This window comes from Leptodactylus fuscus, chromosome 3 (assembly GCF_031893055.1).
Source record: "Leptodactylus fuscus isolate aLepFus1 chromosome 3, aLepFus1.hap2, whole genome shotgun sequence".
In the NCBI taxonomy this organism is placed as follows: Eukaryota; Metazoa; Chordata; class Amphibia; order Anura; family Leptodactylidae; genus Leptodactylus; species Leptodactylus fuscus.
Window position 1 is genome coordinate 21,125,191 of NC_134267.1, and position 144,179 is coordinate 21,269,369.

Genomic DNA, 144,179 nt, shown 5'->3' on the forward strand with positions numbered 1-144,179 from the left:
AGACTCTGAAGACTCTGCCACACCTCAAGACCCACCAAGACTCTGAAGACTCTGCCGCACCTTGAGACCCACCAAGACTCTGAAGACTCTGCCACACCTCGAGACTGACCAAGACTCTGAAGACTCTGCCGCACCACGAGACCCACCAATACTATTCAGTATCCCGATTCGTGATCTCGCCCACATTGGTCTCCGCTCTTGTCTGGACAGAACATACTAAGGCGAGAACAGAAGATGAGGCGACATGAACAAGAAGAGACTTTTATGATTTTACACGTTGAGCATTTTGGGTTTTTATATATAAATAACTTATTTTTTATTTAAGAGTAAATGCAGGACAGGCGTCACGTCAGGGCTCGAGTTGTTTTGGACGTTTTTTTTGCGCTTGAATGTTTTCTTGTCTATACATTTTTTATGGAGTAAAATCTTAAGGTAATTTTTATCTAACTTGTTTTGTCATAATTTTGGGTTAAAACAATAGGTTTCCCTTGAATGAACTGAAAAGACTCCGGAACGTAGCAGAGATTTCAGGACGATCTGTGCAGGGTCTGTCGGGGAGCGAAATGTTTATGGTCATCCAAAAATATCAAAGAATGCAAAGTCGTTTCCATACCTAGAGAGTGGCCTAAGGAAGGGAACCCCGGTCCATGTAGGATGTAAATGAGGTCAATGATGTGAAGAAAACCCCTACAGAATTGGAGCCAGTCTATTATTAGGCTTAGTGGTCAGTGAAAATTGGACAAGGAAAATTAATGTCAGACATTCTTAAGAAACATTGTTTGACATAAAACCATGGTGGTCGCTTCTGGATTGCAATATATGCATGTATCTATGACCGTTTAGGCCGAACCACCTGTCAGAACTTTCCGCCACGAGTCTGATTATTGATCTCGTTACCGGTAGAAAAAAAAAAAAAATCTGAAAAACTTGTTATAATCTCTTTATTGATAAGCATTTGGAAAAACAAAATATCCTGTAACACCGACCAGTCCCATATAAATATATATATCAGCATTGCAGGATTCAAGTGTTGCATAGATAGTGTATAGGTAGTCCCTGAATGCTCAGCTCAAAAATAGAAAATCTGCAGCATGCTCAATACAGTTACATGCACCGTCTGAACATAGCCCAAGGTGCCCTGAAAACGCAGGCTTATTCCCTGCAGCCCATGTGCAGCAGCTTCCTCTTATTTTTGGGTATTACGCCTTTGCTGTTATAGGAATCGTCTCCCAATCCCTCGACCTCCTGCTGAGCTTGTGCTTATACTCTGCAGCCACTCAGAAGAGGCAGAACTGCAGTGTAAAGCATGGCGGGAGGATTCCAGTGCAACGAGGGGGGAGCGGAGGTAAAGACTGAAGCGAATAAATAGGTAACAGCCCTTAGGGGGAGTTCATACGAAGTAATGTGCCGCGTGATGTGGCACGTATACGTCGTGTGAGATTTTGAGCGCCATATACGCTCCCATTGATTTCAATGGGAGCCGGGATCGTATATGCGGCGCTATTTCGCGGCCGCAAAATCACGGCCATAAAATAGCGCCGCGTATACAATCCCGGCTCCCATTGAACTCAATAGGAGTTTATACGGCGCTGAAAATCTCACGCGACGTATACGTGCCACATCATGCGGCACATTACTCCGTGTGAACTCCCCCTTATAGTCGTCACCATTAGGGGGCGCTGACTCATTACTTATCTATAATATAAATCCAAGTGTAGCGACCTGTGATGATTGTCAGTTGACGACATTGTGGCCGATAGCTCCTATTGTGGAGATTATGCCCTAGTGCCTATATGGATACTAATGGATGGCGACTGATGCAACATGGCGGTCTTTGCTTTGTGCAGGAAGTGGCACTTGGAATTTAATCCCCTCCGTGCATCTTTATTTATAGGAGAAAGGATAAGAAGGAACTTCAAGGCATGTCGGTAGAAGGCAATCAGGTGATTCCAGGCACATAGTAACGACACCGCAGCTCTGAGGTTACTGACCTGTATACCAGCATTCTCCCCATGAAGGCTCCCGTTGGCGGGAGAGGACGGCTTGTCTGGGTTTAAATGAAATGCTGTGATCATAAATCACAAACAGCGCCACTCCTGTCTAATGGTTGTGTCTGGTATTGCAGCATTTACTTTCAAGGGGATTACTTACAATACCAGGCACAGGCTATGAGCGGCGCTGTGTCTAAGGAATAATCAACCAGACTTATTTATCTCTAATCCTAGACCACCCCTTTAAGAGTAAGAAGATTTTAAGACCAGAGTTTCCCTAAAAGGCACCCATGTTATAGAACTCCGAAGAATTAGAAAAACTACAATATAAGCGACCCGTCAGATAACAGTGAAATATAAAAATGGCTACCGTGACCTCATGGGTCACATGACACAATCGTCCACAGTAGGTTGTCTATTTCGTGCATTAGCGTCCGGTCTCCTCACATTATAGTGAACGTCATCCACTGGAATAAAAGCAAAAACATCAGCCTGGTTAATAAAAGGGTTAATAGTTTTATTGCCCCATGGCTATAAACACTAGCGCCTCTAGGGGGCCGGCCTGGCATTGTGTAGTAATAAGGGGATGGGCCTGGCGGGCAATGTCCATAGTATTGGGGCAGATGTTCCCATACCAAATCTGTAACCGGTCCCCATAAACCATGTGGCATCTATAGCAAGGGCCCCGGGGCCTATAGGAGCCATTACCTACCCCTATAGCTGTGACCTGACAATGGTGTTACCCACTGCAACAATTTCTGATGGTTCCTGTAGTTCTACTCACTGAGGTCGCCGACAGGGACACCACGCCGCTCTTATCTGTGTCCATTTGCTTGAAGATTTCTGCAGGTGGAAAGCAAAATCAACACGAGGCTGATAACATGGACACGGATGTGGTAGATTATACGCCACAAGGTTTCTATATGGCAGGGCATGCTGGGGCTAGTAGTACCACAGCAGCTGACTAGCCATAGATTACCTGCCGTGGCGGTGCTCATCGTGTGTGACCGGGCACTTACTAAACATGATCTCCAGCCGTAGTAGACACCGCACAAAGTTGTCGAAATCAATGCCGAGATTGTCGTCAGAGTAGCGCGCCACAAGCATCTGGTGTAACTGCGAATTCAGCTTAAACCCTGCAAACACAAGAACAACAGCTCACTGGGATGGTCCAAAACGGTATAATACTCGCCGCCACACAGTATAATGCTCCCCAGAGGCCCAGCACACAGTATAATGCTCCCCAATTGTCCAACACACAGTATAATGCTCCGCAGAGGCCCAGCACACAGTATAATGCTCCCCAATTGCCCAGCACACAGTATAATGCTCCCCAGAGGCCCAGCACACAATATAATGCCCCCCAGAGGCCCAGCACACAGTATATTGCTCCCCATAGGCCCAGCACACAGTATAACGCTCCCCAATTGCCCAGCACACAGTATAATGCTCCCCAATTGCCTAGCACACAGTATAATGCTCCCCAGAGGCCCAGCACACAGTATAATGCTCCCCAGAGGCCCAGCACACAATATAATGCCCCCCAGAGGCCCAGCACACAGTATAATGCTCCCCAGAGGCCCAGCACACAGTATAACGCTCCCCAATTGCCCAGCACACAGTATAACGCTCCCCAATTGCCCAGCACACAGTATAATGCTCCCCAGAGGCCCAGCACACAGTATAACGCTCCCCAATTGCCCAGCACACAGTATAATGCTCCCCAATTGTCCACCACACAGTATAATGCTCCCCAATTGCCCAGCACACAGTATAATGCTCCCCAGAGGCCCAGCACACAGTATAATGCTCCCCAATTGTCCAGCACACAATATAATGCCCCCCAGAGGCCCAGCACACAGTATAATGCTCCCCAGAGGCCCAGCACACAGTATAATGCTCCCCAGAGGCCCAGCACACAGTATAATGCTCCCCAGAGGCCCAGCACACAATATAATGCCCCCCAGAGGCCCAGCACACGGTATAATGCTCCCCAGAGGCCCAGCACACAGTATAACGCTCCCCAATTGCCCAGCACACAGTATAACGCTCCCCAATTGCCCAGCACACAGTATAATGCTCCCCAGAGGCCCAGCACACAGTATAACGCTCCCCAATTGCCCAGCACACAGTATAACGCTCCCCAATTGCCCAGCACACAGTATAATGCTCCCCAGAGGCCCAGCACACAGTATAACGCTCCCCAATTGCCCAGCACACAGTATAACGCTCCCCAATTGCCCAGCACACAGTATAACGCTCCCCAATTGCCCAGCACACAGTATAATGCTCCTCAATTGCCCAGCACACAGTATAATGCTCCCCAGAGGCCCAGCACACAGTATAATGCTCCCCAATTGTCCAGCACACAGTATAATGCTCCCCAGAGGCCTAGCACACAATATAATGCCCCCCAGAGGCCCAGCACACAGTATAACGCTCCCCAGAGGCCCAGCACACAGTATAATGCTCCCCAGAGGCCCAGCACACAGTATAATGCTCCCCAGAGGCCCAGCACACAGTATAATGCTCCCCAATTGTCCAGCACACAGTATAATGCTCCCCAGAGGCCTAGCACACAATATAATGCCCCCCAGAGGCCCAGCACACAGTATAATGCTCCCCAGAGGCCCAGCACACAGTATAATGCTCCCCAGAGGCCCAGCACACAGTATAACGCTCCCCAGAGGCCCAGCACACAGTATAACGCTCCCCAGAGGCCCAGCACACAGTATAACGCTCCCCAGAGGCCCAGCACACAGTATAACGCTCCCCAGAGGCCCAGCACACAGTATAACGCTCCCCAGAGGCCCAGCACACAGTATAACGCTCCCCAGAGGCCCAGCACACAGTATAACGCTCCCCAATTGCCCAGCACACAGTATAACGCTCCCCAATTGCCCAGCACACAGTATAACGCTCCCCAATTGTCCAGCACACAGTATAACGCTCCCCAATTGCCCAGCACACAGTATAACGCTCCCCAATTGTCCACCACACAGTATAATGCTCCCCAGAGGCCCACCACACAGTATAATGCTCCCCAATTGCCCAGCACACAGTATAATGCTCCCCAATTGCCCAGCACACAGTATAATGCTCCCCAGAGGCCCAGCACACAGTATAATGCTCCCCAATTGTCCACCACACAGTATAATGCTCCCCAATTGCCCAGCACACAGTATAATGCTCCCCAATTGCCCAGCACACAGTATAATGCTCCCCAATTGTCCAGCACACAGTATAATGCTCCCCAAGAGTTCTCGTTTCCTACACACTTTATAATGCTCCCTAGTGACGCCCAGACTTAATACTGTTTGTCAGTGACCCCAAATAATAGTTGCAGCATATAAATGTGAACAGAACATTAATACTTATCAAGCCTCATTCACACAAAGATCTCTTCCACTTGTCTCTCGCTGTATGCAGCAGGTCTGCACCAAGCCTCAGAAGTCATTAGTGGCCTGAATGGTGGAGCAGGAAGCTGAGGTCTTCCTGCTTCACCACTGTATTCAACTTATGTCAATCCAAAGCAACCATATAGAGTTGAATGAATACATATGACCATCTTCCCATCAGAGAGTAGCGATCCTCCTAGCAGGTTTCCACAACTTCCCTGTGTGCTGAACCCTTGCTTTTGAATTACAAATAGCTGCTAAAGTCTAAAGAGCCTTAAAAAGTCTCAAGATCTTCCCTACAGATCATATTCACATACACACTTAATAAAGGCATTTTACAGACATACTTCCCTTGTATAAATCTTACTAACCTGCTTCTTCTAGAGCTTTCCTCATCTCGTAGGCATTCATTGTTCCTGAGCGATCTGCATCGATGGCCTTATAAATTTGCTGGTACACAAAGCATATGTAGATGTCATAAGAAACCACTAGATGGCAGCAGAGCAGCAACTTACAACTGACTGTCTTTTAATATGCAGCTGTCATATCCATAAATTGCCACTAGATGGCAACAGAACAGCACTTTTACATATCTTAATATGATTTATTTTCAAGGTTCCCGAGTTGTACGTGGCTGATCGCAGATTTTCAAGGGTTAATTTCTACGTTTTTGCTGCGCTCCTACTATTGTATTACATGTCCTGGGCCCACAGCGCGCAGCAATCTATAGGAACTTACCTGATATTTTATTAATTTTGACCATAAAATATTAAATTCTTTCAGTCCCAGTTTTCCGCTTCCATCAGACTGGAACAATAGAACAAATTAAGGAAAAAAATCCCTAAAACCAGTAATTTTCACCATTTCGATATATTAATATATTTGCATTTTTCCCAGACAGGACTTCTATATTGATGGATTATTCCTAGGAAGGGTCCTCTGCGATTGGTGGGGTCTGACACCTGGGACCATCACAGATCAACTGGTTGAAGAGCTTGTAATATTGGGGTGAGCTCTACGGCCTCTTCACTGGATACCAAGCACAGCGCCATATGTTCTGTTGTGGCTGAGCTTGGTATTGTGACTCAGCCCCATTCTCTTGAATGAGACAAAAGTGATGCTGTAACATGTACCGCAGCCTCTTCAAGCAACAGATTGGCAGGGATCCCAGGTGTCCCCCCACCCCCATCATATTGATGAGCTATCCTAAGGACCCCTTTAATATAACAATCTGTGTATTGGGGGTGCAGGTATGGTGGGGTGCAGAGGCTGCTGCCACCCTGGGTCCTGGTGTATGTGATAATGTGTGGTAATAATGGAGGATACGTCCAGGAGATCGACAATGGTCCTGCAGGTTTCCAGGCTGAAGCCGTCAGACTTGATGTCCGGCTCTAAAGAGACACAAAGGGAAGTGTAAGAAGACGTCTGCAAGGGGAGAAGGTTCACTGGTCACACATTCAGGAAGGGGCGCCCTGACCACCCAACACATATAGGATGGGACACCTTGAGTGATCGCACGTCTCTGAGGGGGGAACCCTAACTGGTCTCTCTCAATAGATGGGGATCCCTGACTTGTCATACACTTGTTGAGGGTATCCTGATTAGTCATGTATCTATGGGGGGCACCCTGAATGGTCACTGTCTACAGGGCCACACTCAGGAAATTTTGGGTAAAAGTTATTCAACAAAATGACTGGTGACAGGCCATGGAAGCTGCACTCTGACTAGCCTCTGCCTGTGGGGGCGCTCTGAGCAGTGTGACCTTCTCATACACGTTCCCAGTCAGACAACCATGGGGAAGGGGGGATACTCTGTATGGTCACTGTCTCAGGCAATGGGTACAGGGTCAGGTATCTTTGGGGAAGGTGAATGCAATAAAATGTACTATGAGAACACAAGAAACTTACGTTTAGAAATCACTTTCTGAAGAATATTGTAAAGCTCAAAAGCTGAAATCTCAGCGTCCTGGGGAGAGAAGACGGTAAGTTAGTATGTGATAGACGTTACCCTGCAGCCCGTGTTCATACAATACAAGGGAAAGACATGGCCCTTATAGGGACGGTCACCCAAATCAGCATATCAACCTATCTATCTGCAGGGCTGGGGTGATATGCTGGTTCTGGTGACACTAACCTATCTATCTGCAGGGCTGGGGTGATATACTGGTTCTGGTGACACTAACCTATCTATCTGCAGGGCTGGGGTGATATGCTGGTTCTGGTGACAGTAACCTATCTATCTGCAGGGCTGGGGTGATATGCTGGGTCTGGTGACACTAACCTATCTATCTGCAGGGCTGGGGTGATATGCTGGTCTGGTGACAGGTTCCCTTTAAGGCCATCTCAATCAGCTGATTGTAGGATTGCTGAGAGTCTGACACAGTTTCTGATACATCTCTATAGTATTCTGGTAATAATGAGTTAATATCCAGCGGCCACCACCAGATTTAAACAGTTCCCATTGAAGTCAATGCTAGCTGCATATTGAGCTCCCTCTAGTAGTGGATTCAGCAACCGGATTCCTATGATGTAACCGATACAATTCTGACCTTTCATCAGTTATCTATGCCCATGAATGAGATATACACGCACACACACACACGTCATATACATATACACCTATATACATATATGATCTATATCTCAGGGTGCAGATTCGTTCCATATATCTTGCAATGCATGTTCCAGGAAATATTTCAGCAGATCTCACAGCAGACATGCTAGGTCAGAGCCCACAGCACATGCAAGAAGAGGCACAAGTTAAGGATATGACGTTAGAGGATTCTTATAGCAAGTGCCAGGGTATTCTCTACAGCCCCCTCTGCTGGCAGGGACAGATTACTGCAGCCCTGGATAAGAAACAGCAGCTCAGGGCAGGGCGGGGAGGCGGAGAAGTGCACACCATGTTAGTCATACCTCTGCGGGGGTCTACGGCGATGCAGAATAAATCCAGAATGAGGAGATTAGTCGCAGAATGATACAGAACATGTCCTGATGATGGGGATTAGTAATGGACCAAACCATCTATACATTCATGGCTGACAGCAACGTTAATGTGTACATACAGAGCTAAGCAAAAGTTTTAGGCAGGTATGGGAAAGGACAAATGTTTGTAATGTTCTTTTCGCAGGGGCTCAAAGTGAAGGGAGTTTTGCAAAGCCGTGAAATGACATAGAAGGGTTAATAGTTTCTTTTCATCAATTACTAATATGACGGTAAATCCCATCAATATTAGGTTTGACCTTTGCCCTTTGGATTAGGAGTCCTGGAAGTGATGACCATGGCCCCCCCAGATATAGCCCTGATCTCATCATCATCCAGTCCGTCTGGGGCGACATAAGCAGACAGACGGATTGGAGCAAGGCTACATCCACACAAGATCTGTGCTTAGTTCTCCAAGATGGCGGCGGGAACAACCTCCCTGCCCGGTTCTGCCAAAAACTGTCTGCAAGTACCGAGAAGAACTGGCAAAGGGCAAAGGTCACCCTGAATATTGATGGGATTTACATTTCACCTTATTTTGTGAATGGACAACAAAAACTATTAACCCTTCTATTTCTGAAAACATTCTTACTACACGGCATTATTTCCCACGTCTGCCTAAAACTTTTGCACAGCATTGTAAATAAAGTTTAAAGGGGCTTTCCCAGTTCTAGAAGGTCTCCCACCCAGTAACACTGCTTTGTCAGAGCCTTTAATAGGAGCAGAGACATTCCTGTGTGACCACAAGCGGAAGAAGTAACGCAGAGATATTTATCTTTATGTGGACATGCCTATATATCATTCTGCAAGTGCACTGGGGGCGGGCTTAATATGCCACATTTGGCTACAGACAGCCGCACGTCTTCTGCCTCCCCCTGGAATTGGTGCCCAACAATGTTAACCCTTTAGCTATGATTGATAGTTTTAACCACCTCCTCAGTCGTTGATCTCTAAGCAAACGAGGCTCCGCCTCCAGTGCACTTGGAAGGTGCTTTGTATATTTAGAAAAAGAGGTATCAGTCTGTGGTCTCACAGGTACGTTTCTGATCCTATCAAAGCCTGCTACAGAGTAGTGTCAGATGGGAGACCTTTTGGAGTTCATAGACCCCCTTTACTCATTGTGTAATGGAAAGTTCTAGAATCTTCGGGTATCAATTCTTTTTTACAGAAAATGGAGAAGAAATGAAATATTTAGAATATTAGAAATTTCATGACACAATTATTTAACTTTTTTTTTTATCAGACCCAGAAAACCCTTTTAAACCAGACGGTGCGACCGATCCTACACAAACCCTACAAGTACAGAACAGGACTGTGGGCTCAGACTGCACCGGGTGTTTGTAGTCTGTAACCATGGAGACACATTATCCTCCATAGGAGATACATCTGCCAAACGGAAGGATAATTGGAATGCAGATTATTCACAAAATTGCTAGTTTTTGGTTTCACAGACATCACATTTAAAGGGGTCCTCAGGTCTGAGGTCACGTATAGCGTACGCAGTGCTGTATACCGCCCAGCATCCACTTATCATTCCTTTATGTCCACGATTTGCTGCTATAATGTAACCAGTCCTCCAGCGTGTCCTGTAGGCCTCATTCATACACATCAGATTAGGGCCGAGGCCCCACAGCCCAGAAACGGCGCAATTTGGCTGCAGGGAAAACACCGCGGTAAAAATCGCGCCATTTTACAGTACTTGCAAAGTGGATGGAATTCCTGCGAATCCCATGCGCACTTTGGGGTAAAAAAAATCGTTGCATGTCAATTATATCTACAGAAACGCCGGCGACTTTCCCGTAGATATAATTGTAACAGAAGGTCCGTGGAGGAAAACGCTGCGAACTTTCTGTTCAAAGCGCTGCGGGAAAAACCACAGCGCTTTATCGCGGCATTTCCAGCCCGTGGGGTCTTGGCGTAGGTCAGTTTTTTCCATCAGTATTTTGAAGCCCAAGCCAGGACCAAACACAGGAAATATTTGGAATATTTGTGGGTTTTTTTGTTCTCGGCTCCTGATTTTAGCTTTAGAATACTGAGCGAATCAGATGAGTGTGAATAAGGTCTAGACTGATCTCCCTTCTCGCACCTCCTGCTCTTGTCCATGTCCGTACTCACCTCTCCGGCCAGCGCCAGGAATAGTCTTCTGAAATTGGGATCAATGTGATCTTCATCAAGGTCAGGCTTAAAAAAAAAAAATACAAAAACATTAGCACCCGGAATATACTGATCCCAAATCATGCGACACTTTATAGCCATTTTTGTGTATTTTGTAGCTTAACCCCTTCCCGCCAATGTCATTTTTAAAACTTTTTAAAAAATTTTTGCTTTTTATTCCCCGCCTTCTAAAAGCCACAACATTTTTGTGTTCCTGTCACAGAGCTGTATGAGGGCTCAGTTTTTGTGAGACAAATTGTACTTTGTAATGGTATCTAATGTCCTATAGGATGTACTGGGAAAAAAAATTCTAAATAAACTGATTTGTGCCATTTTCTAATGGATTTTGTTTTTGCATCGTTCACTGGTCATTACGATGAGACCGAATTTATATTGTTTTTGTTGTGTTTTAACAAAAATTTTAAATTCCAAAAAAATATAAAAAATTGAGTTGCTGTATTCCGACACCAGTACCTTTTATATATTTCAGTATATGGAGCTGCGAGGCAAATTGTACTTTTTATTGGTAGAGTTTTAGGGATTGCCTGACGTTTCGATAACTTTTTATTTAATTTTTTTTCGGAATCAGCGAAACAAAAAAAATACAAAATTTAAGAATTTTTTTTTTTTTTTCATTTAGATTTTCTTTTCCCTCTATGTCATTCACCGTATGGGATAAAGATTTTTAAGTTTGGGTGTTTTCAATGCGGGGATACGGAATATCTCGAATGTTTGATGTTATTTCTTTTTATTTCTGATCTAGAGAAAAGTGATTTCAAATTTTATCTTTTTTTAACAATTTTTAGCAAAAAAAAACCTTATTATTTTAAATATTTAAACCTGCCGATATCACTAAGGGGTTAAAGGTTCTAACTTTATTTGTTGAGTTGCCTAAATATTTTTGGCTGCTGCAATTATTTCAGAAATTTTTTTAAACTTTATTAATACAAAGTGTACAAAAAAAATTTAATCTTTAGGATTAAAAAATTATTTTTAATAAATTTAAAAAGTCCATTAATATTTCATAGGTGAAGGGTCAGACAAGTGGCTCCTGCATAGGTCAGCTGTACAGGGTCTATGTCTGTACTATATATAGTGCGGGGTCGAATACCCCATACCCGTCCCAGGGGCAGCAGCTCAACTTTGGTCCCTGTAAAGTGGTCAAGGGCCGCAGCTGAGTTCCTATTGAAGTCAATGGAAACTGAGCTGCAGGGAGCTTTAATACAGCAATGTTGTAGATTTTTATAAGGGGTCTCGCTGGTATCTGATGCCAATATACAAGCCCCCGATGGCACCGCCTATGTCTATGCTCTGACCAGTGCTCTTTACCATACGGGATAGTCAGTCACCTCATCAATGTTGGCCTCAATGTCATCATCAACAACCCTGGAAATATCAAGATGAAAAAAATAATCAATAAAAAGAACAAATATATTATAAAAACCTTCACATGATATCAAACTGGTGCCATGTTATATAGCACAAAGCTAAGCCTCCCGCCATAGTGATCCTTAGGCTACCCAAATCAATGGGATCACCAGGCAGGACGTGAAGGGTCACATCTGATAATAATACTATATAATAATACAACATTATATAATAGTAACATTAAGGTACACAGGGGTCACTGATGTTATGTATAGGGGGTGTCCCAAATCTCCCATATGCAGAAGGTTCAGGCTGTTGGATTTCAGTATACGTGACCCCCTTGTTTTGTGCATTTGGCATCACCTCCGTCCCCTCTCCCCACTGGAACCACATGTACGAGCCGAGTGTGCAGGTGTATGAGGAAATCATGAGGAATCGTTGTCAGCCTTCTTGGAGGTCATCACATGGGGGTACAAGACACTTACTGAGTCTCTGCATTCTTTTCCGAAAATACACGAAGACAGAAGTCTCCTATTTTGTGAGGCTCAAATGTAGAAGGGACGATGAGGTACTCGCCCGGGGGCAGGCGGAATCTATTGAGGACTTCCCGCAGGTTGATGAACGTGTCCGATCGTTCTCGCGCCTTGTTCCTCAGGAAGAAGTCTCTGCTCAGGTGGACATTGGTCTGACCTTGTAGCTAAAGGGGAACACATTTTATAGAATTATAAAATTATGTAGGAAAATAATGGTGCAGGTGCAATGTGGTCAGCAAATGTCTCAGTCATGTGACCACCAAATGGCTCTAGCACTCCATACACTTCTAGGGCCAGCAGTCATTGTAGACACAATTTGCTCACTGGATGTTGTTACACTGGACATCATGTCCTCCTTAATGTTAGCAAGTGGCCGGAGCGTTTTATAAATGGAGTCATGGGGGTGAAGAATAAGAGACACTTTCAGGAGCAAATAGGTTAGTCCTCTGATGTGATAGGTCAGTAGAGTCATCTCATTATCATTAGAGGTCAATAGAATCACTTTATCATCATTAGAGGTAATAGAGTCATAAAGTCATCTCATCATCATTAGAGGTCAATAAAGTCATCTCATCATCATTAGAAGCAGCAGAGTCATCTCATCATCATTAGAGGTCAGGGTCAGCAGAGTCATCTCAGCATAATTAGAGATCAATAGAGTCTTCTCATTATCATTAGAGGTAACAGAGTCATCTCATCATTATTAGAAGTCAATAGAGTCATCTCTATCATAAGAGGTCAGGGTCAGCAGAGTCCTTCTCATAAGAAATTGGGGTCAGCAGAGTCATCTCAAGAGTAAGGTCAGCAGAGGCATTATATTACAACCATGCAATGCAGAACTTTTATATTTGGCTGTCAGAAATTATATTATCATAGACTTACCTTCTAATTTATTACAAATCAACTAAGTAAGTGGAGCTCACTGTACATACCTGAGGGGGAACCTGCGGACAGAAGGAGACGACATTAAGAAGGAAGTCAAACAGAGTCCAATGTCTGCAGATATAGCTATCAGTCAGTATCAGTGATGCATGGATTGGGCCACAGGGACCCCAAAGGTCGGCGACATGGGTGGAATACCAGAACAGGACTTGGCTATGATACAGTCTAATGTTTCAGAATAAGTTACAGGTGCGGGGACTTTATCTTCGATATTGATGTTATCCTAAGTGAACGACCCATTGATAAGACATAATAATGAATATGTCCTCATATGTCCTCAATTCTTCTGGTGGAAAAAAAAACATTTATTTTCATTTTTTCTCAATTTTTTTATTGATTGTTGTAAAATTTTGAGCAACATTCACTAGAACAGGAGCTGAGCTGTTGTGACCCGGTCTGCACACTACAGAGTGTACCGAGGCACCTGTTTCCGGCTCTGTACACTGTATAGTTTTGGCGCTGAGAACAGCTGATCGGTGGGGGTCCTGGGTCCTGCCATGGTGACCTATCCTGCACACAGATCATCACTATGATAAGATTGGGTGATGTGTGCGTGTTAGTGGACCTACCTCATAGATTGCAAATCCAATGGTGTGCATGTCCTCGCCCATCTTCCTGGCCTTCCTGCGGTTCTTCTGTATCAGGCCCACAATGAAGGTGCAGCCATCTTCCCCGTCATCCGGATCATCATCTGCCTCATCCAGCTTTATCAGGTACTGCGGGTTCATCCAGAATGTGTCTATAAACCGAAACAAGCAAGCGGGTGTAAACCATGACTGTTTATAGCTACCCAGACGTGGACACACTCCTGTCCTGAAATACTCTGTGCTGCTTGGAGAACCTGCTGCTTCCATATTGTATCCCTCAGACATGTGATTTCTCACTTGCCATCTATGTATTTCTGTGGCCACCACATAACATATTTTTGCGGCAGCAGCCATGGCTCCCTATTTTGAAGGTGATATGGCTGCCGACATTATAAGGGGGTCACTGTCATGGGGGTCCTGCAGATTTGTGGGTGCACTGAGGATGTCCCTGTTAGGGTTATGGAAAGAGCTCTGCCCGGGTTGCTTCACGACTAGGAAACACACACAGGACTTGTCTATACGGCCATATTCATGGTCTGACTTTCCTTATAGCAATAACAGATCTAGACAGAAGGTGATGTGTGGCCTCGGCCGCAGTAAAGGGCCACACTTGAGACCCCTGTGCGTCACCTGGAAAATTCCGGCATCCTCCAGCGGTAGAGCCTCGCCTCCACATGCCGTCCATCTTGACCAGGCTCCACTTCTTGTATTTGTCTGAAGACAGGGTATCTGGGGTGAGGTTACAGATTTCCAGTCTCGAGTAATGTCTTAAGAAATCATCAAAAGACATCCTGATAAGGAGAGAAAACCAGATCATTGCAATAAGCTCCTTGTAAGACGAGGTTCACGCAGCGGACTATATGCAGTGTAGTCAAATATTTCACTAGGAGCCAGACACGACATCATCTATCTACAATAGTGATGTAATGATGGGCCAGTGGTGTTATCTATAGAGGTGTTATCGTCTAGTGTAAGCCCGTCTGTGATATAAATGTAGTGACTGTTACAAAAAAAAAACCCTTCTATTGAATTGCCAAGTGTCAATCTAATATTAGGCTTAGTTGCCAGAGGCAAAATTGCAGGACCCAGTACTTGGATTTTTTTTTAAATAAATTCAATAAAACTTAAATTATAAAGAGAATGCTCAAAAAGTCTGAAAAAATATTCACACAAAAACTTTTGGTAAGCCATTCCCTTGGAATAAGAGAGAGTACTGCAGTTCCTTGTACAGCCAGCGATTGGTATTACAGCCCCCCCTACAGGGGAAAATATGTAACTAAATATGTTATCAGACAGTAAAAGTAATAATATAGGATATAAAACTACTAATAAACCTTGCTGACATGTCTGGAGCCGTAGCGGTGGCGCAGTATGACTAACTAGATAACTAGGTCATGTTATATGTCAAAATAAATGGCAGACACTGGCGGAGACAACGCAGAGATCTTCTATGTTACGTCTCCTCTATGTGATTAGAATTTGCTGCTTTTACTCTTTGTAACACTTGTAGTTTTCACACGTTGTCCTCTATAAGATTGATCGATGTGACCCAGCCCGTAGTCTGTGCCCTCCAGCGGCGCAGCGCTCTGTAGTGCCGGCGGTGTAGTATGTAAAGTGTTTCCTGCGCTCCATGGGCGAGGCGCTGTGACTCAGCTCCAGTGGTTTTATGTTTTACTGTCTTTTATTTTTTATGAAACAGAAGACGACTGGCCGCCGGCTCTATGCAGAGTAGTCAGGTCTTTACAATAATTTGTATGGCTCACTAGTAACAAGACCTGGGCGGACACGTACTGAGGGGATTCTATTCTATGGAGAAGACTTTCCCTTAATCCTGTAATTCAATAAACACTTCATCCCTCTGCAATTTTCTTTTACTGGCTGAGAATTTTACAGCATCTTAAAGGGGTTCTCCTATTCGTCACAAGCGCTTCCTGATTGTAAATTAATCAAGGGTATCTTGTCCCCAGAGATCACCTGAAACGATTCATTTCCCTACAGCTCCCCCGCAGGGCAAATTAAGTATTACAGTCTGTGTGGTTTTGTCTTCTCTGGCTAATATGTGAACTTTTCTCTATTAACTTAAAATCCCATATATTTTACATGCAAAATATGTATTAAAAATGTGAAGATAGATATTTGAAAGAAAGCAGCCATTTTATCGAATACGGTCTCCATATAGCGGCGCCCCGGCTATTGCAAAATTACAACTCCCAGCTTGCCTACAGTTGTGTTTTGCAACTAATAAAACAAGGAAACCTACCAAAATTCTCCGTCGTCGCACCGTTTGATCAGTCGGTCTCTTTCGCTTGGATCCACGTTATTCCATGTGCTAGAACTAGATATGAAATAATGGAGGGAAATCTTCAAATATTGTACGACCATATACTTATATATATCTGTACCCTCTGATCCGCCCCCACACTGCTGACATAAGCTCAGGGAAAGTGCCCCGCATAGGCTGCCTATAGCGCTAGATTTGGTTAGTGGTCGCTCATATGATATATGCATACAATAGTCTTCTATTACTTTATGACAAACTGTATCCTCCAGTCTCACCCAGAGCTCTCTGCATATACAGTAGTTCTCTGAATATCCTCGCAACCCACAATTGGTTTCTGTTTGTACCTGTATACTGTAGCTGGTCTGCAATGCTGATGGTTTCCAAGTCACAAGCAGAATATTTAATGCAGATATGAATGTGGCTGGAGTATAAGGTGGATATGCCACCAAATATCTTTAGACTGGTTTTCCAGGACTTCTATATTGATGACTTATCCTTAAGGTAGGTCATCAATAATCGGTGCGGGTCCACTCCAGCTTTGTGAAGAGGCCGCAGGGCTGTAATGTGTTCTTGTGCTGATGACATCATGTTCATCGATTACATGGTACAGCAACACCGGACCCTAAGCTGTAATACCAAGCACAGCCACTAGGCAATGTATGGCGCTGTACTTTATATTCAGTGAAGAGGTCGCAGCTCTCACCTGAACACTGCTGGGAGTCCCAGGTATTGACCCCTGAATAATCATGTACCGAGGTTAGATCATCAATATAGAAGTCCCAGAAAACCCCTTTAAGAGTGTCCCTGCACTGTGATGGTAATCGGTGCCGAGCAATATGGTGAATCATTATACGATTATCTCGCCCGTGCTCACTTGTCACTCCACGCTCCGGTCCACTCCACCTCTCCCCAGGGATTTCGGATCCTGATAAGTTTTTCCGGGCTGCCTCTGTAGTTTACCTGGTTCAGTAAAATAATTTTTTTTTAGAAATATAAATGCAAAATATTCAGTAAAATATTCCTATAAACAAAGTCAGAGCCCGCACCTCTTCTGCGGCGGTGACAGAGTAGGCATGGCCTTTCACCAGCTTCTGGGAAGTGATGGCTTCTGTCTCAGCGGCGCTTGTGATCTGGAAGATACAGATGTATGAATGGTGATACACGACTATAGACATCTAGTGATCAGACACATGGCCGACCATGCTCCAAGGAAGAAACATTTCATCCATTCTAGTCCCAGCCCCATGCTTATAGAGTAGGTGGGTAACGCCATTGCTCTAGTTCTTGGCTACCTAGAGAATGAAGTAATGTGGTGCGTTACAGTTGGGAGTATGGTTAGTAATGGGGTACATTGGCAGAGCATTATTACTATCGGGGGCACGGTTACTAATGGGGACATGCTGGGGAGCCTTAGTACTTTTGAGCACATTATTAGTAATGGGGACACACTGGGAGAACATTCTTATTATTGGGGGCATTATCACCAATAAGGACACAGTGGGAGAGCATTATTACTACCGGAGACACAGGGGGGGTAGCCATATTACTTTTTATATGAATACTGTGACTCTATTACATCGATGCTTATGTGAGCGCTTTCATCCAAGAAGACCAAGGACAAGACCACACTCACGTCTATGGAGCAGCCTAGAAGAGACCCGGTCTGGAGCGCCTTCTGTATGATCTTAAATAGATTGTTCGGAGCCTTCTTCAGGTCATACCACTCGGCCAGGCCTCCGGTAAAATCTTCAAAGCCCTCGGTGGTGGCACCGCCAGATAAAGCTTCATAAGATCCATTCAACCTGCAATAGAAAACACAACTAGTCACATCTAAATCCAACACCTCGTGTCCCACCATGGCTGGACAACACTACATGCACACGACCATTGTCATGTACGGGTCTGTGAAAACCAGAATGGATGACACATGGAGGGCTTTGGAGTCCAATAGTATATTCCATGGACCTTAAAAAAGAGCCTGGACTGCAAAACGTAAAGGAACTGTAATTGATGGGGTCCGCAAGGTGAGGCGTCTGGTGGCCCTGGAGGTTGATCTTCTAATGTATGGACTGGAGAGGGGAAGGAGGGCATTGGATAAATGTCTATGATCTTACTTGGCATAGGCCTTCTCCATCAGTGCGCTCCAAAATTCAGTCCCTTCCGCAGAATGAACAAAGACAAGTTCACCGTTTTTGGTTGGCAGCCGATCGTCCACCACCACATCCATCCATTCTCCAAACTGCCAGAACTACAAAACAAGAGGAAGAAGCAACGACAACAAGAAAAATGTACAAAAACGTATTTAGGTTTAGTGGTGGATAAATCGTCACAATTGTACAACTCCTCACCATTGTCAGGATCTCTGCTTAGTGTCAGTGAATAGAAACATCGACTGAAAACCTGACAGATAGTGTCTAAGGTGAAACGACCATGAAATACTTTGCAAGAGTCGGACCTCAGCCCCGGATGTACACAGTGGGAATTACCATTGTCTGACAGCAAGCAGAGATTTTACAAATGGTAAGGGACTAAAATATATAGCGGTAGATTGATCAAGACTGTGGTTTGTAACACTGGTTTTGCTGCCCTGGCGGAGGATGTGCAGGCTTCCTGATAGAGTAAGTGCCATCTTCCGGAGATCTGTGCCCCTATACTAAAATCTATGCCTTGTAACTGGTGAAGCTTTTAGACATCATTTAAAGGGATCCTATCATTAAAACTCAATTTTTTGTGACTAACATGTAGGAATAGCCTTAAGAAAGGCTATTCTTCTCCTACCTTTAGATGTCTTCTCCGCGCCGCCGTTTGGTATAAATCCCGGTTTTCGTCGGTATGCAAATGAGTTTTCTTGCAGCACTGGGGGCGTCTCCAACGCTGCAAGAGAACTCTCCAGTACCGCCACCATCTTCTTCAAGAACAGGTCTTCTTCGCGTCTTCTTCCGGCACATGCTTCAAACTTGTAGGCCTCGGGCAAAGCTGACTGCGCATGCCCGCCGGCCACAAGAAAATGGCCGTTTACAATACTGTGTAAGCAGCCATTTTCTTTTGGGCGGTCGGTATACGCAGTCGGCTTTGCCCTAGGACCGAGACCCAAGAAGTTTGAAGCGAGTGCCGGAAGAAGACGCCAAGATAGGCCGTTCCTGAAGAAGATGGAGGCGTCGCTAGAGAGTTCTCTCGTAGCATTTGGGATGCCCCCAGTGCTGCGAGAGAACTCATTTGCATACCGACGAAAGCTGGGATTTATACTGAACAGCGGCGCGGAGAAGACATCTAAAGGTAGGAGAATAATAGCCTTTCTTAAGGCTATTCCTATGTGTTAGTCACAAAAAAATAGAGCTTTAATGACAGGATCCCTTTAAGGCAGAAAACTGGCGTAAGGCCTATAGCACACAATAAAGTATGCAGGCCAAGGCTGTCCGGAGGGGGCCGTCCAAATCGTTGTCGGATTCCGTCCAAATTCTGCCTCCCATTGTTTTGAACGCCAGATGCTAAAACAATTGTTTCAAATGGAGTTTAAAGAGTTGCAAACCTTTTCTGACATATGGACATAATAAATCTGCCCCATGTGCGATGTGACATGACTTGACAATGTATACGGCTAATTTCAGATTTTTTCTGCGATGTCTACTCAGTGTAAAATTCTCATTCCTCTGCTATGTTACATCCCAAGGCTCAGAAATACCTGGAAATGGAAAATCCCTGCATATTTCTCCTGGAAACTCTGGTCTGGAGGGACGACGCGAGCAAGAATCTGCTCATTGAGAGTGAGGGACGCAATGGCGGCCAGCAGCCAGCAGTCACCTGGGGGTAGGAGGGGAGGACAAGTTAGGTCAGGAATATCAAACGTGTTACTGAACATGATAAGATGGACACCGGCAGAAGCCACCTCCAGCCCCTCCTGGCGGGTAAGGACGTCATTCTATGGATATCCCGTACAAACCACACAAGGAAAACAGGGCTGTGTGTATAGTGACTCACCCTGTAGATGCGCCATACAGAATAATAATAACCACAGATGTAGCAGAGCTGAATAGATCTATAGGTACAACTATAGTATATAATAATAGAATGATGGGTTATCTGAACACATAAAGCTTTGTAATCTATTGTATCTGGACACAATGCATCCCCCTCACCCTCCAGCAGTCTGTAGTTCCCTTTTCCATGTCCACGGGTTTTCTGAAAATTTTCTGAAAACTCCCTCACAAAGCAATCTATATAATGTCAGACAGTAGAAAAAAGGAGGGGGATGCAGCTGCAGCTTTACATGTAAGGAAGAGGAGGGGGATGAAGCTGCAGCTTTACATGTAAGAAAGAGGAGGGGGATGCAGCTGCAGCTTTCCTTTTGAGAGAGAGAGAGGGGGGGATGCAGATTTTCCTCTAGGGAAGAAGAAGGGCATGCGGCTGCAACTTTACATGTAAGGAAGCGGAGGCGGATGCAGCTGCAGTTTTACATTTAAGACAGAAGAGGGGGATGCAGCTGCAGCTTTACATGTAAGAAAGAGGAGGGGGATGCAGCTGCAGCTTTTCTTTTGAGAGAGAGAGGAGGGGGATGCAGATTTTCCTCTAGGGAAGAAGAAGCGCATGCAGTTGCAACTTTACATGTAAGGAAGAGGAGGGGGATGCAGCCGCAGCTTTATATGTAAGACAGAGGAGGGGGATGCAGCGGCAGCTTTTCCTTTAAGAAAGAGGATGGAGATGTAGCTGCAGCATTTCCTTTAAGAAAGAGGAGGGAGATGTAGCTGCAGCATTTCCTTTAAGGAAGAGGAAGGGGTGCAGCTGCAGCTTTTCCTTTGCGCGAAGACCTGATGCTGCAACTTTGTGGTGTATATTGCTAATCCCACAGAAAATCCTAACATTTGCAGTTCCACCAGTGGAAAATGGCCAGTGCATCCATTTTACATGTCTATAATTTTCAATGTTCATGTGTATGAGGCCTTATAGGGTACACAAACGGTTAAAAAAAAGTCTTCTACTAACTATAACAATGTGACTTATATTATTCTATATTCCCGGCTCCTCCTATAGGTCATGCTATGATACGATACTCATTACATAGGATGTAAGAGAACATATGACTCAAATATCAAGCGTTCAATAAAACCCTGTGATTCTGAGGATAATGTGGCCGATCTCATGAGAAGGAGGTTTGTGTTTTCCGCTGAACTGGAATGACACATCTACATTCCTATCCTGATGGAAAACTCCTGAAACATTCACAGCAGCCAAAGAAATGACAGAGCAGGAAATTCCCACCTAGGAGGGAGACGATCCCTACGCACAGAGCTAACCAGACTGAGAGAGATCGGGCCCCTGGAATTAAAGATCTAGGGCCACTTATAGCACCTATAGCCAGGTTACACTTGCTTATTTTTTTTTTTATTTTTTTTTTTGCACTTTTGCCCTTAAAGGGGTATTCCCATTTTAAAGGGGTTGTCCATGAACATATCAACATTTATATTTGTAGACAATTAAAAGTTAAACATTATTGCAAATATAAAGAATTAAAAATGTATAGCTTTCCTCTAATCATCTTCGTCTTTTATCCTGAACGGTTGCCAGTGGATATGATTAAAAAATGCCATTGGTATCTGGATTTACCAGATACCCAGCCATAATGTCCTTAATGTGGATGGTTATTAGGAGGACACTACATGTATGAGAAAATAACCTGACCACAATAAGGACATCATATGCAAATCTGTCTTCCATGATGTAATTAGGAATTTGCATATTCTTCCCATGGTCCCTTGCAAAGTGGAGTGCTAAAGGCTTAATAAGTCTCCACACACCTATATGGTGGTCTCTCCCTAAGGAGTGACAATATCCCCTTAACCCTGTCTAAGCCTCTCACCTCTACCAGGTTAGTCTTCTCTACACCGGGCTGACGAGATGCAATAACATCGCAACGGCCGTCCTCGGTTGAGAGACTATACCTGGTAATAATCCCAGCATCATTGCAAAACAAAGGCCTCTTGGAAGGTCGAGCATGATGTTAAAGGGAGCAGCCTCTATTGGGCTATATCACTGAGATTCTGTCTTCCTAATTACATCAGGGAAGACAGGCTTGCACATTCCATTGAGCGCCCTCTATTGGTTTGCAACACGGAGGCACCTGACTTCCTAATTACATCATGGAAGACAGATTTGCATATTCTTCCCATGGTCCCACAGTAAATAGTGTAAGTATACTGGTATTTATTCTCTGATACATCCATAGTACAGAGGAAGATAATAAACTCTGTGATATATTTTATATAAGAAAAGTGCCTCTGTCTTCAGTTATTTGCTTCCTTCTGTATCTGATCAAGACTGTACAATAGGAGTCTATGGAGAGAAGAGGAGAGCTCATACCAGAGAGACATCTGCACTATAGAGAGACAGTTTACATTCACAACTGAAATTTCTCTCCAGCCTTCCCCTGACAGAATTGACTCATGTAATGCTGTAGACACCTCATCTCTCTCTCTCTCCTCCATAGACTTCATTGCAAACTGTGTAAGCCGATGTCTGGACAGGTAATGGAGGGGGTGTACATCTCACCCAGACTACTAAGGTGGGTGAGATGAGAAAACTCCAGAAAGAACGTTTCTCAGCAGATAACTATTGTCTGCTGAGGGTTATTTGAAAGTTCTGGTTACTGGGCTGGATTTTTAGGAATGGCAGGTAGGTTGGTAGTGGGACCTGTCATTCCACCCCCCTCCAGTCCACACTTTGGGGATGTTCCAGCAGCGACTCAGCTGCAGAGAGTCTCCTCGTCAAGGGAAGCTTAAGAAGTTGCTCCAGCAGCAGACTGGGGGCAGAGCTTGGCTGGAGAGCTGACAGAGAGGTTGTATTTTTGGAGCTGTGTCCTGAGTGATTCTACTGGCTTTTGGATTTCTGTTATTCTAGGTGAGGTAACTATGTTTAGTTAGAGCCCGGCCGGGCAGGGATTTATTTTTGTATTGTTTCCTTTTGTTGCTGCACAGGAGTAATAAATAAAGACACAGACAATTTTCTTTACTGAAGTCTATTGTAAATTTTCTTCCCTTTCCCTGCATTGTGGATTTATGGAGAAATAAATCTGCATTTACTTGCACTTTAAAGGCACGTTCAGGATGAAAAAAAAAATCAAGACCCCGATATAAAAACCATCGGTAACAAGACACGAGGCTGAGCTTTGGATCTCTGCAGTAGATTTGCAGCATTTCCTATTTTCAGCCTTGCATTGATCCGTCTGGTTTTTGGCTTCCTGTAGATATAAGGGGCAGCGCTGAGCTCCATCTTTGCCCGCTGTGGTTTACTGGTGACTCAGATGGTGACTCATAGTAAAAAAAAGCTAAAAGTACTAAAAAAAGGAAACCTCATTGTAATCGTTATGTTTGTTATGACAACCTGCTATCCTCTGACTACCCTTCAGCAACAAGGGACTCCCGAAGCACGCCTCAATAATGGGGGCCCCGAAGTAGCTACTGACATAGAGTGTTACTGTCCAGACTTGGGTTTTACAGCAAATCACTTGTGATGTGAACCCAGCCTTAATGATAAAAAGAAGATAGGCCCAATCTAAAGATCCACCAGATGTATCATCCAAGGCGATAAATCTGTCGCACTTACGACTGTCTAGTCTGACACTACGTTGACTATTATCGGTATTAGTTAACCTGCCCTACTGTACCCTCAATGGTAGGAAAAATCCCTTATAAACCCGTCTTCCGGTTCTCTGATGTCTCTTATCACTACATGAAATTCTGATGCTAATGGAATGTAAGAGCCGCTGAGTCAGACAGGGCACCCGAGTGCTCACGTAGGGCGTGGTAGAATAAATCGTGCCCTCAACATTAACAAAACAGGTTACACAAATTTCACAATTTGAAGAACACATTAACTGCAAGAAAGAAACCTAAAGGGATTGTCTAGAATATACAGTTTGTGGAAAGAGGTTGAGGAAGGTGTAAAAAAAATCCCACAAAAACCCATACTGCCCTGTCCCCGGGGTTCTGGTGTCTCCCACCGCGGTCCGGTCCTGCTGCTCCTGGGGACTTGTTCTGGCAGAAGTCCTCACCACATGTGACTACTAAGGTCAATCAGTGGCCTAAGGAAATGACACGAGACATCACAGGAGACATATGTAGGTTACATCCCGGATCCTTTCCTTAGGCTATGGAGGCCGCTGATAGGCCTCAGAGATCATGTGAGGAAGGACTACTAGTGTAAGAAGCACCAGAATGTGGTGGGGAACATCAGAGTACCAGGGACAGGTGAGTACGGTGGGGGGGGGGTTTGCTTTTTTAACACCTTCCCCGGCCTCCTGTATATCCCAGACAACCACTTTAAAAACCACAATTATACAGAGAGAATATGCTGTAACTAACATAAGTGAAATTATACCACAGGGGAAATCTACACCAGTATACACAACTGGACACAAGAGCTACACCAGTATACACAACTGGGCACATGATCTACACCAGTATACACAACTGCAACCAAGAGCTACACCAGTATACACAACTGGGCACAAGAGCTACACCAGTATACACAACTGGGCACATGATCTACACCAGTATACACAACTGGGCACATGATCTACACCAGTATACACAACTGGGCACAAGAGCTACACCAGTATACACAACTGGGCACATGATCCACACCAGTATACACAACTGGGCACAAGAGCTACACCAGTATACACAACTGGACAAAAGAGCTATACCAGTATACACAACTGGGCACAAGAGCTACACCAGTATACACAACTGGGCACAAGAGCTACACCAGTATACACAACTGGCACAAGAGCTACACCAGTATACACAACTGGAAACAAGACCTACACCAGTATACACAACTGGGCACAAGAGCTACACCAGTATACACAACTGGCACAAGAGCTACACCAGTATACACAACTGGCACAAGAGCTACACCAGTATACACAACTGGGCACAAGAGCTACACCAGTATACACAACAAGGCACAAGGTCTACATCAGTATACACAACTGGGCACAAGGTCTACACCAGTATACACAACAAGGCACAAGGTCTACATCAGTATACACAACTGGGCACAAGAGCTACACCAGTATACACAACTAGGCACAAGGTCTACATCAGTATACACAACTGGGCACAAGATCTATAGCAGTATACACAACTGAGCACAAGAGCTACACCAGTATACACAACTGGGCACAAGACCTACACCAGTATACACAACTAGGCACAAGGTCAACATCAGTATACACAACTGGGCACAAGAGCTACACCAGTATACACAACTGGGCACAAGACCTACACCAGTATACACAACTAGGCACAAGGTCTACATCAGTATACACAACTGGGCACAAGAGCTACGCCAGTATACACAACTGGGCACAAGACCTACACCAGTATACACAACTAGGCACAAGATCTACACCAGTATACACAACTGGGCACATGATCTACACCAGTATACACAACTAGGCACAAGGTCTACATCAGTATACACAACTGGGCACAAGATCTACACCAGTATACACAACTAGGCACAAGGTCTACATCAGTATACACAACTGGGCACAAGATCTATAGCAGTATACACAACTGAGCACAAGAGCTACACCAGTATACACAACTGGGCACAAGACCTACACCAGTATACACAACTAGGCACAAGATCTACACCAGTATACACAACTGGGCACAAGAGCTACACCAGTTTACACAACTAGGCACAAGGTCTACATCAGTATACACAACTGGGCACAAGAGCTACGCCAGTATACACAACTGGGCACAAGATCTATAGCAGTATACACAACTGGGCACAAGAGCTACACCAGTATACACAACTAGGCACAAGGTCTACATCAGTATACACAACTGGGCACAAGAGCTACGCCAGTATACACAACTGGGCACAAGACCTACACCAGTATACACAACTAGGCACAAGATCTACACCAGTATACACAACTGGGCACAAGAGCTATACCAGTATACACAACTAGGCACAAGGTCTACATCAGTATACACAACTGGGCACAAGAGTTACACCAGAATACACAACTGGGCACAAAATCTACACCAGTATACACAACTGGGCACACGATCTACACCAGTATACACAACTGGGCACAAGAGCTACACCAGTATACACAATGGAGCACATATGGTATTGATTTGTGTATATAGCTTCTATTCAACCTGTGTCTCCATGGTTGCAGAATACAAACTCTATGTAGTCTGATCCTGCAGTCATGTACAGAGGAGGAACTTGAAGTTTTTGGTCCCTTGCCAGCACCGCCATGTCTGGTGCCCGTTCAGCTGAGGTGGCTGATGTTGCAGTTTCTTGTCGGAGCACGAGGCTGCACCAGGGCTCCTTCAACCATAGAACAAACAGTGCATCCACACCAGGCCCTATGGTAATGGGGGCCCACTCAGCTGACCCCGATCAAGCGGGACAGTCCTGTATTTTGGGTGCTATCCTGTGCACGGGGTAGCAATTTCAACTTTATGTGTGTCCTTAGGGGCCTATGGAAAGGAACTAGGACCTCACTCACATACGTCACCTGTGATGTCCCGGTTCGTTTCCTTAGGCCAGTGAATGGTCTCAGCGGTCACATGTGGTAAGGACTTCTGCCAGAACAAGCCCCCAGACTGGAAGTCTCCCTTGTGAATGAAGGGGGCTAGTGCGATTGTGTGACCGACGCTCCATTCACTTATACAGAGCTGCAGCTGCTGACGGAATTACAGATTACAACCCCTGCAGCCCCATAGAAGTGAATGGAGCGCTGGTTCTGCAAGTGCCCAAAGAGGCTTTAGAGGGACTTTTGGCTTTCGGGACCCCAACACTAAGACAGTTATCCTTTGTGTATAGGTAATAAGTGGGGCAACCCCTTTAAGTCAGGTATTGCAGTTCAGCTTTACTCAGGTGCCCGGGCTGTGTTGCAGTAGAACATGCAGCCTCAGGTGTGGTGCGGGTTTTTTTTCGGTTTCCTTGTACAACCGCTGTGAACCCTCGGATGGCGGAATCATCACAAGTCTAAATATACAGCAAATACAGTCAGACATTCTGCAGATCTTCTGACCATCTTACCCAGCGCTCCTTGGCAGATGTCAGTCCGTGTGGCCCCTCCTGTGATGAATTTTGGGTCAGAACACAAATCCTGAAAAACACATAAAATGAACTTAGAATGGCAGGTTTTGTTAATTTTTATGGGACATAACTTGGTCCCGAAGTACATCAGTCCCCTGAGGATTTATTCTTTGCAATGAGAGCGTGACATCAGTCTAACACTTCGGGATCCTGTTTTGTGGGTTTATTTTTTGCATATATAAAGGGATTTTCTCCTGAACATAAACTATTTGTACACAAAGTTAAGTTTTTTTTATAAATATAAATAATTGACAATTTTGCAAAGTTTATAGATTTCCTGTAACCATCTTAGTGGCAACATCTCTTGTCTTTGCTTAGATGCTAATGGATACCACCATGAATACAGAACTTTCTATGGTCAGACACCCAGCCATGACTTTGTAAGACATCATTTGTGACATTATTATGGCCACGGTTTGGCGCTATTCATGTGTATCACTATATGACACTATACAGATGTATCACTATATGGTATTATTATGATCATTGGGTGGTATTATCATGGGCACTGTGTGGTGCAATGGCTTTTTTTTTATTAGGACACATTATGTTACCTTCCCATATTATCCCATTAAAAAACAAGTGTCCCAAGCGGATTGAGACAGGAAAATACAAGTCAGAGCATCAATAACCTAAATATATATCAATATCCAGAGCGGACTGTAAACTACACCGCAATGCAAAATCCTTCCATTAACTGATCTCTGCTAATGGATGACTGCACAGCTAAGCTATTATCAGAGATCCCTGTCTATATGGTAAAGATGTTGTAAGAAAGGATCAGCAATTCTCAAACTGGGTCTGGAGTTAAAGGGAATGTCACCAGAACCAGCATATCACCCCAGCCCTGCAGATAGATAGGTTAGTGTCACCAGACCCAGCATATCTCCCCAGTCCTGCAGATAGATAGGTTAGTGTCACCAGACCTAGTATATCACCCCAGTCCTGCAGATAGATAGGTTAGTGTCACCAGAACCAGCATATCACCCCAGCCCTGCAGATAGATAGGTTAGTGTCACCAGACCCAGCATATCTCCCCAGCCCTGCAGATAGATAGGTTACTGTCACCAGAACCAGAAAATCACCCCAGTCCTGCAGATAGATAGGTTATTGTCACCAGACCCAGCATATCACCCCAGCCCTGCAGATAGATAGGTTAGTGTCACCAGACCCAGCATATCACCCCAGCCCTGCAGATAGATAGGTTAGTGTCACCAGAACCAGCATATCACCCCAGCCCTGCAGATAGATAGGTTAGTGTCACCAGACCCAGCATATCACCCCAGCCCTGCAGATAGATAGGTTATTGTCACCAGACCCAGCATATCACCCCAGCCCTGCAGATAGATAGGTTAGTGTCACCAGACCCAGCATATCACCCCAGTCCTGCAGATAGATAGGTTAGTGTCCCCAGAACCAGCATATCACCCCAGCCCTGCAGATAGATAGGTTAGTGTCACCAGACCCAGCATATCACCCCAGTCCTGCAGATAGATAGGTTACTGTCACCAGACCCAGCATATCACCCCAGCCCTGCAGATAGATAGGTTACTGTCACCAGAACCAGCATATCACCCCAGCCCTGCAGATAGATAGGTTAGTGTCACCAGACCCAGCATATCACCCCAGCCCTGCAGATAGATAGGTTAGTGTCACCAGACCCAGCATATCACCCCAGCCCTGCAGATAGATAGGTTACTGTCACCAGAACCAGCATATCACCCCAGCCCTGCAGATAGATAGGTTACTGTCACCAGAACCAGCATATCACCCCAGCCCTGCAGATAGATAGGTTACTGTCACCAGACCCAGCATATCACCCCAGCCCTGCAGATAGATAGGTTAGTGTCACCTGAATCATACAGCATTTCACCCCTGTGAATCACTGCCTCCATTTCCGAGATATCAATTCTTTGGAACAATGGTGATTTTCTTTGACTGTTTCCTAGGACATTCCCATATCTTTGGGCAGTGACTTGTTGACTTAGTGTTATCAGTTTAGGATTCTGCACTATTAACTTGTTTTGGCACTTTTTGATCGCGTTGGTCCCAGGGCCAGGCACTGCCAGATACTATGGTGTTCAGCATGAGCGGATATTCCCTGATGATTCTTGCTATTCACATCAGGGGTGCACGTGCACCTAAATGGAACAGCAGGCTTGGCTTTTTGGAAACAGACCCCATTATTGGGATTAGGGGCGTTCTCCACGATTATGAAGTTTCCCCCTATTCTAAGTGATCCTGTCCTACAAAATAAATATGGTAGGTATTGGACTTTTTAATATACTGGGGGAAAGTATTGGATTTATGGGAAGTTGTTGGGTTACGATCCAAACTGTCTGGATAGCAGCATTGTTCAAAGCACATCCACACAATGCAGTAAAAATCCTTACGGCTTTGTGGACATGCTGCAAATTTTGTGCAATGTTTATGCTCAATGCACATGAACCTGTGCTTTTTCGGCTATCACACTGACCAATCGTTTTCTTATGACCCATACACACCCATTATTAGGGGTCCATGTAAGGGGCCGTGAGTCCATGGCAAAACTCAGGACAGGTCCGATTCCTTTTTAATTTCACGGCCTGGGTGCAGTATATGAAACAAATGTGTCCATGGAGGGTGCAGACACCCAATACTGTATCATGTATGCGCTGTGTCATTTTCCCATGGACCTGTAGATTCGCACTCATGTGCACACAGCCAATGGCATCCGTGCAGGATCCGGCCGTCACGCACTACTCCGTCCGCCATCTCTGTGGTTGCTAGGCGACATCCTGTTGTGTTACTAATACACAAGGTGTATAATTCATTACACTGCTAAGACACAGACGTCAATTACTATGGGAGAATCCGGTTTACACCACCATTATATACATTACATTGGGCACTGCCGTGGGGAGATTTCTCATATAATTCCACCCATTTTCCGTGTACCTTGCATTGAAAAGAATAGTGTTTGTTCTAAGAGTCACCACTTTCTATTACTGGTCTGACCGGAGATAAGAACAAAGCCGAGTATGACCCGTATTGTGTATTACAGGTGAGGGGGGAGAGATATGGAGAACATTACCCTGTGAAATCCAAGCGGCGCACCCAGGAGCAGGTGGTCACGTCACAAATAGACTAATGATATGGGGAAGAGGTAACTCCATTACAACGCCAGAGGACCTATACTTAGATGACATCTCCGGGGAACTTCTTATACAATCTAAGAACCAGATTAACCCTTTAGCCCAGGTAAATGTTCTGCAATGAGATAATCCCAGAAGAATAAGTGACGTGTGACAACTATTCCCATCTACGGATAAGGCCCCACGTTGCGGAAAAGAGACTTTAAACTTTTCTATGCCAGAGCAGCTCGATAATATGGCACAAAAGTTTTGCCAAGTGTGCATGTGTATGGGTGTTGGCTTGTTCAGCCATCAGCTATGTAAAGTATATGGCCAGCTTTAGAGATTATACTGTGGGTAGAAATCTGTATAGGCCCCGCAGTGCCGTACACTGAGCCACTAGAGACTACATGTGCTGTCATATGGTGCTACTTAATATTACGGAGTTATTTTTCCCCAGAAGACTCGCTTCCTTCTATCTCTGTAATAACACGTTCCTCAGTATGTCACTTGAAACACGAAGTCTGCTGCCATATAAAATTTTAGGCGTACAACAGTGCAATAGCCGTAGTCCATATGTGCTCTAATACGGCCCTGTACAACTCACAGGTTATAGTAGGCCATATTATTGTTGTGTGCACAAAGCCTTATTATAGTGCTCAGTTGAAAGGTGCAACCCGGAGCACATATTAATACCGCCTCACAGATATTATCAATGCTAAATGGTAGACATATTAATACGTACCATACAGTGCACAAATTATCCCTAGTGCACACATTAATACTGCCACATAGTGCACATATTAATGCTGCCAAATACTGCATACATTAATACTGCAGCACAATGCAATATTATTATTGCAGCACAATGCAAGTGATATTGATACTGCCACACTGTGCATACTAGTACCGCAGCAGAGTGTACATATTAATATTGCGGCATAGTGCACATAGTTTTACTGCAGCAAAGTGCAAATATTGATACTACCACATAGTGCACATAGTATTACTGCAGCACAGTGAATATATTAATACTGCCTCATAGTGCATATATTATGATTGCAGCACAGTGCACATTGTGATCCTATGTATAGTGCCATGCAGTAAATAAAGCACATTGCCACTTTACACAAGTAACCCCACTGTAAGCCGGCACACAGTGCTCCTACTGTCCAGTACATAGCGTCATATCTGTGCTGCTGGCAGGGGGCAGAGAGCGCCGCCAGCTGTGGCCTTGCTCAGGACTCAGAACTGACACTATATAGGACTTTAGTGGTAAACAGACAAATTGCACATAGTATACTAGGGAACAGCACAATGTATTCTGGCATGATGTAACTTGTAGTTCCACAGCAGCTTCACTAGGTATGTACGACTTACCGGGGGTCTCTTCCACACCACTCCCTGGACTTTTGGCGAGTTCTGCCCAAGTTCATTGAATCCTAAGGAAGAATGGATGGCGGGGAAGTAAGTGTCCTTAAAGAGGGTCCCAGACTGGAGACATTCATCCCTCAGCGCCTCGTAGTCCTGGTTGAGGTATTTTATGGCCTTCTCATTAGTACCATAGCCATCGGCTACAGCCCTGTTATAGGCCACTTGGGCAGCTGAACCAAACATGTCTGCAGCCTGTAATGACAGGATAGGGGGTCACCCACTACAGAGGGTCCTGGCTGCTGTGAGTATATGGCTCAGATACAGGACAGATCCAGGGGGTCACCCACTACAGAGGGTCCTGGCTGCTGTGAGTATATGGCTCAGATACAGGACAGATCCCGGGGGTCATCCAGTACAGAGAGTCCTGGCTGCTGTGAGTATACAGCTCGGATACAGGACTAGCAGACAGTGAGGCTTGTGAGAGCTGCAGAGCTGCGGCCCCTCCTCACACATCAGCTGCAGGGTGTGCCCCGGCATTCTGGGCTGTCTTCCCTCTCTATGCAGGTGTTATGTCACTTCCACCAAAGCTGCTCCACTAAGGACACAGGACAATGAGATCAAATAGTCGCTAATAGTGTCCTGGAAGTGACTCCAGCAGGAGACCATGTCTGGTACGGGCCTGACTACCAAGATGTGGCCTTAGAGAAGAACCCTAAGGCTAAGATCACATCCGTTTCTGGGATCTGTCGAAAGATCCTAAAACTTATTCGACAGGTCGATCTCAGCGGGTTTTTAAAACCATCCCCCGGTCTGTATTTGGAGCATGTCCCCTCTGTATCCGCTCTCTTGGACTTGCATCACTTCTGTTCCATCGAGAAAATAAGGATACACAATGGACCGCAACAAATCCTGAAGTTTGTGTCCGGTTTTTTTAACCGGACACAAAGTCCTGCATGTCCGACTTTGTGTCCAGTTAAATCAAAACAGTTTTGCCGCGAAAATGCAGAAGACGCACACGGGCGGTCACTTTGCAAGTGAATGGGTTTGAAAACTGACAGCCGAGTTTTCGTCCCCTGTCCAGTTTCTCAGGGCAGATGACGGAAACCTGCTGGATTGGCTAAAGCGGAGACCAGGTGCAAGTGTGAACCCATCCTTAGTAGTGGACAGTGATCCCTTTGTGTCTGTTTTCTCCTCTGCACATTATCAGAATGAGAAATGAAGAATTTAAAAGGGGGGAAAAAACCCGAAAAACGGACAGTTTTTTTTGACAGACACCCATTGACTAATCCACCAAAATAGACGAACCGTGTTACTGTTTCTGAACTTTTTTTATACAGATTTACAACAGGTGGATACCAGGTGCAGATGTGAAAATAATGTAGGAATATATAATGTATTGTATATAACATACACCACGCATCACATCTGCACCGAACACGTCACCTAAGGCCACAAGGAGGTCACATAATTACAGTAACCAGTAGCTCTGATGCTGTGCACCCCCTGACTGTAGGGATATGATAGGTGCACCCCCTGACTGTAGGGATATGATAGATGCACCCCCTGACTGTAGTGATATCATAGATGCACCCCCTGACTGTAGGGATATGATAGGTGCACCCCCTGACTGTAGGGATATGATAAATGCACCCCCTGTCTGTAGGGATATGATAGTCGCACCCCCTGACTGTAGGGATATGATAGGTGCACCCCCTGACTGTAGGGATATGATATTCGCACACCCGACTGTAGGGATATGATAGGTGCACCCCCTGACTGTAGGGATATGATAAATGCACCCCCTGTCTGTAGGGATATGATAGTCGCACCCCCTGACTGTAGGGATATGATAGGTGCACCCCCTGACTGTAGGGATATGATATTCGCACACCCGACTGCAGGGATATGATAGGTGCACCCCCGACTGCAGGGATATGATAGGTGCACCCCCTGACTGTACAGATATGATAATCGCACTTCCTGACTGTAGGGATATGATAGTCGCAACCCCGACTGCAGGGATGTGAGAGGTGAACTACCAATAAAACACAGATGACCTTACATTGGGTTACAGACATGGCTTCATGACATAACATTGTAAGATAAGATAAGATAATCCTTTAATAGTCCCACATTGGGGACACAGGGATGAAAATCCAGTTATTTTGTGTTAGGATAGGGATAACCTGAAATATCCAGAATTTCCCTTTAAACCCCATCATTGCTCTCCCAACCTCCCTACACACACATTCCTGCTCAGGGTTTCAGCAAATTGCATTATCGTGTCCACCCACCCTTTAATTTTTTTACTGTACACTTCTCTTTCACATAGGTTGGACCAATTCCTGGACAAGCCCTTTCCAGGCCTGGGGCCTGATAGTCTAGCTGGACACAGAATCTGCTTTTAGGCGGCTGCCCCTTCATCTGTCGGGTTTCATGTCGCGGTTTCTGAGATCACGCTAGAGGCCAGGGCGCTGCTGTGCATTAAATGGGCAGGGTCAGAGCTCTGATGGAGTACAAGGCTGGATAGAAAATAGACATGTTAGACATCGTGACAGATCCTTTTTAAATTCTTGAGAAGTTTAGCTAAAAGTAGAAACTAAAGTAACCCCCAGCGCTCCAGGACAGAGGAAAAGCCCAAATTCTATATTTACTCCGCAAAGTCGTCGCAGCATACGAGACACAGGACCTACATGTACCTGCCTGACGTGTTTCTGGCCCACGCCTAGTCCTGGGTCATAACAAGGTAGACTAGAATAACTGGAGTGTATGTAGGGAGGGGTCACAGGTAAACTCTATAGCCAAAAACTTTACATTGACACAACAGTATCACTTATACAATGAGAATACAAAGCGGTCAGACCATCAGGATTAGCAAAGTAGGGTCCCGGGTTTCACTGGCTCCCAATAAGGTTCACATGTGGGGAGCCATATCGCTCACTAACCATACAGATTGTAATTGTTTTGTAGACTTCATTGGGGCAGAGCTGCAGTATCAAAACCCAAATCTATGGCAAGTAAGAAGCTCAACTCCCAGAATGTAAATGTTACCCGACACCCTGGAGCAGATGATCTGCAGGGTCCCCTGAACATCTCATATTGATTAATAGTAGAAACGGGATAAACCCTTTAAGTCACCTCTTTTCTCTATGATACGGTTTCAGAGCTGGGGGGTATACAATTGGATATGTGAATTCAGTGATAGTAAACTAGAAATATATGTCCTAAACCCATAATGGCGAACCTATGGCACGCGTGCCAGAGGTGGCACTCAGAGCATGCTCTGTGGTCACCCATGTGTGGAACAGATTATACTGGGTGGGGGCCGCTTTTGCAGCAGTATGTACTATGTGGAGTCCACTGTGGAGCAAATTGTACTGTGTATGGGCCACTGTGGAGCAGATTGTACTGTGTGGAGCCCACTGTGGAGCAAATTGTACTGTGTGGAGCCCATTGTGGAGCAAATTGTACTGTGTATGGGTCACTGTGGAGCAGATTGTACTATGTGGAGCAAATTGTACTGTGTATGGGGCCACTGTGGAGCAGATTGTACTGTGTGGTGGGCCACTGTTAGGAAGATTGTGCTGTGTGGGGGCTCTTCACTATTTTTATCACGCAGTATCTGTCTTATAGCAGACACTTGATATTATCACAGACCATCCACACAGTATTAAGGCTAAATTGCCATTTTGGCACTTTTTGATCAATTAGTGACCTTTGGGATGAAATTTGGGCACTCGGTCTCTAAAAGGTTCTCCATCACTGTCCTAGACTTATGTACAGGTAGTGTCTGAGCAATGTACAGTAAGTAATAATAAGGGTTAACTGGAGCTGGTTCAGTCTCTGAAAAAGAGGTATGATGGCGACACCTACTGTCCAGTTTTAAGAATTACAGAGAGCTGGCAATTCCCTAAATCAAAACATTTATATAGATGGAGGTAGATGCCAGGACTGTGGAGATGATGGAGTCGTAAGTTGGAAAAAAAAGTTACTGACTCCGGCTTCAAAATAAAATGAATATTTTTAACTATATAATTAGGGATATTGTATTAGATGTAGGTTGTTACATATTTACTTTCATAGGAACCCATCACTATTCACTAGATATCTAATGGGGAATATGCAAATCTGTTTTCCAGGATGTAAATAGGAAAACAATGCCTCTGTTCGCTGCCACTAGCACAGCCCCCTTAACATCAGGTATGACTTTTTTAGTAAGCCTAATACCATCCTGGAAAACAGATTTGCATATTCCCCAGTGGAGCAAAAATGGCTTGTAAGTCTCCATACGCCTGCAAAGGTGGTCTGAAAAGCCAATCTCCTTAAGGAGTTTTCTTAGTCCCTGAACAAGATGTTTAATGAATTCTAAGATCTTTACTGCTTCTGTCTGACCCCGGCGGTCAGCCATATATGAATGAGTCGGGCTGTTGTATTGCAGAATGTGCATATATTATAGTTGGGTAATATACACACAGCTCCAGCACTCATGGATGTAGCTGTATACCCTTATGTACAAAGGTACTGTAGAATAAGATGTGCAGTTACATCCAAAATGGAGACCAAACTTCATCTTTTAGCCCCAGTCTCCTCCCGCTTTGGTCTCTGCCTCTCAGAACACGTGCCTGTATGTCGCTGACCTCTCCTGATTCACTCACAGGTTGTATCATCGTCTGCCATGTTGCAGATCCAGTCGCTGGCCCCTGAATCTCCTGGACCATCGACCACATTGCTCTCCTGTCCAGGTCCTGCACATTCACAGGTCACACACAGTACCACTTTTGTCTTCTTTAATTTACACATTTATAAAAGGATATACAACTGTATATTACAAGAACATAAAAGTATATACACAGGTCTTTGGCAGTGAATTCAGGATCCCTTATGGCTGCTGCAGCATTTAGGGCCCAAACCAGTCCCCGTTATTGATGGCTTCCTCGTGGAAACCCATTGATCTGTGATTTGCTGCTCCACTTATGGGGACCCCACCCTATACACTATTTCCTACATTAACATATACTTTCACCTCGTGCCTATAAGCTAGGAAAAGACATTATTTGTAAGGCCTTGTGTGTGGCCCGAGGCTCCTTTGACGCTTTGTTCCGTTCCGATATAGGACATGCTCTATCAGGCTTCATGCACACGGCTGAGTGTGAGACCCGAGGGGGCTCCGATGCTCCATTCCAAATCCAATAATAATACAGCAAGTTCTATCCTGATCCGTGATACTGGATCAGAACGGCTCAGAACCCCCATAGGAATGAATTATGGAAGGCACTCGGATGTCATCCAAGTGTGATCCGAGTGCCTTCAAAAAATTGGCACCCATTTGGTCTGCACACTTAGTCATGTGCACAAGGCCTAAATATCAGAACGGAGCAGTGGAATACAAATCAGAAGAGTCTCAGGCTGCACACTCGCTTGTGTGTACGAGACCCAAGACCCCATTCACATAGCAGAACACTGTGTGACACCATACGGTGCTTCCTTCATCTTCAGTATGAAATATTCTTCCCCATGTTGTGCGCATTTTCTCATACAGTGAAAAAAAAAAATTAAGTGTGAAAAACTGGTAAAACAAGAAGCGTTTGGCCACTTAAAGGCGTTGTCCAGCTGAAACCACTGGCGGCCACTACAGGAGTAATGTGGTATTACATTAATCCTATAAATTAGTAATAGTGGAGCAGCGACAGGCTAAGCAATGAGTAACCTTCTAAACTCCCATCATAGCAGCTTGCCCAGAGGAATAACTCCCATCATGCCGCAGCTAAGCACTAGTTCCTATCTACCGGTGTGTTTGGTCATTGGTCACTGCTGTTGCACCAGGCCAGGCCTTTGATAGACATAAGAGCAGGCACTCTATTATGACTCGGGGATGTCCCAGGATACATGGCGAGCATCGTCTGTGTTAGTTGCTGTCTCAGTCTCTTCCATAGCGCCATAAGATGGATGGGGGTCATTATCCAGTTTAGTGCTTTCAGATGGGGTCGTCATCAGTACGCTGGGGATATACGTCTGCAATTGAAAACACGGACTTAGACAAGGGAAAGTAAAATTATATACAATGAAAATTCATTAAGGCGACCGCTACAATTTTTCTTACCCCAACAAAACATGTGGTGAGAATTGTTTTGTGTATCTAAAATGAAAAATTTAACAATTTTGCACCAAATGTCCGTTTGGTGTCTACAGCTCCAAATAAGTGTCTGATCTCTGAGGGTCCAATCGCCGGGTCCCACAGTGATGAGGAGGACGGGGGACTGAAATCCTCTAAGGCCTCCTTGTGAATGGAGCACCACTTATTTCTATGGGACTGTAGGCCCTCGTGATAAAACACTTATTCCCTGTACTGTGGATAAGGGATAGGAGTCCATAACAGGACCACCCCTTTAAGTATCTGAACCTTTCTCATACTCACGGGTGATTTCCGAGGGGCTTCTCCCTCGACTGTAGTGTCTGTCCCAGGAAAGGATTCCAGTATCTAAAAACAAACATTAATATATAAGGTTTCCTTCATTAAAGAGACGGCACGGCATGTCATAACCTAGACTAGTGAGCAGAGCGTTCTCCATAAGTATTAAACCAAGACAAGACTAATATCAGGATGTCAGATCATGTATGACCGAGTGTGTAACACGAGGGGGTTCTGGTTTTTAACACTAATGATATCCGAGTACCTTCCAGCTTACATTGATTTCAATGAGTGGTTCTGATCCATTTTCATTTCTAGAAGTAAATGCCACCACTGAGGCCGCCCCTCAGTCACTGAATAGATTGCTAGAAATTGGTTATGGGGAGCAAAGACATTGTACACGGAGACAGCAAACACTTACCTTGTAGTTGAAAGGACTGAGATGTTTAAAGCAGCCGAAACAAGTATACGAGATACAGATCAGGATGGTTATGAGCAATATGATCAGACTGAAGAGTGTGGCCCCTGTGAAACCTGGAAAATAAAAAAAAATCTCTATTAGAGACCACAGTTCTCATTAGGACAGCCTGGGATATTCTTGGGGGCAGGGGATGCGGTCTGTTTAGGGACCCGATTCAATTGGCGAGTTGTGTTATGGCCATATCCGCTCTATACTATTCACTGAAGATAAAAAACACGGAGACGCTTCATACCCATTCGCAGCAGAGAGAAGAAGAACAGCCACATGATGCAGAGTATGGGGGCGGCCAGCGACTGGTTGACGGCTGCAAAGTGGATCTTCCTGTCCAGTTTTGTAGGCAGATAAGCGAAGTACAGGTTGTGTCTGTCCACTATGTGTTTCAGCAGCATGTAGATCAAACCTGGGGGAGGAGGGAGGAAAAACAGCCATAAGAACCTACCTGGCTATTAACCCCATTACTGCCGCACTAGATCTGTACACATGGGAGTACGATATACAGTATGGAAGTAATGAAATATATAAACCCGTCCTCATAGGGAATGGATTGTTAGACCATGACCAATTAGATATGCAGTAAAGCTTCCCTGTCGGTTATGTCTCCAGCAGATATACACTCACCGGCCACTTTATTAGGTACACCTGTCCAACTGCTCGTTAACACTTAATTTCTAATCAGCCAATCACATGGCGGCAACTCAGTGCATTTAGGCATGTAGACATGGTCAAGACAATCTCCTGCAGTTCAAACATGTCATGGTGTGGGGAATATTTTCTTGGCACTCTTTGGGCCCCTTGGTACCAATTGAGCATTGTTGCAACGCCAAAGCCTACCTGAGTATTGTTGCTGACCATGTCCATCCCTTTATGACCACAATGTACCCAACATCTGATGGCTACTTTCAGCAGGATAATGCAATGCCATGTCATAAAGCTGGAATCATCTCAGACTGGTTTCTTGAACATGACAATGAGTTCACTGTACTCCAATGGCCTCCACAGTCACCAGATCTCAATCCAATAGAGGAGCATCTTTGGGATGTGGTGGAACGGGAGATTCGCATCATGGATGTGCAGCCGACAAATCTGCGGCAACTGTGTGATGCCATCATGTCAATATGGACCAAAATCTCTGAGGAATGCTTCCAGCACCTTGTTGAATCTATGCCACGAAGAATTGAGGCAGTTCTGAAGGCAAAAGGGGGTCCAACCCGTTACTAGCATGGTGTACCTAATAAAGTGGCCGGTGAGTGCATATAAATGATTACATTACAAGTCTGATCAGACACCGGGTCTTACCACAAGAGGGCGTAAATGCACTTCTCCTGCAGCCCTATAAAAATGTTCTTAGAGGCTACTTTTGGGTAGTGTGCATCTTGGCGAGAGATCGATGACTGCTAGACATGTTTCTATAATGCAATTATGGGACCAGCTGGGACACAGCTTCACCAACCTACAAAAGCACAGAACCTACAGGCCACAGGACAGCCTGGACCCAATTGTCCAGTGTTCTCCCATAACCTTCTTATCTGGCTGTAATATTGTCATCACTTACATAGATCATCATTACAGTCAGGGAAAGCTTCAGTCCATTTCCTGTTTCTGCTTTGACCACTAGGCCCAATAATAGCCTGTTCCATAGAGATCACTTCTCAGTGGTCATCAGATTATCACCACAGGCAGGAATGCAATGAAGGGTACAAACCATTTAAATTTCTACATAATTCTAGTCCATATGCCCTAAAAACTGGTATTGTGACTTACCAAAAGGCACGATGATGGGGCAGGTGATGCTGTAGGCGGTGATAACAGTGAAGACGCACAACATCCAGGCATACATGGCTCCAAACTGGTATTCAAAGGCTTGGTGCTACAGGACAGGAGACAAGGACATGACACTCAGGCTCTTCTAGGGGGCATCATTATCTTCCTACACCAGAATCTATCATCTATTCACTATGGGTTGTGTCTGGTATAGCGGTACAGCCGTTTCGGAAGTGAATGGGGCTGAGCTGCAATACCATATACAACCTGTGGACAAGTGTGGCGCTACTGTTTGAAAGAAAGTCACATTTAAAAAAAAAAAAATCCTTGGCAACCCATTAGCCCCTTGCACATGTCAGCACTAACTATGGTCCCACTTAGGAGCCGAGCCAGTGCTGTAGCCATTAGTCAGAAACCTATTACAGGCTGGGTAGGCCATAGGAACGATAATGAATCCCTACTGTCGCTACATAGATCAGTGAACGGGAGAGCAGTCAGGAGATCAGTCTTTCACCCAAACACCTTCTGCATCACTAGGCGGCAGCAGCAAGGAGGTAGGGGTGAGGACAGTTGGGGTTCCAGGAGTTCAGTACCCTTCCCCAATAGGGCATATGACCAGTGGTTGTCATTGTGATCTAACCTGCTTTATGTTCCGCCTCTCTGCAGCAGACTTGGCCATTATCATGCGGATGGTATATAAGATGAGACCCGGAAGACGCAGCAGCTCCATCCCGTTCCCCACAAACGCCGAGGCAATGACGTAGTTGACAAAGAAGGCGCCTTGATCCGGTAAGAAGACACATCTAAGATGGAAGCGACGAGAAATGAATGATATAATGGTCATGTAGCGGAATACTACATAATATCAGCGATCCGCCATACTTACTCCAGTCTGATACGACCATTAGTGTCCAAGGTTTTGTCAAACAGCCACCGAAAGAAGACGTCTAAGCTGGAAAATAAGACACGGTAAATTTCTTGGTTAATAACAAAGAAATGTGTTTGATCTGCAGCGCGAATTAAGAAGCTGCAAAAATACTAACCTGGTCAGGCCAAGCGATGGCAAGATCAGCACCATGAAGATGAGGAAGATGTAGACTTTGTGCATCATGATACGATTTTCAGCAGATCTGTAAGAAGATCATTGATATTGCTACAAAGTTTGGAGGAGGAGGAAGAAAAACGTACAAGAATGGTTTGTCTGACGTGCTTTGCTTGTGGAGCTGCAAGATCAGAGCTCAGTGGGTGTCCCCTATGGATTTGCTCTCTGCCTCATTCTGCAGAGCGGCTGTATACAGTGCTGATAAATGATATCTTACTTGGTCCAGTGGGCCTCAAACAGGGTGGAATAATACACGATGGTGGGTAATAACGCAGAGAACGACCACAGCAGGAGGGTGGGAAAGAACTGGCTGATCACCGGGTTCTGCAAGGACATAGAAGAAAAAAAAACATATACTGATTTTTATCCATTGACAATAAGCAAGTAGTGATCTAGAGAACCACGAGGAACTGATATAGAAAGGATATTGGAAAATTGTACTTTTCATAATACAAACAATAACATTTGTCTGACACTGGACAATTCCTTTAAATGCTGCCATGGAACACCTGCGAGTCCTTTTTCCTCCACCCACACATAAAGAAAGCCTTGGGAGAAGCAGGACTCACAGGCTCTCTCTATGAGTAGGGGGAGAAGCAGGACTCACAGGCTCTCTGTATGAGTAGGGGGAGAAGCAGGACTCACAGGCTCTCTCTATGAGTAGGGGGAGAAGCAGGACTCACAGGCTCTCTGTATGAGTAGGGGGAGAAGCAGGACTCACAGGCTTTCTCTATGAGTAGGGGGAGAAGCAGGACTCACAGGCTCTCTGTATGAGTAGGAGGTGAAGCAGGACTCACAGGCTCTCTATGAGTAGGGGGAGAAGCAGGACTCACAGGCTCTCTCTATGAGTAGGGGGAGAAGCAGGACTCACAAGCTCTCTTTATGAGTAGGAGGTGAAGCAGGACTCACAGGCTCTCTATGAGTAGGGGGAGAAGCAGGACTCACAGGCTCTCTCTATGAGTAGGGGGAGAAGCAGGACTCACAGGCTCTCTATGAGTAGGGGGAGAAGCAGGACTCCCAGGCTCTCTCTATGAGTAGGGGGAGAAGCAGGACTCACAGGCTCTCTCTATGAGTAGGGGGAGAAGCAGGACTCACAGGCTCTCTATGAGTAGGGGGGAGAAGCAGGACTCACAGGCTCTCTCTATGAGTAGGGGAGAAGCAGGACTCACAGGCTCTCTCTATGAGTAGGGGGAGAAGCAGGACTCACAGGCTCTCTCTATGAGTAGGGGGAGAAGCAGGACTCACAGGCTCTCTCTCTGAGTAGGGGGGAGAAGCAGGACTGACAGGCTCGCTCTCTGAGTAGGGGGAGAAGCAGGACTCACAGGCTCTCTCGATGAGTAGGGGGAGAAGCAGGACTCACAGGCTCTCTCTATGAGTAGGGGGAGAAGCAGGACTCACAGGCTCTCTCTATGAGTAGGGGGGAGAAGCAGGCCTCACAGGCTCTCTATGAGTAGGGGGGAGAAGCAGGACTCACAGGCTCTCTCTATGAGTAGGGGGGAGAAGCAGGACTCACAGGCTCTCTCTATGAGTAGGGGGAGAAACAGGACTCACAGGCTCTCTCTATGAGTAGGGGGAGAAGCAGGACTCACAGGCTCTCTCTATGAGTAGGGGGGAGAAGCAGGACTGACAGGCTCTCTCTATGAGTAGGGGGAGAAGCAGGACTCACAGTCTCTCTCTATGAGTAGGGGGAGAAGCAGGACTCACAGGCTCTCTCTATGAGTAGGGGGGAGAAGCAGGACTCACAGGCTCTCTCTATGAGTAGGGGGAGAAGCAGGACTCACAGGCTCTCTCTATAAGTAGGGGGGAGAAGCAGGACTCACAGGCTCTCTCTATGAGTAGGGGGGAGAAGCAGGACTCACAGGCTCTCTCTATGAGTAGGGGGAGAAGCAGGACTCACAGGCTCTCTCTATGAGTAGGAGGAGAAGCAGGACTCACAGGCTCTCTCTATGAGTAGGGGGAGAAGCATTACTTACATTCAGATAGTAGATTGGCTTGGTGACATTGAACTTGTCCATTGTTGAAATAATAATGGAGGGTGTTGTGAGGAAAAATAACACAATGAAGAGGCAAAAATTGATCCCCAGGACGCGTGCCCACCATTTTACTCCCTGGACGGAGATATTCCCCCTAAAAGACAGAAAAAAAACAAAAAACAAATAAAGATCAACAATAGCGCCACACCTGTCCTGTTTGCGGGTGGTACTGCATGCCAGACTCACATACAATACCCATCACAATGAACAGGTCTAACGTCAATACAGTGGAAATGGCACCTGTTAGGCTGTAATGTATACAGTGGTAAGTGGCTTATCAGATGGTCCCAGTGTTTACGGGTCTATATACTATGTGGATATTATACACACTATGTCACTAGCACCCGGCTTACCATGAGATGTTCTCCGGGTAGGTGGCGTAGGTCACTGACCACTTTGTGGTACGCAGCTCTCTGCTGTAACTCGATGGTTGCGGTTCTGTGGCACATTTGTAGTGATGACATTTGATAGCATTGAAATCTTTCAAGATGCTGAAGAAATAGGAAATCGTATTCACACCACAGCTTTGCCTCATTCACACGTGTATACATGTCCTTACCGTCTACTCGCTGAACTTACAAAGTCGCCGTGGACTTATCGGAAAATGTCACAAAAGCAATTCCTATGGGCATGTTACGTGCCAGGTCCAGCTGAGAGGCGTATTCCTGCTCCAGCTTATCGGTCACTGCAGTGTAATACTCAATCGCTTCAATCTAGGCGTAAAATATCATATATAAGACATCAGCACAAATATAAGGCCTAAGGCACATGAGCCGGGGTGCAGGCCGAGGGGGTTCCATCCCAGAGTCTCCCGTGCGACATCAAGGGACTTCTATTCTGATGTCACGGAGGAGAATAGAACCTAAAAGAGCCTCGGCCTGTACACTCGGTGCATGAGGCCTAACACAAAAACAGAATAAACACATAATAATAAGAAAAGCTGTCATTCGATCTATATAGTGCTCTGTTCCCATCAGTATACATACATCACCCACTGACCCCACTTATGTGACAAAGGCCAATGACAAAGATGTTGAAGTTCCATTGTATAATTGGACTCCAGGCCCCGGGGTCTCCTACCTTCTCACAGCCTGGTGTTACACAGCAGCAGAACTGTCCGCACGGTTTGGGGTTAATAAACACGTACTCTCCGGTTTTGTTGTGTAGCTTGATGTAATACGCCAGACTCTTCTCAGCTTTTTTCCTAAAATACATAGAGAAATTCACAATTACAATGACCTGTAGCTGGGAGAGGCTCCAAGTAGATAGTAAATAGTAGATTCCTGCAAGCTCTATTATGCCGTAGTGGCCCCTGCACACACTATTATGCCCCACAGTGGTCCCTGCACACAATATTATGCCCCATAGTGGTCCCTGCACACAGCATTATGCCCCATAGTGGCCCCTGCACACAGTACTATGCCCCATAGTGGCCCCTGCACACAGTACTATGCCCCATAGTGGCCCCTGCACACAGTATTATACTCCATTGTGGCTCCTGCACACAGTATTATCCCCCATTGTGGCCCCTGCACACAGTATTATCCCCCATAGTGGCCCCTGCACACAGTATTATACCCCATAATGAACACGCATGAACAATTATTATGCTCTTGGGTCTTTTCAGACCCCAGAGTGTAATATTCGGAGACCCAGGAAGATACAGACATAAAAAAAACACTGTTACTTACCTATCCTAGCTCTGTTGCAGTCTTCGGTGGCGTTGGTGATCTTTAATGACGTACGGACGTCACATGACCCGGGACACAGGTCCCGGTCAAGTGATGTCAGGGATGTCACACAACTAGGCCCAATGCCTGTGCGGAGCATGGAGAGGTAAGTAACAGTGTTTGTTATGTTTGGTTACCTCCACTGGGCCTCCGATCATTACATTCGGGGGTCTGAAAAGAGCCCACCCAAGTATAATAATAGTGCTTGTGGGGCCTGCGGCCCCTGCCAGGATCGATAAGTAAATAGGGCCCGTTACCGGATGGAGTAATTCCAGCAGTAACGGCCTATTAAGAAAAAAAACGCAGGGTAGCGGCTGTCGCTGGGCCCCTAATGTCCTGGGCCCTGTGGCAGCCGCTACCCCAGTAGTTACGCCCCTGTTTAATATCATTACCATAAACCTCTTTTGAAGCCTAGGCCACCAAGGATATTATCACTAACCATCTGCCTGATCTGGTTAAAACTTTGGCGCCAAAATTCACAAATGTTATGACATTCCTTGTGCTACCAAGGTTTACCTCTCGCTGGAAATTCGGAGAAGGTCGGCGACATCATAGCACAACTGTACGTCCACCACTCTGCACGTTGGATAGGCTTCACTGGAAAAGAAACAGTATAGTTTGGTGTCTGTATGTACAATCTTATAACTTAATTTAGTGAATATGCCTGGGATTTGGAGCTCTGTTTCATTAGAGCAGACCCTGACTCTAGCAGCCATGTGTTACACAACCACTCAGTCAAATGAGAGAAATCAGTCTACCCAAACTCACCACCAGGGGGAGCCGTGGAGCTTACTGTACATGGATTAATGGAGGAGCTGTAGAAATCCATATGCAATGAGCTCCCCCTAGTGGAGAAGAAAGCAGCTGTAGATATAGTTAAAGAGGAGCTGACCTCTCGTCGGCTCCACCAACTTTGCATCATTTAATAGCTGAACCGTCACAGATTCTGGCACAGTTGTAATTTTTTCTTTAGCCCCGCCATTCCTAAACAATCAGTGCGGTTAGTTTTGGTGCCATATATGTGACTAGACTCCCTAATGTCAAGTGGGTGGTGTCAGGCAGGAGGAGGTAAGGGGCAGTGACTGAACTCGGATACTGTCCGCCTCTAATTGGAGCACTGAGTCACACCCTCCCTCACCTGCCTGACACCACCCACTTGACATTAGAGAGTCTAGCTATCAACTAAGGCACCAAAACTAACAGCAATGATTGCTCACGAACAGTGAGGGCTAGAGAGAAAATTCTGACTGTGACGGAATCAGTGGAGCGGCGCCTAATTAAGAAATTGAATTGACGGCGGGAGGAAAGGTCTCCTTTAAAGTTTAATTTAAAAAATTGTGATGGGATGACAGAGAGCGACGTCCCTCTGTCTCACCACTTCAATATGGCAGTGGCTATTGATCCCAGCTGTACTATACAGGCGACACATGCTGCTGATCACATGACATCACAGCACCATACATGTAAAGCTCATAACATATAACCTGGCAGCAGATGATGTAGAGGGGACGCAGGAGACACACACAGCCTCCCTCCTACCTGAAGTGACTGCTGATGGTCTCCTTAACAGCGTTGCGTGGAAGTCCTGTTATGAACAATGTATGTTTTACCTGTGAAAGAAAAGGACAGTCTCAGCAATATATAATATGTATACCCAGCAGTGGAATTTTCCATTAGGCACAAGAGGCCTCAGCCTAGGGGCAGCCCTATTGTAAAAGATGTCAGGTTTACTATGTAGTAGGGGTCGGACCTTTACCTGTTGCTTTGAGGACCTGTCCTGTATTAAACAGACAAACCATTGATGTAAATGGACATTGTGTAATGCTTCATTTCACCAGTGGTGGTGCTGAAGGGGAAACTGAACACTTACTACCAGGTTTTCCCAAGGACTACAGGGGATTACTGGAGGTATAGGAACACTTTGTGATCTTCTTATGGTTTAAGAGAATATGTCGCCATAAGAATTTTTGATGATATTTTAAAAAGATTCAATAGGCAGAGAATGGGGAAGCTGAGGAAGACGCCAAAATGTAATAAATCCACTTGTGCAATAAAGTCAGTAGTAGATACATAATAATGGCTGTGGGATCCAAAAACCTCTTCTGTACTAACCGTATTTTCCTCCTTGTATTTTATGACAGACGTGTGATGTCGCATGAGGATGACAATGAGGATGAGATAAATGACCCCAATGACCGTGTGGAGCCAAAGAAGACTGTCACTGCAAATACAAACACATGATATTTCTCTAGGCTCAAGGAGAACAAGGGACAAAAAAATGTTTTAGCTTTTTTCAGTCACCAGTAGAGGGAGTTTAGGAAGTAAATGTATAAAGGGATTCTACCATTAAAAATCACATTTTTTTCTCGATCACACGTAGGAATAGCCTTAAGAAAGTCTATTCTTCTCCTACCTTTAGAGATCTTCTCCGCGTCGCCGTTCCGTAGAAATCCAGGTTTTCGTCTGTATGCAAATGAGTTCTCTCGCAGCACTGGGGGTGGTCAAACAGCACTGGGGGCGTCCCCAATGCTGCGAGAGAACTCTCCAGCGACGCCTCCATCTTCTTCAGGAACGGCCTCTTCACACGTCTTCTTCCGGAGCTGGCTTCAAACTTCTAGGTCTCGGGCAGAGCCGAGAAAATGGCCGCTTACTTACTGTATAAGCAGCCATTTTCTTGTGGCTTGTGGGCATGTGCAGTCGGCTCTGCCCGAGGCCCAGTGCTGCGAGACAACTAATTTGCATACCGGCAAAAACTGGGATTTCTACCGAACAGTGTCGCGGAGAAGAGATCTAAAGGTAGGAGACGAATAACCTTTCTTAAGGCTATTCCTACGTGTTATTGAGCAAAAAATGTGATTTTAAAGATTTATACCACTGGACCTCAGCCCAACATATTGTGGCGGTCCTCCAGGATGGGCCTTGACTCGGTGTAGGCACACATATGTATGACCTGAATGATGAGAGGCTCTTGTGTTCTTTAGGAATGGACAAAGCAAGTACTTTTGGCCAATAGTAATTTTTGTGATAGAGTTTTATTTAAAATGTTCAAACATCTGTCTTCTGCAAACTGCACATATTCTCATACATTGCAGGCTGCTCAGTTTGTTCAGTGTAAAATCCGTCAGACAACTTCTGCAGCTGTGCCATATGAACTTATCTTGGGGCTGCACAAGAGCCAGAAGAGCCCTCCTGAACCACCAGTTCGGCATTGCCGATTTAAACAATGAATGCAATAAAACAGTATGCAGTTTGCTCCCTCTAGTGGAGGCTGAAGGCTGCCAAAATGGTATCATTAAAGGCTATGGACAGCTTTGTTGCATTCTATAACTGAAATACGTGTATTTTACGCTAAAAGTAATTTTTATAACTGAGTTTTATTAAAAATGCTAAGCCATTTGTCTTCTGCAGCCTGAATGTTATTCTCATACATTGCAGGCTGCTCAGTCCAATTCAGTGTAACTCTGTAAAATCAGTTCTACAGCTGCGCCATATGACTTTTTCTTGTCCTGGGATTGCACAAGATCCATATGTACCCCATTGAACTCCATACAACAATATACAGTTAGATCGCTCTAGAGGTGGCTTCAGGCAATTATTAAGGTATCCATTAAAGACTGTGGACTGCTTTGCTCCATTTTATAACTGAAACGTGTACTTTTTGCTAAAAATAATTTCTGTAATTGGTTTGTATTAAAAATATTAAACTATTCGTCTTCCATAGTCTGCATCCATTCTCATACATTGCAGGCTGTCTGTCGTCCCTCTGTCTGCATTTCTGAACCCAAATCTAAGCTATACAACCAAATAAAGTAATCTTACATGAAAACGGATGTCATCTTTTCGAGTATTATAGAGAATGGAGAGAGAAGCTACAGAGCTAGCGGTCAGAGAGCTCCTCTAACAGATTTCACACTGAACAGGACTGAGCAGCCTGCAATGTATTAAAATATAGGCAGGCTGCAGAAGACAAATAGTTAAAACTTTTTAATAACGCTCAAGGAGAAAATTATTTTTTAATCAAAATACATTTATTTCAGTAAAAAAGAAAGCCCCAAATAGTCCTTAGCCTTAACGTTATACGGGGTTTGTATTAGAAGAAGTTTTTAAAGGGATGCTATCATTGGATACCCTTTTTTTATGACTAACACGTAAGAATAACCTTAAGAAAGGCTCTGCCCGAGGCCTAGGAGATTGAAACCCAGGACGGAAGACGAAACAGGGAGAGGCCGTTCCAGAAGAAGATGGAGGTGACGCTGGAGATTTCTCTTGCAGCACTGGAGACGCCCCCAGTGCTGTTAGAGCGCTGGGGACCGCCCCCAGTGCTGCAAGAGAACTCATTTGCATACCGAAGAAAACCTGGATTTCTACCGAATAGAGACGCAGAGAAGACATCTAAAGGTAGGAGAAGAGCAGCCTTTCTTAAGGCTATTCTTACGTGTTAGTCACAAAAAAGGGTATCCAATGATAGGATCCCTTTAACCATATATGAAGTTTGCGCCGAAATCACATGATGCATAAACATAAAGCATAGCCAACAATAGTAACAATCCCCCGCCCATACTCACTGATGCTGTAAATTGGCTATTGTGGTCCTGCCAAAGTTGTAAGGATCCATATCTTAAAATAAAAAAAAAATAAAAATTGCATAGTATAGGATGTAATTTATTTTTTTTTTACATTCACAGAGCTTATTTTTTGTGGGATAAACCCTACTTCCTAATGGAACCATGTAAGATTCCATACAATGTACAATCTGTGTTTTTGTTTCTATTTTCCTACAGGTTCCATTTATTACAAAAAAACTTTTACATTAAAAAATAAATAAATGTAATCCCTTTAAAATATGTAAAATTGTAGCAAAAAATGTAACTTTTAAGGATCGTTTTTTGCAGAGCAGGCTGTAGTTTTTATTGGTGTAAATGATATATTTTATATTCAAAATTCTGTGGCGCCATAAAATATACGTGTTCCCAGTATGGTATAAATATTTCTATATAAGACAAAAGTTGTGATACCTCACATGTTTAATTTTTCTGTTTTATTAACATTAGGATTAAAATGGGGAAAAGGAGGAGTTTAATTTTTGATTTTTTTTTTTTTTTTATGATTTTCAGGCTTCCTGATGTTTGGTCTCTCTACTTGTCCCATTCTGCGTTACACAGAAAATGCCTGATCTGAATGGTGTAATGCTTCAATTTCCCCAAGGTGGCGCTACAGGGAAATTGAACACTTCAGTCCATTGTTCTGATCCATCAGACAGACAAAACTACAAACTAACACAAGTACCAAGCACAAGTACTTACCAAGTAAAGTCCCCGAGAGGTTGACTGGCAATATGACAGCAACAGAGAGGACGCTGGCGACAACCAGGAAGAATATGATGTGACGCTGGAAGGAGAGGTAGTGACAAGCGTCTTCTCCACATCGCTCATAGATGTCTTCATCGCTAGGGTGGAGAAGATGTGACATTAGGCAGTATTACACATCAACGTTAATAATATTAAGCAGATTACCCTACACAGTGCCCGGTCATACACAGCGACAGATCACTATGATGGGATCTTATAGGATGTGGTCCTAAACCTACAAGTCACATATGCATGGACTTTGCAGTAACTTCTAGTTCTGTACCCATAAATTATAATAAAATATGGCAACCATATTGAAGACACACACACTTCCTTCCTGTATGTCTGTATATATAGTGCAGCAGGGTGTGTGCGCTTTATGGCAGCTGCAATGAATAGAAGTTAATGATTAAAAAGGAGTCCGCAAACCAAAAGTGTTGCTATCCTGCCTTATATACGCCACCTGCAGGACAACAGACATGTCATTAAAGGGGTTGTCCAAGACTACAATATTGATTGCGGCGACTTCTTCACCATTTACCAAGCACAGTGCCGTACATCGTATAGTGGCTGTGTTTGGTACTGCAGATGTGCGCCATTCATGGTCATGTGACAAATGAATGTGATGTCAGCGCGTTAGTATAGGAACAGCCCCAGACAAGACCTTTAAAGAGGTAGCAGTTGCACCCAGGCCCGAATGCTTAAAGGGGTCCCTAAGAAGACACCAGTATTAGTTACAGGCAGCTTAGTAAATTTCCTTTTCCAATGTACTTACTGCATCTGAAATGCGGAGGTTATCCAGGAGCAAAATCCCTGCAAGAGAACAAATGATGGGGTTAAATTTCAAGTTTTGTTTTTTTTTATTAATTTTTCACAATTATGCAGTGAATGGGAACATTTTTGTTTCTTGGTCTGAACCCGAAGTGCTATTAATATACTCAGACCCCAGAGTTTAATAAGTGAAGGCTCTGGGAGGGGCGGCCATAATAAACACTGATACTGACCTTCCCTCATCTCACCTGGGCTTTCATGTGGTCCTATTATAGCCTCCTGGGTAACCTCATGGGTCCCAGGGCCTATGGTTCGGCCTAAGGGGTCAAGTAGCGCACAGAAGTCATGATGCTCCATTACAGAGTGATGGCGTTGGTGCGCACCATGTGACTGCTCAGGTCTGTAGACATCCCAGAGCATAATAGCGATTCAAGGGTGGCGAATCCCAAGAATTTTGGGTTCAGCCAAACCAGAGATTTTTGGAAAATTTGCAAGAAAACTGGCTTGTTACAAATCAGTTCACAAGTCTTGAATTGTAAAGACCAATGCACATGTGTCAGCTGGACATGATTAAGGTTTTCAGTCTCTGGATGTAACTGAGAAGGTCCCATTCACTGACAAGAAGCAGAGATCATAAAAATGGGAAGAGATCCAATGTTTATTAGAACTTGTTATACAGGGATATTCCTTTGAAGGGGTTGTCTCAAGCTCTGTAGGAATATATGGACACTGTAGAAGGGGGTCCTATACTAAAGTCAACCCTCTATCGGCCACAATGTACAGCAGGTGTGACCTGCAGCATGGACTACTAACCTGATGTAGACACAGACAGAACGCAGACTTACAATGTACCTGTGTGAATTAGCCCTTAAGTGTGGAGGTTGAGTCTTTAACTACCTGATGTGTGTGAAGTGGCATAAAAGTTACATACACTGTCCCTTTCCAGCTCTTCATTAAAGGAGGATGAGGAGGATAACCTCCGGTATCTTCGCTGAGGAAAGCTGCAAGGAAAAAGGAAAAGTCATAGAAACAGCAAGAAAACGAGATCAAGTCCTGGACCAAACAATGGGCAAGGACCAGGACAACAACCCCCCCCCAGCACACACACAGGACTACTTATTGTTATCCAGAGCTACATCCTGTATTATACTCCAGAGCTGCGCTCACTATTCTGCTGGTGCAGTCACTGTATACATACATTACATTACTTATCCTGTATTATACTCCAGAGCTGTGCTCACTATTCTGCTGGTGCAGTCACTGTGTACATACATTACTGATCCTGAGTTACATCCTGTATTATACTCCAGAGCTGCGCTCACTATTCTGCTGGTACAGTCACTGTGTACATACATTACTGATCCTGAGTTACATCCTGTATTATACTCCAGAGCTGCGCTCACTATTCTGCTGGTGCAGTCACTGTATACATACATTACATTACTTATCCTGTATTATACTCCAGAGCTGTGCTCACTATTCTGCTGGTGCAGTCACTGTGTACATACATTACTGATCCTGAGTTACATCCTGTATTATACTCCAGAGCTGCGCTCACTATTCTGCTGGTACAGTCACTGTGTACATACATTACTGATCCTGAGTTACATCCTGTATTATACTCCAGAGCTGCGCTCACTATTCTGCTGGTACAGTCACTGTGTACATACATTACTGATCCTGAGTTACATCCTGTATTATACTCCAGAGCTGCGCTCACTATTCTGCTGGTACAGTCACTGTGTACATACATTACTGATCCTGAGTTACATCCTGTATTATACTCCAGAGCTGCGCTCACTATTCTGCTGGTACAGTCACTGTGTACATACATTACATTACTTATCCTGTACTGATTCTGAGTTACATCCTGTATTATACTCCAGAGCTGCGCTCACTATTCTGCTGGTACAGTCACTGTGTACATACATTACTTATCCTGTATTATACTCCAGAGCTGCGCTCACTATTCTGCTGGTACAGTCACTGTGTACATACATTACATTACTTATCCTGTACTGATCCTGAGTTACATCCTGTATTATACTCCAGAGCTGCGCTCACTATTCTGCTGGCACAGTCACTGTGTACATACATTACTTATCCTGTATTATACTCCAGAGCTGTGCTCACTATTCTGCTGGTACAGTCACTGTGTACATACATTACATTACTTATCCTGTATTATACTCCAGAGCTGCGCTCACTATTCTGCTGGTGCAGTCACTGTGTACATACATTACTTTACTTATCCTGTATTATACTCCAGAGCTGCGCTCACTATTCTGCTGGTGCAGTCACTGTGTACATACATTACATTACTTATCCTGTACTGATCCTGAGTTACATTCTGTGTTATACTCCGGAGCTGCACTCACAATTCTGCTTATACAGTATATCTTGTATAGTACTATATACCTCTCAGCATCATATACAAGGGCCACCCGTCCATAATCCCAAAGATTCTTCCGAACGATGGAGAAAATCAGCAGCAAAAACTAAGGAAAGAAAAGAAAGTTGCTGCCTATGAGAATGAATCTGATGGTATCTAATCCCCTCTAGGTGCACACATGTATACTGTATAGCAGACATCACTATGGATTACGCACCACAAAGCAGATGACGTCCAGCACCAGGACTGTAGGGATCCCTCCAAACGTCACCCCTTGGAGGACTGTGCTTCCAGTATGACCACCATAACAATAATTTTGGGAATCATTGGAATTATTCGTGGCACGGCTGACACTCCAGGAAGAGAAGGTGATAGACTCACCCCCAAAATGAAAGGGGGAAGAATGGAACATCCGGCCTGATCTGTAATAGAGGAGAGAAGCCATCAGTATACAGGGGAAGCGGCAGCGAGGGGACGGTGCAAGCACAAAACAAGCGGCTCATTGTCATCTGCCGAGAAAGGAAAACCTCAAAGCCATGGAGGCAGAAACTTATTACATGAGTATTATCCTAGGAATTCTGTGATAATGAGATCCTCGCTACATCACATGACCCTGAGGAGGAGGCAGATACACTTGTAACCCTCTGGGCATGAAGAGGTTAATGGCCCAGCTTATAATACCGCAGATAGACATCAGTCATATATCGCTACTGTACTATTAATAAGACTTTAGGCCTTGTTCCATCACAGACGACTCAAACCTACTATTGAACCTCATAAATATTGCATTAGAGAACACTAAAACCCCACAAACAACACAAGTAACATCTGAAGGTACCAAATGTGGGGTAAAGTGACCCAAAAGCAAATAAATAGCAGGTAGGTCAGCCATTACAGCATAGCCAGGTGCTAATAGTCTGGAGCCGACTCATTGATGTCTATGAGAGAGCATTCTAGACATAATCTGTGCAGGGAGGGGGAGCAGATAAACTGTCACATCATTTATGGCCAGTAATGAGGACTCAGTGGTGTTATCTATAGAGGCGTTATCTGCTATTGTAATCCTGGCTGTGAGAGTGCTGCAAAGAAAACCCCTACAGAATTGGCAAGTGTATTATTAGGCTTAGTGGCCAGAGTGAGAGTGAAAATTGCTGCATATGGTATTTTGTTTTTTTCAAAAAGGTTACACATTCCCTTTAAATTTGCAGACAATTATGAGAAACATTTTTACAAACGTAAATAATTTTTTTAAATTAAATTTTAAAGGGATTCTACCATTAAAAAACTTTTTTTTCTAGGTAACACGTTGGAATAGCCTTTAGAAAGGCTATTCGTCTCCTACCTTTGGAAGTGATCTCCGCCGCGTCTGCGGCTTGACGTCGGACGCCTGCGCAGTACGCTCTGTTTGGCGAACTTGCGGTGTCGGCACTATGGCCGCTGGCATGCGCAGGCGTCCGACGTCAAGCCAAAGAAGGAAGGGGAGGATGCAGAAGAAGACAGAGGCGGCGCTGCAGTTGGTTTTCGAGCAGCAATGGGGACGCCCCCATCGCATCTCCTGCGCTTTTTTTCTGACTAACACCTCGGAATAGCCTTAAGAAAGCCTAGTCTTCTCCTACCTTTAGATGTCTTTTCCGTGCCGTCGTTCGGTAGAAATATCGTTTTTCCTCAGTATGCAAATGAGTTCTCTTGCAGCACTGGAGGCGGTCCCCAGCGCTCAAACAGCACTGGGGGCGTCCCGAATGCTGCGAGAGAACTCTCCAGCACCACATCCATCTTCTTCTGGAATGTCCTCTTCATGTATACCGAGGAAAACTGAGATTTGCACCGAACGGCAGTGAGGAGAAGCCATGTAAAGGTAGGAGAAGAATAGCTTCCTACGTGTTAGTCAGAAAAAATTGCATTTTAATGATAGGATCCCTTTAAGGGTCAGAGTGGTCTTTGGGATGGATTACACACATGTACACGTATTCCAGCAATCATTCCTCAATTTTTCCTTCCTGTTGCACAAACTCTTACACATTTTACACCATGGGGTTGTGATTTTGACATTGTATCTTTCTTCCTCTTTAGCTGGAGGTGCCGGACACATATACAGTATATCTTACCGCTTATACAGAAGAAGACATGTCACCTATGGATTAGAGCTACACAGCAATTTAGGCCGTGACTTCTGTTCCAAGTCACCCTGAAACTCCTTCACTCATCCAAGTGAATGCAAAACCCCAAGAATGAAACTGGAGTAAAATGTATAATAAAGTCCTCCCTTTAAGTCTGGCAAAATGGCATATGGGACAAACCAAATTATAGTCAATGGGGTCCAATAGGATCTGCTTTTTTCCCTCAAATGAGATACATTTTAGCTTTTCTGTTCCTGTATGTGCCTGCAGTGTTAAGTGATTGTATCTATGTGTATTGTTTTATGTACATGAAATAAAGCTGGAATTTCATGTTATATGGAATTCTCTCCTTATAGGGGGTGTCACCAGATCCCAGCCCTGCAGATAGATAGGTTACTGTCACCAGACCCAGCATATCACCCCAGCCCTGCAGATAGATAGGTTACTGTCACCAGAACCAGCATATCACCCCAGCCCTGCAGATAGATAGGTTACTGTCACCAGAACCAGCATATCACCCCAGCCCTGCAGATAGATAGGTTAGTGTCACCAGAACCAGCATATCACCCCAGCCCTGCAGATAGATAGGTTACTGTCACCAGACCCAGCATATCACCCCAGCCCTGCAGATAGATAGGTTACTGTCACCAGACCCAGCATATCACCCCAGCCCTGCAGATAGATAGGTTACTGTCACCAGAACCAGCATATCACCCCAGCCCTGCAGATAGATAGGTTACTGTCACCAGACCCAGCATATCACCCCAGCCCTGCAGATAGATAGGTTACTGTCACCAGAACCAGCATATCACCCCAGCCCTGCAGATAGACAGGTTACTGTCACCAGAACCAGCATATCACCCCAGCCCTGCAGATAGATAGGTTACTGTCACCAGACCCAGCATATCACCCCAGCCCTGCAGATAGATAGGTTACTGTCACCAGAACCAGCATATCACCCCAGCTCTGCAGATAGATAGGTTACTGTCACCAGACCCAGCATATCACCCCAGCCCTGCAGATAGATAGGTTACTGTCACCAGAACCAGCATATGTATCTGCAGGGTTGGGGTGATATGTTGGATCTGGCGACACTCCCTTTAACCATGGCTGGGAAAATGGGTAACAGGATTCGGTGTGGGCAGTCACTGTTTGCCAGGTCGGCACTAATGCCAGCATTTCCAAGGACATCTCCAAACCTGAAGGGTATCCAAAACACGCCCAGAACTCACTGATGTGGATGCACAAGGTTAAAGTTCTCCGAATTAGTTACTCAGAAAGCGTCTGCTAAATTTTGTACCGATGTGTTAAAGCCAAACATGACTTTAGAGGTAATGTAGGGAGGAAAAACTTCTGGCACCAGAAGGGTTAACAAATGAATACAGATTCCGAACTTTTTCTGGCACTGCCGGGGGATTGTAGACTTTCTATTTCGGCCTGCTGTTCCGACTCTTCATCATGAGACTGACCTCACTCTTCTCCTACAGCTTGTACTGGGAGAAAAGTGGGGTCGGTCATGTGAGTGTCAGGAGGGCAGTCTAAAATAGAAGTCTCCCCTAGCAGTACTATGAAAAGTTTGGTGTCGACATGATGGAGGACCGGCATCTGTATTAGTAAGCTGACCCTTCTAGAGCAGTATATACACTGTAAGAAGTTTTTTTCCTCCCCATATAACCCTTTTAATAGATTGTCTATGGTCAAAAAGTATGGCTGCTTTCTTTCAGAAACAGCGCCACTCCTGTCCACAGGTTGTGCATGGTATTGCATCTCAGCTCTTTAATAAGGCTATGTCATGGTCCACACATAGGCAATAGATTTAATGTAACTGAATTATCCTACAAGTGTACACCATAGACTTCATGTGTAAACATTACTGGGAGTCGGAGGTCCTGGAGCAGAAGATCTGCGGAGGTCCTAGGTCTCAGACCCTCGCAGATGTGATACTGATGGCCTAATTGGTGTCGTGGCCCTTTAAGAGCAATTTGCCATATGTCATACAAGGTCTTGAGGCCTCTAGGTATACACAGCTGATAACTAATACCACAATAGTAAAAGCTCTTGCCCAGTAAACAAACAAATCCGGCAGTTCATGTGATCGGTGCCAAGATCCATCTATTACACTAAACGCACCGTTTGTTTAGCTGCAGGTGATCCGTAACATCGTCTTGTCTGCCGTGCAGATGAAAAAAAGACAACACCAGCGTAAAAAAATGGAAGGAGGTCTGCAGGACCGACTCAAAAAACTTCTAAGATACTGGTAAACCTTGTGGAGACTGGAGTCTTACATGCAATGCTCCCTGGGAAAAGCATGCAAATGAGCTCTCCTCCAGAAGGAAGAAAACTGTCTCTCTAGCGCCAGCTATAGGTAGCCATCATGTAGATAAGTCAATGTCCAAGCACGGTGCCCAATATAATGGGCCGATTGAACCACAGTAAGTAGGCCTGACTGATAAAACATGAAGCCAACCAGGGCTGGGCCTTCTCTCCAGGCGTCCCATAACGGATGCAAAGGTGGTCTCCCTTGGCTATACTGATACGGCTGATGTTGCTACAATAGTGAGTCTGGGGTCTGTTGCAAAAGCTCAGATTGGACCCCCCCACCCAATATCTCTCATCTGTACAGTATAGCAGCATTTACCTTTACCTTTCCTCCCTGATCTGGGCCCAGACCACCAAGAAGACTTCATCCCATGCTTCCCATCATCTGCCATTGCTCCCCACATAAAATTCGTGCTCATTATTGCGCAACAGCCTCCCCCCACAGAATCACTCTCAGACTATATGCTGCTGACTAGTTGCTATTTTTGCCATTAAAAGGTTAGTTTTTGTCTTTCTGACAGTGGAAGGCCACTACTTACTCCAGTGCACCACGGGGCAGGTGGAATATATAGACTGCCAGTCATGAAAGAAAACCAGTAGGCAGATCATAGAATTGTATCCAGCCCAGGTGTGGTGAGGGGAACCTGCGCGCCCCCCTGGCTTCTGGGCCCGGTCCCAGATTTGGCCACCATGAGCCCTATAATTCCTCCAGTGGTTTACAGTACACAGAAGCCCAGCTTGTGACTGCCATGTAGTAACGTGATGTGTATGTCAATAATAGGAACTGGTTTCATTCAAACAACATGTGACGCTGGGGTTACCCATCGACCGTGCTGAACTAGAACAATACAAGGTATATACCGGGGTAGGGAACCTTCGGCTCTCCAGCTGCTGTGAAACTACACCTCCCAGCATGCTCCATTCACTTCCATGGGAGTTCCCAGAACAGCAGAGCCAGTATGCATGCTGGGAGTTGTAGTTTTGCAACAGCTGGAGAGCCGTACGTTCCCTACCCCTGGTATATACCGACACCTACAGAAAGTACATGCACACTCAGCCATCAAGCCACGAGCACTGGTATGTCTACTAGACCACCCTCTTCTAAGGCGAATAACCCTTTATTATTAGATTTTACTCAGCTTTCCCAGAAGCAGATAACTGTGACAGCTGTATGCCACATGAACTGGATAGAAAATTTTACAGATGACACCGCAGTGTCCAGTAGCCAATAAAAATAACTGGGCCCGGGTGTCATCTATACAGAGCTTGCAGTGGAGACCCTGCCATAGAAACACATCAAACACATTGTAGTCCTCTGATTGATGAGGAATTGTCAGTAAATAGTGAACCATTAGGCGGAGTTCACACCTTCTGGATACAGCAGCCAAAAACTGCACAGACATGGAGACTGACCCCGCCTTAGTGCAAAGGAGAAAGGTCTGCACATACAGTGACATCTTATGTAAACCCCTAGCATTCCAAGTACGTATGGATCAGTGACGTCTATAGGTCTGAGTGCCCCTTTAAGTGCCATACTTCACCTCTCTTATATATGATGGTGCTCCAGATGTTTGCACATGAATTACCTTGGCACCGATCCAGCACACATATGGAGCAATGCGAAAAAGGAAAAATGGCTTTTTTCACCCATAGAAACCAATCACAGAAGCTCTGGAGCGCCCCACGAAGGCTCCGCGGTGATGACTATACTTCAAATCTGACATACTTGAAATCTGCATGACCATGAAACACACAAGAGAGTTCATGTGCCCGCCCTAGGTGACCATCAGTGCTCATAAGAGGCCATTTTGTATCATACTGACCGCACACGCAAACTGCGATGTCTACAGGTAGCGGTGCTGCTTCACACGGGGCAAGAGGGGACGGATTTTGACGCTGAATCCACGTCAGAATCCGCCCCCTCACAATAGAGGTCTATGGAGACCGCTAGCTTACTTTTTTCCATGAGCTGCCCTTTCCTCAGGCTGATTCAGCCCCGGCGTCCGCCTCGCGACAGCACCCCCCAGACTAGGCCCATTCATTTGGACCTACTCCGGAGCGGGAAGCCGCGACAGGCGCATTTTGATCCTATTCTGACGCGGCTTCCCGCATCAAAATCAGGACCAAAACACGCCATCCCGCGCCCCGTGTGAACTAGTCCTTAGGGGTTACAAAAGATCGAGACCCCAATGAGCATTTTCTACTTTCGTCCATGTAGCGTAGATAACTATAACGTAACCCAACTTAATTCAGCAAATGGGGGCCGGGGGATTGAGTTAATTTTAGGGGTCTGGATTCATTTTAGAGGTCTGGTTTGGAGGACGTAATTCGTTTTAGGGGTCTGAACAAATTTTAGGGATCTGGTCTGGATGGCCGGATTAATTTTAGGGGTCTGAATGAAGTTGAAAGGTCTGGTCTGGGTTCTAAATTCATTTTAGGGGTCTCATCCAGAGGTCTGAAATACTTTTAGGAGTCCTGTGCAAAGTGCAAAGGTCATTGCAAAAGCTGTGATCTAACCACAACATGTGAACACACCCCAACTTGCCTGCTCAGTATATTAGAGGACCATGTATCCTCATTATATTCACAGCTGGCGTATCTGCCGATCAAATAGATTAACACGTTAAACCGGATTTTAATCCTCTTCTATAAAATAAAGTTACAGTTAAACAAATATACTCCCATCTGGTTACATAAGGTCCTCACTTACGGCTCACTTCACTGGGTGCTGCAAACAGACGCCGTCATCCATTAGAATGTTCCACTTTCACCAGTTCATAATTTAATCCCCGTTCAATTCTTTTTTACAAAAACAGCGCCACTCCAGACTGTGGTTGTGTCTGGTATTACAATTGTACCCTACTCTAATAAATACCAAGCACAGCCCATGAGCAGAAAGCCTAGGGTTATCTAAGCTTAGCTCTCCAGGCCATCCATAATACAAGACCTGAAGTGATGTCAGTGGAACCAGGGGCTACAAATTACAAATTGTATCCATCAAACCCCTTTAGGCTAGGTTCACACTTTATCTGCGAGCTCCCCAATGTTTCCAATGGAGGCGGTAAGTGTCCTGCTCAATCCTGCTGCGGTTTTTACAACTTATTCAAGAAAAAAAAAAACTAACAAAAAAAAAACGCAGCGCAAGACCACCCGCGATTGGCCCCATTATATTATGTTTTTTCGTAGACTGTGAGCCCCATACAGGGATCACAATGTTTTTTTTTTTCTCCTATCAGTATGTCTTTGTAGAATGGGAGGAAATCCACAGAACATACAAACTCCTTGCAGATGTTATACCTGGCGGGATTCGAACCCAGGACTCCAGCGCTGCAAGGCTGCAGTGCTAACCACTGAGTCACGTGCTGCTCCTAACCACATTATATTAGAGGCTAGTCAGCGTGCAAATCTGCGGCAAACACCACTGCGGGGAAAATTCCTCTCCAACTTCCTCTAAGTGAACCTACTCTTAAAGGGGATTTGCTATTAAAGACATTTACCCCCTACTCACAGCAACGGAATTTCAGGCCTGTGTTTTGCTGATTCCTGGAGGATCCGGCAGGAGCCCCGGGATCTAACCCTTATCCTCCTGTCCAGAGGATAGGGAATAAGTGTCTAAAATAATAAAACCCCTTTAAGGTGGAGGCTCCGTAGTAACAACGATTGCACAATACAATAGTATACAGTGAAAATGTAGGAGTGTAGATGTAAATGTAAGCAGTGGAAAGCTTGTGCGTGCAATCTTAGGGGTGCATTCATACAGTGCAGTTAGATCCGAACGGGAAAAAAATAGTGACGAAGTCACTGGGCAACCATCGGTCACGAGGTGAGAAAGGAGGACAAAGTCGCCGTAGCTCTGGCCTATATGTGTCTGTATGTGCCCTGTTAGACTCGTCCTACTTGTTCTGTATGGGATTCCACATGGCCACACAGCCATGAAGATAGGTTAAGGCTCTGTACGCACTGTGTCTGCCCTGTGTGCAGATTTTATGCACAGTAAAATCTTCAGGCGTTTACATTAAAGGGATCCTATCATTAAAATCAAATTTTTTGTCGACCACACGTGGAATAGCCTTAAGAAAGCCTATTCTTCTCCTACCATTAGATGTCTTCTCCGCGCCGCCGTTGGTAGAAATCCCGGCTTTCGTCTGTGTGCAAATGAGTTCTCTCGCAGCACTGGGGGCGGTCCCAATTCTGCGAGATCGAAATCTCCAGCACCGCCTCTATCTTCACAAGAATAATGGCCGCTTACACAGTAAGTAAGCGGGCATTTTCTTGTGGCCTGTGGGCATGCGCAGTCTGCTCTGCCCGAGGCCTAGACGTTTGACCACCAGCGCCAGAAGAAGATGCGTGAAGAGGCCGTTCTGAAGAAGATGGAGGCGGCGCTGGACAGTTCTCTCACAGCATTGGGGACGCCCCCAGTGCTGCGAGAGAACTCATTTGCATACTGACGAAAACCGGAATTTCTACCGAACAGCAGTGCAGAGAAAACATCCAAAGGTAGAAGAAGATTTTAATGGTAGAATCCCTTTAAACGAATCCACTGGACTCCTAAGGCCCATCAAAATCTAAGAAAGGAATCCTGTTGGTAGAAATAAATTGAATTACTCTCTTTTTTGCCTTCCTATTACACCCGCCGTAACAAAAAAAATTGACATTTTTGTGACTCAAAGTTGTGGTCGCAGCAACCTCAGGTGTGAAAGCGACCTGAGAGTCACTGCCAAAACAGATGTGCTGTCCCAGTCTTAGGCTTTATTCACGTGACAGAATGGAAGGGAAGGAAAACAGATAACAAGTCCCCTATTGGTTCCCTGAAGGGCCCAATGGTTACGCTCTGGGGTATAACTACTAACAAAGCATGACTACATACCTGTACCGTTACATCCCCCTTACAGAGTAATCCAGCAGGGTATTTTTTTTTATTTTTCAGCTAAGGTTCCCCTAGGAGTGGAAAGAAGAGGAGGGGAAGGAGCCACTACAGTCCCAATGATATGGACAGGGGGCGCTATTTCTGGGGCTATTTAAGGCTAGTGCTCAGTGGTGACATCACATATGTATATATCGTATCATGCTACACGTTCCCACCATGATCACACAGGCAGTATTTTTACTAGTACAGATTTGCAGCCTGAACTTTTTAGAATTTTTTTTTCCCCATAAAACCCTTTTAGGATACATGCACATAATCAGGATTTACACCCAGAAAATCCGCATGTATACGGCTGGACAACTGCGCTCCCATTGGTGTGGATTTGGGTGAAGATGTGAATTTCGTCTTTTTTTTTTTTTTTTACCATTGGTAAATTTCCACACTGAAAAAAAAAAATCTACCTGCGCTTAAGAAATAGAATTTCTCATTATGTTAATAGATTAAGGTGCAGGTTTAGTGCATTAACATGTGTACACAAGAAAATCCGCACCAGAATCCACAGGTATCTGCATGGAAGTCTGTGCAGAAAATCCGCTCCAAGATGGATTTTGGTGCAAATTTTCATGAAACGATTTCCATTGTTTGAAATTTTAAGCCAATTTTTTTTTTAAATCTGCTTTGAAAAAAATTGATTGGAATTCTGCATTCATGTCCTATTCTGTCCATTTTCATAGATCCCCCTCCCCCATACCCGCAATATACGAGGGATCCGTGAAAACGGGCGACCCTCAGATGCAAAACAGTCGTTTCCACCTTAACATAGGCTAAGGCTCTGTTCAGACAAATGATGTGCAAACGGCTGTGAAAAACGGACATTTTCAAAGCCAATCTGTCCTTTTTTATGGATCCCTTGCAGATTTGTGTCTATTGAGAGGTCTGTGAATATGAGTGAAAATAGGAGATGACCTAATTTTTGACATTCAGTTAAGTCTAAGGGCCGGTTCCCACGATGTAACGCGGCGCTCATTCTGACACGTAAACACGTGTCAGAGTGAGCCCTTCAAAACAGAATCCTGTTGACTTCAATGGGTTCTGTTTACCGCACGTAACACATTGAAATCAATGGGTTAAAAAGCCTCCCATTGATTTCAATGTGTAGCGCGCGTAAGACGGCACCCATTGAAGTCAACGGGATTCTGTTTCGAAGGGCTCACTCTGACACGTGTTTACGTGTCAGAAGGAGCGCCGCGTTACATCGTGGGAACAGGCCCTAAAGCCCACATTGCAGAAACGCAACGGAAAAAACGCAGTGTTAAATAGGACCAGCATAGTATAACATACTCACCTGTCCCCGATGCTCTGGTGTCCCCCGCCATAGGATCCGGCGGTGCATTGATTGGCCTCAGCAGTGATGTGTGGCGACCACTTTTGCCAGAACAAGCCCCAGGGCGTCGCTGGACCGGAGTGGCGGGAGACACAGGCGAGTACGGGTATATTTGATGAGGGAAGAAAAATGAGAATAATGTAGCAAAAACTCAAAGAAGAACGCTGTGAAAAAAACCCTCAAAGCAATTTCTCTCTGCAATGTTTTTTAGCTGCATTTCAGTACATGGGGCCTAAAACGGACATGAAAAAATCATTCCTATGAAGGTCTCGGTCAGTGAGAGGGATGGGGGCTACCAGAGCAGTCACACCTGCCCCCTCCCACTATATACCACCATCCAAACATTGCGCCCTTTGACCCTGCGGAACTTTTTGCAAAGTTTATAAAGTTTACTCCAAACTTTTGAAACGTTGTCACATGAAGTAACGATAATGACATATCCTGTGGAACTTCCCTCCGACCTGGCGACACTTATAGGGCGACTTCTCTATCTACAAAACTGATCAGTAGTCGCCAAATAACCGCACAGGACGTAAACCTGATATAGCAAGCAGAGAAGTGTAGAAGTAAGTGCCCCCTCCCTCCCCCTCAGTCTCCAGGCTGTAACCACTGACACAAATCAGACTTTCCATTACTTTCTGTGTCCCGGCTAACTGATGCGGTGCCCAGTGTGTACAGAGACATATGGTATTAACCCTTCCGGCACACATAACCCCACACAGGACACAGCTGTATGAGGAGGGGTGCAGGCACTCACCTGCTGCCTGGGCTGGTGGGGGCAGCCTGTAGTTTGGGGTCTTCCTCACAGCACTTGTTGTGTGTCCCGTGTCTGCAGCAGCTGCGGCTCCCGGAGTTCCTGGGCTGGGAGGGGAGAGTGAGAGGCAACTGCGCATGCGCGGCAGTCACTGCTGGAGAAGTGTGAGGAGGATTGTGTCATGTGGGGTGAAAGTGTCTATTATGTGTAGTGAGCTGTGTATAGTGTGTGTAGTGTATGGTGCATGAGTAGTGAGCTGTGTATTATGTATAGTGTGTGCAGTGTATATAGTGTGCTGAGTATAGTGTGTGCAGTGTATATAGTGTGCTGAGTATAGTGTATATAGTGTGCTGAGTGTAGTGTGCTGAGTATAGTGTGTGTAGTGTGCTGAGTAGTGAGCTGTGTGGAGAGTTGTGTATAGTGGACTGTGTACTGTATATAATAGTGTCACATATAGTGGATTGTGTGTCATGTATAGTAGATTGTGTGTAGTGGTGTGTATTAGTTATGCGGTGACTGCTGTGTGGATTCGGGTGGCTCAGTGGTTACAGGCTCCTCCCTGCAGCTATGTGGTTGTATATAGTGGTTTGTGTGTAGTAGTGTATTAGTTTTGCAGTGACTGCTGTGTGGATTCGGGTGGCTCAGTGGTTACAGGCTCCTCCCTGCAGCTATGTTGCTGAATATAGTGGCTGTGTGTATTAGTTAAAGAGGACCGTTCATCAGATTGGGCACAGGCAGTTCTATATACTGCTGAATTCAGCGCACTGTTGGCTTTCCCGATCTGTGCCCCGGGTAAAGAGCTATCAGTGCCGGTACCGTAGCGCTTTACAGGCAGAAGGGCGTTTCTGACAGTCAGTCAGGTACATTCTTCTCCACAGCAGCGCCTATCACACTGTACAGTGTGAGCGGGGAGGAACGCCCCCTCCCTCTGCTCACAGTGCTCGTCCATAGATGAGTATTATCAGGAGGGGAGGGGGCGTTCCTCCTCGCTCACACTGTACAGCGTGATAGGTGCTGCTGTGGAGAAGGATGTACCGGACCGACTGTCAGAAACGCCCTTCTGACTGTAAAGCGCTACGGTACCGGGACTGATAGCTCTTCACCCGGGGCACAGATCGGCTTTCCAACAGTATATAGAACGGCCTGTGCCCCAATCTGATGAAAGGTCCTCTTTATGCAGTGACTGTGGTGTGTGTTTGGGTGGCTCAGTGGTTACGGGCTCCACCCTGCAGCTATGTGATCATGTTTCTATTCCACTGTACATACATTTACGTCTCTTCTACCATCATGTAGGTGACATTAGGGTTTCAGCTCTTGAGGCATTGATGGTCACCTTGTATATTGGGCTCTGTATGTTGTACAAGTTGGATCCTCCGTTCAGCTGAAAATCTTCTCATCATTTGGTTTTACAGTAAATCTCAGTCCACCCCATCCGTGGTAAAGTCACATTTAGTCCATAATAAATCACCCCCTATGTACTATGTAGCTTAGTGCATGTCGGTTTGTGCTGCATTCACATGAGATCACATCATATACTGGCATGACGCAACACACCCATAGATAGGCAGACAAACGCCTTGTAACTTAGCCGAGTGTGCATGTGTTCTCAGTAAGAAGAGGAGAATAAGCTGCTGAAATCCTCCTTCCCCCAATTTGCCACTAATGGAGAGTCGGGACACTCCATACACATTAGACATCCTGTCTCACCGAAATCAGCAGGTTCAGCCGACTTCACGTGTATATTGGCAGGACAGGTCATCAGTATGTGGTCTGTAGGATCTGTCACCCAGGCCCTACACAGATCAGCTTTTACAGCCACCTTTGGGTGCCAGAAGCTGCTGGTAGACGGGGAGCACATGCAGTGCCGCACCTATATAATAATAAGATTGGTTCAGCAATTTGCCTGACTGCAGCTGCTGTGCCAATCCTTTTACTGCCATAGGAGTGGACTGCACACGCTGCACCTGAATGTAGCTGTAAGAGCTGATCTGTGCGGGGTCCGGGTGCTAGACCCTACAGATCACACACTAACAACCTATCCTATGGATGCATCATCAGTATAAAAAAAAAACCTATATGAGGCCATAAAATCCCCTATAGGCTGAGGTCCCACATTGCGGAAATGAAACTTTTTTTATTGTAGATTTGCAGCGGTTTGAGTCCAAGTGAAACTAAAGGAATGGGAAATATCTCGAGTTCTTAGACTTCTCCCTTCTGCTCAATCCACTCCTGGCTTTGGCTCAAAAAAGACGCAGCAAAATCTACAACAAAAATAGCTGCATTTCCGCAATGTGGGGCCTCAGCCTTAAAGGGATCCTATCATTAACCCCTTCCCGACATGCGCCGTAATAGTACGGCGCGTGTCGGGTCTGTAACTATGGCGACCGCCCGGGAGCCGGGCGGCCGTCATAGCCGCCGGGTGTCTACTGCTTTAAGCAGTAGACAACCGGCTCTAATGCCTCCGATCGGTCCCCGGACCGATCGGAGGCATTAACCCCTCCGGCGCTGCTGTCAAAGGCGCCGGAGGCGCCATTTTCCCGGCGGCGCATGGGCGCCGCCATTTTGGCAGGGATCGCCGGCTCCTGGAGCATGCTCCAGGGCCGACCCCCCGTTGCCATGACAGCCGGGAGCCTTGTTAAAGGCTCCCAGCCGGTCTGCAAATTCTCTCTTTTGCAGGCTGGTGTATACAGCCTGCAAAAGAGATGATGATTTTTTGCAATGCATTAGCATTGTAATGCATTGCATTAGTGATCAGACCCCCTGGGGTTCAACACCCCTAGGGGGTCTAATAAATGCAAAAAAATAAATAAAAAAAAAAGTAAAAAAAATATAAAAATATATAAAAAGTATTAAAAGTTCAAATCACCCCCCTTTCCCTAGAACAAATATAAAAGTAGTTAAAAACTGTGAAACATATACATGTTAGGTATCCCCGCGTCCGAAATCGCCCGCTCTACAAATCTATAAAAATATTTTTCCTGTTCGGTAAACGCCGTAGCAGGAAAAATAGTCAAAAGTGCCAAACCGCCGTTTTTTCACTGTTTTAATTCTGATAAAAATTTGAATAAAAAGTGATCAAAGCAATAACATTTCCCGAAAATGGTAGAACTAAAAAGTACACCCGGCCCCGCAAAAAAAGACGCCCTATGCATCCCTGTACACCTATGTATAAAAAAGTTACGGCCGTCGGAATATGGCGACTTTTAGAAAAAAAAATTTTTAACACCGTTTTGGAATTTTTTTTAGGGGTCAAAATGTAAATAAAACCATATAAATTTGGTATCCCTGGAACCGTACCGAAACACAGAATATAGGGGACATGTCATTTTGGCTGCACAGTGAATGCCGTAAAACCAAAGCCCGTAAGAAAGTCGCAGAAATGCATTTTTTCTTCAAATCCACCCCATTCTGAATTTTTTTCCTGCTTCCCAGTACATTATATAGAATAATTAATGGTGGCATCATGAAGAAAAAATTGTCCCGCAAAAATTAAGACCTCATATGACTCTGGGAGCGGAGAAATAAAAAAGTTATGGGGTTTAGAAGGAGGGGAGTCAAAAACGAAAAACGAAAATCAAAAAATGCCATCGGCGGGAAGGGGTTAAAAAGCAATTTTTGTGACTAACATGTAGGAATAGCCTTAAGAAAGGCTATTCTTCTCCTACCTTTAGATGTCTTCTCCGCACCGCCGTTCGGTTGAAATCCAGGTTTTCTTCAGTATACAAATGAGTTCACTCACAGCACTGGGGGCGTCCCCAATGCTGCAAGAGAACTCTCCAGTGCCGCCTCCATCTTCTTCATGAACGGGCCTCTTTTTCCGGTGCTGGGGGTAAAACTTCTAGGCCTCGAGCAGAGCCGACTGCGCATGCCTGCTGGCCACAAGAAAAATGGCTGCTTACACAGTAAGTAAGCGGCCATTTTCTTGTGGCCTGTGGACGTTCGCAGTCGGCGCTGCCTAAGTCCTAGAGGTTTGAAGCCAGCACTGGAAGAAGGCACGCAGAGAGGCCGTTCCTGAAGAAGATGGAGGCGGCGCTGAAGATTTCGCTTGCAGCATTGGGGATGCCCCCAGTGCTGTAGAAAACCAAACAACACAGCGCAAATGTGAACATATGGTACGCCTTTTCAATAAACACTGAGAAAATGGGGACGTGGACTCCACACTACACCACATCACGTCATGTCATGTGGGCTTATTGCCCCCCAGCCGGAGAATCTTTGGCTCCTCCACACATTTTTCCCAGAGTGTTCCTCTAACCATATGGACTGTGCGTTCCTGCTATGTGAGCACAGCTCCTCGTGTTGTTAGGCACATAGGCCACTAGGGGGCACAAACAACAGCAGGCACAGACTGACGTAAAGCCTTAGCTCACCAGTTATACTGGTATCAGCCGCTGAGATAACACTGGTGAGTCCCCCGGTCATGTGCACAGTCACCAGTCACAGCGTGTGCTTCATATCTGTCCCTAACATGTGCCGCCTGCAGGTCTCATTAAATAGTTCTCACTTTCAGACTATGTTCACACCTACTGGATTTTGTCCGTTACAATAAAATGTAAGTTTATGAGCCATTCTATAAAGTCTGATAACCACTAATGGCCGCTATTAAAACAGAATTATAGGCTGTCAACACAGCTTTCTACTCACCCTGATTGGCATAAAGGCAGTAACTGCATGAACACAGATTTCAGTATAATTTAAGGCGATGGAGCTCAGTCAGTGTCCCTGGTAGACCTGGACTCAAGGAACATACCGGACAGTCTATGGTACTAGGAGAGCCTTTCTCTGCTGGTCACACTATATACATTATGGGGAGTCCCAATGTCATAGATCACTGTTACCTGGAGTAAGAGCTCGTTCACACAGGGCAAGAGGGGGCGGATTTTGACGCCGAATCCACCTCAGAATCCGCCCCCTCACAATAGAGGTCTATGTAGACTGCTAGCTTCCTTTCTTTCCGTGAGCGGTATGTTCCCGCTCACGGAAAAAAGAAGCGAGCTGTCCTTTCTTCAAGCGGATTCCGCGGCTGATTCATCCCTGGCGCCCTCCTCGCGGCAGCACCCTCTGGACTAGGCTCATTCATTTGGTCCTAATCCGGAGTGGAAAGCCGCGACTGTCAGAAGCCGCGACAGTCGCATTTTGGTCCTATCTGACGCGGCTTCCCACATCAAAATCAGGACCAAAATACATGGTCACTAGCCCCGTGTGAACTAGCCCTAAGGGTAAGTTCACACGGGTAGTTCCACATTAGGCCCAAATGAATGGGCCTAGTCAGGAGGGAGTGTCTTCAGGCAGATGTTGCGAGGTGAATCCGACTCAAAGAATGAGCATGTCACTTCTTTTTCCAGTAGTCAGAACAAACCGGCTCCCGGAAAAAAGAACTGACTGTCTCCCATTGATTTCAATGGGAGCCGTCTTTTTGGTCTGGATTTTGAGGCGGATACGGCCTCAAAATCCTGACCAAAAAACACAGTGTGAACTTACCCTAAGGGTCAGGAAATCCAGCTGATATACAGCCTGTGTGCAGGAAGCCATAAACTATATCTACCCAGTCAGCAGAGCCGATGTGTCTGTATGATCATCAACAGAGGGGGACAGCATGTGTGACAGAAACTGACAGCCTCTGCCTGCCTTTTCTGTCTTGTAACAGCGCCACTCTTGTCTATGGGCTGCGTCTGGTATTGCATGTCAGTCTGATTTAGACCTTGTTCACATGAAAGTGTTCTTTCCTTGAAATAGGATTTGTGTGCCAGCTGTATTTCTGGAGCTGACCCATATCTCCCGAAAAGCTGCATCGCTACAGTACTGACCTCACAGCTTTACTTCTGTACAGCATCACTCCGGTCACTTGGGCGCACTGCACCATATCTCACTATGATGTACTGATTTCCACTGTGGCCGAAGCAAAGATGGCCCATGGCCATGTGAATAAGCACTTATTTGGATACCATGCAACCCCCACCCCTCCCAGCCAGGAGGGGCGCTGTTTTGGGATATATGCACACAATCAGGATTATGTGAATATTTCAAAGCAGAAAAGACCCCAATGGGCCCCTTCACACGGAATTTACGCTCCGTGTATTCTGTATACGCTCCGCTCATTTTGTTCATTTTACATGTGTAAAAATACACATGTAAAACGTAGTTAGCCATTGAGTTCAATGGCATGTTCAATGGCAAAAAGACATGCGCAAAGACACGTTACTCAATGGCTAACTACATTTTACACGTGTATTTTTACACGTGTAAAATGTACAGAATACACGGAGCGTAAACTCCGTGTGAAGGGGGACTAATCCATTAGTATTAAACACACACAAGGCAGATTTTTTTTATATATGGAAATTGACTAACGGTGTGGATTTTAAATTCCACAAGTCACAGATTTTTAAGGAAAATGGATTCAAAAACTGCAAGTACATGTACGAAAATTGGTTGGTGCACATTTCCTATGTATAGACATGCAGATTTCGGTGCAGACTCCGCTTTCTTCCCTGGGTTTAGCTTCAGGAACAGTGAGGCCGATCATCAGTAGACTCGTGCCGCAGCTGAATCAGCCCCAATAGGAAGCAGATTCTGGCTGGAATTTGGAGCTGATTTTGGGGTGGAAACCATGTTCCTCCATGTGAATGTAGCCATAGATGCTCCCGTCTACAGAGGCCTGCTGTCTGTATGCTGATCCTTCACTTTTTAAAGGGGTTGTCCAGGACCTGAAGGTAATTAATACTGATGACCTATCCACCTTCACTTCCTCTGCCTTGGTCAACAAACAGTCTCTATCCACAGGACAGGACTTGAAAAATGTTCCTATGTGAGCTGATATGTGGTGGTTTCTGGCTCCAATTAAAAGATTCCATCAAAGGTCAAGATGAAAGACATTTATGTACGCACCGGAGAGGTGACAACCAATGATCATCGGGGGTTAGACCTCTGGAACTCCCATCATTCCTGATAAAGACGACCTTTCATGTCATCAATGTGCAGCATTACATACCGCCTGAAAGCTGACATTGAGCTGAATTAAGCACACTGTTGTCTTTCCCAGTATGTGCCCAGATGCTGGAGATATCAGTGCTGTTAATTAGAGATGAGCGAGTACTGTTTGGATCAGCCGATCCGAACAGCACGCTCACATAGAAATGAATGGACGTAGCCGGCACGCGGGGGGTTAAGCGGCCGGCCGCCGTCAAAGCGAAAGTACCAGGTGCATCCATTCATTTCTATGGAGCGTGTTGTTCGGATCGGCTGATCCCAACAGTACTCGCTCATCTCTACTGTTAATATCTCTCCAATGTCAGAAGGGCCCAGGCAATGACGATGAGCTGTGAGAAACGCCAACTCTGACAGTACAAGGCTATGTTAGAGTACAGTCGGGGCGGTATTCCTCACAGCCCTGCGATGACAGTAGAATATAAGACCCACCCTTCCGACAGTGGGGAGATATCGGTGCCAAAATTAACGGCACCAATATTCCTGCGCGAGGGAACATAACGGTAAAGCTGACAATGGGCTAAATTCAGCACACCGTCAGCTTTTTAGCAGTATATAATACCACACATTGATGAGGACAAGGCGGCTTCTCTTTAAGGCCCCGTTCCCACGAAGTAACGCACCGCTCATTTAGACACGTAAACACGTGTCAGAGCGCGGCGCCTCAAAACAGATCCCATTGACTTCAATGTGTGCCGGCTTATGCGCGCTACACATTGAAATCAATGGGAGGCTTTATAACGCATTGATTTCAATGGGTAGTGCGCGTAAGTCGGCACCCATTGAAGTCAATGGGATCTGTTTTGAAGCACCTCGCTCTGACACCTGTTTACGTGTCTAAATGAGCAGCGCGTTACTCCGTGGGAACAGAGCCTATGCTTGCGGTCCTGTGTGATGTCAGATAAGGGGATTAAAAGTAGCAATTGTAAATTGCTACTGTTTACAATTGCTACTTTTAATCCCCTTATCTGTCCTCTAGGGGATGGAGAACGTTTGCTATCAGCATAAAAAGGTGTCAGTATGCAATCAGTATGTGCATCAGTCCGTTTTTAGTGTCAAACTGAATTCAAACGGACGGATGGCATACTGATGTGTGAACCAAGCCTTAGGGTATGTTTGTATGTACCTTTTCCACCTTGTGAACTTTCCGCGCGGTTAGCTGTGACGGGATGCCGATGCAGCATTCCGTTGCGGCATCCCGCTCCTGATTAGGCCCGAATGAATGGGCCTAAACAAGAGCGTGTCTTCAGCTGCAAAATCCATGGCAAGATAGGTCGCTATATGTCGCTTCTTTTTTCCACTACTAGCTAGCTGGGAAAAAAAGAAGCAAACGTCTCCAATGGGAGCCATTTTTGCAAGCGGATTCCACATCAAAGTCCGCCTTCAAAAACCTCTGTGTGAGCATACCCTTGTAGAGACGGAGTCGAGCACTGGTGCGCACCTCATTAAAATGCCTCCAAAAGAGGGGCTTGGGAACCTGCTCCCATGATAACGCTCAAACCTTAACTTATCCCTCACCTTGAACATAAGGAAGAAGTGTTGTTACAAGAGATGAGCGAACAGCACGCTCCCACAGAAATGAATGGAAGCACCTGTGTGCCGGCGTCACAGGTGCTTCCAATCATTTCTATGGGATCGGCTGATCCGAACAGTGTTCGCTCATCTCTAGTTGTTACCTCTCTAAGGTGTTGCCATTTCCACCATACTTGTGGGTGGTCTCGGGACCCTATTATTACATAGGAAAATTGCACAACAGAACCTATTACAAAAAAAAACAAGAAATTATTTTTTAATTATTATTTTCATCCCAAAGGATAAGACATATATTAATCCTGAAACGGAAACATAGTCTGAAGTCTGCAACACACTAAGGAGCTGATCACATCACCTCCCTAGCAGCCAAATCCAGAAAAAGTCTTTGCATAGTAACAGGTGAGTTTGCTATGACGTCTTGAGTCGCCCGGTGGCCTGCAGATATTTCATGACACTGGGTATATCAATCCCCCTGAAGGCTGCGTTAGTAGCCGCAATCTTATGCAGAATGCCCACCACCTCCGACTCTTCCATATTCTTGATGCTGCTGAAGAATATCCGCGTAGCATCAGTCTGCGATACGGGCGCGGTGGATGGGGCAGCTTGTCCAGAGTTGGCACCAGAGGTTGACCCTTTATCAGTCCTACTGGCTGATGTCGATGACCCTCCAGGGACCTCCCCCGAGGGTTGATATAGATGCGCTTGCTCTTCTCTGAACCTCACCAGTGCCTGCGTACAGTTATGCGTAATCAGTTTAATGATCCGGGCGTCTTCGTCATTCTGGATCTCAAATTTCTGCAAGTAGTCCAAAAAGTCACTGTTTCCCTTAAACCCCAAGCGTTCATCACCCCTTCTTTCCAGATACCGCTGTGACCTGGTATGAAAATCTCCATTGATATCGGTCGCGGTTTTGTGGCTGGAGGAATATTTTGCCATCTTTTGTGGACTCGGGCCATCTTTGTTGTCTTCACTACTGTTCTCCGTGATTTTTTCCCGGCCGTACATCTCGCAGACCTTTCCGGTGGCGTGCTGCAAGGCCTTTATATAGTCTGATCTCTGGGGGTGCCGGTTAGGGGGCACGGAGAGTCGGGGGTGATGCTTATCCAGATACTTTGCCATGTGCTCTGGTCCGGTGATATGCAGGAAGGCGGGCTTGCGCTCTCCATGGAAACTGCACAGGCGACATCTGTACTGGAATCCACTCACCATCTGCATCTCCTCCACATACTCCAGGCCAAGCAGGGGCTCCATCTTCATGTAAGTGTCAAAGAAATACTGCAATTTATTAAGATGGGGCAGGCAGCCGGGGGAGACACGTTTGACATTCGTCTTGTGTTTATGACCCACCACATGTTCACACAGCTGGAAGGCTGACGAGCAGGACACATTGCATATGTCACAGATATTCGCTTTTTGCTTCAACTCTTCCCTATCCGCCATGATGGCTACGACAATTACATCACTTCCGCTGTGCACAGGATGTGACGTTGGTGCCGGCAGCACTTACTTCGTTGATTCGCTATAGAGGTTTGCCGGATGTGACGTCAAAGTATTGGCGGAAGTGGGTTCTGCTGATGTAGTGCGCAGTTTGCAATCCGGGAGAAAGGACAGTGATTCAGTGCGCATGCGTATTAGCTACGTACCAATTTGTAGAGTGGATGATTCATATGGTAGAACCACAACTCCCAGGAGATAAGATGTCTGAACTTAACTTGTTTTATTCAATCTCATTTGCTAGAACTTGCACAGTTACTATAAAATTGTACACACACATACACCTCCCAATGTGTAAAGCACCGAAAGAGGGTAAAAGTGCTCAGCAGCAAATTTAGGTGTGTCCTCACAGTATAATGTCCCCCTCACAGTATAATGTCCCCCTCACAGTATAATGTCCGCCTCACAGTATAATGGCCCCCTCACTGTGGTCCTCACAGTATAATGTCCCCCTCACTTGTGGTCCTCACTGTATAATGTCCGCCTCACAGTATAATGGCCCCCTCACAGTATAATGTCCCCCTCATTGTGGTCCTCACAGTAAAATGTCTCCCTCACTGTGGTCCTCACAGTATAATGTCCACCTCACTGTGGTCCTCACAGTATAATGTCCCCCTCACTGTGGTCCTCACAGTATAATGTCCCCCTCACTGTGGTCCTCACAGTATAATGGACCCCTCACTGTGGTCCTCACAGTATAATGTCCCCCTCACTGTGGTCCTCACAGTATAATGCCCCCCTCACTGTGGTCCTCACAGTAAAATGTCTCCCTCACTGTGGTACTCACAGTATAATGTCCCCCTCACTGTGGTCCTCACAGTATAATGGACCCCTCACTGTGGTCCTCACAGTATAATGCCCCCCTCACTGTGGTCCTCACTGTATAATGTCCCCCTCACTGTGGTCCTCACAGTATAATGCCCCCCTCACTGTGGTCCTCACAGTAAAATGTCTCCCTCACTGTGGTCCTCACAGTATAATGTCCCCCTCACTGTGGTCCTCACAGTATAATGGACCCCTCACTGTGGTCCTCACAGTATAATGCCCCCCTCACTGTGGTCCTCACAGTATAATGTCCCCCTCACTGTGGTCCTCACTGTATAATGTCCCCCTCACTGTGGTCCTCACAGTATAATGGACCCCTCACTGTGGTCCTCACAGTATAATGTCCCCCTCACTGTGGTCCTCACAGTATAATGCCCCCCTCACTGTGGTCCTCACTGTATAATGTCCCCCTCACTGTGGTCCTCACAGTATAATGGCCCCCTCACTGTGGTCCTCACAGTATAATGGACCCCTCACTGTGGTCCTCACAGTATAATGTCCCCCTCACTGTGGTCCTCACAGTATAATGGACCCCTCACTGTGGTCCTCACAGTATAATGCCCCCCTCACTGTGGTCCTCACAGTATAATGCCCCCCTCACTGTGGTCCTCACTGTATAATGTCCCCCTCACTGTGGTCCTCACTGTATAATGTCCCCCTCACAGTATAATGTCCGCCTCACAGTATAATGGCCCCCTCACTGTGGTCCTCACAGTATAATGTCCCCCTCACTTGTGGTCCTCACTGTATAATGTCCGCCTCACAGTATAATGGCCCCCTCACAGTATAATGTCCCCCTCATTGTGGTCCTCACAGTAAAATGTCTCCCTCACTGTGGTCCTCACAGTATAATGTCCACCTCACTGTGGTCCTCACAGTATAATGTCCCCCTCACTGTGGTCCTCACAGTATAATGTCCCCCTCACTGTGGTCCTCACAGTATAATGTCCCCCTCACTGTGGTCCTCACAGTATAATGTCCCCCTCACTGTGGTCCTCACAGTATAATGCCTCCCTCACTGTGGTCCTCACAGTAAAATGTCTCCCTCACTGTGGTCCTCACAGTATAATGTCCCCCTCACTGTGGTCCTCACAGTATAATGTCCCCCTCACTGTGGTCCTCACAGTATAATGGACCCCTCACTGTGGTCCTCACAGTATAATGTCCCCCTCACTGTGGTCCTCACAGTATAATGCCCCCCTCACTGTGGTCCTCACAGTAAAATGTCTCCCTCACTGTGGTCCTCACAGTATAATGTCCCCCTCACTGTGGTCCTCACAGTATAATGGACCCCTCACTGTGGTCCTCACAGTATAATGCCCCCCTCACTGTGGTCCTCACTGTATAATGTCCCCCTCACTGTGGTCCTCACAGTATAATGCCCCCCTCACTGTGGTCCTCACAGTAAAATGTCTCCCTCACTGTGGTCCTCACAGTATAATGTCCCCCTCACTGTGGTCCTCACAGTATAATGGACCCCTCACTGTGGTCCTCACAGTATAATGCCCCCCTCACTGTGGTCCTCACAGTATAATGTCCCCCTCACTGTGGTCCTCACTGTATAATGTCCCCCTCACTGTGGTCCTCACAGTATAATGGACCCCTCACTGTGGTCCTCACAGTATAATGTCCCCCTCACTGTGGTCCTCACAGTATAATGCCCCCCTCACTGTGGTCCTCACTGTATAATGTCCCCCTCACTGTGGTCCTCACAGTATAATGGCCCCCTCACTGTGGTCCTCACAGTATAATGGACCCCTCACTGTGGTCCTCACAGTATAATGTCCCCCTCACTGTGGTCCTCACAGTATAATGGACCCCTCACTGTGGTCCTCACAGTATAATGCCCCCCTCACTGTGGTCCTCACAGTATAATGCCCCCCTCACTGTGGTCCTCACTGTATAATGTCCCCCTCACTGTGGTCCTCACAGTATAATGGACCCCTCACTGTGGTCCTCACAGTATAATGTCCCCCTCACTGTGGTCCTCACAGTATAATGCCCCCCTCACTGTGGTCCTCACAGTATAATGGACCCCTCACTGTGGTCCTCACAGTATAATGTCCCCCTCACTGTGGTCCTCACAGTATAATGTCCCCCTCACTGTGGTCCTCACAGTATAATGTCCCCCTCACTGTGGTCCTCACAGTATAATGTCCCCCTCACTGTGGTCCTCACAGTATAATGGATCCCTCACTGTGGTCCTCACAGTATAATTCCCCAATGTGGGACTATTAAAGGATTATCTTATGTTATCTTATAATATACCCTTTACTGTGGTCCTCACAATATACTGGACCCTTGATTGTGGCCCCCCAGAATAATGTACCCCTTACAGTATAATGGACACTTTATTGTGGTCCCCACACTATAATATCCCCTTCATTGTGGTCCTCACAGTATAATAGACCCTTGATTGTGGTCCCGCAGTGTAATGGCCAGCTCATTGTGGCCCACATACTGTATAATGGCTCTTTCATTGTGGCTCCACAGTATAATGTCCCCCTCATGGTGGCCTCCACAGCCTTGTCATTGTGTCCCCTTTTGTGGATCTCCTCACTTCTTCCCCCTTCCCTCTCCATATACTTCTATAGCCATGGGTAATCTGAGTCATGTGACCTGCACTCCCCTTGAGAGTATATAGCAGGCATTTTCAGCTGGAAACTCAGTTTATCAGAGGGAGAGGAGCAGAGTAACAGTCTGATAAGAGGAGAAAAAAAGCATTTTCCACTGATCATATATTTTACAAAGTTTCTTATAATTGCCTGTACTATTTGAAGGGGTTGTCCAGGAATTGGACAAATCACAGAGGAGGTGAAACATAAAAAAAGGAAATCATACTTACCCGTCCCCAGCACTCCAGTATCCGCTGCTGTGCCTTGGCCACTGGAAATCCTGCTTCAGACATGACTGGACTTAGCAGCTGCAGGGAAGGACCTGGTGACATATGTGAGTGATGTCACCAGGTCCTGTGATGCAGGATTTCTGATGTAACCGAATGGACAGTGGATACCGGAGCACTGGGGACAGGTGAGTATGATTTGGGCTTTTTTTATATTCCACCTTCCCTGGCCTCCTCTGGGATTTGTCTTACTCCTGGACATCCCCTTTATACAAAGTTTGTTGAAACGTTATTTGCCACTTTAAGGAATTTTCCAGCTAAGGACACCTGATTCTTTATCATGTGGATAAAGGATAAGTGACCGATGCCCAGCACGTGGCCCAGTCGGCTGGGATTGGCTCCCCAGGACTGGAGCACGATCTGACTTATGTTCCTCAGCACACAAACTGCAGTTCTGACATTGTTTCTTGCTGCCAGGCCGTATAGATTATAATATCACAGAACCAGGGAGATGGTTCGAATCTTAGCCAATGAACTTTCTGGTCAAGCTAAAGCACAAACCATAACAAACCTTCTCCCCTGTGTTACTCACACTGGCCACTAGACGGCAGGAAAGCAAAGCCCACTAAAAGACGGGCTGCCATCAGTAGTCACCAATCTCTGTCTTTAAACATGTCATCTACCTAGGGCAGCAGTATAAAAGGAGTAGCTTCCAGCACCTCTCAATAATACGGCTTGTGTACATGAGGAGTAATACTATTTCTGTTTTTTGCAATTTTCTTCTCTACAGGCTCTATCTGTAGTTTCCAGGGAAGACTAACAGTAGATAGAGGAGAATTTGCTCTCTAGGGCCCCTTCACACGGAGTAAACGCGCGTGTATTTTGGCAAAATACACGTGTAAAAATACACGTGTAAAAATAAGACTCCCATTGACTTCAATGACATTTTACACGTGTATTTTGACGTGTATTTTGATGTGTATTTTGACATGTATTTTGACGTGTTTTTTTACACATGTAAAAAAAAAATGCCATTGAAGTCAATGGGAGTCTGATTTTTACACGTGTATTTTTACACGTGTATTTTGCCAAAATACACGCGTGTTTACTCCGTGTGAAGGGGCCACTGTCTGTGTCCTACTGGGAAACAGCCCCAAGATTATGCAGGACATATATAGAGAAGCACAGACGTGAACTGAACTTAGTGCAGAACTTTGGTAGTGATAGAAAGCTCCTATTCAGTTCCAGGATCACACTACACCCGTGTATCTCTCGCTAGTCCTTCCCCCTCCCTTCTCTATAGACATCTATAAACATGCATAATCTGAGTCATGTGACCTGTCAGATGATATAGCAGGGATTTTCAGAGTGAAACTCAGTGTATGAGGGAGACGATCAGGGAAACCGCTTGGTGAGAGGAAAAAAGCATTTTCCCATTTCCCTCTGTTAATATGTATTGCAAAGTTTCTTATTATTGCCTGTACTACTGAATTATGCAAAGTCTGTATCAAATTTGTGACTATTTAAAAGGGTTTTCATACAAATAACATGTTAACTTCTATCATTGATACAGGGATCGGAGCAACCTGTGTACAGTAACAGTGTCAGAAATGCAGCTAAGAGCTGATCTGCAGGAATCTGCTGTGCTGGAGGATGTGGATGGCGGCACAGCCGAAAGATAAGAACCCACCACCACCACCTAACTAAACTTTTTCGGGTGCTCCTTATAACTCCAGGCTTCTGAGGGTAAGTTCACTTGGCAAAATTTGTAAAAACTAAAAAATCAGCATCTGCCTCCCATTGAAATGAATGGAAACTGATTTGGGATAGAATTTGGAACTGATTTTGCAGTGATTTGCATCTTAAAATCAGCTCTAAACCACCACCCCCTCCCCCATGTGAACATACCCTTAAAAGGGTGTTCCGGGCAAAAATGTTATTTTATAAATAGTCAGGGGGAGGTGAAAAAACAAACTATACTCACCTGTCCAGCGCGGTCCGGACCTGCTGCTCAGCTGTCTCCTGGAAGTGAAATTCCTTGTCGGCTTTGATGTCCCCGGTCCCTTCACGCTGAAATTGCTGATTGGTCTCAGTGGTCACATGAGCACTGGGGACAGGTGAGTATGGGTTTTTTTTCACGTTCTCTAGCCTGTTTAAAAAATGAAATTTTTGCCCCGACAACCCCTTTAAGTTCCTGAGCTCAGCACCTCCATACATTTTACACATCCATACAGTTCACTTCACACTCTTCACTATGATGATATCCTGCCCAGTAGCTCGGCATCAGTAGACTTGTAATGTGGTTCCTGTTGTATCTTATCCAGGCGTGAAATACGTTTTTAGCAAAGTAAGATGATCTGTGGCGTTTATCGCAGTGATGGCTGACTCTGAGTATTTGCCTTTTTACATTGCCTCCAGTCATGTATTTTGTTAGTTTGTTGTGTACTAATTAATGGCTGTCATTTGCATAGCCGGGGTGCTGAGAAGCTCTTTGTCCCACATATGGGTTTGTAAACAAGGTAATTTGCTCAGGAAATGGTATGCGTCCTCCTTGAGGATTGGGCCTGTGTGCACTGATTTATCATGCGGCTCCTCCATAGGTCCCTGCTGTTTTTTCAGCAAAAAGACTAATGAAAGGCTTGCCAAAATGTAGATTCTGCCATTAATAAGTCTGCTTATTCCTTAGGCCTGATAAGTGACATGCCACCTAACTGAAGCTTTTTGTTATCTTCCTGTGCTATTATCAACGTATAGCACCCATAGTGCCTCTAACATCCTGGGACCCAATGCAAAATTTGTACCAGGTCCTCAGCTATCACATGTCAGGCATTAAGCAGAAGGAACGAGTGAAGAAAAGAGTAGAGGGAAGTTGACAGGTCGCCAGTCAGAGAAACTGGGACGGACCAGGTGGTGCCTGGGAAGTCCGCATAGGCACCCCCCGAACAGAATACCGATCACAACTCCAAGTGCTGTGCAGTGAAAGCACACGGACCCCATAGATTATAATGGGGTCCATGTGCTTGCCGCACGCTGACCGCACAAATCATGCGGGCAGGAAAGTACATTGTCAGCTACTTTCCTGTCCGCATGATCCCTGCAGAGATCTGGTGGCAAGCACACGGACCCCATTATAGTCTATGAGGTCTGTGTGCTTTCATTGGCACACCGCTTGCAGTTGCATTCGGTATTGTGAACGAGGTCTTAAGCTGGTGTGGGGGAACATTGTGGTTAACTTTCTGCTGGGGTGGTGGGCAGAGGGAAGGGTCATGAGTAAGTTTCTGCTTGTGCGGCAGAGTGGGTATGCTTAACTTTTCACTGGGATGTTGATTTCTCCCTCTGGTATATCCTGGGTATGCCCCTGGAACAGACATATACTGTATATGAGGTAGGGCCACTTTAATACATAATATATTTTCTCCTTAAGCCCTTAAAGAGATTATCCAAGTAAAAATTTCACCAGGAAACATCAGAGCGGCAGGACCAGACCGTGCTTGGAGGCACCAGGGACAGTTAAGTTTTTGGTTTTTTTTGTTTTTTTTTCAACTTTCCCAACCTTTTATAAAAAAAAAAATATATATATATATATATATATATATATATATATATATATATATATATATATATATATATATCCTGAACAACTTCTTTACGTAGCCACCACATAATGCCCCATCTGTCACCATTGATATATAATAGCCCTGTTCCCAAGGTGCCTCCTGCAGGCTTCTCCTGTAGTGACAGCCATTGCACCCACCGGCCGAAAACAACATCACCTGAAGCCTGACTAGTGGAGCACGTTGCTGATACCTCTGTGCTCCATAATTCTCTTCAACTCTATCTGCATCGTAAGAGCACAGATAGAGGTGCAATCGCTACGAAACATCGAGACAGCAATGCAATGCAAGACTTTCCCACTTGATACTGGGGGAGCCCCCACTATTATGGGGCCCAGTGAATATCCATCATTTGCCCTATGGTTATTGCAGCCCTGTTATGATGGACTTCATTGGTCTATCACAGTCTGGAAAGTTGGTGGCATTGGATAAAAACAGGTAGCCTATTGGTGAGAGATTAAGTGACATTAAGTGTTCCTGTCTATTTAGTGTTATTACATGGGGTTCAGGGTCTGGGGCCTCTGTCCTAGTCATCACATGTACAATTTATGGACTTTATATCATATATTCACCATTGTGCCCTGCTGACTCCTACTTGCCGCATTCCCCCCCGATTCTAGGGATTGTGTGATCTGACTAGTGTGTTCCACACTAGTCAGACATTTGTCACCTAGGCATGTAGGTTGGCTTCAGATAATTGTACACTAGAGTCAAATATGCTGCAAAATCTGTATGCCTTATATGAAGATTTTGATGCAGATTTGCCATGGAATATTGCTCCAGATCCCTGTACCTGACCTAGAACTGACTCTCAGGGTAAGTTCACATGGAGTTTTTTGGTCAGGGTTTTAAGGCCATATTTGCCTCAAAATCCTGACTAATCAGGATCTTTTTCCCGGAAAAAGAAGTGAGGTGCTCATTCTTCAGCCCGTTTCACCTCGCGATTCAGCCTGAAGACATTCCTTCCTCTGGTCTAGGCCCATTCATTGGGCCTAACCCGGAGTGGAGTGCGCGGCTGGATGGCGATTGCAGTGCACCGGCTTTCAGTCACGGCTACCCGGCCAGATTGCAGCTGTAAGAAATATGCCAAGCAATACTGTTAGGAGCCTATTCACACAACTGAATTTTTACCCATGTGCAGTGCATGAGCGGCACCATGCTTTATTTTTTCACATATCGGACTGTCATATCCACACTTAGAACCCCCATGGATCAGCTGTCGTAAGCAGAAGCATTACTCTCTGAGCATTGCTTCCACTTCACAGGCTATGTGACGTCACGTTCATCAGTCACATGACCTGATCGCAGATCAGTCCCATTCAAGTGAATGTACTGAGCTGTGATACCAAGAACATCCATTATTCAATGTACGGTACTGTGCTTGTTAAATACTGAAGAGACTGCAGCAGTAACTCAAGTGCTACAGTCTCCTCAAAAAGCTGATCAGCTGTGAGCCTGGGTGTCAGACCCCTGCCAATCTTTAATTTATGACCTATGTCAAGGATTATTTAGCCTAAAAAGAACCCTTTAATATTGCATTGTTAGGTGGCAGACTCCCCAGGTCACGCTGGTCTTCAGCTTAAGACCAACTAGTCGCTTAGTCAGGAAGGGCTTAAAGGGGTTGTCTGGTACTAAAGAACCCAAATACTCTTGAAGGAATTTCTTAAACCCCCAGTTTTTAGCCAGGAAAGCTACAAAAATCAGGTCTCTCTCTGGAGGACCCAGCGTGACCGTACATTACATGGACAGCTTATTGATTTCAGTGTAATACTTCATTTCTCCAGTGGGGGCACTGCAGGGATATTACTCACTTGTTCATGAATACAACTATAACGAAATATGTAATAAAGTAATTTATTCATTTGTGTACAACTCTGTAAAATGAATCAATGATAAATATATATAGGATCTATATACAGGTAAGTGCTTCTACACGGCCATTATTAACATTCCTAAGACTGTAAACCTATGTCTGGGGTAGAAGAGTTCATGTGTGCGGATACTTTTTTCGTTTTTTTGTTTTCTATCAGTATGTCTTTGTAGTATGGGAGGAAATCCACACAAACACGGGGAGAACATACAAACTCTTTGCAGATATTGTTCTTGGCAGGATTCAAACCTAGGACTCCGGCGCCACAAGACTACAGTACTAACCACTGAGCCACAGTTTTGCCCCTATGTGCATGGGTACTTGTCTGGCAGAGTTTGCCAGTCGTTAGTAAGATCAAGATGCAAAAGTACAGCAAACATCGTCAAGTTCTGTGCACGAATCCACGACGCAATGACTCAGTCGCTAGATGATGGAAATATTGTCCGCGGTGCAGCCACATCTCTCCACAATCATATTAGGGAATTCTGCCACTTCTATTTCTGTGTAGTCACCCTTCTTGACCAAGTACATGATCGGTAAGGGGGCACTTTCCACTACGGTGCAAGTCCTCTCCCCATAGAGGTATTTTAGGGCTGGGGAATGGGGTTGGCGGCAACTTCCAGTGCAGCGGTATGCGTTGTATCCGACTGGCTCGATGATCCAATACTGGGTCCACGTGAGCTCACGGAAGTTGATAAAATGTTCTTCTCTGCAGCAGATATGGTCTTTCTTGGCTCCTGGAGATGAGCAGTCTCCACGGGCACTAAAATATAAGAAAGGAAGGGTCATTAGAAGGTTTAGCAGTATATTTTATTGTATATATTATGTGGTAGTAGCAGTAGTGGTATTAGTAATTTTTGTAGTAGTAGTGGCATCATTATTGTTAGCACCAGTATATTAGTAATAGTATTACAATTATTAATGGTACTATATTATTATTATTACTAGTAGTAGGGTCATAATTATTAGTTGGAGTCAGAAAGTAACTAAAGGCTCTTTTGTTATTTTACTATGATTATTATTATTATTATTATTATTATTTTGTATTTATTATTATTATTATTTTGTATTTATTATTATTATTTTGTATATTATTATTATATTATTATTAGTTATTACTATTATATATTATGTTATTTATATTATTGTTTTTATATGTTATATTATTATTCTGTTATTTATATTATTATTATTATACACTATTATTATATAATATATTATTATTAATGTTATTTATCTTATTGTCAATATTATATAATATTATATGCTGTTGTTCTATATTATCATATGTTTTTATTATTGTTATGTTACGATAGTAGTAGTATTTTTATTTAATTGAATTTTTTTATTTTCTCTTTTTATGTCATTAAATGATTAGGCTACACAAATAACAGATTTTAAAAAATACTTTTCTTATGATCTTATGGAAATATATAAAAAAAAACAAACTTGAAAGTCTTCAGTAGATGATACCTTTTTTAATGGCTAACTCATAATGATGACAGATTATAACGTTTCAAAGCTCTTGGCCTCTTCTTCAGATATATCTGAAGAAGAAGCCGAGAGCGTTATAGTTTGTCATCACTATGAGTTAGCCATTAATAAGGGTATCATCTATCAAGTTTTTTGTTTTTTATATTTCCTACCCACTGGCTAACATGGTACAAAGACAAAACATTTTTCTTATACTGTGATCTTATGAGATAGATGAAAGCGTAAATACATGAAAGTCCACTTTCGATAGCATTGTTTAGCTCTGGTGTTTTATCCAAATACGTAAATGTTTACCCCACTCATGGATGACTTGCTAGTTCACACAGAGTTTTTTGCAGGCAGATTTTGAGGCGGAATCTGAAGACAAGAACTTACCCGTGCTCTTCCAGATTGAGTGTGTACAGAACCAGCTCCGGTTTGCCTGTGTCGTTGTTGGGTGAGTTTTGCGTAGTGAATTGGACCAGTTTTGCCATCTCAGCTGCGTAGCTCCCATGCCGCTCTCCATCTACTCTGATTTCCAGATGCATATTAGACTGGCCTTTGCTTCTCAGCCAGTAGTGTACAGCATGGGTGACATCAAAACTCCTCCAGCCAGACTCCATAATGGGTACAAGTCTATAAATTTATGTAAAAAAATTTCTCTTTAGTTCAAAAATGAAAAAAATAAATAAAATTAATATGAGTAATTTATATAGTAACACCCATCTCATCGTCCACCCTGGACATTGCATTACCTGGAATCCACCAATGACGTTGTGTTGCTTCCATCTTCCATCTTCTCCACGTAGTACACACTGACCCTGGCATTGTTGACCGGTCTGTGGAAGCGTCTGTCGGGAACCTCTTTGAGAGTGGGGGGCAACTTGAAGAGTTTCAGTTCTGCCATAGTCACTTCATTGTTTTGGGGTATCCTAGACTCCATCCCGAACACCAAGGTCTGCTTGTTGACATCTGCGTATAACACTTCACCAGCGATATCTATAAGAAATCAGTAAATTACACTATCAGTATTTGCTCTATGCTTGGAATGATTGCAGTCATCAACATGTCATTAACATACGAATATACAAACCGTCAACACCTCCTGCCGCCTCCAGCTCAAGAACATCCATCGAATCCGCTCCTTCCTCACCCCGGAAACTATCAAGATGCTCGTCCATGTCCTCATAATCTCCCGCCTAGACTACTGCAACACCCTTCTCCATGGACTCCCAGCTAACACCCTCGCCCCCCTCCAGTCCACTTTAAACTGTGCCGCTCCCCTCTGCCAGTCCTCCACTGGTTACCCATAGCCCAGCGAATTGAGTTCAAGCTACTAACGCTAACATACAAAGCCATCCACAACCTGTCCCCTCCATATATCTCTGACCTAATCTCCCGCTACCTGCCCACACGTAACCTCAGATCCTCCAATGACCTCCTACTCCGCTCTGCTCTCATCCGCTCCTCACACAACCGTCTCCAAGATTTCTCCCATGCATCCCCCATACTCTGGAACTCCTTACCAAGACACATATGACTGACCCCCACAATCACAGGCTTCAAGAAGGCCCTGAAGACTCACCTAGTCGTGAAGGCCTACAACCTCCAATAACACTATCACCGCACCGCCATCTGTACAGTCTCCCCCTCTCCTTCTGTCTCTACCCCCTTCCCTCATAGATTGTAAGCCCTCGCGGGCAGGGTCCTCTACCTCACTGTGCCAGTCGGTTATTGTTAGTATTATATCTACCTGTATATTCTGTGTATTGTATGTAAACCCCAAATGTAAAGCACCATGGAATTAATAGTGCTATATAAATTACCAATAATAATAATAATGCTACGTATGGACGGTTTGTTAGTATTATCAGACATTACTAGCTATTGGTCAACCTTAGAAGAATATGTGACCCTACCTGCATTGCCTGGGATGCCTCGGAGGATGCCGGCTAAGCTGGGTAGTGATCTCCTTGTCCTCTCCTTGTGCTTTTGTAGCATAGAGATGTACTTGGTCTGGATGTGTCTTGGGACCACCACATTGTCAAGGTCTCTCTTCGTCAGTTTGGGCACCTCCTTTAAGTTGAGTTTCTGTAATAAGGTGTCTTTGAGGTCGTCAGGTGTAAACCCACAAGTTGTGGATATGGGGAAGGCAATCAGGAACCAGATGAGTCCCATTGTCAGATTGTTCTTCATTATTCTCTAACCTAAGAGTCGTCCAAGATGTAGGGAAGCTGTGGTGGCTTCTTGTTCTGCCTTGCTCTGCTGCTAGGTTTCTGAAGACAGTGGCTACTCCTTATAAAGGAAAACCAAATGACCTCCTGCTGTGAAACCAATAACGTAAAGGAAGAAGCTGGGCTGAGACAGCAGGACAACATCACTCCCATTAACAGTCTGACGCTTTTCTTAATCTTCAGACAAGAAATCCGCTAATAAGTAAGACTATTTTTAACCAAGGAGCCAAGTAACTTTACAAACGTGTGAAATGTCAATTCATATTTTATTTTTTTGTACACATTTAAAAAAAAAAAAAAAAAATTCAAATTGAATTTTACACAAATGTAGATGTAAAATTATATAACGTATATCAAAGCCACATATCTTTGCAGTTGAATTTTTATTAAAGTAATAAATAGAGTTTTAAATTTTTTAATATGAATTAAATAAAAAATTTTTTTAAAGAAATCAAAGTCACATAATCTTTTTGGAGTATAATACACTATTTATGATTCTGTTAATATAATCTAATTTTTATAGATGATTTTATTGTAGATATTTGTTATTTTTTTTTAGTTTTTATTTTTTTACCTTTATACCAGTGAAAATTTGAAAATGGTTTTTTACTTATTATTATATCAATCACATATATTAATATTATTGCTACCATATATCTAAATAACACCAACATACAATATCTCCGGTGCTTAATGCTGAATATTAATTTTTTTTAGATACCAAAAAAAACACACTAATATAAATTTAGAATGAATGAAAATATTTTCCAAAAATTATAATAAAAAAATATTTGATTTTAAATTTATATAAAATAATATTCACAGTCTATAATTTAGAAACGTTCGGTCTGAAACGTCCCTTCCCTCAACAACTCAGTATGTGTGTGTGTATATATATATATATATATATATATATTTATATATATATACCGTATCCAACCTCTAGACAATCCTGAGCTAATGAGGATTTGCTATTACTTTGGTGTTAACCCTTCTCCATTATACATATTATGGGGATAACGTCTATCCTTAGGGAGAGACCACCTTCTCAGGTGTGTCTCCCTGTTTACATCTTAGGAGACAGATTTGCATATTCTTCCCATGTTCCATTATACATAGTTAGTGCCAAACTTTATCCTTTTATGACCTGACACCATCCAACCGTCGTTAATATGTTATACGTACATTTCTTTTGTTACTGGCTACAGAATTCTTACACAGAAATGATGGGGACCTTTGATGAAGTGTTAAGGATTACTTTACATTACTGAGCATTAAACAATAGCTTCTTGGGCTATGTTAAAGATGGGCCCAAGGGTTTCTAGCTACTGTAAGACCTCACGGCCTCTCTCCTATCCACATTAGTCAGTTCTGTATACATAGTCTTCCACTGCCAGTCTACCACTCCATTACGCAATGGCTTCGCCAGTCATAGGTAATTCTTTTTATGAAGGTGCTAATTCCCAGAGGGGAATCTTTAAAGGATATGATTTGGGTAAATAGGAAGCAGACTGGATGGCTGATAAATAATAAATTCTTATTTCCCTATTTGCCATTTGGTGTCAGCCAACATATGGTTCAGGCGTTAATAGGAATCAACTTTTTAGTTCTAAGGTCCTTGTAACCAGTGGACGGTGTTTTCTCCAATGTTAGTAACCATCACCCCTGCATTGATTCTTATCTTACAATATTGGAATACAGTTACAGTCAACTTTTCCGGTTTGACTTCTGCGATAGGGGCATCACGCCAGATGGTTGTGTGATCCTAATGAAATTGATGGTTTTGGCCAAAGTATATCTAACGTTGCAGTGCACTGTTGACTTCTTGTATTCCATGGCTTGTTAATGAGTTGGCCCAGACAGCCATACAATGACTTCTGTCAGACTGAAGTTTGCCATACACATTGATTGTACATTGACTAAACCCACTGATTTTGGTAGGACTAGCGACTATGTGATTTGAATGGGGCCTGCCCAGCCCTACCCTGATAAGAGAAGGATGGGGGAATGTTGGATGCTGTGTGTGATGGGAGGGCGTCGGAAGAAATAGCTGTCAGCCAACCACTATCTAATGTGTATGGATGGTCCTAGACACCGTAGAAGTCTTCTTGATGCCATCTGGGCATACAGTGGGGGAAACTTATCAATCCCTTTACACCAGTTTCTGCCATAGACTGATGGTATTATGGTCCACATTTGGCGCTAGGACCTTTATTGCACCAAACCCCCATTCTGCGCCTCACTCGCCACATTGTGCAGATGTGGATATAATGGGTCAGTTCTGGTCGGGGACACCTCAGCCCATCATATTCATTTTAATTCATTGCAGTTTTCTGGTGTAAGTTATAATGTAAATCTGCGCCAGAGGTTAGCTGCCCCGAGACTCTCCCCCCAAGCCTCAGTCAGTCCCCCGGGGCGCTTATTTCTCCACTCCACGGCCGGATAACGAACTTGGCCCGTTGCGGCCTACCTCACTCCTGGAGCCTGCTACAAGTCTCATAACACCAAGGGAGCTCCTCCAACCCCGTGATTATATCCAGCCCTGAGCTTGCTGTGAAGGCTGGTATCCTGCTCCTCAGCATTGTCCCGGCACTCCTGAGTGATCCTGCGGCCTACATCTTTTCTGGAGCCTGGGAGGCCTGACATCCTGGAGTTCTAGTGCTCTCTGAATCCTACAGAGTATCTGCAGCCGTGCATCTGAGCTGGGTGAGCCCATTTTAGACTTTTGTGTAGTTTCAGCAGCGACCTTCTGTTGTGCCTCCTGGCGCTGACTGTTTTTGCCTTACTGCTGCCTGCCGGGGAGTGTAGAGCCCCTACACATCTATCAGGGGGGCTCCTTACCCTCCCTGTGCTGAGTCTATGGGCACTTGTGTATACCTGCAGCTTTCTGGATAACTCCTCCTGGCAGTGTATTTCAGAGCCATGTGTGAATGCTGAGCCCTTCCACCACCACCAGGGGGGCTCCTCACCCTCCCTGTGCTGAGTCTATGGGCACTTGTGTATGCCTGCAGCTTTCTGGATAACTCCTCCTGGCAGTGTATTTCAGAGCCATGTGTGAATGCTGAGCCCTTACTCCACCACCAGGGGGTTCCTCACTCTCCCTGTGCTGAGTCTATGGGCACTTGTGTATACCTGCAGCTTTCTGGATAACTCCTCCTGGCAGTGTATTTCAGAGCCATGTGTGAATGCTGAGCCCTTCCACCACCACCAGGGGGGCTCCTCACCCTCCCTGTGCTGAGTCTATGGGCACTTGTGTATGCCTGCAGCTTTCTGGATAACTCCTCCTGGCAGTGTATTTCAGAGCCATGTGTGAATGCTGAGCCCTTACTCCACCACCAGGGGGTTCCTCACTCTCCCTGTGCTGAGTCTATGGGCACTTGTGTATGCCTGCAGCTTTCTGGATAACTCCTCCTGGCAGTATATTTCAGAGCCGTGTGTGAATGCTGAGCCCTTATTCCACCACCAGGGGGTTTCTCACCTCTACTGAAGCTGCATTTACCCTCTGAGCTCATAGGATTGTCAAAGACTTTCTCTCTTTTGCTCAAAGTGCCTCTTCTCACTTCTCCACTATGATTGAGTAGCCAGGCAACATAATCGCCCACTGCGGCTCATAGCTGACTTGGAATAATACCATTGTGCATCACTCTTACATCACTGACATTTCTCAAAGGAGCCCTCACACCCCTCTTCTAGGACATCTCTCCATTGGTTTTCTTATTGCCGCCTTTTGGAGTCTTTGCCATGCCTAGGAGGATGCCCTCTTCCTTGGGAGTCCCCGTAAAGCTCTCTGAGTTCTTCTCAGCAGATCCATCCGGCTCTCGAGGGAGTCCTGCTCATTCCTCTACTGGTAGTCTGCCTCCACTACAAGATACTGATTTGTCTGAGATGGCAAACTCTCAACCTACTGACTCCCGGCATTCACAAGCGGGCAGCGGTAAAAAAAGCCCAAGCCTGTCTACTCAAGGGTCACCATCCAGCAAAGGCCCGGTACGTAAAAAAGGCAGTCATGCCGCGATTGATACCTCCAACGAGACCTCTCTCCTCAGCCATGATGATATCTCGGACTTTCCAGTGTCCTCGGACCCGGTTACATGTGACACCCTGAACGGAATGCTAGTTTTGCTCCAATCTGGTATTCATAGGAGTGTCTCCGCCCTAGTGGGCAAGTTACAGAACAGCATTGAAGCCCTTGTGGAGCGAACTGATCACATCGAACACAAGATCGGAGAGTTTTCAACTGCACACAACAAATTGGTTGATGCACATAACGTTCTAGAGGCGGAGGTTCGTTGGTTAAAATCAAAGCAGCAGATGCCGAAGATCGTTCCAGGCATAACAACATAAAGCTCTGCGGTATCCCTGAGGACATTGCTTCTGTGGACCTCCCAGCTTATATCAAACACCTTTTCAAAAAGATCTTGCCCCACCACACTGAGTTTGACCTTACGCTGGACAGAGCCCACCGCATACCCAAGGCCGGCTCAGCGCCTGCTGAGGCCCCTAGAGATGTCCTGATGAGAGTTCATTTTTAGCACATTAAGGACTCCATACTCACAGAGGCCCGGAAAAATGGCACCCTTCCCGCACCCTTCTCAGCAATCTCTCTGTATCCGGACGTGTCGGCAGCCACTATGCAGGCGCAGAGGGATCTTTCTTTCATGTTATTAGTAGAGATGAGCGAACAGTGTTCTATCGAACACATGTTCGATCGGATATCAGGGTGTTCGCTATGTTCGAATCGAATCGAACACCGCGTGGTAAAGTGCGCCAAAATTCGATTCCCCTCCCACCTTCCCTGGCGCCTTTTTTGCACCAATAACAGTGCAGGGGAGGTGGGACAGGAACTACGACACCGGGGGCATTGAAAAAAATTGGAAAAAGTCATTGGCTGCCGAAATCAGGTGACCTCCATTTTAGACGAATAGTGGATTTCAAATCCGGGTCATATGAGAATGTGAACTTTGTGACTATGAGACAGGGATAGCTGTACAGGCAGGGATAGCTAGGGATAACCTTTATTTAGGGGGGAATGTTATTAAAAATAACTTTTTGGGGCTCTATCGGGTGTGTAATTGTGATTTTTGTGAGATAAACTTTTTCCCATAGGGATGCATTGGCCAGCGCTGATTGGCCAGAGTACGGAACTCGACCAATCAGCGCTGGCTCTGCTGGAGGAGGCGGAGTCTAAGATCGCTCCACACCAGTCTCCATTCAGGTCCGACCTTAGACTCCGCCTCCTCCAGCAGAGCCAGCGCTGATTGGCCGAATTCCGTACCCTGGCCAATCAGCACTGGCTAATGCATTGTATTGGCGTGATGAAGCAGTGCTGAATGTGTGTGCTTAGCATTCAGCTCTACTTCATCGGGCTAATAGAATGCATTGGCCAATCAGCGCTGGCCAATGCATTCTATTAGCTTGATGAAGCAGAGTGTGCACAAGGGTTCAAGCGCACCCTCGGCTCTGATGTAGCAGAGCCGAGGCTGCACAAGGGTTCAAGCGCACCCTCGGCTCTGATTGCAACCCAATCAGCGCTGGCCAATGCATTCTATTAGCGTGAACTGAGTTTGCACAGGGGTTCTAGTGCACCCTCGGCTCTGCTACATCAGATTGCTACATCTGATGTAGCAGTGCCGAGTGTGCATCAGATGTGTAGTTGAGCAAAACTGACTCAGCACTGCTAAGTCTCTGCATTCGCATAGGAATGCATTGGCCAGCCTTCGGCCAATCAGCGCTGGCTCTGCCGGAGGAGGCGGAGTCTAAGGTCGGACCTGAATGGAGACTGGTGTGGAGCGATCTTAGACTCCGCCTCCTCCAGCAGAGCCAGCGCTGATTGGTCGAGTTCCGTACTCTGGCCAATCAGCACTGGCCAATGCATTTCTATGGGGAAAAGTTAGCTTGCGAAAATCGCAAACTGACAGGGATTTCTATGAAATAAAGTGACTTTTATGCCCCCAGACATGCTTCCCCTGCTGTCCCAGTGTCATTCCAGGGTGTTGGTATCATTTCCTGGGGTGTCATAGTGGACTTGGTGACCCTCCAGACACGAATTTGGGTTTCCCCCTTAACGAGTATATGTTCCCCATAGACTATAATGGGGTTCGAAACCCATTCGAACACTCGAACAGTGAGCGGCTGTTTGAATCGAATTTCGAACCTCGAACATTTTAGTGTTCGCTCATCTCTAGTTATTAGACATAATGCTCGATGTGATTCTATGTTCCCGCATGATTTCAGAGTTTGTACCTGCTACTTTACACTGTTTTCTTTCTCCTACATTTTAAAAATGGTGCTCCATATTTCTTCTATGAATTTTAAGGGTTTAAACAGTCCATACAGAAGGAGGGAAGCGCTCCGCCTCCGCTGCGATGTCCTTATGCTTCAAGAAACCCACTTCCATAGAGACAGGTGTCCCAAATTTTCTAATCCCTCTTTTCCCCATATATTTCAAGCCTCCTGCACTGCTAAGCGTAAGGGGGTGCTCATAGCAGTTAAAGACTCGGTTGCCTTCACGTTGGAATCTCTTCTGAGCGACCCTAAGGGCCGGTATCTCGGCATTAACTGCTTAGTTAATAACGATAAATATACTCTGGTTACAGTGTACCTCCCCAATCACTCTCAGGTATCGTTCTGGAAGTCTGTACTTGCCAAGATTCATTCTTTTGCCACTGGGATGTTAATAATAGGTGGGGACTTCAATTGTCTGGCGGATGCCTCTCTAGACACGTGCAACTTGTGCAGGCGTTCCCCCACCCTGACTCCTTCTTTGCTGGATCAGGGGTTGTATGATGTGTGGAGGTGTCAACATGGCAGTGAGAGGGATTACACCTTCTTCTCCCCCTCCTCATCCTCATACTCCAGGATTGATTTTTTCCTGACAGACAAACTTGGCCTTATGCAGACGGAATCGTCCACCATTGGATTAATTACCTAGTCGGACCATGCCCCAGTGTCCTTGACTCTCTGGGAGAAATTTAATACGGCACTACCTTCCCGGTGGCGTCTCAATGAATATATTTTAGACCACCCCTCTTACAGTGATCGTATTAGGGAAGCCCTGGTTGAATATTTTTCTCTTAATGCCCCTTCCACTACTGACCCGCACATCCTCTGGAATGCCCATAAGGCATACATGCGAGGAGCGCTTATCCAGGCCTGCGCTAGGGCCAAGAAGGAACGATCTAGCAAAGTGGATGCTTTACTCCGCTCCCTAGCCTCCCTGTCTGCATCCAATAAATCCAACCCTACCCCTGTTCTCTCCACGGAGATTAGAAAGTGCCAATTGCAGCTACAGAGTTTGTTAGCCTATAAACAAGACTTGGCCTTTAAAGAGGACCTTTCACCACTTTTGGGCACAGGCAGTTCTATATACTGCCAGAAAGCTGACAGTGCGCTGAATTCAGCGCACTGTCGGCTTTCCCGATCTGTGCCCGGTGTGAAGAGCTTACGGCCCGGTACCGTAGCTCTTCTATGGTCAGAAGGGCGTTTCTGACCATTAGCCAGGAACGTCCTTCTGCCTCGCGGCGCCTATCGCGCTGTGCTGTGGAGCCGGGAGGAACGCCCCCTCCCTCTGCTCACACAGCTTGTCCGTAGACTAGCATTATCAGGAGAGGGAGGGGGCGTTCCTCACCGCTCCACAGCACAGCGCGATTGGCGCCGCGAGGCAGAAGGACGTTCCTGGCTAATGGTCAGAAACGCCCTTCTGACTGTAAAGCGCTACGGTACCGGGACCGATAGCGCTTTACACCGGGCACAGATCGGGAAAGCCGACAGTGCGCTGAATTCAGCGCACTGTCAGCTTTCTGGCAGTATATAACACTGCCTGTGCCCAGATATGGTGAAAGGTCCTCTTTAAGAAATTTCAATGTCAGGCTTACGTGCATAACAACAAAGCTATTGCCTTTTTGGCTAGAAAGATTAAGCAGGCTCGGCATAAGTCACGGATAGCTTATTTGCTGAATGACCGGGGAGACAAAATTATCGACCCACATCTCATAGCTGAATAATTCCGATCTTACTATACCTCCCTGTATAATCTTAAGAGCAACCCGACCACACCTCAACCCACTAGATTGGAGATTGATGAATTTCTGCACTCTGTGACCCTTCCTCGCCTCTCTCCTGAACAGCCCCGATCTCTGGCTGTGCCTATCACTCAGCTGGAGGTACAGGAGGCCATATCGTCATTGAAACCATTGAATTCTCCCGGCCCTGATGGCTTCTCTGGGATTTATTATAAGAAATTCTATGATATCTTGTCGCCTCATCTTGTGGAGGTGTTTAGGAGAGCGGCGGAGGACCAATAATTTCCAGAGGAGATGCTTTCTGCAACTATTGTTACCCTCCCTAAACCAGGCAAATCTCCCACCGCTCCTGCTATCTTTAGACCCATATCACTTTTAAATGTGGATGTCAAACTATATGCTAAAATTCTAGCTGAACGGTTGTTACATCTTTTCCCCGAGTAGATCAAATCTGACCAGGTGGGGTTTGTCTTGGGCAGGCAGGCCCCATATGGCACGCGCAGATTTATAGATCTCATGCAAAAAGCTGAACGTGATGGGGCACCGTCCCTGCTCCTCGCCTTAGACACTGAAAAGGCCTTTGATAGGGTCCATTGGCTCTACTTGGATAGCCTGTTGGATAAATTTGGTGTGGGCCCTGCCTTGAAGTCGGCAATATTGACTTTATATTCCTGTCCATCTGCTCGCGTGCTGTCCTCAGGCTTCCTGTCCGATCCATTCCCCATCTCTAATGGTACCCGCCAGGGTTGTCCCCTCTCTCCCATAATATTTGCACTTGTAATGGAGCCATTGGCAGAGTACATTAGGTTAGATAAGGACATTGCGGGTATCATGGTTGGTCACAGTCAGCATAAGATTGGCCTGTATGCGGACAATGTAATTTTGGCATTAACTTCTCCAGGCCCTTCCTTGATGGCTGCCACTGCCGCCTTAGAACAATTTGGCAGAATATCTTATTACAAAGTGAATCCCAAATTTTACCTATCATTATTCCCCCTTCTCTGCGGGATGATCTCCGTCTTAACTTCCCCTACCAATGGAAGGATGATTGTATCACATATTTAGGCATCACCTTGACGGCCCCTAGTACTAATTTATTCTTGGCAAATTATATCCCGCTTGTATCTAAGGTGTCCTCCCTGCTTGGTAACTTTGCTAAACCAATGCTGTCCTGGGCGAGCAGGATCACTATTGTTAAAATGATGGCACTGCCTTTGATTTTATATCTATTCCGCACTGTGACCATCCCTATAACTCACTCCTATTTCTCTAAACTTCAGCACATACTTTCACAGTTTATCCGGGAGGGTAAGAGATCCAGGATCCGATTTCAGGTGATGTCTAGGCCCTGGTCTTCTGGGGGCGCCGGAGTCCCTGATATTAAAAAGCATTATGCGGCAGTGACCCTTGAACAACTCTGGGTTAGCTGGAGTGATGTGGCTAATCGGAGGTGGGCGGAGATTGAGGAGTCTATGCTGGAGGCTCCACTCATGAGTATATTACGCCCCAGGGACCTTGGCTCGCAGCTTCATCAGGCCCCATTGCTGAGTATAAAAGCGTCTACATGGGCGTGGCGATATTTCCTGTTACATACCTCCTTAGAGGATTTGGTCCCCCTAGCGAAACTCCCACTGTTGTACGCAACAGTTGAAGATTCGCAGTTGGCTAGCGAAAGGTCTTTGCAAAATCTCCCATCTCTATGAGAACAATCGCTTTAAATCCTTGTCTGTATTGCGGGAGGAATATGACCTCTCTCACAAGGATTTTTTCAAATTCCTGCAACTTAGGCACCTTCTTCAAACCCACGGAGCATCGAGACTTGTTTTTCCCAGGCTTGCATGGAGACTGTGGAGACGAACCGCACCTCCTAAAGGCGGCATCTCAGCTTTTTATACTTTTTTCTGCACCCCCTCAGAGCGGATCAAACCTCTATGCCTTTCAAGGTGGGAGGTGGACCTTGCCAAATCTATCTCTCTGCCTGAGTGGTATGAGGCCTGTGGGTTTGTTAAGCGGGTGTTGAAGGGTGCGGCCCACTGGGAGACGGCTCAAAAAATACTTCTACACTGGTACAGATCTCCTGTACAGTTGACACATATTGATGCCTCCTTCTGGAGACTCTGCTGGCGGGGTTGCGGTCATGAAGGCGCTCTATTGCATATGTGGTGGGAATGCCCCCCAGTTCAGGCCTTTTGGACCGCTGTCTTCGGCTTCATGTCCTCTGTAGTTGGTCTCCCCATCTCCCCCTCCCCAGGGCTGGCGTTATGCTTTCTAGATACTGGGTCTTACCCCACGGGTATGCATGTGGTGCTGGGTCAGATAATTCTAGCGGCCAGATCCATGATAGTGAGGCAGTGGAAGTTTACACCATGTATGACAATAAATGAGCTGATCCATCATGTGGACTTGGCTTTCATCCTGGAGCAGATGTTGGCCACCAAAAACCATACCTTCTCCAGTTTCTGCTCCAGATGGGCCCTCTGGTCCGCTTTTATGGAAGATAAGAGATAAGATAAGATAAGATAATCCTTTAATAGTCCCACCTTGGGGAAATTTCAGCGTGTTACAGCAGCATAGTAATACAGATACAGGATAATACAGAGTAATATGTTACAGACGTAGACACAGATAAGCTGAGAAGAGAAGATATACTAGGAGTCCATGGCAGCTAAGGAAAAACAGAAGAGAAAGAGGAAGACCTCATGGTCATCCTCATAATCATTAGTTCTCTGTGCGGAGAGCTCTTCGTTTGGTCTGATGTAGATTATACAGCCTGGTCGCGGTTGGAAGGAAGGACCTGCGATAGCGCTCCTTCTCACACTTGGGGTGAAGCAGACGGTCGCTTACAGTGCTGCCAAGTCCCATCAGGGTCCCATACATGGGGTGGGATTTGTTCCCCCGCATGGAGGTCACCACAGACAGTATCCTTCTGTCACCCACCACCTGTACTGGGTCCAAGGGGCTCCCCAGGACAGAGCTGGCCCTCCTGATCAGCCTGTCAAGTCTATTTCTGTCCCTGGTTGATATACTGCTTCCCCAGCAGGCCACACCGAAAAAGATGGCTGAGGCAACCACAGAGTTGAAGAAGGCCCTAAGAAGTGTCCCCTGGACTCCGAAGGCCCTCAGCCTCCTGAGCAGGTAGAGTCTGCTGTGGCCCTTTCTGTGCAGCGCCTCCAGGTGATCAGCCCAGTCTAGTTTATTATTGAGGAGCACGCCCAGGTACTTATAGGTCCTGACTATCTCAATACATGTTCCTTGGATCTCCACCGGGGTTGGAGCACCTCTCCGTTTACTAAAGTCCACCACCATCTCCTTGGTCTTCCCAGCATTAATCCTGAGCTGGTTCTGCTGGCACCATTTAACAAAATCCCGGTTTAAGTCTCTGTATTCCCTATCATCGCCATCAGTGATAAGGCCGACTATAGCAGAGTCATCGGAGTACTTCTGTAAGTAACAGCTGGATGAGTTGTGCCTGAAGTCAGCAGTGTACAGTGTGAAGAGGAATGGGGCAAGAACTGTACCTTGAGGTGCCCCCGTACTACAGATCACAGTGTCAGACACACAGTCCTGGGCTCTCACATACTGAGGGCGGTTTGTCAGGTAGTCTAGGAACTGAGGGCGGTTTGTCAGGTAGTCTAGGAAGAAATCCCCGGGCCAAGACTCCCCTCTCCACCCCTAGTGCAATTCCATAACGGGTCACGCGCACCGAATCATTGTTGCTAATATTATTGTTGGTACTCCAATGGTTATGGCCATTTTCACTTCTGTTTGTATACTGATCTCCTTATCATTGCCATTCCCATTTGAATTGCACCATTCTGCTCTGAACATGCGGTGTTTCTTTTTTTTTCTTTTTTTTTTTGCTCTTAGATACTTATTGACTTTATTATGCCAAATTTGTTTTTACTTTTAACAATGTCTGTTTTCCTCCCTGCCCTATTCTTCCACTGTCTTCCCTGTCCCTCTCTTCCCTTCCCCCCCACCCCCTTACCTTGCCCTAGGCCCTGTTCGGAAAGTTATTGGCTGCCACTCGAGAACTGATAGGACTACTGTTCATGCTTTTGTAACCTTTGTGTATGCTCCTGAGTGTCTATATTAGATAAGAGGTTGTTTGGATTATTGTACTTGACACATAGTACTGTACGGCCTGATTTGGCCACAGGTTTTTGTCTTTCCTCCCTTTGGCCCGTTGTTGTTTTGCTTTTCTTGTATTTTGAAAAATGTTTCTTCAATAAAAATCAAATTTTAAAATAAAATAAATCTGCGCCAGATCCTAATTGGTGAAGATCTTCTTTCTGGAGTACGGTCGGAGCCTCTTCATAAGTCAGCCGTGCCTTGTTCCTTTTTAAGACTGATGTACGGAACAACAGTCTTAAGAAATCTGTACCTGACATTCACATTCATAGTGACAGTTGTCAGGTTCAACAACAGGTATAACAATAAGCGGCTATTATCTTATCTTAAAAGGAAGCTAAAGCTTTTTGAAATCTGTACATTTTTTATTTTATTTTTTTTTAGTATAATTCTAGTTCATAATTTTATTTTCACCCACTACATGCAAAAAGGGGTCTATAATTATTACGGTATATTCATTTTTGGCTCATTCATTTTTATATGTTATCACCTGACATCACTTTTTATGCAGTAAAATTTTTAAAAGTCTGCTGGTAAAAAAAAAGAAAAAAAAAAGATTCTGTGTATTTGTATAAAGTCCATATTTTCCTATCTAAATAGCCATTTTGTATCAGAAAAGAACACAGTGTTACATTTTGTAACAAATTCTGAATTTGCAGGAGCAATCAATGTTTTATTTTTGTTTATTTTTTTTTTCCGGGTTACTTTTTTTTCTGTATTTTTAGACATCATGTAAAACCCAGCAATTAATTTTACAACATTTGTAATTTCAGCATTTTTTAATGCTGAGTGTAATTAATTTTTTGGCTCTTTTTGATATTCAGTAATTTTTTATTACATTATGATTTTTTTTATTTATTTTTATTTTTTTTTTAAGTAAAATAAATTTCTGATCTCTTTTTTTTTTCCCAAAATGTCCTTTTATATTGTGAAACATGCCTGCCGCAGGTTTTTATGACTTAATGGATTTATTTCTCTTTTCATATAGTATCAATATAAAAAATGTATTTATATATATATATATATATATATATATATATATATATATATATATATATATACAGTCCTATGAAAAAGTTTGGGCACCCCTATTAATCTTAATCATTTTTAGTTCTAAATATTTTGGTATTTGCAACAGCCATTTCAGTTTGATATATCTAATAACTGATGGACACAGTAATATTTCAGGATTGAAATGAGGTTTATTGTACTAACAGAAAATGCGCAATATGCATTAAACCAAAATTTGACCGGTGCAAAAGTATGGGCACCTCAACAGAAAAGTGACATTAATATTTAGTACATCCTCCTTTTGCAAAGATAACAGCCTCTAGTCGCTTCCTGTAGCTTTTAATCAGTTCCTGGATCCTGGATAAAGGTATTTTGGACAAACAATTCAAGTTCAGTTAAGTTTGATGGTCGCCGAGCATGGACAGCCCGCTTCAAATCATCCCACAGATGTTCAATGATATTCAGGTCTGGGGACTGGGATGGCCATTCCAGAACATTGTAATTGTTCCTCTGCATGAATGCCTGAGGATTTGGAGCGGTGTTTTGGATCATTGTCTTGCTGAAATATCCATCCCCGGCGTAACTTCAACTTCGTCACTGATTCTTGAACATTATTCTGAAGAATCTGCTGATACTGAGTGGAATCCATGTGACCCTCAACTTTAACAAGATTCCCGATGCCGGCATTGGCCACACAGCCCCAAAGCATGATGGAACCTCCACCAAATTTTACAGTGGGTAGCAAGTGTTTTTCTTGGAATGCTGTTTCTTTTTGGACGCCATGCATAACGCCTTTTTTTATAACCAAACAACTCAATCTTTGTTTCCAAAATGAAGCTGCCTTGTCCAAATGTGCTTTTTCATACCTCAGGCAACTCTATTTGTGGCGTACGTGCAGAAACGGCTTCTTTCTCATCACTCTCCCATACAGCTTCTATTTGTGCAAAGTGCGCTGTATAGTTGACCGATGCACAGTGACACCATCTGCAGCAAGATGATGCTGCAGCTCTTTGGAGGTGGTCTGTGGATTGTCCTTGACTGTTCTCACCATTCTTCTTCTCTGCCTTTCTGATATTTTTCTTGGCCTGCCACTTCTGGGCTTAACAAGAACTGTCCCTGTGGTCTTCCATTTCCGTACTATGTTCCTCACAGTGGAAACTGACAGGTTAAATCTCTGAGACAACGTTTTGTATCCTTCCCCTGAACAACTATGTTGAACAATCTTTGTTTTCAGATCATTTGAGAGCGGGCTGTCCATGTTCGGCGACCATCAAACTTAACTGAACTTGAATTGTTTTGTAGAAAGAAATGGTCCAAAATACCTTCATCCAGGATCCAGGAACTGATTAAAAGCTACAGGAAGCGACTAGAGGCTGTTATCTTTGCAAAAGGAGGATGTACTAAATATTAATGTCACTTTTCTGTTGAGGTGCCCATATTTTTGCACCGGTCAAATTTTGGTTTAATGCATATTGCGCATTTTCTGTTAGTACAATAAACCTCATTTCAATCCTGAAATATTACTGTGTCCATCAGTTATTAGAGATATCAAACTGAAATGGCCGCTGCAAACACCAAAATATTTAGAACTAAAAATGATTAAGATTAATAAGGGTGCCCAAACTTTTTCATAGGACTATATATATATATATATATATATATATATAATATTTTTTTTTTATTTTAAATATATCTCAGCTTTGTTAGGTGGGCTGTCTCCCAACCAGGGACATAAGGCCTCAATCCATTACCTTTTTTAGGATGGATGCGGTGCCCATGAGTGTGAACTTCTGCACCTCTTGCGCATTGTGATGACTTGGAAGCTCACAAAGATTTTTTTTAATCCTTGTATGTTGGCACCTAGAGCTCTGACAACCAAAAAAAAAAAAATGTTGCTTTTAGCCCTCCACATTCTGGTTATTTATTTATTATTATTATTATTAGTAGTAGTAGTAGTAGTAGTAAGAAGTAGTAGTAGTAAGAAGTAGTAGTAGTAGTAAGTAGTAGTAGTAGTAGTAGTAAGTAGTAGTAGTAAGTAGTAGTAGTAGTAGTAAGTAGTAGTAGTAGTAAGTAGTAGTAGTAAGTAGTAGTAGTAGTAAGAAGTAGTAGTAGTAGTAAGAAGTAGTAGTAAGTAGTAGTAGTAGTAAGTAGTAGTAGTAAGTAGTAGTAGTAGTAGTAGTAAGTAGTAGTAGTAAGAAGTAGTAGTAAGTAGTAGTAGTAGTAGTAAGCAGTAGTAGTAAGTAGTAGTAGTAGTAAGAAGTAGTAGTAGTAAGTAGTAGTAGTAGTAGTAAGTAGTAGTAGTAAGAAGTAGTAGTAGTAAGAAGTAGTAGTAAGTAGTAGTAGTAAGTAGTAGTAGTAGTAAGTAGTAGTAGTAAGAAGTAGTAGTAGTAGTAGTAAGTAGTAGTAGTAAGTAGTAGTAGTAGTAAGTAGTAGTAAGTAGTAGTAGTAGTAGTAGTAGTAGTAAGTAGTAGTAGTAAGTAGTAGTAGTAAGTAGTAGTAAGTAGTAGTAGTAGTAGTAGTAAGTAGTAGTAGTAGTAAGTAGTAAAAGTAGTAAGTAGTAGTAGTAGTAGTAGTAGTAGTAGTAGTAAGAAGTAGTAGTAGTAAGTAGTAGTAAGTAGTAGTAGTAGTAGTAAGAAGTAGTAGTAGTAAGTAGTAGTAGTAAGCAGTAGTAGTAAGTAGTAGTAGTAAGTAGTAGTAAGAAGTAGTAGTAGTAGTAAGTAGTAGTAGTAGTAGTAGTAGTAAGTAGTAGTAGTAAGAAGTAGTAGTAGTAAGAAGTAGTAGTAAGTAGTAGTAGTAGTAGTAGTAAGTAGTAGTAGTAGTAGTAGTAAGTAGTAGTAAGTAGTAGTAGTAAGAAGTAGTAGTAGTAGTAGTAAGTAGTAGTAGTAGTAGTAAGTAGTAGTAAGTAGTAGTAGTAGTAAGTAGTAGTAGTAGTAGTAGTAAGCAGTAGTAGTAAGTAGTAGTAAAGTTATTAGAAAAAAATTAGACTGTACAATTCAGTTGAAATTTTTTTGACTATATTCAAGAAGGTGCTTTTAAAAAAGGCTGTATAGTCTATTGTAGTTGTCTTCAACCTGTCACTACTTACCTGTAGTGAAAACATATATCCCAGCATAATTTAGGACCCCACTGTGGGGCAAAATAGAATCACAAGGCTGGATCAAAGAGAAGTCAATGGATTCTGTCCACTCTGGATATTAAAGGGCAATCTTGTTTGGGGGAGTCTTATCTGCGCCCATATGGACAAAAATTTGCATAACTTCTGATATGTTTTTCAAGGGGCCGTGAGAAAGCAGACGATAAAACCGAACTCATACAAGGACGGTGGAGTGTGGATCTTGGTGTGTAGAGGAATAAGCACATTTTTGGAATCTCCCAGACAGCAGATGCTGGAATTGACCTCACCAGACATGGATACATTTACACTTGTCTGGTAGTCCTTACTAGCTCTTGTAAGGTTCTGCTACCTCTTTATGTCTGGCACTGACTTTCTAAATGCCTGGCTTAATGATCCACCGGGTCATGCGGGGGGGCCCCTTTATTTTCTTCCTCAGCTCTGTGGATTGCAGAGGCGACTTTATGGGATCAGCAAATAGTATAAAATTAATGAGCAAACAAAGTGAGCTGAGAATAAGATGTGTATTGGGTGCACTTCACAGTTTGTTGTTCTCATTGTCGTCTTGGCATGCAAACAAGAACAGCTTGGAATTTGGGTAAGGCTCTTGGCTAGTTTGTGTATTGATAGATAGGTGGTGCTTTCAGCATGTCAGACAGGAGATTAAACAGGCTGAACAAAGTGTAAAGTGGGCAGTAGACAGCCCCAGGGCATAGATTCTCTCTGTGGAAAGTAATATAGATCTTTAGATAAGAGGTCTGTATGTGTATATACTGTACATGTATAAATAGACAGTGGCGTAACTACCGCCATAGCAGCGGTAGCAGCTGCCACAGGGCCCGGGACATTAGGGGCCCGCTGCTATCATTATACTCGGGTCTTTTCGGACCCCCAAGTATGATTGGCGGACCGGGAGAGGTAAGAAACATAAAAATCACTGTTACCTCTCCACGATCCTGCCAGGCCTCCTTCCTGACGTCCTTTCTGACGTCTCTGACGTCACATGAACCCGCCCTGCGTCCCGGGTCATGTGACGTCCTACGTCATTGAAGAAGGACGTCAGCGGAGAAGACCGCGTAGGAGCTGGGGGACAGGTAAGAAACAGTAGTTTTTTATGTTTTTATTAGAGTATAATAATTGTTTATGGGTGTCCACAGAGGGACATAATACTTTGTGCAGGGGCCACTATGGGGGATAATACTGTGTGCAGGGGTCACTATGGGGGATAATACTGTGTACAGGGGTCACTATGGGGGATAATACTGTGTGCAGGGGCCACTATGGGGGATAATACTGTGTGCAGGGGCCACTATGGGGGATAATGTGTGCAGGGGCACTATAGGGGATAATACTGTGTACAGGGGTCACTATGGGGGATAATACTGTGTACAGGGGTCACTATGGGGGATAATACTGTGTGCAGGGGCCACTATGGGGGATAATACTGTGTGCAGGGGCCACTATGGGGGATAATACTGTGTGCAGGGGCACTATAGGGGATAATACTGTGTACAGGGGTCACTATGGGGGATAATACTGTGTGCAGGGGCCACTATGGGGGATAATACTGTGTGCAGGGGCCACTATGGGGGATAATACTGTGTGCAGGGGTCCAAAAGTTCGACCACTGTGTAAAATATAATGAAAACAAAGATTGCAAATCAAGGTGACCATGGCTGGTTATCAATGACAGAACACGTAATGGGCACCATGAAGCCAATTCTCCTTGTGGCATCCTCGTAAACGCATGTCTGGTAGTAAACAGTCTCTCCCCTGGAGGAACACTATCCAAAAGTAGCCACTGAGAGCCTTTTTAAGGCAGACAGACAGAACTACAGGGCAAGTTTGAGAGTAATCCGACATTTCTCTCAAGGATGGTTATTTTTTGGGCCATTGTGATGTCAGGACCTAATTCAGTATGGGGGACTCTGACTAGAATGTTGTTCTAATACTGTCCGTGGTGACCTCCATGTGGGAGAACAAATTCCACCCCATGTATGAGACCTTGATGGCACTTGGCAGCACTGTCAGTGACCGTCTGCTTCACCCCAAGTGTGAGAAGGAGAGGAGCGCTATCGCAAGTCCTTCCTCCCTACCGCCATCAGTCTACATAATCTACATCAGACTAAGCAAAGATTACTCTGCACAGAGAACTAAATGATCCTGAAGTCTTCCTTCTTTCTTTCTTTCTTCTCTTTCTTAGCTGCTATGGACTCCTAGTATATCTTCTTTTTCTCAGCATATCCATAATATATTACTGTGTATTATCCTGTATCTGTATTACTAGGCTGCTGTAACATGCTGACATTTCCCCACTGTGGGACTATTAAAGGATTATCTCTTTTCTTATAAGGGTGATTTAGTCATTGACGAGGTTGATGACTTGGTGACATTTGGCCATCAATTAACATTAAAGTCTGAAGAGCAGAATGACCGTCCAGACTGTCTATATCAGTCCAGCTAATGATTGTAACCCTGTAGCCCAGACATCTGCATCTCAATGACCCTTCACACGTGAACACCACTATTTACCCAACGTCTACATGTCTACGTGCTGTAATGTATCTGGACATGGGGCACATGGGCCTGTCTAGTCTGCTCATTGTATTATATATTGGAATTTTGCTGTTATATACCAGTAGATTACATTGGAAATAAACTAAAGATACCCAGAAATCCAGCAAAATAATAATTTTATTCGGATAATATAATTTATATCAATGCCTCGCTTGGCCGAGGGTCTCTATGTTTAGCTGCCCCTGGTGGAGGCATGTGTAGCACAGTGTACTCAAATGTGTTTGTAACTCTCGCCCACTCCATCCAGAATGGGCCAGGGGTCCCATTATTGAGATGGTTGTAAGTCCCAAAAGAAGGACCTGTGTCAATCACATGTTTAAGGTATATCTTGGAGAACTGCCATACAAGTGTCAAAAATCTAAATATCCATGTTCCTACTTCTCCAACCAACAGTTTTCATTCTCCTGTGCACAACAATGCGGGGGAAGATTCTGTATGGCATGTGCATTTGCCACCTGGCTATTGCTTTAAGGATGCCATGTCTACCAGGCAAACTTTGGCTGGGTCTGTTCAGCCAGTCAGAAGTGATTACATTAGTTTCAGGCTCTGTGCTCTCAAACTGCGACTGCACGTGCCCGCGGCCACAAGAAAAATGGCCACTTAAACAGTAAGTAAGCGGCCATTTTCTTGTGGCCTGTGGGCATGCGCAGTCGGTTCTGCCCAGGCCTGAGGCCTACAAGTTTCCCTGCTTACGCCGGAAGAAGACACAAGAAGATGATGTTCCTGAAGAAGATGGAGGCGTCGCTGGAGAGTTCTCTGGCAGCATTGGGGATGCCCCCAGTGCTGCGAGAGAACTCATTTGCATACTGGTAAAAACCGGTATTTCTACAGAATGGCGGCGCGGAGAAGACATCTAAAGGAAGGAGACGAATAACCTTTCTTAAGGCTATTCCGACGTGTTAGGGAGAAAAAATACCTTCTGAATGATAGGATCCCTTTAAAGGCATTGGTTAAATTGGACCAAAACGTGACGGAACTCATTTCCGGCATAATTGCAAAATGAAGGTCCCAGAGTCTGGAGGAAGAGCGGAGAGGCCGCTGTACACAATCCAAGCTGTTTGAGATCTTGTGTGAAGTTTCCATAGTCAGTGATAGTTTGGGGAACCATGTCATCTGCTGGTGTAGGACCACTGTGTTTTATTAAGAACAAAGTCAGCGCAGCCGTCTACTAGGAAATTCTAGAGCGCTTCATGCTTCTGCCCACAAGCTTTTTGGAGATGGAATTTTCATTTTCCAACAGGCACCTGTCCACACTACCAAAATACCAAGATCTGGTTTAAAGGGGTTGTCCCATGAAAAGCATCCTGTCTATACTGCTAGTTTATGTGTATTTAAGACTTTTCCTAAATACATTGCTTTATCAAAACTGCAAGGTTTACACTACGTTTCCATAACGTAGTGTAAACTTGAGCTTATCGCCTGATCAACAAGTGACTTAGAGAGGGAGGGGGCAGCTTGTATTTCTGAGCTGTTTATCTCCCGGCTCTTCCAGTTATCAGTCCGTTAATTGAATTTGGCTGATAAGGGCTGAGATAAGGGAGTCTCTGTATGTAAACAGACCTAAAATGAGTTTATTGCAAACTGACACAAATCCAGCTCTGCTACATTAGCTTCATATTGTGTATCTTCCAGTGATACTGTGCTAATTTATGTACAATCATCTCTCATTACTACCTGCAAACATAAGATAAGATAATCCTTTATGAAGAGAGATAGCAGAGCAAGTGAAACCCCGCCCACCAATGTACCGTGAAAACCAGGAAGTGAAGAGAGCACACAACATGCAGGTTTCTGAACAAGCCAGTTGGGAATACCCCTTTAAGGCTATTCCTACGTGTTAGTTAGAAAAAAATAGGATTCTATAAATAGAATCCCTTTAAAGGGACTCTATCAGCAAAATCATGCTGATAGAGCCCCACATATGCGTGAATAGCCTTTAAAAAGGCTATTCAGGCACCGCTAAAGTTATATTAAACTACCCCCCCTGTTTTAAAATAATAACCTAAAAAAGAATGTGCTCTACTTACGCATCGAGCACTGTGGGCGGGCATTCAGGGTGTGCCGTCTTCTTCATCCACGCCTCTTCTTCCTCCGATGTCCACTGGTCCCGTCCTCCTCCGGCGCTCGCGAACGGACATTGATTAAAAAAAATAGCCTGGGCGCATGCGCAGTAGCTGTAGTAGAAGCCGCGTGCTACTGCGCATGCGCCCAGGCCATTTTTTTTTTATCAATGTCCGTTCACGAGCGCCGGAGGAGGACGGGACCGGAGGACATTGGAGGAAGAAGAGGCGTGGATTAAGATGAAGACACACCCTGAATGCCCGCCCAGCGTGCACGATCCGTAAGTAGAGCACATTCTTCTTTTTTTTTTTTTTTTTTTTTTTTTTTTTGGGGGGGGGGGGTAGTTTAATATAACTTTTGCGGTGCCTGAATAGCCTTTTTAAAGGCTATTCATGTAAATATGTGGGGCTCTATCAGCATGATTTTGCTGATAGAGCCCCTTTAAGATAGGTAATCAATCTTAAATTGGTGGGGGTCTGATACCCTGGCCCTCTGTTGTTCATCTGTGTAAGAGGATGCAGTGCTTGGTTGAGGTGCTTTCTCTTCTTAGGATGTCATGTTCAATGGTCACATTGAAATGAATGCGACTGAGCTGCAATACCAAACACAGCCACTATATAATAGGAGGTGCTGTGTTTGGTAAGCAGTGAATTTGCTGTATCGTTTGTCTAAATGCTGGAGCCTAACATCAGATCGGTATAAGTGGTAGAGGTCTGATATTGATGATGTATTGGTTCTCTGTAGTGTATGTTTGGCACATATCATATTTATTACTTTTTCATTGGAGGATGTTTATGAACCTGTCTAAATAAAGGACTGATTTTTGGTCTCCATCACAGCCGATCACAGCCCATAGCATCCAATCACATAACAGCTTTAATTTTATATCCCATTTGAGCGTATACGGCCCGCAAAGTCTCACACGCCATATACGTGCCACATCACGCGGCACGTTACTCTGTGTGAACTTACCCTTACTGTGTAAACTTCAGTATATGGGATGATGCCCCTATACACCTATCATGAGGGGATGTGGATTCCATATCCAATGTAATCCATTTAGAAGTAGCCAGTGTAACAATCTGTTTACCCCCAAAGATAGCGAGCTGAGAAACCTTAAACCTGATAGATTGTATCACATCCCTCTAAATACATAGGATTAGTGGCGGCCGCAGGAGGCAGTGGACAATCTCACCAAGGGCACAGATAACTGGATCCTATAGGTGCACAGAGCCCAGAGGGTTAACTACGGGGCTGCCTGCACAAAAACAACTTGACATGACGTGAGTTGTAATAAATTTGTTGGTCCGAGACACCCCCGGCCCGCCTCGCTCTGCCCACTTTCACAAAGAGTGGTAAACAACGAATATGGTGCATCTTCAGCACAAGAAAGGGCAGCACATAAAACTGACCTAGATGGGTTAATAAATCCCACCTTTCCCTCAGAGAATTCAGTCACCTCTTAAAGTTTCAAGGCCTAATGCAAAACTGTACCAGGGTCCCCACCATGTACAATATAATAGCGGCGTCTTCTTATGTGGCAGAGAAGCTTTTCGGCCCCTGGCTGGGTTGCCCGTGAAGAGGTTCTAGTAGGTAAGAGGATGGCCATTTGGTCTTTATATGAAGTGTTTTATCCCCTGATCACTGTATGACTAGACAGTTTTCAGGAACATGGGAAAGCTGGGTGGAAATGAAGGAAGAAACTAATAGCAGCTTATTGATGCTTAGTTCATGGCTGTGTTCACATCTGTGCATTGTCTCCATTATTTTGGTCCATTGCAGGACCTGAAGAACAGAAAATGTTCTGTCTAATGATGAACGACAGCAGATCCTGAGGGCCCCATGGATTACAATAGGGTCTGTCACATGACTGTCCAATTATAGAGTGTTGTGCACAGAAATTAACCCCCCTTTTCGCTACCACTTTCCTAACCCCTTATCGGATCACATCCTTACCACTTCTCATGCCCAAACTGCGTGGACCCCCCCCCCTTTCTTACCCTATCAAATGACAAAGAGACTTGTTGTTAGATAATTTTGGCCACAGAAGCCATTTTATTAACGAACATGTACAACATGGAACTTGAAAAAACTTATAACTTATAAAAAAAACTTATAAATTATACAGCTGTATAAATAATCAGTATAAATTACGCGTATAAATAACCGGTCTAAATAACAGCCAGTGTGGCGCCCACCAATATATATATACAGTAGCAAGATGCCCCATTTTTTGCCACCAGCCGTTACCGCCAGCTCGGGGGCACCGCACCTGACTGACTACAGAGCAAACAGCTGATCTGTGCAGGGCCTGCGGGATCAGATATTTATGGTTAATGAATGATATTCCTAATTATTATTATTATTATTAATATTCCTTCTATGTCTGGTACAATAATTTTTCCGATTTTGCTTTGAGGTGTCTATAAACTGAACACGAGCCACAGAAGCCTTCACTATAGCTAGGGAGGGAATATAATATGTATTATTGTATTCAAAAATCAAAAAGTTGAGTGACAAAATGGCCGCCATCATAAAGAGACGTATTGGCAGCCATTTTGTCACTCAACCTTTTGATTTTTGTATGCAGTACTATAGATTACATTCCCTCCATAGCTATAGTGAAGGCTTCTTTTGGCTCATGTTCAGACCAGTGGCGGAAATACCGCAATAGCAGTGGTAGCCAATGTCACAGGGCCCTGTATTGTTTTTCTTAATAGGCCATTACCTGCTGGAGTAACCCCAGCAGGTAATGGGTCATATTTGCTTACTGATTCTCACTCATGCTTGCGGCCGCCGGCGCACCCCCTTCTGCGGAGGCAGCTGTAGTCAGGAGCGGAAATTAGTAAGTAAGACCACGGGCCCGCGACCCCACAAACACTGCTATCATTATACTCCGGGGTCTTTTCAGACCCACAAGTATAATGATCGGAGGCCCAGGTGAGGTGAGGGAACATCAAAAACACTGTTACTTACCTCTCCTGCACTCAGACAGGCTTTGGGCCTCTTTGGTGATGTCACAGATGTCACGCAGGCCAGACTGGCGTCCTTATGCGTCGCGATGCAGGCCTGGCTCACGTGACGTCTGGTCCAACATTGAAGATGGCTAAAGGTAGGGGGAAGGGTGCTGAGCCAGGGAAAGGTAAGTAACCGTGTTTTTTTAAGTTGGTATCCTCACCTGTTATACTCTGGGGTCTGAAAAGACTCAAGAGTATAATAATTGTTCATGGGTGGTCCACAGTGGGGCATAATACTGTGTGCAGGGGCAACTATGGGGCATAATACTGTGTGCAGGGGCCACTATGGGGCATAATACTGTGTGCAGGGGACACTGTAGAGCATAATACTGTGTGCAGGGGCCACTATGGGGCATAATACTGTGTGCAGGGGCCACTATGGGGGATAATACTGTGTACAGGGGCCACTATGGGGCATAATACTGTGTGCAGGGGCAACTATGGGACATAATACTGTGTGCAGGGGCCACTATGGGGGATAATACTGTGTGCAGGGGCCACTATGGGGCATAATACTGTGTGCAGGGGCCACTATGGGGCATAATACTGTGTGCAGGGGCAACTATGGGGCATAATACTGTGTGCAGGGGCCACTATGGGGCATAATACTGTGTGCAGGGGACACTGTAGAGCATAATACTGTGTGTAGGGGCCACTATGGGGCATAATACTGTGTGCAGGGGCCACTATGGGGGATAATACTGTGTGCAGGGGCCACTATGGGACATAATACTGTGTGCAGGGGCCACTATGGGGCATAATACTGTGTGCAGGGGCCACTATGGGGCATAATACTGTGTGCAGGGGCCACTATGGGACATAATACTGTGTGCAGGGGCCACTATGGGGCATAATACTGTGTGCAGGGGCCACTATGGGGCATAATACTGTGTGCAGGGGCCACTATGGGGGATAATACTGTGTGCAGGAGCCACTATGGGGGATAATAGTGTGTACAGGAATGTGGTTTGTGCAGGGGAGCCTCAGGGTTGGGGGTGAAAGGTATGTCAAATGTTTGCCTTGGGGACCAGCCATTCCTAGTTAAGCCACTGGTGCAGGCCATTGATGTTCTCCATTTTGCATCCGAACCACATTGATCCCCAGCCGTGTTAACAAATCTGCTTCCCATTTAGAAGGGGCTAAGTATATTTGGGAAGTGTTTGTTTTCCTGTTCGGCACAGGTCCTGCGAAAATGGGATGTACATACTAATTTGTGTTTTCTGGAGGAATTAGGCCAGGAAGGAAGGAGAGTTTGGATTAAGCAATGCTACATAAATCTGCAATGTAGCAGGGAGGTATATTTCCTCCCAATCTCTGGATGAGGTTTATACAGCTCCGGGATTCCCGGCGTGTGGCATCTCTCTGTGTCAATAATCCCATGAATACGTCTCTGTGGTCCTATTCAGACCTGCACCTGCGACATTCCCTGACCTCTGTGGGGAGCGGCCAGACACAAGGACAATACACCTGCTCTACTAGGAATATACATGGCTCACATAGTGAACTCCAGGGCTCATTCTCAGTACCCAGTTACAGAATTTGCTCCTGGGGGATCCTTGAAGATTGAGGCTACATTGGAGTTTGGTCAGAAGTGGCCATATGTATTTTTTTTATTGTAGTTCTCAATACCAGGCAGCAGCTGTGAAAGCAGGTACAATTTTATGGTGCATAAAACCATATTAATCCAATTTATTGTCCTTGTCCAACCTTCTGTGCCAATTCATTTTAGATGTGATATGGGGGGCAATTAGGAGGGTCTTTTTACAGCACGTGGGGGCACTAAGGGGTCATTACACTGCATATAGGAGTACTGAGGGGGCATTATACTCTGTGGGGGGCATAACACTTTGTGGGGGATATTATTTAGTTTTGGGGTAACTAAAGGGCCAATATACCATACCTCCCAACCGTCGCGATTTCCGCGGGACATTCACGATTCCGGTGACATGTCCCGCGGTCCTGGTTGGAGGGATGTATGTCCCGATTTCAACTCAGATCTGCGTCCAGAGGACGCAGATCTGAGTTGAACACATACGCTGCTGAAGCAAGGAGCTGTCACAGGTCAGCTCCTCGCTTCGCCGCTGCACGCCGCCTACTGGCTGTGTAAACACGATGTGATGACGTCACATCGCGTCTACAACTGTATGTGAGAGAGAAAGCGGCGAGGGAACGAGGAGAAGGTAAGTGTAATGTGTACACTGAGGTGGAACGTGAAACTGGGGGCAGAGATGTGGGAAGAGGACGGCATGACACTGGGGGCAGAGATGTGGGGACATGAATCTGGGGGCAGAGATGTGGAGACATGAATCTGGAGGCAGAGATGGGGGGGACATGAAACTGGGGGCAGAGATGGAGGGGACATGAAACTGGGGGCAGAGATGGAGGGGGGACATGAAACTGGGGGCAGATGAAGGGTGTATATGAAACTGGGGGCAGAGATGGAGGGGGGACATATAATTTACGGGTGACTGTAGGAGGATTATACTGTGCGGGCACATGAAAAATTAATGATAATGGGCGGAGTCAACACAAAAGCGGGCGGGGATAAATTTGCTGTGGCGCATGTAGCGCGCCGCACATTTTGTCCCTCTTTCAGTTCTTCAAAAGTTGGGAGGTATGTATATACTGGGTGGTGCAGTGTACTCTTCAGGAGGTATATTGTGGCATAAAGAGGGTACAGCATAGGAAGAAGTGGGGCATGGCCTGTAACCTGCAGCTGTGGCCTACAAAAACCTTCAGTGCCTTTTGCTTGCTGGTTTTTCCCACCTATGGTAGGACATTGCTGTGATCACATATGATTGTCAAGTGGGCGGCACCAGCACAGGGAACAGTTTGCAGTAGTTTCATAGTCTCGTTTGTATCTGACTTGTGTAAGACCCGTCCGGAGGGTTTCCTCCACTATCAGCGCCCATTTTTGCATTTGTTAAACCTGTAGTCAATCTTTCCTGCGTGCTAACAGATTTATCATGGTAGCCGATACAATTTTGGCGCATCTTAAATGCCACCCTTTCCTTCAAGCCCCTCCCCCTGGGCAATGTGGAAAACAGAATTCTGGCACTTGTAGGTGAGTAAATCTCACCCTAGTGTGTAGAGCGCCCCCTGTTGTCCTGTTTATCCGTATTAAGAAGGCGTCAGCTCTTGTAAAGTGATTTGCACAGCCATAGATAACAAGTATGAGCCGTTGTGTCTACAACCTCATCCCAACCAGGACTGATCTGAAACGAAACATTGTCCTGCAGTCGGTGCTGTACCCAGTATAGGGAGGCTATGTTCACACTGAGGAATTTGGTGCTGATTTTGAGGGGGATTCAGCTTCACCTCTCCATCCTACATCTGCCTCCTATTGGATTAATGGGAAGTAGAGATTGCAGCGGGACCCTGAAAAAAATCAGTATCCTGCTCAGTATTACAGTAAATTCTGCCACAAGAACCGCGGCGCGAGATAGCACTTCATCTGAGACCCATCAGTGAGTAAAAGCTGTGGCAGAAAGTCAGAGGGTTGGAAAATAGAGAGGAATTAGAGGCAGAGGTCCACCTTAAATCCTTTGTGCCCTAAAGATGGCCTGAGTTATCCCACCCACTCCCATCCTACACATGTACCCTCGCTTTTGCCAGGTATTCATGTGTTTGAAATTGGGATGTGGGGTCTTGCATCGACTTGTCTCTGGTCAGAATAGGGGATCGGTCATAAGACAGCTGGTTGATCCCACACTGCCGAAAAGATTTCACAACCTACGTAAAAAAAAATTCCACCGTGTGAACCAAGCCCAAGAGGTTTGAGATTCCAGTCTCGGCCAGCGCAGGATAATAATAGGACCCTGACCATTATGTTAAAGGGGGTTGGCCCAAATTTAAATGAGAGACATATGAGGGTTTAAAGTTTGTGGGACAAATTGTACTTTGCAATGACACCATTTATTATTCTGTATGATATACATGTCAGAATGGGGTGGAATTAAGAAAAAATAGCATTTCTGCAACTTTCTTACAGGCTTGATTTTACGTTCACTGTGTAGCCAAAATAACATCACCTGAAGTCTATGGGTAGGTCCGATTATAGAGATACCATAAGTTTGTAGTATGGAACTCATTGGCGGGCGGCAGAGATTGTCACAAACATGGCGGTGCGTATGTGCCGCCATTAAAAAGATGCCTTGGTCATATTTGACTGACGCTTCTAAAGGGTTAAATCCAGCTAATGGAGCTGGAGTCCCATGTTTAGCTATTACTAACACAACTGATTACGGTGCCCTCTGCTGTAATATACTGGTTATGGCAGCCTCTGTTCTTTTAATGCAATCTCAGAAGGTCCAGATAATGCATCCAGTGCCATAGGAAGAAGGTCTTTCTAGTGCACAGATTCTTATTGACTGCTCCTTTAATGAGAGTGTCACCAGAAACCAGAATGTAAAAAAATATTGCTATTTTTGTCAATATGTAAATGTGTTTTGGTGCAATAAGGACGCTACCATTGCTCCGAAGGGCTCACAAGAACAGCAATATCTTGGGAACAGAGGCAGCGATTCACAAGGAAACACTGTAAGGTTGTCCCTAACCTATCTATCTGCAGGGCTGGGGTGATATGATGCAGGGAAAGGAGGAATCTCCCCTCACTTTAAGAAACAAGTCAATTCCTTAGATAATGTAGTCAATAACAACGGCAGCATCTAAGGGGTTTTGGAGGTTTCCTTGCCGGTGGCATCAGGACCTCTGCAAACAAGATTGGAGGGTTCCAATGCTTTTAAACGGCAGCTGAAGAGCTAGTGAAGGCCCCCAGGGGTGTCTATGTAAATTCCTATTAGGCTGAGCTAACAGGATGCCTGTTGTAAAATGACAGGTAGTAGAATACATAGGTAGTGCAATGCATCAGAAAAGCAATAAAAAGATCACAAGTTTAAGTCCCCTAGGGGGAAAAATATATAAAAAAGAATTAAATAAAATTATGTTCCCCACTATGGCATCAATAAGATCAGGTCTTGCCGCAGAAAATAAACAGTTACATTCTTGAAAAGTGGTATTGAGGAAAAAAAAAAAAAAAAAAATCTACACAAATTTGGTATCTTTAAAGGGAGTCTATCATTAACGTTCCCTGACCCCCGCAGCATCATTGACCTTCCCCGATTCTCACTGCCCCCTTATTTACACATGTTCCCTCCTCCTATAGCTCTTCACTGGTTCCAGAGCAGCTAGTCATGTACAGCACATGTGCGAGATTTCAATCGCACTGTATGTGATGCGCTGCTCCAAAAAGATTATATTCACGTCTCCAACCTCTCCTGGATGTTTTTTTTAAATGGGGGGGGGGGGGGGGGATTTGCTAACCCATCTATGACTGTATTCTGACAAGAATGGCTATAAATAGCGGCAACATGGTGGCTCAGTGGTTAGCACTGCAGCCCTGGAGTCCTGGGTTCAAATCCCACCAGGAACAACACCTGCAAAGAGTCTGTATGTTCTTCCCATGTTTGTGTGGATTTCTTCCTATTCTATAAAGACATACTGATAGGTAAAAAAAAAAAAAAAGTACATTGTGATTCCTATATGGAGCTGACAATCTACAAAAAAAAAAATAATGGCTATAAATGTAGCACATCTTTGGTGCACAGTAGGGTTGAGGCGATCTTGAGATTTCAGGATCGAGTTAAAATCCGATTTCCGATCATTTTCCAGCTGATCGCTCAACCCTATTCCTGATATATACATGAATAAAGTTGAGCCGATCTTGAGATAACCTCCGACCTCGATCCCGACAGAAAAGATCGGGATCGGAATTCCGATCGCCAATCGGAATCCGATCTTTTCTGATACAGATCACTCAACCCTAGCACACACCAATAACTTGACCAACTCCCCACTACTCTTGTCGAATGCTCATATGACCAAGAACTGGAGTGCTAATAGAGGTGGCAGAAGAAGTTGCGGCCTCTCCAACTACCCAACCCCCCTCCCCCACCCACGGTAATACACAGGGCTCAGTGGTGAATTTTAGCAATAAAGTTTAACCATTGCAGGGAATGTACTTGTAAGCTTGATTTCCCTTGAAGTTTATGGGTAATGGACAGGTGTGCTTATTATTTTCTCACCTCTCATTGACTGTAATGCCCTGTTAGCCTTGAGTCTCTGATACTAGGTTAGTTTGGTGTCTTAATATGGAATTAGAAGGAATTTGCTAACTTTGGAAATTCTGCAAGTTGTCTCTTAACTTTACATTATCTTAAAGGGACTGTGCACGAATTAAGATGTCTGCAACCTTAAAATAGAGAAACTTTAATAAAAATGAATACAGAAAACATTTGGCTTGGCGTATTTGGCGCACGGCTCCATGAACACGTGGCGTATAGTCCTGGTCTGACGATACTCTGGGAATATTTCTGCAGTGTCATTTCTTTTTGCCTTTGCTCGGTTTGGCAAAGAGTGACGGGTCCATCTGCTCTCTGGTAAGTCCGCGCACTGAGAATAGCCTGGCTGCCCGCTCCTGCAGCGTCCCGCCACATTTCAGGCCAAGCGCCATCAGTTCTACCTTCAACTTTTCTAGTCCCAGGGCTTCCAGCTCTGAAGCGGAGGTGAAGGCAAGGAGGTTGAAGAGAGCCGGATCCTGTCAGGAAGATGGAAGAAAACTTAATTAGGCCGATTCTATATTGATAACCATAAAACTAAAAATTACAGACGTTCCCTGGAAATATGAAATCAGGTGATCACACAGTATGGCGGAGAGGTCTGAGCACTGGGAACCAATCAGAATGAGTAATGGGCACTGACTGGGTCTTAACTATCCAACCCTTCTTCAATAGTTCACTTATCATATGTATATACTAAGGAAGACTCTACCTCTCCCCCATTACTAAAGTCTCCTTCATAGTCTATGGCTATGGACTGATTAGGATTAGGTAAAAAAATCAGCAGATGGGTCAGAAAAGCTTCAAGAATGCAAATTAAAAGGGATGCTCAGCTGGGTAAGGATGCTGGCTGGGTGTGTTTACCAAGGTAAGAGTATAATGGCCAGAGAGTCTCATATAGGGTCCTAATCTAATAAATGGTCTATGATCGCGTTACCAATCCAACTGCCCAGGATAGAGGTTAAGCAACAGAGTATTCCTGGAAAGCTCTCTTTAAGGTTAAAGGGATTTTTCAGGTCTTGAATACTGATTAACTATCCTTGGCATCTGTTTTCAGATCGGTGGTGCTCCTGCCGATCAGCTGTTCGTAGTACTTCACATTGGCCACATAGCCTGAGTGCATCTCCATTCCATTAAAATGAATATGGCTGAGCTGCAACACTAAGCACGGCCACTATACAATGTATGGCGCTGTGCTGTGTAACTGGTGCAGACTTGCAGTGCTGGGCTGTACACTGCGGCCTCTTCAAACAGCTGCGGTGCTGGAAATTGGATCCTCACCAATCTGATATTGATTAATTATCCTAAGGATACAGAGTTGGAAAAGTCTTTTAAAGCTGTCCTTTACTCTAGTCATATCCAAATCTGTAGTAAAACTAGAGCCCCTACAGATTCACTACAGTGTAGGTTTTTTGCACCATTGCTCTACTGGAGTACAAGACTGAACAGACGCTGGCAGCAGACAACAGAGTGCCAGGGGCAGGCAAGTAGGCATTTTTTTTCAAAATAAACCTCCCATCCTCTCGCAGTGAAGGGGTTAATATATGAAGGCTACTTACCACATGGGGAGCTTCTTGCTGTGTGTCAGTGGTTGCAGGAGGAGGTTTCTCTGGCTCTGGGTTCACGTTTGGTTGCTCCACATCCATGGATTCGGTGGTCTCTCGGTGCTCTGTACTTGTCATACTGGTTGTAATACTAGAGGAGCTCTGTGCTTGCTCATCAGGGGTATCTGCAGGTTTTTGCATTGAGTCTCCTGCTTCTCTGTGATCGGTGACTGTGGAGGAGCGCTGCACTTGCTCATCAGTGTCACATATTGGTTGCTCTACATCTGCAGGTTCTTGCATGGAGCATCCCGCTTCTCTAGGCTCTGTAATAGTACAGGAGCTTTGCGGTTGCTCCTCAGGCTTACATACTGCTTGTTCCACATCTGCTGCCATAGAACTTCCTTCTCTGCTGCTTTCTGGACTCCGTTCAGAGGCCACATTAATGTAGGAGTGTTGTGCGGGTCCATCAGAATCGCTGTCTGAGGTCTGTAGTCTCTGACCACTGCTGCTACATGATGTAGATGTAGAAGGGGACTCAGAATCGCTCTCACTTTCACTGTCAGAACTGGAGGACGCATCTAAACCCTCCAGCCCTGTCCTGTGAGAGAATACAATTATTAGACTAACCGCAGCATTAGATCTGTGCTAGACGTGTACTGGCTGCTTGGTGAATGAATTCTGTAGGACGGTATTTGCAGACATTACCACTAGATGGCACCTACAACATGTTCTGTGTGCCACACTCGCCCTCTAGTGACCAAGTGGAAGAAAAACATCTACAATGCATTTTTGTAAAATACAAATCTGTTTGAAAGGGTTGGTCTGAGACCCATTGGTAATGCGTATTGATGGCCTAGCCAAAGAACAAACCAACTATATTAGATTGGTGTTGGTCCACTGATCAGCTGATTTGGCCGCCAGGCATTCAGCTGCAAGTAGACTTGCTCCTATTAAAGTGGATGGGAGCAGAGCGGAAGTTCCCCAACACCACAGCTATAGTGCATGGGTCAGGACAGGAAGCTGTATACAGTGTATAGAGCCGTATACTGTAGTGATGGTGTTGGGAAATGCAGCGCTCTGTTCTCATCCACTTCAATAGCAGCAGATCTGCTTCTGCTCATATACCTTGTATATATCTTTCGGACACCAAATCAGCTGATGGGTGCGCACTCAGGGTCTTGGACCCCTACTAATTATATACTGATGACCCGTCTTGTAAGTAGATCATGAAGATCCATTCCCTATGGTCCCAGTGATTACAATATGTTAAGAATCATCTCTTACCAGAAGCATTTCTTCTTCCCAGACTCCTTTTTGCTGCTGTCCACCTCTTTCCTCCGTTTTCGTGTGTCACTTGACTCTGCAGAAACCGCTGAGCTGGAAGAAGCTTGTAAACCTGGGGAAATAGTCTCTGTATAAGTTTATCTGAGCTACTGACAACCCCTTCAGTCTGCCAGTCCCCATAGAACAGGTGTGAGAACCAGAAAGGGGGGAAGGTTTGGAGTGACCAGGGGGAAAAGGGGCTGGTTCCAATCATGTGACCCAGGATCAGAACATGGATGACCCCTCCAGCTCCCAACTATTATGGAAATCCACTGGCAACCTGTGATGCCAACAGGCTAACAGAGGAAACACAGTAGGGGAAAAGTGTCAGCTTGCTGGGGGTCTAGCTACCAAAATTCAAAATGGGGATCAGAACCCCCCCTCCCTCTCCCCCAGATTCATCCCTTTGAATAAAACGCCAGTGACCTGCGCTCCATACACTTCTATGGTGTTGCCAGAACTGCAGTCTCTGGGATGATTCAGGGGGACTTTCTGTTCCCAGTTCTCTGACCACTAGGACCCCAACAATCTGAAGGACTCTTACCTGTATCCTGTGGATAGGGGGAAAGTTTGTTTGGTGCAACAAACTTTTTTTTTTTTTTTTTTTTTTTTTAAATGTAGATTATGAGCCCACGTAGGGTTCACAATGTACATTTTTCCCTATCAGTATGTCTTTGGAGTATGGGATGGAAATCCACACAAACACGGGGAGAACATACAAACTCCTTGCAGATGGTTTTTTGCCCTTGGCGGGATTTGAACCAAGGACTCCAGCGCTGCAAGGCAGCAGTGCTAACCACTGAACCACCGTGTGGCCCCTATATAGTGGAACAAACTTTTTATTGTGATTCCACTAAATTTGCGAGAGGGGGTTAAGCCATATAGAGTGCGCAGCAGATAATGATAATATCGCTGTGAGAATCCCCACATCTCAGCAATAGGACAATCTACCTTTGATCACAGAGTCCTCCAGCCTCTCGGACATGTCGCTGCACTGCTGATGATACTCTGGGTCAGTGAAGAAATGTTTTGGCTCGGCCAGTTTCCGTTTCAGTCTCTCCAGGCGCCGCTGCTCTTTCTCAGCTTCTCGCTCTGCTTGTTTCTTTATCCATTCTGCCATACTAACAAAAAAAGAGGAAAAACATCAGTGTAACATATCTGAGAAAAAAAAAAATCATTAAAAGGAGTAAAATAGAAAACATGACCCCATAAAGACAACCCCTGTGAAAGCCATTAGGGCGGCCATGTTGGTTGCCACAACACATTTGCAGATATAGATTTGGGACCACTAAACCAGCAGCATGATGTTAAGCAACACCGACATATCCTTAACAGTTCAAGGTTGAGAATACTCAGTGTCCAAGGTGACGTGTTTAGGGACTCTGCTCGTGCGCGCTGCGGGCACTGATGCCAAGGTCTGTAAAACTTGCTGGGTATACTGACCTCAGCTTCACTGTGTGTAACATACGTGCACTAGATATAATTGACATGCTGCAATTTCCAAAACCGCGTGGGCATGGAATTCGCAAGCATCCCATCCACTTTGCAGTTACTGTAAAACGCTGCATAGCATACAGGGAGCATGTCCGTGTCTGCAGATTGAACACCGTAAAATCAAAGCCTGTAAGAAAGTCGCACAAATTCAGTTTTTCTCCAATTCCCACCCCATTCTGAATTTTTTTTTTTCAGCTCTCCAGTACATTGTACAGAAGAATAAATGGCATCAGCATGAAGAACAATTTGTCCTGCAAACATTAACCCTCAGATGGCTCTGAAAACGAAAAATTTTTTTAAAAAGTTCCGGGGTTTGGAAGGCAGGGAGTCAAAAAACGAAAATCAAAGAAACATTGCTGGCAGGAAGGGGTTAAAGAAGCGAAATGTCAATCTGTGGTGCTGTTTCTGGAATCCTGTGTAACCCTTATAAATAAGAAGGGCTGAATAAGGGAATTATATCTGTTAGTGACAAACACATTGATTCTGCGTATAAAGATCTTCTCTTACGCCTTCTCGTGGTTGACATCTCTGAGCCGCCTCCCACTTAGGTCACGACAGGCCTCCCTGTTTGTAGTCTTCTCAATCTGCGCCCCCAGTGCACGAAGCATGGAGCCGAAACCTAGAAGTAAGAAAACAAAAGTGAGAGACTTAGTAAGACAAAGGGGATCTACCCGGCCTGCGGTATTAAAGAAAGTGTGAACAATGAGAGGATTTACACCAGGCCTGAGCGTCCTTTCTTCTGGTCTGTAGGGACCTTATTGACTATAATGGAAGGGGGGGGGTCCATATATATATATATATATATATATATTTTTTTAAACTATAATTATAGATGGATCTGCGCTGGACAACCGATGCAGATGTGAACCCAGCCTTATAGAGACATCAACAGCAGCTTCTTGATGGTTTCTATGAGGCATAAAGTAAAGTTGCCCATACACAAAAAAAAGGTCCTCCTGGCATATGCACACTTGGCTGAGACTGCATGTGCTTCCAATGGGTAGAGGGCAATAAGCCCCTTCCAAATACCTCTGCCTGAAACGGTATCAACAGCAAAATCTACTCCTGGGGAGAGAATTACAGAATTACAGTATATAGCCCTGATCCTGCCAGAATCAGCATGCTTAAAGAGGAGCATTCGTGTCCTCGGGCACATGCAGTTTTATATACTGGTATAAAGCAGACAGTACGCCGAATTCAGCGCACTGTCGGCTTTCCCATTATGTGCCCTGGGGCTGGAGATAACAGTGCCAAAGTAAACGGCATCTCCCCACTGTCAGAAGGGCGTCCCTGACTCTAGCGTCATCACTGTGCTTTAAGGAATGCCAGAGGGGACAGCCCCAATAATTTGTTTTCAATGTAACCTGCTCTGTAATCTCAGATTGTGTGCTGGATTATTAGACTGTAGGAACCTGACAGCGGACTCACCTCCTTTGCCACCACATAGTCGCGGCTCCACGCTGTACACAACTCCGCCCTGTAGTTGCTCCTCTGGACAGACTCGACGTCCATTGCACTTCACGTAAAAATCACACACAGGCTGAAAATACAGAAAAGATCACAGACTGAGAATGCAAAACAGCAATATGGATTCCATACTTTACAGGATGCCGTGGATTAATATCAGAACCCTGAACTGTGCCGGCAGCTGAGCCAAGGAGGCCTCGTCACCTATAGCAAGCAGCCACAGGTCACCTATAGAAACTAGACACTGGCACCGCTGCATCGTTACGTGTAATGACTGGTGAATGAGCACATCGGTCTCATTACCTATAACAGCAGCCTCGTTACCGATATTAACTGGTCACGTGGCATAGAAGCCCGTTTCCCATATCAACCACTCACAGAGCAGCTTCCATACTTGAAGCGTATAAGGTACAATGAAAGCTGCGCTGTGATTGGCTGCCTTTCTTCGCTCACATCACGCTGCCCCGTTACCTTTACGGCTTCCTATAGCACCGCCACCTAGACAATGTCGGGCAGCCACTTACCGGGTCACTGACAGGCAGCAGATCCCGCACCACAGCTCCTGGAGCCGCTTCACACACGGACACCCGACCGCTGACAGCCTCCCTCACCCACACTGCAACCACCGCCATCTTTCCTTCTGGAACTGCCGCAGCGCCTACGTCAGTATCAACAACAGGGCAGAGTCTCCGGGAACTTACGTAAAACGCCTTTACGTCACACAGAGGGCAACCGAGCGGCCGCCATCTTTGAAGAGGGGATTCCAAACAAACACCCCCGGATAGATCATGACAGAAAATTCCAGAAATAAACTGCACAGAAGAACAGAAGAAAAACAAGTCTGGTCCCAGCAGCGAATCTATGCCCAAAACCTATAGATGTATTTGTAGTTCATATAATTAACCCTTAAGAGGAATTTTGGCGTCAGTTTGACTTCAGAACTCGCCAGAGATTGTTACTGCGATGAGAAAGAGCGATATGTGGCGCATTTGTTTTTTCCAAGGTTAGTGGAAAAGACTCCATTATACCCTGAACAAAGATGGCGGCTGCAGTCCCATCGTGGGCGTGGTGGAATGCTGAAATGACTTCTCGCGTTGTGATTGGTAGTAGTGTTGGTGGGCGTGGTCATGACCAGAGCATAGGGGAGAATTTGCAGAGCTGAGGCTGTGGGTTGTCTTTGACAGGAGGCTGAATAAAGTTGTTTATATATCCTTTTGGTTGATATTTTTATTATTTTGTATCTAAATTTTTACCTGAGAGCTGATAATTTATACCGTACGTGGACGATGCTCATGTAATACCCCCACAAGACAAATATGGCGTCGAGAAGTCGCCTCAGACTCTTCCATGACTCTATGGGCTTCATTGGAGGGCTGAAAAATTAACCAAAATTCTGGGCACCTATTGGTTCACTCACATTTGTGCTGCAGACTTTGACATAATGTCAACCTGAAATCGGCAGATGAAAAAATTCTGCACACGCGGCGTCTATTTCCGCCACTTTCATCTTTAAGACTATGGGCACCTGATGACCCCCATACAATGAATGGGGTGTCAGACTCCACATGTGACCGCTATTTTATCCTTGATAATCTCCGCACCACCAAAGTTTTCACTGTTTTTTCCTAAAAAATCACATTGTTATTGTTTGCGACTTATTTATTACAGGACAGCGCTCCTCATAAATAAGGCGCATCCTCCGGGGTCAGTCACCCACACAGATATCTAAGCCAGCTCCTTGTATCTCCTTCCTGGCATGCTACATGGCTTATTTCCTGTGTAAACTTCAACAGCGTTCTCCTATACTTTATGTTTCAGATCCTCATCACCTCTGTTTCTCTGTTTGCTGTCAGTGAATGTCACTAACCTAATGTAAATTGCTTCACTAACAGCCCATGTATATCTGCTGGTGAGATCTACACTGCTGCAGAATCCTGTGACACGTTGCTCATTTAATATAGGATGTGGTTATCTCCCCACCAGTGTCTACAGCAAATTAGATAAAGTTTATTTCTAGTGGTTCACACTTTGTTCTTCTTCAAAATACCAATACTAAAGCTGCTCAGTGCTATTTATATTTCTATATTATACCACAGAGCTGCGCTCACTATTCTGCTGGTGCAGTCACTGTGTACATACATTACATTACTTATCCTGTACTGATCCCGAGTTATATCCTGTATTATATTCCTGAGCTGCGCTCACTATTCTGCTGATACAATCACTGTGTACATACATTACATTACTTATCCTGTATTATACTCCAGAGCTGCGCTCACTATTCTGCTGATACAGTCACTGTGTACATACATTACATTACTTATCCTGTACTGATCCTGAGTTACATCCTGTATTATACTCCAGAACTGCGCTCACTATTCTGCTGGTGCAGTCACTGTGTACATACATTACATTACTTATCCTGTACTGATCCTGAGTTACATCCTGTATTATACTCCAGAGCTGCACTCACTATTCTGCTGGTACAGTTACTGTGTACATACATTACATTACTTATCCTGTACTCATCCTGAGTTACATCCTGTATTATACTCCAGAGCTGCGCTCACTATTCTGCTGGTACAGTCACTGTGTACATACATTACATTACTTATCCTGTACTGATCCTGAGTTATATCCGGCATTATACTCCAGAGCTGCACTCACTATTCTGCTGGTACAGTCACTGTGTACATACATTACATTACTTATCCTGTACTGATCCTGAGTTACATCCTGTACTATACTCCAGAGCTGCACTCACTATTCTGCTGGTGCAGACACTGTGTACATACATTACTTATCCTGTACTGATCCTGAGTTACATCCTGTATTATACTCCAGAGCTGTGCTCACTATTCTGCTGGTGCAGTCACTGTGTACATACATTACATTACTTATCCTGTACTGATCCTGAGTTACATCCTGTATTATACTCCAGAGCTGCGCTCACTATTCTGCTGGTGCAGTCACTGTGTACATACATTACATTACTTATCCTGTACTGATCCTGAGTTACATCCTGTATTATACTCCAGAGCTGCGCTCACTATTCTGCTGATACAGTCACTGTGTACATACATTACATTACTTATCCTGTACTGATCCTGAGTTACATCCTGTATTATACTCCAGAGCTGCGCTCACTATTCTGCTGGTACAGTCACTGTGTACATACATTACATTACTTATCCTGTACTGATCCTGAGTTACATCCTGTACTATACTCCAGAGCTGCACTCACTATTCTGCTGGTGCAGACACTGTGTACATACATTACTTATCCTGTACTGATCCTGAGTTACATCCTGTATTATACTCCAGAGCTGCACTCACTATTCTGCTGGTGCAGACACTGTGTACATACATTACTTATCCTGTACTGATCCTGAGTTACATCCTGTATTATACTCCAGAGCTGCGCTCACTATTCTGCTGGTGCAGTCACTGTGTACATACATTACATTACTTATCCTGTACTGATCCTGAGTTACATCCTGTATTATACTCCAGAGCTGCGCTCACTATTCTGCTGATACAGTCACTGTGTACATACATTACATTACTTATCCTGTACTGATCCGGAGTTACATCCTGTATTATACTCCAGAGCTGCGCTCACTATTCTGCTGGTGCAGTCACTGTGTACATACATTACATTACTTATCCTGTACTGATCCTGAGTTACATCCTGTATTATACTCCAGAGCTGCGCTCACTATTCTGCTGATTCAGTCTCTGTGTACATACATTACATTACTTGTACTGATTATACGCCAGAGCTGAAATCACTATTCTGTAGGCTTCAGAGCTGAAATCAGCCAGCATTTTTTGCACAAAGCTTGTTTTGGCGATTTGTATTGTGAGATGTGCGATCTTTACAGCAAACACTATATTGTCCCCCTGCATTATATTAGCTCCGCTAAACTGTTAGGGATAAGTCTGACTATTTCTAGTGACTAGCAGAATTATGATTGCAGCTCTGAATTGTAGAATAGTATATATTGTTGCACTTTCCACTATCTTAACCATTCTGTATAGTAATGATAATTATTAAAGGTCTTGTCTAGTCAGGAAAAATCATGTCTACATGACCAATTTGACCTTAAAGATGTTAAGCCCGTGGTCCCTGCTATCCATTGGCTGGTATGGGGTACTGCTGCAAGAGACATTACTTATTATTAAAGAGACAGTACAACTCCAATAGGCAGTATATAAGACCCTGTTGTAGACAAGACTATCACTGGAGGGTGCAGCATGCAGACCCCCGGCAGTCAGTACATCATCTAGGACTGGAACTTATATAGTACACTATGTATTGGATATAATAGGATTACTCTCATGCTTTATTGCTATCATTGACAGTGTGATAGATGAGATGTCGACATTTAAAATATTCCTGGATTCTGCGGCTACACAATCTCTGCTCCCCACCGAGACCTTCTCCTCCAGGAATTCGCTGGTGTACGTGTTGCCCTGTTATTCAGGCAGCACCTGCGTCCCCAGTGCTCCAGATGTGCAAGCATCTCCATCTGCACATTATTATACTGTATGTGTAGGCTCCAGCACCACCAATCTGATCGGCATCTTCCCGGTGACTGCCTCAAGAGACTGGTTATCATGTATGGTTATTTTATTTCACTATCCCTCTGCCAGTGCTTTGGGTCTGGCAGGTGTGTGGGGGAGGGGAGGTCACTGCTGAACCAAGGCTCCCTCTGAGACTCTGAAATTGGCAGGGACAGCATGACGGTGCCCACCCCCCTCTTCTACAAGAACTCTGGAATCTAATATTAATGGATAAATACGGTATTCATGGGTTGTCTAATGTGGAAAACCCAAATACTGTATTAATAAGCAGAACCCCATCAAAAAGCAAGGATGTGCCGGACCTACAAGAGCATCTCTGGGGCATAACTAAAGGCTGTAGGGCCCTGGTGCAAAAGCCCAGGGTGGGGTCCCTGTGCAACTTCTCACAACTATCTGCCATGTCCTATCCAAACATTTTTGCAGCATTTCCATTTCCTTCTCTAACTGGCCCAGACTAGCATGAAGACTTCTTCATAACATGTCTGTACACACAAACCCCTCGTATAGTAATCATGACCCCCTTTTGTGCCACAGCCTTCCCCACAGAATCCCTCCTGGACTATATGCTGCTGACCAACTACTTTTGTTACCATTATAGGATTTGTTTCCTTCTTTCTGACAGTGGAAGGCTGTGCATCAAAAAAATCTTCACATTCTATTGCATCAGAGTGCAGGGGAAATACATTTACAATGCACAGATTGCAGCAGCCATGAAAAGGAATCAGAAAGGAGATGAGAGGTCTATCCAGCCCAAGTCGGGGGAAGGGTCCCCCTGGCCTTTGGGTCCAGTTGCAACCAATGTATTCCCTATAGTTATGCCAGTGGTTTCTCTGTTGGTGCATTACAAGGTCAACCCATTGATGTTAATTGACACCTTGTAATGCTCCATTTCCCTTGTGGTGGCGCTGCAGAGGAACTAAGTACTTGCTATAAGGCTCTTCTGCAGATCAAAGCTGATTGCTGGATCGATGTCGGGGACATTGGTAAGTATTTGATGCACGTTCCATCAGCAGACACAGCAGGAATGACAGGAGCTTTGGGAACAAGAGAATCCAACATCCGACACTACAGTGAAGCTGATGCTATAAAGTCACAGGCTGTGCCACCAGGGTGCCAGGTGAGACAGATAGCAGAGCCCACAGGGATAGGGGGCAATTAGCAAGGTTTCATTATTTTTGCTTATACAAATTAGAGGGGTTGTCTGGAGACTACTCTTAAACCTACTTTGGTTTCTTCTTGTAGGACCTGGGTATTCTGGGCTGGTTCGGACCTTGGGTCACAGGATCGGAACCATCCCACGCACCCTCCGACTCTCTGCCAACCACTCCCCTCCTATTTTCACAGATATTTCCTGTGCTATTGGGACTGGCAGACTATATAAAGTCGGTGGAGTGGGAATCTGGATGGGGTCTGGTGGCTCCCTGGTCCATAGGATTTGCTATAAACCTACATTCACAGTGCATTGGCATTATGTTGCGGCTTCCTGCTGCTGGTTTAGCTCAGATGAATGGACCTATTCAGCAGGGAGTCTCGGGCCGTGGACTTCGTGGCTGAATCAGCTGTGAAATCTGCAGCAAGATCGAGCGGGATGCTTATTTTTTCCGCATAGTGCTGCAATCTTTGCCTCCCATTGAAAAAAAATGGGAGGTGGATTCCAGGCAGAAACTGCCCTGGATTCAGTGGTGAAATCCGCAACAGATTTTGCCGTGTGAACATACCCTAACTCATGTCAGAAAACTGCTGTGAGTTATATCACATATCTACGCCATTACCAGTCCTGTGGAATAACGTATACAATGAATCTACGCCAGCTCCTTACACAGTATATTGCCTTCTATATTTGCCCCAATTAGTATACTGTCCCCATTACAGGCCCCCATACAATAAGTGCCCCCATTACAGGTCTCTATACATTAAGTGCCCCTGTTACAGATCTCTGTACATTTAGGGCCCCCGTTACAGATCCCAATACATTAAGTGCCCCCGTTACAGTTCTCCATACAGTAAGTGCACCTGTTACAGTCCCCATACAGTAAGTGCCCCTGTTACAGTCCCCATACATTAAGTGCCCCTGTTACAGTTCTCCATACAGTAAGTGCCCCCGTTACAGTTCTCCATACAGTAAGTGCACCTGTTACAGTCCCCATACAGTAAGTGCCCCTGTTACAGTCCCCATACAGTAAGTGCCCCTGTTACAGTTCCCCATACATTAAGGGCCCCCGTTACAGATCTCCGTACATTAAGTGCCCCTGTTACAGTCCCCATACAATAAGTGCCCCTGTTACAGTCCCCATACAGTAAGTGCCCCTGTTACAGTCCCCATACAGTAAGTGCCCCTGTTACAGTCCCCATACATTAAGTGCCCCCATTACAGTCCCCATACAGTAAGTGCCCCTGTTACAGTCCCCATACAGTAAGTGCCCCTGTTACAGTCCCCATACAGTAAATGCCCCTGTTACAGTCCCCATACAGTAAGTGCCCCTGTTACAGTCCCCATACATTAAGATGCCCCTGTTACAGTTCTCCATACAGTAAGTGCCCCCGTTACAGTTCTCCATACAGTAAGTGCACCTGTTACAGTCCCCATACATTAAGTGCCCCTGTTACAGTTCTCCATACAGTAAGTGCCCCCGTTACAGTTCTCCATACAGTAAGTGCACCTGTTACAGTCCCCATACAGTAAGTGCCCCTGTTACAGTCCCCATACAGTAAGTGCCCCTGTTACAGTTCCCCATACATTAAGTGCCCCCGTTACAGTTCTCCGTACATTAAGTGCCCCTGTTACAGTCCCCATACAATAAGTGCCCCTGTTACAGTCCCCATACAGTAAGTGCCCCTGTTACAGTCCCCATACAGTAAGTGCCCCTGTTACAGTCCCCATACATTAAGTGCCCCCATTACAGTCCCCATACAGTAAGTGCCCCTGTTACAGTCCCCATACAGTAAGTGCCCCTGTTACAGTCCCCATACAGTAAGTGCCCCTGTTACAGTCCCCATACAATAAGTGCCCCTGTTACAGTCCCCATACAATAAGTGCCCCTGTTACAGTCCCCATACAGTAAGTGCCCCTGTTACAGTCCCCATACAGTAAGTGCCCCTGTTACAGTCCCCATACATTAAGTGCCCCCATTACAGTCCCCATACAGTAAGTGCCCCTGTTACAGTCCCCATACAGTAAGTGCCCCTGTTACAGTCCCCATACAGTAAGTGCCCCTGTTACAGTCCCCATACAGTAAGTGCCCCTGTTACAGTTCTCCATACATTAAGTGCCCCTGTTACAATAAGTGCCCCTGTTACAGTCCCCATACAGTAAGTGCCCCTGTTACAGTCCCCATACAGTAAGTGCCCCTGTTACAGTTCTCCATACAGTAAGTGCCCCTGTTACAGTCCCCATACAGTAAGTGCCCCTGTTACAGTCCCCATACAGTAAGTGCCCCCGTTACAGTCCCCATACAGTAAGTGCCCCTGTTACAGTCCCCATACAGTAAGTGCCCCCGTTACAGTCCCCATACAGTAAGTGCCCCTGTTACAGTCCCCATACAGTAAGTGCCCCTGTTACAGTTCTCCATACAGTAAGTGCCCCTGTTACAGTCCCCATACAGTAAGTGCCCCTGTTACCGTCCACATACAGTAAGTGCCCCTGTTACAGTCCACATACAGTAAGTGCCCCTGTTACAGTTCTCCATACAGTAAGTGCCCCTGTTACAGTCCCCATACAGTAAGTGCCCCTGTTACAGTCCACATACAGTAAGTGCCCCTGTTACAGTCCCCATACAGTAAGTGCCCCCGTTACAGTCCCCATACAGTAAGTGCCCCTGTTACAGTCCCCATACATTAAGTGCCCCCGTTACAGTCCCCATACAGTAAGTGCCCCCGTTACAGTCCCCATACAGTAAGTGCCCCTGTTACAGTCCCCGTACAGTAAGTGCCCCTGTTACAGTCCCCATACATTAAGTGCCCCTGTACAGTCCCCATACAGTAAGTGCCCCTGTTACAGTTCTCCATACAGTAAGTGCCCCTGTTACAATAAGTGCCCCTGTTACAGTCCCCATACAGTAAGTGCCCCTGTTACAGTCCCCATATAGTAAGTGCCCCTGTTACAGTCCCCATACAGTAAGTGCCCCTGTACAGTAAGGCCCCATCATATCCACTATGGATGTTATGGCTGCAGTTACGCCCCTGGTCTGGAGCCTCTTGATAAATCGGTCACGCCTTGTGCCTAACTGGACCCTTATTAACACTGGAGTATAAAACGCCCCGCTGTGTTTTAGAAACAAGTTTGTGTAGGCCATTACAAGGATGTCGGTCACATGCACGTTTTTCAATGTTGTGTGCATGAAGCCCTACACTCGTATAGCAGATCACATATTTACGCTTCTTTCCGGGGTCTAGGGCCCTTTAAATACCATGGGGCAGGCCAGCAGCTGTTTATCTACACACAGATGGGTTATGATCGGCCTCCAGCCGGTGACAGGGAGTAGATGACTGTAATCCGGCCACACCCAGACCATGGCTGCGATCCTGGTGTGTAAACACAAGTGTGGCAGCTGCAGACATGATAATAATGCTGTGACGTGGATAGCCTGCAGGTCGGCACCCCGCACATGGGTCATCCTGCCTTCTCCGCCTTACTTCCCATGATCCTCTGCTGCAAACTCGTTCTAGGCCAACTAATAACCCAGTTGTCATGCAGCTTTTTTTGAGGTCTGAATTCTGCCGGAACCGCAGGCGCAGTTTTTACATGTTGTTTTCTATGGCAGCAGTTCCAGGAACTAGAATGGTTCCTTAAGGCTTCTGTCACGCCTCGATTTATTCTCTAAAGAAAAACAAACAAACCGCAATAAAAAAATCAGATGAGCCGGAGTGTCCCTGCCTCAGCCCACCGCACTCCGCAAAACATGGCGGCTGAGGCGTGGGTCAGGGCGCGAGGTGGCACAAGAAAGGGCCTTGATATGATCCCTCTACGCCTTTTTCCTGCCCTAGTGGGAATGATAAATACTCCCGGCTGTGTTTTTTTGGGGAAAAAAAAAAAACATTAAAAAAAAACACGAAGAAAACAATTTAAGAAGTATGAATTTTTTTTTTGTGGCCAGATGTTTTTCACACCAAAATCTGACTCGTGTGAATGAGGCCTTCAAGTTCTCGCTCAAGCTCCTCATTTATAGACTAATATTAATTATAATTAAAAAAAAATGGCCTTGTTGCCCTTAGCAACAGTCAATGCAGCGTTCACTTTCCCTGTCTAAGAACTGAATGTTGAGCGCGGACTAGTTACTATGGGCAACGAGATGATTTTGTTTTATTTAGACACCTAAGGGCTCGTTCACACGGGGCGAAAGGGGGCGGATTTTGGCGCTGAATCCACGTCATAATCCGCCCCATCACAATAGAGGTCTACGTAGACCGTTAGCTTAATTTTTGTGTATGTAAGATTTTATGGGAGGGCCCTGGGGGTTGTATTTGGGGGGGGGGGGGACACACACGTAGCTTGAGGGGAGTTCATCCTACTATAATCTACCCTAAGTGCCCCTATATAGTATAATGTCCCCAGGTCCCAGACACGATTCGGTACTTACAGCTCCTTGGACTCCGCACTTCTCTGGTCCTGGAAGCTACGTAATGTCATAGTAACACTACATACCGTATATGCGGTGGCTTTAACGGTGAAGTTGCCCCCTTGTGTACACCCCTGGGTGTACTATACCTTAATGTGTACAATTATATAGTTGACTATATATATATATATACTAGCTGGTACCCGCGACTTCGTCTGCAGTGATTGTAGCAGTGGGTATATACAGGCGGGGGTAAGGTTTTCGTACTGTGTATATGGTATGGGATATGAAATGTAACTTTGTATCTTGTTTTTTCTGTAAGTAGAATACGTGAGACTTTTGTGTTGCAGTTACTTTGTATTTGAGCTGCTATATATACGGTGTTGTGAGAAACTTTACATAGTGACTTTGGGACAGAAGTATTTGAAGTTAACCCTTTCCCGCCGATGGCATTTTTTGATTTTCGTTTTTGACTCCCCTCCTTCTAAACCCCATAACTTTTTTATTTCTCCGCTCCCAGAGCCATATGAGGTCTTAATTTTTCCTGGGACAAATTTTTCTTCATGATGCCACCATTATTTATTGTATATAATGTACTGGGAAGCAGGGAAAAAATTCAGAATGGGGTGGATTTGAAGAAAAAATGCATTTCTGCGACTTTCTTACGGGCTTTGGTTTTACGCCGTTCACTGTGCAACCAAAATGACATGTCCCCTGTTTCGTTACGATTCCGGGGATACCAAATTTATATGGTTTTATTTACATTTTGACCCCTTAAAAAACAAAACTGTGTTAAAAAATTATTTTTTGAAAAGTCGCCATATTCCGACAGCCATAACTTTTTTATACTTGTGTGTACGGGGATGTATATGGCATCTTTTTTTTGCGGGGCCGGGTGTACTCTTTAGTTCTACCATTTTCGGGAAATGTTATTGCTTTGATCACTTTGTATTCAAATTTTTATCAGAATCAAAACAGTGAAAAAATGGCGGTTTGGCACTTTTGACCATTTTTCCCGCTACGGCGTTTACCGAACAGGAAAAATATTTGTATAGCTTTGTAGAGCGGGCGATTTCGGACGCGGGGATACCTAACATGTATGTGTTTCACAGTTTTTAACTACTTTTATATGTGTTCTAGGGAAAGGGGGTGATTTGAATTTTTAATCCTTTTTATTTTTTTTATATTTTTTTTACTTTTTTTAAACTTTTTTTTTGCATTTATTAGACCGCCTAGGGGTATTGACATGGGTGGGCGGTGTCGTGGATTGTCAGAGCGGTGGGGGTCGGCAAACATGGCTGCTTCGGAGCGTTAAAGAGAGCCTCCTGGAGTATCGTTAAGGTGAGGGGCAAAGTGGTAAAGTATATGTATATGAGATTGTGTGGGGTTAGGGGCGAGGCTGGAGAGGGCAATATGAATTTTGTGGCTTGCTATGGTCCAAAGTGTGTGAGATTGCAGAGATGGTGGTGTGAGTTTGGGGTTTGTGGGGGTCCTGGAATAAACGTATGTGCGCTACTGTGACGAAAAGTAGCCTATTATTTAATCGGGTGTATTAACTATGTTTGTGGAAAATTTCAGCCAAATCGGTGGAGTGGGTTTTACGTGATTGAGGAACAAACATCCGAACATGCAAACATCCAAACACACAAACCCACAAACTTTCACATTTATAATATTAATAGGATTTTATTTTACATGGGAGCCTGTGGGTGACCTATGTTACTGTGCACCTATGTAGCGGTATACATCATGGTCTTCCATTGGAGATATACATGAGGCGATTCGCCAAAAATTGAGGACCCGTGGCACGTTTCTTTTGCATCAGTGTTTTATGGGTACTAGTCTCAGGCTCACACATGACTTGATTTCGGAACTGGATCATGTGGGTCCAGGCCATGACAGAAAAGCACGTCAATGGCGGTATGCAGTCAATATGGTGGTACACGTGGGTCTCCATCTTGGATTGTATTACAATACAGAAAAGGCTTAACAGACACACCTTATTATGGGCCTCCTGCATGCGCACGCCTGCACATGCGCCTCTAGGTGTCAGTTACACAGAGGTAGCGTGTGACCGGTAACTGTACATGTATGTGACCGCAGGTGTCAGTTATATAGCGGCAGACTTGGACCAAGCCTCAGGCCCTACCAGGGACGTGAACCAAGAATCATAAAAGGCAGGTATCAATATTAGGCCCTCAGTTTGATGACTGTCCATTTGGATAATCTCCTGGCCCTCACACTGGATGAATCCATAGATTATTAAATAAAATGTCTTTTGGCCTATGGAGTCTACCCCAAAATCAGATGTAAGTGGTGTGGCTTACAGGAGTCATAAAAGACGCCACATTTTGCCACGTGCACCATCTTGATAAAGCGTACAGTCTCTAACAGGTGGACACATTCAGTTTTTTTAATTTTTCTTTAGACATAGACGAGATAGCTCCACTTTTGTCTAGAGGCGGTTGCTGGTATTGCAGCTCAGATACATTCAACATGAGTTTCATTCAAAATGAGGCTTTGCTGAAATACCAGATGCAGCCTGTAGATCAGAGTGGCGCTGTGGTTGTGACGCTTCAGCCCCCTGTGGTAATGTTTGGGTTTAATGCTACAGAAAGAAGTAGTACTGTGTACTGAAACCGTATATTAGGCAGTAGTACTTGTGCATATGTCATGTAGTAATACTGTGCACAGTCATGTGTTAGGCAATAGCACTGTGCAGATATGTAACCAGTAGTACTATGCACAACTAGCACATATTAGGCTATAGTAGTGTGTCCAGTTGTCAAACTTTAGTTTTTAGTATAGTTTACTACACATGTGAACACTTCTACAGTCTGTACACATGGACACGCAGCTACTGCCTGACAACTCCACTCAATATAACTGCTGACACATTGGCACACCGCTATTACTGCCTGACAACTGTACTCACTACTACAGCCTAGTCGTGTGCTCATGTGTAGTAGAAGTAGTTTTTTTTTTTTTTGTGTAGATTGTGAGCCCCACATAGAGCTCACAATGTACATTTTTCCCTATCAGTATGTCTTTGGAATATGGGATGGAAATCCATGCAAACACGGGGAGAACATACAAACTCCTTGTAGATGTTTTTTTTTTTTTGCCCTTGGTGGGATTTGAACACCAGGACTCCAGCGTGGCCCCTGTAGTTGTAATACTTTGTACATTTGTCAGGCTATAATACTGCTGTGCCCATGAGTCAGGCTGTAGTAGTAGTGCTGTGCCCATGTGCCAGGCTGTAGTAGAAGTGCTGTGCCCGTGTGTCAGGTGTAGTAGTAGTAGTGTTTCCATGTGTCAGGCTATAGTAGTATTTTGTACAGTTGTAAGGCTGTAGTAGTGCTGTTCCCATGTGTGAGGTGTAGTAGTAGTGCTGTGCCCATGAGTCAGGCTGTAGTAGTAGTGCTGTGCCCATGTGTCAGGCTGTAGTAGTAGTAGTGCTGTGCCCATGTGTCAGGCTGTAGTAGTAGTGCTGTTCCCACGTGTCAGGTGTAGCAGTAGTGCTGTCTCCATGTATCAGGCTGTAGTAGTAGTCCTGTGCTCATGTGTCAGGCTGTAGTAGTAGTGCTGTACCAATGTGTCAGGCTGTAGTAGTAGTGCTGTGCCCATGTGTCAGGCTGTGGTAGTGCTGTGCCCATGTTTCAGGCTGTAGTAGTAGTGCTATGACCATGTGTCAGGCTGTAGTAGTAGTGCTGTTTCCATGTGTCAGGCTGTAGTAGTAGTGCTGCGCCCATGTGTCAGGCTGTAGTAGTAGTGCTATGACCATGTGTCAGGCTGTAGTAGTAATGCTCTTTCCATGTGTCAGGCTGTAGTAGTAGTGCTCTTTCCATGTGTCAGGCTGTAGTAGTAGTGCTGTGCCCATGTGTCAGGCTGTAGTAGTAGTGCTGTTTCCATGTGTCAGGCTGTAGTAGTAGTGCTGTTTCCATGTGTCAGGCTGTAGTAGTAGTAGTGCTATGTCCATTTGTCAGGCTGTAGTAGTATTGCTGTTTCCATGTGTCAGGCTGTAGTAGTAGTGCTATGTCCATGTGTCAAGCTGTAGTAGTAGTGTTGTGCCCATGTGTCAGGCTGTAGTAGTAGTGCTGTCTCCATGTATCAGGCTGTAGTAGTGCTGTCTCCATGTATCAGGCTGTAGTAGTGCTGTGCCCATGTGTCAGGCTGTAGTAGTAGTGCTGTCTCCATGTGTCAGGCTGTAGTAGTAGTGCTGTGCCCATGTGTCAGGCTGTAGTAGTAGTGCTGTACCCATGTGTCAGGCTGTAGTAGTAGTGCTATGACCATGTGTCAGACTGTAGTATTAGTGCTGTTTCCATGTGTCAGGCTGTAGTAGTAGTGTTTCCATGTGTCAGGCTGTAGTAGTAGTGTTGTGCCCATGTGTCAGGCTGTAGTAGTAGTGCTGTTTCCATGTGTCAGGCTGTAGTAGTAGTGCTATGTCCATGTGTCAAGCTGTAGTAGTAGGGCTATATACATGTGTCAGGCTGTAGTAGTAGTGCTGTTTCCATGTGTCAGGCTGTAGTAGTAGTGCTCTTTCCATGTGTCAGGCTGCAGTTGTATTGCTGTTTCCATGTGTCAGGCTGTAGTAGTAGTGCTGTGTCCATGTGTCAGGCTGTAGTAGTAGTGCTCTTTCCATGTGTCAGGCTGTAGTAGTAGTCCTGTGCTCATGTGTCAGGCTGTAGTAGTAGTGCTGTACCCATGTGTCAGGCTGTAGTAGTAGTGCTGTGCCCATGTGTCAGGCTGTAGTAGCAGTGCTGTGCCCATGTGTCAGGCTGTAGTAGCAGTGCTATGACCATGTGTCAGGCTGTAGTAGCAGTGCTATGACCATGTGTCAGGCTGTAGTAGTAGTGCTGTTTCCATGTGTCAGGCTGTAGTAGTAGTGCTGCGCCCATGTTTCAGGCTGTAGTAGTAGTGCTGCGCCCATGTGTCAGGCTGTAGTAGTAGTGCTGCGCCCATGTGTCAGGCTGTAGTAGTAGTGCTGTGCCCATGTGTCAGGCTGTAGTAGTAGTGCTGCGCCCATGTGTCAGGCTGTAGTAGTAGTGCTGCGCCCATGTGTCAGGCTGTAGTAGTAGTGCTGCGCCCATGTGTCAGGCTGTAGTAGTAGTGCTATGACCATGTGTCAGGCTGTAGTAGTAGTGCTGTTTCCATGTGTCAAGCTGTAGTAGTAATGCTCTTTCCATGTGTCAGGCTGTAGTAGTAGTGTTCTTTCCATGTGTCAGGCTGTAGTAGTAGTGCTGTCTCCATGTATCAGGCTGTAGTAGTAGTGCAGTGCCCATGTGTCAGGCTGTAGTAGTAGTGCTGTGCCCATGTGTCAGGCTGTAGTAGTAGTAGTGCTATGTCCATTTGTCAAGCTGTAGTAGTATTGCTGTCTCCATGTGTCAGGCTGTAGTAGTAGTGCTGTCTCCATGTATCAGGCTGTAGTAGTAGTGCAGTGCCCATGTGTCAGGCTGTAGTAGTAGTGCTGTTTCCATGTGTCAGGCTGTAGTAGTAGTGCTGTTTCCATGTGTCAGGCTGTAGTTGTATTGCTGTGTCCATGTGTCAGGCTGTAGTAGTAGTGCTGTTTCCATGTGTCAGGCTGTAGTAGTAGTGCTGCGTCCATGTGTCAGGCTGTAGTAGTAGTGCTGTTTCCATGTGTCAGGCTGTAGTAGTAGTGCTGTTTCCATGTGTCAGGCTGTAGTAGTAGTGCTGTTTCCATGTGTCAGGCTGTAGTAGTATAGTGCTGTTTCCATGTGTCAGGCTGTAGTAGTAGTGCTGTTTCCATGTGTCAGGCTGTAGTAGTAGTGCTGTTTCCATGTGCCAGGCTGCAGTAGTAGTGCTGTTTCCATGTGTCAGGCTGTAGTAGTAGTGCTGTTTCCATGTGTCAGGCTGTAGTAGTACTGCTGTTTCCATGTGTCAGGCTGTAGTAGTAGTGCTGTGTCCATGTGTCAGGCTGTAGTAGTAGTGATGTTTCCATGTGTCAGGCTGTAGTAGTAGTAGTGCTGTTTCCATGTGTCAGGCTGTAGTAGTAGTGCTGTTTCCATGTGTCAGGCTGTAGTAGTAGTGCTGTTTCCATGTGTCAGGCTGTAGTAGTAGTAGTGCTGTTTCCATGTGTCAGGCTGTAGTAGTAGTGCTGTGTCCATGTGTCAAGCTGTAGTTGTAGTGCTGTTTCCATGTGTCAGGCTGTAGTAGTAGTGCTCTTTCCATGTGTCAGGCTGTAGTAGTAGTGCTGTTTCCATGTGTCAGGCTGTAGTAGTACTGCTGTGTCCATGTGTCAGGCTGTAGTAGTAGTGCTGTGTCCATGTGTCAGGCTGTAGTTGTAGTGCTGTGTCCATGTGTCAGGCTGTAGTAGTAGTGCTGTTTCCATGTGTCAGGCTGTAGTAGTAGTGCTGTTTCCATGTGTCAGGCTGTAGTAGTAGTGCTGTTTCCATGTGTCAGGCTGTAGTAGTTGTAGTGCTGTTTCCATGTGTCAGGTTGTAGTGTTAGTGCTGTTTCCATGTGTCAGGCTGTAGTAGTTGTAGTGCTGTTTCCATGTGTCAGGCTGTAGTAGTAGTGCTGTTTCCATGTGTCAGGCTGTAGTAGTAGTGCTGTTTCCATGTGTCAGGCTGTAGTAGTTGTAGTGCTGTGTCCATGTGTCAGGCTGTAGTAGTAGTGCTGTTTCCATGTGTCAGGCTGTAGTAGTAGTGCTGTTTCCATGTGTCAGGCTGTAGTAGTTGTAGTGCTGTTTCCATGTGTCAGGCTGTAGTAGTAGTGCTGTGTCCATGTGTCAGGCTGTAGTAGTAGTGCTCTTTCCATGTGTCAGGCTGTAGTAGTAGTGCTGTTTCCATGTGTCAGGCTGTAGTAGTAGTGCTGTTTCCATGTGTCAGGCTGTAGTAGTAGTGCTGTGTCCATGTGTCAGGCTGTAGTAGTAGTGCTGTTTCCATGTGTCAGGCTGTAGTAGTAGTGCTGTGTCCATGTGTCAGGCTGTAGTAGTAGTGCTGTGTCCATGTGTCAGGCTGTAGTAGTTGTAGTGCTGTTTCCATGTGTCAGGCTGTAGTAGTAGTGCTGTGTCCATGTGTCAGGCTGTAGTAGTAGTGCTGTTTCCATGTGTCAGGCTGTAGTAGTAGTCCTGTGCTCATGTGTCAGGCTGTAGTAGTAGTGCTGTTTCCATGTGTCAGGCTGTAGTAGTAGTGCTGTGTCCATGTGTCAGGCTGTAGTAGTAGTGCTGTTTCCATGTGTCAGGCTGTAGTAGTAGTGCTGTGTCCATGTGTCAGGCTGTAGTAGTTGTAGTGCTGTTTCCATGTGTCAGGCTGTAGTAGTGAGCAGGAGCGTGTCTTTGTGTTTGTACACAGTGCCTCCCGGCTGGGCCTTCCCTCCATTGTGCCTGATTGGCTGGCCGGGTGAGGGCGCCTCTCGGCGGGGCTTGTGGGACACACCAATGTCAGCCATTTTTCAATTGTGTTTGCAGCCAGCAGCCTGAGCGCTCACATAGCGGGGAAGGTAAGTTTATACCCGAGAATCCCGGAGCCCAAACCGGGGCCAAAGCGCCCGAAACCGAGCCCCGACCTGTGCCCTCCCCGCCCGGAACCCCCCGGCCTCCTCCCAACCCCCCACACAAACTTTTTGGTTCAGTAAAGGCGGCGAGGCTCGGTGCCCCCGGCTGACTCCTCAGACAAGGCGCTGCTGCCTGCCCAGTCCTCTCCCCTCTACCCACCGCCGCTTTATTCGATGAAATCCCCCAAAGCTGCGGCTCTATCCCCCCCAGAGCGGCACCAGGACCCCCCTGACACCCCCCTCTAACAGGTGGGCCTGCCCCCGGGCACGGAACTGTGGGGGAAAGTGCCTAAAAACCGCCGCAAATGCCCCCCTAATGTCCTGTGCTCCCCAGTAGCTGCCGAGCTTCACCATCTTGTCTCACTCTGGTCACCATTACTCTCCTGTAGCAGCTGCCACAGAGCTCCGGACCCTCAGCCCTCACTGGGGCACTGGGCAGGTAGCGGCCCCCCCATACCCCTGCTCGCCCCCTCCTCTCTCCTGGGGGGGGGATTTCACACGTGGGGCAGTTGTTACATTGTATCCGCTGCTGCAGCTCGTTACATTGTATCAGTTTGGAGTGTTCCGGCCGCTTCCTGCCTGCAGCCCTCCCCACTGCCCCCCTGAATGTGCTGATCTGCCCCCCACTCCTGACTGCTGTGTGTTTATATAGGGGGGTCTCCTATCACCTGGCCCTTATAGTAGCAGCTGGGACCTGCCTGGTGGGGGAGGGGCGACTGCAAAGTGGCAGTGCCTTGTAGTTTGCCCCTTTTCCGGGGGTAGGTGGAAGGATCTGCACCCTAAGTAGGGGGGCTTTGTCCTGATTGGGGAGGGGGGAGTCCTTTACTTCTGTAATTGGGACGCTGCTAAAGTTAACCCTCTGTTTGCTGTACTAAACTCATGGGGGGATTATTAGTACGGGGGGGGGGGGGGGTCATTGCACCTCATCAGAGTCTGGGGTGGGGGTATGTATTAGGTGAATCTAGTTGCCCCATACTGGGGTGTATTTTTGCCCATACTGGAGTTGGTTAACCCTTTGCTTGCTATACTGGGCTGTTTGATAAGAGATTTTTAGTATTGGGTGTGTGTGGGGGATGTTATTAAACTGCACCCAGGACCTGCAGCTTAGGGAGGGGGTCTTACAGGGTGAACGCACTTGCCCCCTGCTGGGGTGTATTTTTGGCAATGTTGGAGTTAACTGTTTCATTACTACACGAGTCTGATTTAATGAGGGATTCTTTTGGGGGGGAGGGGGAGTTTTACTGCACTCACAAACTCACTACCTGCAGGGTGTTTTTTTTTTTTTTTTTTTGGGGGGGGGGGCATCAGGGGTGAGTAAAATTGAACCCTGCTATGGTGTATTTTTGTCTATGCTGGAGTTAACTCTTTGCTTGCTGCTCTTATGGGGAGGGGGTCATTGCACTACACCCAGGGTCTGCAGATTGGAGAGGGGGGTACAGGAGTGAGCACAGGTGCCCCCTGCTGGGGTGTATGTTTACCCTTGGTAGAGTTAACTCTTTGTGTGACCATAACTAGGTTTATGTAATAAGGGACCTTATTTTTAGTATTTGGGGGAGGAGGGGGTCCTGACATGGCACCCAAGACCTGTAGGTTGTGGAGGGGGCTTTAGAGGGGTCAGTCCATTTGCCCCCCAGACAGGGTATGTTTTTGGCCATTAACTCCTTGCTTGCCATGTTAGACTGTGATTATATTGGATTCTTAGTACTGGAGGGTTATTGCTCTGCACCAGGGGTCTACAGATTGGGGTGTGTGGTGGTATTTATTTATTGGGGGGGGGGGGGGTTGGTTAGTGCCTTTGCCCCCTGCTGGGGTGCATTTTATGGCCATACAGGAGTTAACTCTTTGCTTGTAATACTAAGCAGCTGTTATGGGGGACTCTTGGCACAGGGGTAGTTTATTGTACTGCAGACTGAGGTGGTGGGGTAGTAGAGGGTATTAGAGGGTAAGTACAGTTGCCCCCTGCCAGGGTATATTTTGTCCAGTACAGTAGAAAGAGGTTATCCCAGGACAGTACAGCGCCCCCGGTCATGTTAGGTGACTGGAGCAGGAGACAAGTGTGTATTGCAGCCTATTAAATCCTGTTGTTCTGTTTTTGCCCCTCCTCCTCCTTCCTCTGTGCTGCTGTTCCTTTGGGGGGGCAGGTTTAGGACTCCTCTGTACTCTACACTATGGCTCGTACCAAGCAGACAGCCCGTAAATCCACTGGTGGAAAAGCCCCCAGGAAGCAGCTGGCAACCAAGGCAGCGAGGAAGAGCGCGCCCTCTACCGGCGGGGTCAAGAAACCACATCGTTACAGGTATAGCGGCCGCGCATGCGCACACGGCTCCCAGCTCCAGATCCTTATAGATCGGGTATAGGTGGATCGCTTGCTCGGATCCTGATGCTGATTGGTCACATTGGGGGCGGGGCATGGGAAATTATGGCAGTTTTAATATTTTTGCAAGTGAATTGCAATC

At 45.3% G+C, this 144,179-nt stretch overlaps 5 protein-coding genes across 6 annotated transcripts in view; 1 reads left to right on the top strand and 4 right to left on the bottom strand.

Annotated features, from left to right (window-relative positions):
- Positions 1 to 1,565: 1,565 nt before the first annotated feature.
- LOC142197119 (calpain-2 catalytic subunit-like) lies at positions 1,566 to 32,361 on the bottom strand. The gene is made up of 21 exons (XM_075267188.1): positions 31,859 to 32,361; positions 27,306 to 27,375; positions 19,918 to 20,036; positions 18,350 to 18,483; positions 17,869 to 18,037; positions 17,282 to 17,365; positions 17,110 to 17,195; positions 16,215 to 16,289; positions 14,585 to 14,745; positions 13,937 to 14,106; positions 13,358 to 13,369; positions 12,378 to 12,589; positions 11,874 to 11,910; positions 10,486 to 10,551; positions 7,297 to 7,354; positions 6,716 to 6,780; positions 6,128 to 6,196; positions 5,761 to 5,839; positions 3,011 to 3,127; positions 2,776 to 2,834; positions 1,566 to 2,458 (listed from the first exon to the last, which is right to left on the bottom strand). Exons 1-21 carry the CDS (start codon positions 32,093 to 32,095, stop codon positions 2,435 to 2,437), a joined length of 2,103 nt encoding a protein of 700 aa, XP_075123289.1. The 5' UTR covers positions 32,096 to 32,361; the 3' UTR covers positions 1,566 to 2,434.
- Positions 32,362 to 36,625: 4,264 nt separating this feature from the next.
- TMEM63A (transmembrane protein 63A) lies at positions 36,626 to 65,413 on the bottom strand. 2 transcript variants are annotated; one of them, XM_075267190.1, is made up of 23 exons: positions 65,324 to 65,413; positions 54,097 to 54,301; positions 53,906 to 53,985; positions 52,419 to 52,488; positions 51,492 to 51,529; positions 50,672 to 50,814; positions 49,934 to 49,985; positions 47,481 to 47,589; positions 46,908 to 46,978; positions 45,885 to 45,965; positions 44,719 to 44,842; positions 44,218 to 44,351; positions 43,992 to 44,129; positions 43,579 to 43,732; positions 41,823 to 41,929; positions 41,547 to 41,633; positions 41,390 to 41,455; positions 41,144 to 41,306; positions 40,504 to 40,609; positions 38,975 to 39,142; positions 38,683 to 38,795; positions 38,268 to 38,330; positions 36,626 to 37,864 (listed from the first exon to the last, which is right to left on the bottom strand). In XM_075267190.1, the coding sequence occupies exons 2-23, from the start codon at positions 54,289 to 54,291 to the stop codon at positions 37,712 to 37,714; spliced, it is 2,415 nt and encodes an 804-aa protein (XP_075123291.1). In that variant the 5' UTR covers positions 54,292 to 54,301; positions 65,324 to 65,413; the 3' UTR covers positions 36,626 to 37,711. The 2 variants fall into 2 exon arrangements, with proteins under 2 accessions (XP_075123291.1, XP_075123290.1); XM_075267189.1 differs by lacking the exon at positions 65,324 to 65,413 and having other exon boundaries at positions 54,097 to 54,398.
- A 19,495-nt stretch (positions 65,414 to 84,908) lies between these two features.
- LEFTY1 (left-right determination factor 1) lies at positions 84,909 to 88,154 on the bottom strand. Its single transcript, XM_075267243.1, has 4 exons — positions 87,878 to 88,154; positions 86,714 to 86,957; positions 86,355 to 86,594; positions 84,909 to 85,248 (listed from the first exon to the last, which is right to left on the bottom strand). The coding sequence occupies exons 1-4, from the start codon at positions 88,152 to 88,154 to the stop codon at positions 84,909 to 84,911; spliced, it is 1,101 nt and encodes a 366-aa protein (XP_075123344.1).
- Positions 88,155 to 118,384: 30,230 nt separating this feature from the next.
- Positions 118,385 to 124,738, bottom strand: SDE2 (spliceosome associated SDE2). The gene is made up of 7 exons (XM_075267239.1): positions 124,591 to 124,738; positions 124,028 to 124,139; positions 123,107 to 123,218; positions 122,057 to 122,226; positions 121,067 to 121,178; positions 119,798 to 120,380; positions 118,385 to 118,717 (listed from the first exon to the last, which is right to left on the bottom strand). Exons 1-7 carry the CDS (start codon positions 124,696 to 124,698, stop codon positions 118,502 to 118,504), a joined length of 1,413 nt encoding a protein of 470 aa, XP_075123340.1. The 5' UTR covers positions 124,699 to 124,738; the 3' UTR covers positions 118,385 to 118,501.
- A 16,793-nt stretch (positions 124,739 to 141,531) lies between these two features.
- The window catches only part of H3-3A (H3.3 histone A), a 14,665-nt gene continuing 12,017 nt past the window's right edge, over positions 141,532 to 144,179 (top strand). The window contains exons 1-2 of the mRNA XM_075267252.1: positions 141,532 to 141,669; positions 143,865 to 144,019. Coding sequence (XP_075123353.1) covers positions 143,892 to 144,019 — 128 coding nt within the window. The 5' untranslated portion in view covers positions 141,532 to 141,669; positions 143,865 to 143,891. The remainder of the gene's footprint in view (positions 141,670 to 143,864; positions 144,020 to 144,179) is intronic.

Excerpts from the sequence above, each read along its gene's own strand:
- LEFTY1 (XM_075267243.1), bottom strand. The coding sequence starts at position 88,154 with ATGAAGAACAATCTGACAATGGGACTCATCTGGTTCCTGATTGCCTTC. Across the intron at positions 86,958-87,877 it reads AGGCATCCCAGGCAATGCAG|ATATCGCTGGTGAAGTGTTA; the intron begins GTAGGGTCACAT and ends GATTTCTTATAG. Across the intron at positions 86,595-86,713 it reads ACGTCATTGGTGGATTCCAG|ACTTGTACCCATTATGGAGT; the intron begins GTAATGCAATGT and ends ATAAATTTATAG.
- LOC142197119 (XM_075267188.1), bottom strand. The coding sequence starts at position 32,095 with ATGTTTGGTTCAGCTGCCCAAGTGGCCTATAACAGGGCTGTAGCCGAT. Across the intron at positions 20,037-27,305 it reads CATCTGCCAAGGAGCGCTGG|GTGACTGCTGGCTGCTGGCC; the intron begins GTAAGATGGTCA and ends TCCTACCCCCAG. Across the intron at positions 2,459-2,775 it reads TGTCCCTGTCGGCGACCTCA|TGGATGACGTTCACTATAAT; the intron begins GTGAGTAGAACT and ends CTTTTATTCCAG.
- TMEM63A (XM_075267189.1), bottom strand. The coding sequence starts at position 54,324 with ATGGCTTCTCTCCTCTATTACAGATCAGGCCGGATGTTCCATTCTTCC. Across the intron at positions 41,456-41,546 it reads CCATCGCTTGGCCTGACCAG|CTTAGACGTCTTCTTTCGGT; the intron begins GTTAGTATTTTT and ends CTTATTTTCCAG. Across the intron at positions 38,331-38,682 it reads TCAGTCCTTTCAACTACAAG|ATACTGGAATCCTTTCCTGG; the intron begins GTAAGTGTTTGC and ends GTTTGTTTTTAG.
- SDE2 (XM_075267239.1), bottom strand. The coding sequence starts at position 124,698 with ATGGCGGTGGTTGCAGTGTGGGTGAGGGAGGCTGTCAGCGGTCGGGTG. Across the intron at positions 123,219-124,027 it reads ACTATGTGGTGGCAAAGGAG|GTTTCGGCTCCATGCTTCGT; the intron begins GTGAGTCCGCTG and ends TCTTACTTCTAG. Across the intron at positions 118,718-119,797 it reads AGCAAGAAGCTCCCCATGTG|GATCCGGCTCTCTTCAACCT; the intron begins GTAAGTAGCCTT and ends TCTTCCTGACAG.